Below are 144,179 nucleotides of genomic sequence, written 5' to 3' on the forward strand. Positions count from 1 at the left end.
CTGCAGTTTCCTGCCACCTCCAGCCCTTGGTTCTATTGATGTAGAAATTTTTAGGTCAAATTTAAGGGGACCAATGACTACAGTCAATAACCATTTCTAAATTACTTTGTATTACCTGCAGGCTTCCTTGCCTCACTTCTCACTATCTGCAAGTAGCAGCATATGCTATTTTTCCTAATTTCAGCCACAAGCTCAGCAATACCTATTCCTCCACACTTTCTCTGCAGGACAGAGGCAGGACCATAACAGGAGCACTAGAAACGTATGAGAGACTCTCTGTTCGCAGTTTTGCAGTGGCCTGCAAGCAACTAACAGGAGACAGTGCAGAGAGTATAATAATCTTTGCAGTGCTGGACTGGCTGTAGCCTGTAGAGCCACAGCTTTTTTTATCCAAAAAAGACTTACAGCTAAATCCCACCAAGTCTTTGCTGGTGGGATTTCCTCACCACAGAGGATTTTCATCAGTTCCACCTCAAACACACCAATCTGCTTCAGAACAGTGAGTGCTAGAGAGGCATACGTGGCAAAACACACAGTCATTCTTCGGCAAAATCTTTGTTCAACTTTTGCTGTAACATCTGAAACACAATTTGTTTTAACAAGGGAAGTCTAAGCAACGAAGAGAAAAGAAGAGCTGTAAATAGGAATTTAAGACTATGAGTAAAGACTTCTGTCTACTGCAGGCAAGTAACTATAGTCTGGGGTATCCCTTGGGTAAAACTTTATAGTGAATTATATTTAGGCATTAGTAGGTACTAGGAAAGTTAAGAAAAATTTGGTGAGGTTATCCCATTCTTTTTAGCTAATAAAAGAAAATAAGAATGGTAAATATCTCAGACAACAATATCAACAATGCTAACCACCAGTTGCATCAAAGGAAGCACACCAACCTCTCCTACACCTGCGAGACAAAAAAATGTCTTGAAGTTTACCAGTGCATTGATTTGTTTGCAAGCTGACCCCAGCTTGCAAATTATGATCCATTTAAAGAAATATTTACATCAACTCTCTGCATTTTACGAACTAAACCAAACATTGGTTGACAGCACAAGTAATTTTGGAAAGAGTATTTGGGATAAACATGATCTGTGTTTCCACCTCTGTTTTCATCTTTCTACATATCTTGAAAGGGCAGACGCTGACTCGGAGAAGTAGCTCCTACCCTTCTGAACCACCCTGCTTGTGAAGAATTTTATTTGGGAAAGGAGAACACACAGAAGTTTTTAAAGAATCTGACTTAAACCCTCTAACAATATGCAGTTATCCAATCAGTTTAATTTCTGAAACATTTCAGTTACACCATGATCCTTGGCTTAAGTCCTACATTTTTGTCAGGCAGAAGAACTTAACATACAACTACCAAGCTGGGAACTTCACAACAAAATTAATCTCTGATACAAACACCACCCTTCTGTCAAGAGAAGACAGTAATCACAAAAGTTTTGCAGGCTGAATATCAGAAACCTTTGATCAAGGTCAAAGTCCAGCAATCTATCTTCAAACAAAGAGTAATCATCTGAATTTCCTGCTGCCAGAAAGTTAAAGTTAGCTTTCTGACTTGGAACTGTATCCTCAGACCTGGTCTGCAGAAGCTGCTTTGAATGAACTCTGGATTCAGGTTGTGGCATTCCCTCTTACCTAAGCTCCACACAGCACCAAATATCTCTGCTGTCAAGAAATACCCACCTGCAATTTATGAATACCTGGCAGCTACCCAACAGGCGGCTGGGGGGCTCAAGAGGGGCTCGGTATGACTCAATCACAATTCAGTTTTCTTCCTTTGACAGAAAATGAAATTCTCACAAATTGAACTAGGTAGCCGGGTGAAAGTTTTAAAACATTGTCCAATGCAATACTGTAAACATGAAGCAAAGCACCAGTTATTGTTCAGCCAACTGAACATGTCAGAAAAAATGAAATGATCTAATATTATCGAAAAATCTCAACACAACCCTCTGTCACACATACTCCTTTCGGATGAGAATTAGTAACCTTCTGTCACCTCTTACGGAAGTCAGGAGAGCCATCTCCTTCTTTCAGCAGGCACGTGGCATTCTTAGTTGAACAGCAATAGATCAGAAGCTATACACAAAGCACTGTAAGCTTTGACTGGACAGCAGTCCTTGAAATCCATCAGGTAACCAGTATGCACCCAGTAACAAAGGTGTATGGGGTATGTAGCAAGCAAATTCTGAGGTAACTACTGAGCAAATCCAGCTGTAACTGCACTGCGCTACTGCGTAGGTGCCAATTTTCAGTGGACACACACATCCTCATTGCCGGTGGCCAGTTTACTCCACAACACTGACAGGTGTAGAGAGTTGCCCCAGTGGCTCCTTAGTATTTCAGTAATGAAAATCTTCACTAATTATCTGCTGCAATTCTAGCCAACACGGTCGTCTTCTGCTACCCAGTCACTAGTTAGCACAGTCACTTGCTGTCATTCAGCAGTTGCTGGCTTTTCAGTGCACTGGACCACTTGAGGAGGATTGAGGAGAAGAAAAATAATCAGCACTTACATGAAGGAATGTTGACAACATCAGGGCCATATGTTCCAATTACTGAAATGTTCAGTCAACAGCTATCTTGGATATGGTTATGTTTTCAGTAGGAAAAGGAAGCCAAACCCTCTGTTATAACAGCACTAAGTCAATTTGTGTGTTGCAGCTTTCCAATTCAAAGTTACTGGAAATACATAAGCATGTTTCACTCCCAGGAGTCTCCTTTTCAAAAGCACTTCCCAAAATGTCATCAAACAATAAAAAAATCAGTTATTTTCATGACTATTCTACTTCCAAAATGCTTTAAAACTTGTCTGGAAAGCAGGTATGATAAAGTTAAAGGAACCTCAAACTTTCCAAACCACACTGGCGTCATAAGAATATTTAAACAAATGCATATTCACTATTTTAAACAATTTTATTTGTTTAATAAATGTACAAAATTTCTCTGAAACATCATAAGAGCAAGAATTACACTGTAATTATATATTGTTTACCATATTTTATCAGAATTATTGTTTACCATATTATATAAATTTACTATTTTTCAGGAAAATAAACATTCTCAATATCTGAAATAGATACTGATTTTAAAAAGCAGCACGATAATATTCTTTGTCTCACAGCAAGAACTAGTCTCATTTTTTCTCCACTTCCTTTGAACCAGAGGGTGGCAGAACTATACCGATAAAGCTTATTTTTGCATTTCTATACCACCTAATTTACATAGCAATTTACATAACACCATAAGAATAACAGCAGTAAAACCAGAATGATATAGAAGTATCTGAAAGGCTCAGTGGCTTAATACTTTCAACCACAGTAACAGATGGCTGAAACGCTAAGGGGAATTTCCAACCCAGTACAAGTGTCTGAGACATAAAACCAAACCACATTCTGAGCAAGCTGGTCATTTTTTTTGTTCCTTGAAGAAGTCTGTTCCTTTCAGCTCTTCTGGTAGATAGTCCTGCTCTACAGGCTCCTTGTACATGGGGTTATATTTGTAGCCTTTACCATAGCCCAAGTTCTTCATGAGCTTTGTTGGGGCATTTCTCAGGTGCAATGGTACAGGCGGCAGAGGTCCTGTGTGCATTCTCAGACATTCTTTGACATTGCTATATGCCCTGTATACCTCTATAGACTTTGGCGCTCTTGCAAAGTACACTACACATTGTGCTAGAATGACCTGTAAAAAAGAAAAGGGAAAAAGTTAAATGACTTCTTTAAGGCTCTTCAGGAAAAGGTCTGTTATTCAGGTTGTTTGTGCACCATGACAGAGGTTATGTTTTTAAACTGATATCTGCCTGCTACTACAGTATGAATATTATTAACAACAACACAGGTTGTCATTATTTTCACTACTAGAAAAGAACAACAGCTACTTGAGACTATCAGAATATATAATGTTATTTATAACAGAGAAGAAAAAGACGGACAGAGCAAAACGACATTAGTTTACATACCTCATTCTAACAATAAATACGCAGTGAATTTTATTTCAAATTACATAATCTATTTTAAGAGCTACAATGTTCTCTCACTTGTCAAAGAAGGGGCATGCTGTATGAGCAAGTAACTATATTCGCCTTGTCCTTGCAATCTCCATTTTTATAACTACAACTACGTTTTACAGTTTGCAGTACTTTCAAAACAGTGAATTAATGAAGCCTTTACCTCGCATTCTGGCATTCCAATAAAGTGACAGCCTTGATAAGCAGCAACTGCTTGTGTTAAAGCCAGAGGATCTGCCAGCCCTACAAAAAGGGATCAGATAAAAGCATGTTAAAGTCAGTTTACTTTGGTCACTGTCTCCTCTTCTTTTTTTTTTTTTCTTTTCCACCCCGCTCCCCCACCTTCCTATGAGAGGGAAGGTTATCCATGCACATTTCAAATTTACTTTCTCAGCTGCTGATACTTCTGGTATAATACCCTGCACACATAAGATGTACTCTCTCCATCCACAGCCTTCTTTCTTATGTTCTCCCCCCTCCCCCCCCAAAAAAAAAAGTTCTAAACTGTAGGTATGATTTACAGACTGAATCTTTTGCCACATGGTGGCAGCCTGAGCAGTAGCTGCCAGCGTATGATTTGCTTACTTTTAGGAAGTGAGAAAGAAATGGGGAAATACTGCTACAGAGACACAGCTTCCCCAGATCTCATAACTGTTCACCCACCACGTATGTGCACCACGTATGTGCATTGTTACATCTGTTCTTCTGGATAAGTCAATCGAGATACTTTGCAACTACGGAGCTATCAAATTTGAGGCTTACAACTCAAGGTAGGCATTCACCCTCCAGAGTCTTGAAAAAAAAACCCAGACATCCCTGAAATATACATTTTCTGTGACACGAGTTTACTGGTGACCTACAATCCAGAGTTTAGAAGAATCCATACTAATACACTGACAAAACCTAATTTCAAATACCTTGGTTTCTCCTGCAAGAGTTAATCATCACAATGACACCATGTGTAGGTTTCTGTCTGGAAGTACAAAGATTTTGTGGTGTCCACTTCACACACAGCAGCTTTGAGGCTGTTTTTTTCCAAACACCAATCTTTGGGAACCAGGAGCCTGGCAGATCTTCATTCAACATAAAGTTCCAGCATGAAATATCACAAATACTTACCTATATCTTCACTTGCAAACCTCACCAGCCTCCTTGCCACATAGAGTGGATCCTCACCACCTTCAAGCATTCGACCAAGCCAGTAAAGGGAAGCGTTTTCATCTGAGCCTCTCATAGACTTATGTAGGGCAGAGATGCAATTGTAATGTTCTTCTCCTATTTAGAATGGGGGAGAAGAGATACACAAGGCTGTCTGGAGGAAATTAAGTGAAATACATCTAAGGGAACAGAATACATTTTACCAGATCACTGCAGGTAAGCATAATCTGCTTTTTTTCCAAGTTCCTTTCATCTATATGTGATTATCGTGTTCATTAATGTTTTAGGCACCTTCATGTTTTGCCACATGGATCATTCTACAAACTACATAAGCATAATAGAGCAACAGCAGATGAAGAAGAGGGTGTTTTTAAAATATTAAAAAGCAAAAAATTTGCTTTTGGTAGCCTAATGATCTTTCCTTCAAAAGGAAGAAAATACTGATATTTTAAACAGATAAGAAGAAGATTGTATATAAATATAAGACTGAAGTATGAGCACAAACCTACTACTGACCATCGCTTTTGGACATGCACACAGCCCTGAGAAGGCAACAGAAGAACTGCAGAAACCCGGTTCTATACACAAGCAATATTTTAGTAAAAAGAATTCGACATTGCCTAAAACATGAGAATAAAGTGTGCAGTAGATCAGACATGCATTTTCTGCATTATATGGGGGAAAAAAAGGAAAGGTTGCTGTGGATCTACAATGATGGCACATTACACAGTCGGGAGGAAACAGGATCACAGCACACAACCCTGGCAAACCCCCATGAAATGCTGGATTCAGTTGCTGACACCTGTTCTAATAGAAAGGTCCTGAAAACTCTGCAGCTCAAACAAAAAGAAATATGAACAAAATGAAACAAAAAAGCCAACTACCTGAAATGCTGAACTGCTAAGTAAGGGATGGGAAGACTGAATTATTTACAAGGAATTTTTTTTAACATTAAAGTTTAATGTAAGATTGGCTAAGGACTGCAAGTAGAAACAAAGCCATTTAAAACAGCCGAAGTTTTAAATAGACGGTTAACATTACAAACACTGAATGAGACCCTTCCTGCTTGCAATTCTTCTCCCTGCAGCTCTTTTTCATTCTTACGCTTTTCTTATAATCAAAGTTGTAAAGAGTATTTTTGCTGTGATATTGTTGTTAAACTTTCCACATAATCTGCCTTTTTTATTTTTTTAAAGTGTCTGGCATTCCTTGGCTTGTGGTTAACTGCATTTCATAGAGCAACTGGCTGCATGCACAGCCATCTGTTAATACATCTCTTCTTCCTACGGCTGAAAGGATTTATGGCCTCAGGACTGTATCAGTAAACATTACCATTGCTTGCAGGTGTTGCAAAATAAAAGGTTGCACACATGAGTTTGAAAACCAAAGGTCCCACACCGCTGGAATCACTCCTTTCAAAGCCAGCAAGATCTCCACCTCCCAGGTGAGAAAGTGGGTCCATCTTCCTCTGTCATTGCTCAGGCTGCTGTGTGGTTCAGTGGGGAATTCAACGCCTGCACTGCCAGCATATGCAGGCCAACAGGCAGCTATTTTTGATAGGACTCCACACAAAGAGCTCTGTGGTATGTAGTCATCACTCGCGCCAACACAAACAGCATGTCTGTGCTCTGTCATAACACTTGAGTTAGTAGCAGTAAACCCAAGCAGCTGAACTCGCATCGTCCTCTTGGAAGAGGCGTCTCTTGGTCTCTTAAAAGTAAGGAAGACAGCCTTTAAATATCTCCAGAGGTTGCACTCGCTCAGATTTTTTTGCTGGAGTGCTTTTATACATTGTTTGGGCTACTGTAAAGTGTCATACTTGGGGACACCAGCTGGCGAGGCAGAAGGAATCCAGTGGATAGGTTGGAACTTGAGATACATTCCTGCAGGGACTTCGAAGCATGCAGGCTGAAGAAGGGGACAGTTTTCTCCCTTAATTCCCTTCCTTACAAAGTTAATGTTGGTGGCTGAGCCACCAACATAATGACAATACACACTAGACTTCTTCAGAAAAGCTGTGCAGTTGTACATTAAATGCAGTTTCAATGAAAGGCAAAATACAGCTACATGAACTGGACAAAGAGGTTTTAAGTTTTTTTTTAAAAAACAAAGTTTAGATGTTCTGTGTGAGATACCAGAAGCAGTTAAAAAAAAGAGAAGTTTTTACAGACCTTAATTTACTAGCTCTATCTCTCAGGCTGCTTAGCCAATATGTAGATTTTAGCCTTATCAACTCAGTTGAGGGAGAGACAAATGTCAACTTATCTGTCACTGCTGTTCCGCATCTCGGATGATCCTTGAAATCAAAACTCTAAGGAGTTTTTGGAATCAAAACACATTTGCTGTATGCAGTTCACACAAAGGCAAATACCTTTCCAAACAGAAAGAAGATACTACACAAGAGGACAGAATTTTCTAGCATCTAACGTATGCAAATACATAAACCGTGTTGATTTATGCCCCTAAATTGTTTCATGGGCTCACAAAGTGTTTTCCAGTTAAAAATGTTGATTTATCCAAAGCCTTATTGGTAGAACAAAGAGAAAAGGCCTCATTCACTGACCTTAATTAATATGTGGACTTCTTAAGCAATCACTATTTATAAGGTAGCGGGCAAAAGTAATATCACAGTCCCCAACTCGCATTATTTTCTGTCTTAGTCAATGGTAAACATCAGCTTCTCATCAACAAGGACAGAAGAAAGACTAGAGCAACAACATGGATAAAAAGACTTCTCATTCTGCTCCAGTAGAAAATAATAAAGCTGGCAAAAAACATTATGGTATGAGATATCTTCTCTTTCCTCCTCCACAGAAGAGAAAGGAACAACTGTGTTTCAGATTATAGAATAAATTAACTTCAGTTTAACAGAAGTCCAGTCTTTCCCATAACTGAAATCATGTCACCACATAGACAGTGAGACAAAATCCTGCAATTACTCTGATATTTATCTTTGGTATTTGCTATTAAATCAGTGTTAGCAGAGAGGCACAATACATAAGAACAAAAAGAGGCAAGACTACTCTATCTTAAAAATCTATTTGCTGTCCATCTGCAGCTGAACTTTAATTAATTTGGTTGCTTCATCATTTTCTCCAAAAATCAAGAGTTAAAAAACTGCAATTAAAGGCTAAAATATGACTAAATAGTTTGTTTCCTCTCTCACTGCAAGAGCTGCACAGAGCTGCTGGCAATAAAATTTGACTGGAGCTGTTTCTTTGTCCTTGCAGCTAAAATGCACACATTATCTGCACAAAGATCTTGTCTTTACATGTCTGCACACAGAACACAATAATAGCCTAATGACTGGATTATGAATAATTTCCTTCCTAGACAACTTGCTTAAAGTACATAAAAGAGCATCCAACTACATATATTTGGCAAATTTTGCAGAAGGTGACCAAGAACAACTACCTACATAAAAATCAAAATGCCATTATTTGCGCTTTTTATGTGAACACACTACACTGCAAAGTGTGCTGCTCCCATCATGATTAGACAGCATCACGTCCCTCCACTTTATGAGGCTGAAAAGTGCTTTGTACTGGAGGACTGTAGATTCTACCACCACAACTATCATTCAAAGCTAAAACGTGCCACAACAATATCTGTCTTTATATAGCAGCCTCTACCCATAAGCCCTTTGTATATAAAAAGACAAACAGCTACCTCTATTATGGACAAAAGTGGTCAAGTGAGACACAGACTACTCCACAGAGGAGAGAGAATTTTGTAAATCATATACTCAGGCAATCTGCTACTGTGACAATACCTGTGGCAGGCTCTTTGGCATTTGTACAATCAAGAAAAAGTAGTTTTCACTGCTCTCACCCATCTCGAAAAATCTCCGACAAACCCTACACAGAGCTCAAAGGTTTCTGTCATGGTGAAGGGGTTGACAGACGTTACCTAGACTTCAGATAAGCCTCAGGAATGGACATCCTGTGCCATCTCTAACACAGAAAATAGCTGTAGGAGGGCTGGGAGCTAACAGACGAGTTCTGTGTGACAGCAGCCACAAGGCGACAGCAGATGCACAAAGGACCTACATAGCACAAGAGATTCACACCAGTAAACTGGTCGGCTTTTCTGCTTCCTCCTAACCATGACTTCTTCCTGCCACAGACCCCATAACACTTTTCTTCTCTCCCCCCTCGACTTCTCAGCTGCCATCATATTAATATCTGCCCAGCTGACTGTCTCCTGACAATAAGCCATCATTTCCTCTTCGTAGCAAGGAGGCTGCAAGCAGGCATATATGTTACAACCATCCTCCAGAAATGTCTCATTGCAGGTCACAGTAGTGACGGTTAATTAGGCATATCGGAAACAGCAGCAAACCAAAAATCAATCAGTTCTCCAAATACTGCTTGGCATAATAATTTGACGCTATACTGCACCGTGATTCAAGTATTGCTGAAGAACTAGCAAGCGTGTTCAAGGGGATTCACCTAGTTTCTAATATTCACTCGTTGATTTTTAACCCTCTCACATAAAATGGTATAGTGGCCAACTTCTGCAATGCCTAACATTGCCAAGTCACAAATTTAGCAGGTGTGGTTATGACGTTAGAAAGCCTTAAATGCAATAAGATTTATGTGGCCTGCCCTAAGCAAACTACAAAATTCATTACCTTAAAAAGCAACTCTAAAAATAAACCAAACTGCTCAGGTTTTCACGGAACATATTGTTGTGAACGTGAGCGCTTCCAAGACTTTCAGAGTAGCAAAAGTGCAATGGAAGATTTCCAACCCTCTGAGAACAAATCTCCTCATCAAATTACTGCCCTCTATTTACAATGCAACCACCTTAGGAGACAATTCTTCCAATAACCTTAAGGAACAAATAATTTCACCACACAGCTATTTGCAGGGCAGCAAATATGTCTTTCAACTAACCTACGCTTCCAAAGTGGTAAGAGAAAATCCTGTTTACAGGGCTTTCTGAGTGAGCCTGCTACACTGTAAAGGAAAAGTAATTTTAGGCCAAATTTCAGTACAAACACTGCTTCACCAGAGCAGACTGCATGAAAGCGGGAGAAGAAATGGAAATAACAGAGGCTATCAGCTCTAGAGAATGCTGCATGTCAGAAACTGCTTTAGTTACTCACCTGCTCGGTCATACAGGATATGAGATCGCTGTAGTCCTTCCTTTACATGCTCTTCTGTTACTAGAATGTCATCTGCAGAACCATCTTTGGAAATATTCAAAGGAGTGGTTCCCGCTGCTGCTAATCTGGCCTGAACGGCTAACTGGAGTCCATTCAGTCCAGTCCTTGCATCACCATCGCAAAGGTAGGCTAGGGTATTCAGAGCTTTCTCCTCTATGTACACGGGGAATCTGGAAAAGAATAATCGTACACTGTGAGCCCCTATCATGCTCCTCTTCCTGCATATTACCGTAGAGAAAGCATTTCTTTACAAAGTTTGTGGAGAGGCAGCTGGGTTGAAGTTTTGTTTCTAACTCATTTTGTCATGATTAAGAACTGTGCAGCCTGGCAGAATGCTGTGGGACCCAACCCCTCTTCCTCTTGTCCCAGTGCAGTGACATACAACTGCACATTAAAGAGGTAGGGCAGGAGCTCTCATCTATTTAACCCCTTTATTTTTCCTCATCTCATGAAGTTCAATGGAACCTAGGGTTAGGATTTTAGAGCACAATTCTGGCATAGCCAGTTCAATTTTAAAAGGTCTTACTTCATCAGCATTTCACAGCTAGCACTTCAAACTTCTTGTTGGAAGGACAATGAAAAGACAGGAAGTTACCCAAATGCACATGAGAGAATGTAGTGACGTATGAAGTAATTAGCATAACATTCTAAACTAACTAACTACCAAACAGCAAGAGCTGTTCTTTAAAAAACAGCAACTGGAAGGATTGTTTACATTGTAAAGCATATATGCATCCTACCTTCTTTTCTTAAATGGTAACAGGTATTACAACTTAGTCACTGGGTGCGGGATGGACGGGATGACAAGAATCATCTTGCTAAACAGAAAAGGCATCCCAGTGCATGCAAGTCACTGTTCTTGCCATCTACTACTCTAAGTGTGCCAGGACCATACAAAAACATGAGAAAGGCGAAACTCCAGTGAACACACAATGTAAATGAAAAAGATGAGGAGAGGCGAGAAATGCAGCAGCAGGTGAATGATCTCCGGAGATCTCATGGTGCAGCTGTGAAAAATCTGAGATAGTAACAAAGTCTACAAGTCTCCAGGTTTTCATCTGCTGGGCTGCAGTCCCCACTGTTGGGGCATGTACAAACCAACTCGCCTCTGCACATTTCATATGCATGCTGTTAAGGATTTAACCCTTAAACTTTAGTTACATAGACAAGAAAGAAACAGCTAAGACAGGCAGAGGGTACAACTGATTTGATTTGGAAACAGCAGCTAGTGGACTTAAAGCACGGCATTAAGTAATGGCCCTAACTTAGCCATTTCTAGCAACTGGACTGAAAATCAAGAGTGATGTGTATTAGTGGGGATTAACGCACAGAGCTTGGTGTGAGAGGCAATTTCTTATGAAGCCTCTGCATGCCAAATAATTAAGGATTCATAAGAGCCCTGCACTTCATTCACCAGGAAGATTTACTACTGTTACAACCAGTGGTGTACAAAAAGGCAATGTAGGGTTCCCAGACACACGTATCCAATAATTTTCATTACTTGCTTCCTCTTCGCAAACCCACTTTGCACTTGCCACACGAAAACATCCCCTGTAGGTGCTGGAAAAAAATCGTCAGTATTTGAACCCTCTCATGCCCACAGAATCACTACGTTGGAAAAGACCTCCAGGATCATTGAGTCCAACCATTCCTATCAACGACTAAACCATGCCCCTGCAGCATGCCCACATGTAAGAGGGAAAAACTTGTAGAGATGAAATCATAGAATTATTTGGCTGGAAAACACCTTTGAGGTTATTGAGTCCAACTGTACCTGTCCACTACCAAACCATATCCCTGAGCACATCTTCTACTCAACTGTTAAATACTTCCAGGAATGCTGACTTAACCACTTCCCTGGGCGGCCTCTTTCAGTGCCTGACAGCCCTTTCAGTGAAGAAATTTTTCCTGATGTCTAATCATAGCCCACACCACTGCAAAGTAGACGCCAACAAATGTCTTCTAGGGCCATAATGCATGCTGCAGAGAGCAGGCAGAAGGAATTGTATCCTGTGGGAAAAATAAATCTATCTATACACACATGAGAATCTCTTCATATTTTTATTTCCACCTCCTTATTTTTCATGTATTTGATAAAGCTAGGAGAAAAAAAATAACATGGACACACAGTGGCACTCCAAAATAACTGCACTTTCTCCAAGGTGTTTCAAATACAATCTTTGTGTTTGAACGGGGAAGCAGAAGAATATAACAGCACAGGGACTTATTCAGTCAAGTAGCACATACATCAAATTCCATGAAAATCAGGGAGTCGTGTTCCCCCCTCAGCACTACAGATGGGCAGCAGATTTTTCTATACGCACTGAAAGAAGCCAGCAGAGAAAGAAAAAGCTATTTGGAGAAACACAGCAGGCACTACACACACACAGATAGCCTGCTGCTAAAGCCTCCATCAACAGGGAACAAAATAAAACACGCTGCACAGTGAGCAAACACTTTGGATATACCAGCAGGGCAGACCGAAGAGGATGTTTTACCTGCAAGGACTAAGCTCTTTGCCTGATGTTTGCAGAGAACACCACCATGCACTTAAGACTTCCTCACATCAATACCCAAAACTGCAACCTGCGACTACAAGTGAAGGGGAAGTGTTAAGACTACCAAAAAGCAGGTACTATGCTTGCAAGAAGCTAAGAACAGTCTGTTCCAAAACTAAGCCGTCAAAGCACTTTTATCATTTAATATATTTGCTAATTAGAAGCTGGGCAAGAAAGCTGAGTTCTACCCTGTTCAGTTTCATTACAGGATTCTAAATGCCCTGTTGACTCAACACAAGCAACTAATATTACAGGAATTGACACTAATAAACACAAGAAAGTATGGAAAATCTGGTTTACGCAAAGGCCTTGTCCACTTTCACGATAAAATCCAAGTTACAACATATTGGTAGTGGAAATTCAACTCCAAATAATGTATTATGTATTAGGCTGATCCAGACCATATCTACAACAACAGCATGACACACAGGACATGATATGATAAAAAACAGGAATAAATGAGAAAATTTCCACATACAAGCTGTTTGTACAGCATATTGACGAAAATCACTGACTGGAAATAACATGATGCTTCCTTGTTCCATAATCTCAACTCCATTCACAGTCTGTATTTCAAAACAATAATATCTTATACTCAGAATAACTGAATTTAGTTATTTTCCTGAGGAATTCAAATCTTAAATTCCATTTTTTTGGATGATTTTACTTCACTAGGCATGTCAGGATGATAATCATTTCAATACCTTGGCTTCCAAAACACACTCACTCCATTTTAGATCTTTAAGCTCACCCTGTCTTCAAAAGTTCAAGTGCCCCACACCCTTACACTTTATCAAACTTCTGCACACCCAAGAACTGCAGGGCAGAATAACTCCCATCCTTTCTGACCTCTTCCCAAGCTCCTGATCCTCTTGCAGATAGGCAATCTAGTATTTTTTTCACTCTCCAAAATTAACGCTGAACACCCACTGGATGCCAATGCTCAACGTTGGTACCTTGTAACCGATGATACTTGGAGACAAAAACATAAACAAGCCAGAAGGGATGCCTCAGGATCCATCACTCACTTAGCTGAAGGTGATATATCTAGATTAAGGAATGGAAAACTACCACTACAGGATAATAAATCCTTCTTCCAACTCCTCCTTATCTCCATATCCTCAAGACAGTTTGTGCCAAGAACCAACATGAAACTCCCCATAAAACCTGTACAACACCGCAGCATTTGATCCAATGACAAGAGGGGTGTAAGCAATATCAGAGAGTAAACAGAAGGAAGTTCAAGCAAGGAGAAGCTGTATGATGAAGGGTTTAAAAATAATTGAGCCGAACATGAGATAAAGTACTCATTGCTTATTTCACATATAAATCAGTACTTTCTTCATTTCTCAGTGCAATCACTCTCAGTATATTCACTCCTTGACAGATGGCAGCACTTTTACAGGTAAATACTGTTCTTAATCTGAAATACTGCAGTGTGATATGCATTACTCACTGCCTTACAGCACTGTCTTCGAATGTCACCTCTCATCCCAGTAACTCTATTTCTTGCAAGGAAATTGGATGGATGTTCCAAAAAGGGAGTAATTTTCAAAAAGATACTGAACACCGAAGACCGAAATGAAGCCCATCTTTAACACTGTGATTTACAAACCAGTGAATTCAAAACCTGTCAGTACTTGCAATACAGCCACTAACAAGCTGAACTGCATGATGTCTGGGCTTGCCAAACGGAAACTGGGGATCCTTTAATTTCTCTCAGCTGTGCATCTTCTGTGCGATCTAACTTCAAATACATTAATCCGGCATACTGTCTGACTTCAATCAGAGATATCACTCTGAGGGCAGCACTTGAATGACAAAAATAAAAAGCCAAGAAAAGAAGAATTTAATTTCCTCAATCACTGACACAGTACAAATGTAGTATATCAGTGTATGCTTGGAACAGTTTGTAAACTGAGTGTAAATTGCAGAATGCACAAGCAAAGTTTCAGCAGCATAAAGTCTTTTAACACTGACTCCTCCTTAGTTTTCATCTTCAAAAGTACATTTCTTCCTTTCATATTCCCCCGCCTTTCAGCTTAATTTATTGCAGGTTCTAAGAGACACAATTTGATGGTAGCAAAGTTGATGAAAATATAACACAAAGCACACCTTATCCTAAAGAAATCCAGTAACTAATATAAAAAACATTAAAGAAGCTTTATGAGTGCGATGACATAAGAAAGAAAATAATACCAATGTACCTAACACTTCCTGCTAGTTCTATTTGAACTTCACAGAAAGAAAAGGCCACAGTGGGATGAAAGAGAAGCCAGGTGACCTAACCTTATCAGAAATCTGCAGAAATGGTAGAAGCAAGATAAGTAAAAGCCACCAAGAAAATTTAAGGAAACAGATTTGGGTAAAGCACACTTTCCTTTTGATTACTACTGCACATGCATGAAGTGCAAAAAGATGATGAAACCTATGGAATCACTCAGCAATGGCTGCATTCTTGTTGAACACAGAAGATGCCAGCAGAGAACAGAGACTAAGGAAAATGCACCCTCACCTTATTCCTCAACATAAGAGACCACAAAGAACTATCCTCCTCTTCAAAATCTCATCTAAGTCAGCCATTGTGTCAGAAAAATGATGTGACACCAACACCATCTGACAAACTGAGGCCAAGCAGCACATGCAGGACTTCATACTACACTTTGTACTTTGGGAAGGGAGACTGACATGGGAAATGAAAACCGAAATTCCATGTATGCAACTCTTGTGACTTCTGGCTAGATCTCTGCAGCATTTTCAAAGTGTGCATGCCCCATATTTGGGGACATGCTGCCTTACAGCTTCTTTTCCAACTGTGGAACAAAGGTGTGCAGAGTGAACAACCAATTCAACTGTAATCGGTGGCTTTCATTTATTCCTCAGGACAGGACAAACACTGTTAACCTGCTTGTATCTAATCACAGTCGGGCTTCATAAGGGCAGGGAGGTGAAGAGGTAAAAGATGAGACACAGCTGCTCCTGCAGAGTAGTAGGTGGAGAGGAAATGAAGGAGCAGAAATGATATAGACACTGAAGCAAGAAGGCGGCATTAACAATGAGACCAAAACCAGAACCACAGTAAGGGACAGGATGGCTCATAAAAAGCCAAACTCATCAGCAACAATATGTATCAACTACAGACTGGAACCTGACAGCAACAGGAAAGACAAGAAAGACTTAATGCAACACTGCAACAAAGGCTCCTAAATTCTGAACCCTGTTTTTACTTTTAAATGCTTGGTTCCCATGCTATCCATTGGAGTGGGGCCCTCTCCCTACGGATAGATTTCTGAAACTGTTTAAGTCTGACAGTCTGCCTGCCAGACTTCTTTCAGTCTGATGAAGCACCACATCATGCTGTTTAATCATCCATAGCTAACGGAAGGTTACAGATATGGAGAGTCTGGCGAAACCCAAAGCCCAGCAACTGCAGCTGAAACTATGCCTTGTGCTTTAATCCCATACAGAAAGGAAAGTCTCCGAACCCCAGTCGGGGTATAGCCACAACCACAGCTGTGCCATTACATTAAGACTGACATGCAATACTGCCCTCTCTTCTAAAATTCACATTATTACAGTATGTACAAGCTACAACAGAGTAAACCATGAGGCAGGACACCCTTAAAAAAAAAAAGGCAATAGCTTTCCTTCCCTGCCCTGACCTCAGTGTTCAGGTTAGAGATTCTTAGTGCTTACATTCTGTGATTAAGCTGAAGGACAAAGTGGATTCCCTCTCATTTATTTCATACGGAGTGCCTGCCCAACTACCACCATGTCAATACACTGTAAATTACAAGGAGTACAGGCAAGCCTCAACATGAAATAAGTGTAATAACTTGCATGAAAGTAGAACAGTATCAAGCATTATTGTTATTTGTTAGTTAGCAATTTCAGAAGCCAGATAACATCCCTTATGGACAAATCTGGACCTTGTTGGTTTTTTTTTCAAAACTCTCCTACATGTTTAACATGATTGTATGACTGTATCTGGGTTGGACAACAAGGAGCAGAGAAAAATGAAATATCTCTTAAAACATTCTACTAACCCCTCACGGTGACAGCCCCCTCTCCCCACAGCATACCATAAAACATACCACAGCACTTATCTTGCAACAGAGGAACAGTGTAGTATTCTCCCTGATCTTATTAAAAACATTTCTCAGACACCAAACTTTTGTCAGGCACTTCCAAATTAATTTAAGAGAGGATGCTTCACCTACCACTTAATGGTAACATGATGCTTTTACAACCAGTAGCAAGAAGTAACACACATCAGGATATGACAAAGACCCAGTTATGGGCTTCCACAGCAAATTCTCAGCAGCAGAACAGATTTAAATATCCTGGGACAGTGAGTCAGGAGCTACAGATCCAAGTATCAAACACTCTCCTAATCCTGACGGTGAGATTATGTTTTGGATGGAGAGGCAGTGCTTTGAATTCTCTCTCTCCTGTCACCCGCCCGCCCCTGCCATATGCTGCCACTTCTTTACTATCAGAAGTGGCTAGGGTTTCTCTTCCCACCCCTCAACTGCTTCATTCTCTCCCTGGCAGGCAGTCAATTCCTTGGGCTGTGTATGTTAACACCCTGCAGCCCATAAAGTACTCACTCTGAGCTCTCGCTGCTGCTGCCAGTTGCAGAGCTGTTGTGCTGGTCGTCCCGGCCCAAAACCTGGACTCCTAAGGACCTGACAGCCCGCATCAGAATTGCCTCCATCGCTTCAACGGAGAGCTTCTCCAGGACGATCACTCGGCATCGGCTCAGAAGAGCAGCGTTGACTTGAAAGGAAGGGTTTTCTGTGGTCGCTCCTATCAGGGTCACCGTCCCACACTCAACGTGAGGAAGGAAAGTGTCCTGAGGATGGGAGGGAAGCAGAAAAAGCTGATCTCGATCAATGACAACCTGAAACATCCCATGTGAGTAGGCTACATTTTTTGTGTCTTGTGAATCTTTGGGGTCCCTGTTGATATGACAAATAACCTCACTGACAAGGCAGCTCATCTGCTCAGCTATCTAAATGATTTAATTTCGCGCATATAGCACGTTACAGGCTGTTCACCTTCATAACTCATGTTTGCACTGAGAGGGACCCAGCTGAAAAGAAATAGCATCAAAAATCTGCAAATTTTTAGTTTATTTATGTGACTTTGGTTTATTGCTTGGCAAACATAAGATATCATCATAACTGCCTTATCAGATGTAACAAATAGTGAGGCTACTTCTAAATACTCTTTAAATCAACCTTCAGGGTTACAATTCCATATATAATTCTTTACGATAGCTCAGAAAAATATAGGAAGATTTCAGAATGGTTCAATATAAAGATCTTCAACTTGTAGTATAGAATTCAAGCTTTACATAGTATGACTAATGCAAATTTATATCTAAGGAAAAAGAAAAAGAACACAAGTCATGGTAGCAGAAATGTCTTATTCCAAAGTGCCATGCCATGCCTTATTTTTTAATTTTCTTGTAGAGAAGAGGAGACAACATTAAAACACACATCCACTCCAGGCACATTCACATTCCAGACCTTTTTAAAGGTAATGCAGAATGCTACACCCAGGACATAAACTGAAATGAAGATGTGTGCAGCAAACATTACTAACTTGACTTTGCAGACATAAAATGTCAGAAAAACGTGATACAAAGCCTAACACATAAGTCAACTATAAATATAGCTCGGCCCTTTATTTAAATATTTGAATCACAATAATCAAACATTAATTGGAAGTTAAGGAATTTAATTTTTATGTTTCTCGCTAATTCATTTACTTAAAACATTAACATTAAAATCAAAAGCCCAAAGTAACCTACTATCTTAAGGCACAGTGGGAAACTTTACAGAAGTGCTGACAAAGGCATTTTTCAAAAAGCAGTGTATTACAATACCTGCTGAGATTTATTGAAACGATGGATCTCGTCAATAAAGAGGATGGTTTTTCTCTTGAAGAGTCTTTTTTCATTCTGGGCTTGGCTGATGACATCTCGAACATCATTTGTCTTGGCACTTGTGGCTGACAGCGTCACAAACCTCATGCCATTCTTTTTGCTGCTGTTGGCTATGATGTGTGCCAGTGTAGTCTGCAACAGCAATATTAGAAAGCTTTGTAAGAATAATTATAGACACAGAAAGTGCTTATTTGAAGAAAATATGTAAAGAAGAAAGCTATATATTCTGTACATGGAGACAGTGTTGACAGTTTGTAGAGTAAGGTATTTTAGTTCATGTTATTCTATCACACAGAAGACTTTAAAACTTCCTGCTAGACGTAGCTGCCAATTCCACCACTGCATTTCTAATGCCTGCACTTTTACATAGCAGACCTATTCAGTCTCAATACTGAAAAGGCCAGCAATGACAGCTGTCGCCTTTACCACGGAAGAAATCTTCGCCAAATAGGAAGACGGCTGACCGTAATTTGCTGTGCAGTTATTTTGTGGAGTGTGTTAATGGATAAAGAGCTAGACTACCCCAAGACACCTGCAGAAGAGTTTACAGTGCAACCACACTTAAGAAATAAAAAGCTAGAATGTTGTTAATTAAAGCCTTTTTTATTTCCACTGCACATAAAAATGAAATTAACCAGAAAACAGTTTTCTACAGAAGTGTGAGAATGTTAGTACTGAAAAATTATCCTTGCACTTAGGAAAAGGTACTGCTTTAGATCTAAATAGTTAACAGCAATCAAATGCTAGCCCGAGGATGTAAAAGGCAGCTGATTGAACAAACTGTTGGCTGGCTTTAGCAAGCAGTTATGTTGTTTTTCTTTCCTTGCACACGACTCCTTCAAATCACAATTTATTTATAGGGAATATTCACTGAGCCTAACAAAGTACATAAGCAAGCTCTGGTTCTACCTTGCAGGAAGGTTTACTACACCTGAACACATCACAAACATAATTTTCAGACTTTCCTTCACACCCCTTAGTAAAGACAGGTGTATCACTCTTTGAAAATAATACTAGAGAAAAACAGGTGACTGCCATAAAGCTCACTCTTCTATTAAAGAAAGAGCCAAGGAGACTGAAGACAGGAGAGCCCCAGCAAATAAGGAGTGGGACAGGTGCTGATAAAAATGCTTCAGAAGATATGCCAAGTACTGAGGTTAAAGCAGCAGGTGCCGCCAGCCTGATCCTCTCGCAGGGAGGCTCCCAGTGGTGTTGCAGCACTGTTCTGTCTCTTTAATGGATCTCCTCATCCTTGAAATGGCAACCAGCCCAAGATGTGAAAGGGGAGCCTGTATGACTATTTATTCTTGATCTAGTTTTAGTAAGGGCTTCCTGATTGTCCTGATAAAAGATCTGCATCCATGTCAGATTCTCTTTCACCCCCTGCAGCTCAAAGCACCATTCCCTCCACTCCTTGTATTGCTGCAGAAGACAAGACTGAAAAGATAGCTAGAAAGTGCTGCAGCAAAGCCTAGAGAAATCAGGAAGATCTGGGAAACCAAAACCAAAAGTGAAACTACCTTTCAAACTAAGCCAACAAAATAAAACCAAATTTGTTGTTTCCTTACAAAACAGCCTTGATTCAGAATGTACCCCCAGAGGATGTACCCATGCCTTAAAAACGACTGAAAGCATGGAAACGCCCAATACATCAAATCTAGGGACAAAAAAATAAAAAATGTACCTCTTCCTTCTCTAAAAGTGGTCGGCAGGGAAAACGTTGTGGCTATTCTTATTGTAGCTCACCTTGAACTAGTAACTCATACTGCACCCTGGCCTTATCAGGTCACAGACAGTTTCGTTGTTTCCAAAAAACAGGGAGGAATTGTTTTTAAACACATGCTCAGGAGCCCATATTTCTACCCCTAATTTAGGAAGAAAGAATTACAAAGAGATTTGTTTGAAAGTTACTAATAGACCAAGAATCTACTTGAAAACTGCTGCTGCACAGCTCTCAGCTGGCATGTACTTCCCTTGCTTTGCCAACTGCTGGGTCAACAAAGGTTGTAATAATAATAACATACATAGCCTTTCAAAAGCAGTGCTCGACATGGACAGGCACGTACACAGCCTCTTCCTTCTGTTGTGCACAATCAACCATTTAGCAAGTCAAACTGCCCATCACACAGAGGTCAAACTTACCCTATTACTCTGAAAGCCTATTATTTCCCATGAGCTCAATTTTTTTATGCTGCTTTTTTCTCCTATCACCTCAAGCAAAAGTCAGTAACGTGCTATACTTTTTTACCCCTATTTGTCACAATCAGGTTACAACCTAGGCAACACAGAACCCAGTGGAGACTTAACTTAAGCAGGGTAGCCTAGGTATGAAGGCACTAGCATGGAAGAACTAGTATGCTAAATCCCTAGTTTCTTTCATGAAATTCAGAAGCAATGTATTTGAGGAGTAAGAAGAAAGTTAAAAATCTGACACGGAATCACGCAGAAGAAAACACACTTAATACCCTTCATCATCTGAAATAAATTTTCAAGTAGGCTTGATTGTTATATTAGAAAAAAGTCCATATCCGTATCAGAATCAGCATAACAAGCAAGAAGAGGAAATAGAAACATGTTGATATTCTTCTTTAGATTACCTTTTTTCCTTACCGGGAGAAGAACTATTGTTTCTGGTAAATTACATAGTATTTACATCAATGAGAATAGGCGTGATCCTGCAAACTAACCGTTAGCTAACTTCACTGAAAATTACAACTTACAAAGCTCACAGTGTAATACCCTTGCCCCTCCCAGAAATCATTCTCAGTTCTCTTCCATTAATCCACCAAAGCGTCCAAACTCACACCTTTCATCTCAAGTTTTATGCTGAAAACTGTAAGACCTTACTGACCTATCTGTTAAGACAAGCTAAACAAGTGCCATCATAAGAGTCATTCTGAAATGTGCTACTATTTCTTTCAGGCTTTGATAAGAATTAGGGATGAAATAGAAGTAACCCACAAAGTGTGCTTGGCTCCACACACCTCTCACTGTCACACCAGACAAGTCAATGGGACTTGTTATTTTACTTAGTTGGATGTCTGTACTAGGAGACAAGAATTTTCTGTATATCCACAAGTTTCCTTGACTGGGCAACTCTCTTTGAGTGTAACCTATTTCCCCATTCTCTGCACTGCTACTAGTCAATGCAACTGCACATCCATGGCAGGAAGAAAATAGTAAAAAGCAAGCACAAATTAAGCCTGTCCTATCGATGCTGATGTTTAATGACTAACATTACCTGCTTAGAAGTAAGGCAGTATTTTCATTTTTGTACCTCTTTACCACACCATTAAACTACGCCCACTGCATTAGCTCCCCAAAAGCCTCTTGCAAGAACAAAGAGTAGTACTGCTTAGCTTTCTTCAGAAAGTGGAATTGAAAAAAATTGGGAAGAGATCAGCATATAAGGTCATATCATAGTCAAGAAGACTCCAGTCAAGAAGTTGACTGGGAAACCAAAAGTCATTCTTACCTCGCCTTGTGGAAGATATGGTTGACCCTGTTTAGGGATCTGCCTATGGTTCTGTCCATGGACTTCCCTTACTCATTCTTAAATTGCATACATTTCACAAAAGAGCCATTGTAGATGTCAGTCACAGAAAACACACAGTCTCTCAGGTTACATCTACACTGTGTTTGGCAGTTATGTTGGAGAGCTCCTGCAATATGTGCTGAAGAGCCCACGGCACAGGGGTTGGGACTAGATGATCTTGCAGGTCCCTTCCAACCCAAACTATTCTATGATTCTATGTTCTCCTCCAGCCCCACAGCCTTTTCATGAGGAGTTGACATTCACACTACACTTCATGTGAGCACACTGGTGCAAGAGCTTTCCTTGCACTTGGACAGGCCCTTCCAACAAGTCTGGAAGGTTGTACCCTCTGCTAGACCATGTTTAAGGGACCAAAGCAGATCTGCCCCACCTCTGCACTAGCATTTAGACTGTAGTGCAGCACAGATTATTCCCGAGCAGGGATAATCTAGCTGGCACCTAGGCTTCCCCATCAAGTGACTTTGCCAGTTTGTTCCAGAGCAAATCACAGTGTGAATTATGTGTGCCGCAGGGATTGCAAAAGATTGACAGCCTAGTGCAGAACAAAAACCCAGTGGGCTAGCTACATCTATAGACTCGTAGGGTTTAAACTACGTTATCTGAGTTCTGAACTGGCGTTTTGCTTTCTTCTCCTGCCCTCTGACCATGATCTTTCCTTGGATGCCAGCCAGGGGAGCAGGTCCCTGGGATGCAGCTTAAAAAGCTGGGGTCTGTCCTACCCAACGCTGCTGAGCTGACCCCAAGCTACCACACTGCATCACAGGAGATGAGCTGGTCTGTGCCTAAAGGAAACTGGCAGGACAGCAGATGAACATGGCCCAGCGACGCTGTCTATAGAGATAAACGCAATCAAAAGTGGCGGCAGTTGGCATTAATTTAAGGGCAGATGCTATTCTTACTCATCTTGTTTGGTTCCTCACACCCCAAATAGCCCACTGTGAGACTACTGGAGGAGTAAGGTGTCACTGAACAACAGCCACAGCATGTGGATAACAGCACTTCCAGAATCCAAGTCCGACCAAGCACAAACAGATGCAAGGTCATTGCGTAATGTTTACTGAAATTAAACTGTGCCTCCATTTGCTGCATGCAGATTTGTCTCCTTATATTCCCACTGCTTTACAAATACAATTGTATTTTCTCTTCCAGTTTTCTCTTCCTAGAGCGCTACCCTAAGTTATTCATGATTTAGATTGGCAGAGGCAAAATCAAGCATACTGTATCTGAAGACTTCTCCCAGGCAACTGCAAAGACAAATCCATTTTTCAGAGTTGTCTGGACTTTCACTCAATGCTACTGTAAAAGCTATCATGCATTTTCAGTTAAATATCTCGTGGTAACAATCAAAAGAACTCATTACTTCAAATGGTTCGAATCAGGCCCCAAGCAGTGTGAATAAGAGAATATAAAATACACTCAAGTAATCAACTAGCCATTTAGGTAATCACTTGAATTAGCCAAACAGAAAATGCTGGAGCAAAGGGACAATAAACACCCAGGGAGCAAAATCTCTAAATTGGTCTTGCTCTCCGTGTTCCAATGCGTCATATAGCAAAGTCTGAAATAAAAATAAAGAAAAGAAATACAAGGGAGTCTTAGAAATTGAATATAATCTCAGTGGACATTTGATAGAAACTTCACAGACCACTTACTAGGGTTTTTAATGTTTTGCACTGCTATGAACATGACATATTCTACCTTTGTAGTCGATGTGGACTCCAGAAAATCAGGCATTAATGTTCTTTGTCTGATGTTTTGCAGTGAGCAGGTTCCAGATACTTGCTGCCTACATTTTTCCTTGCTAAACAGCAAACATGAGAGAGAATGTTTACCGTATTTAAATACAGAATGTTCAGGTTTATAAGGCTTAAACTGCATCTGTGGCAGCAAAATTATTCACTGCTCAAGTTACGCTGTATCCCCCTGCTAACTCTTTACTAAAATTGGCGCCGCATGGCAGACAAGCAAAAATCTAAATCCCTGTATTAAGGTGTCATAAATCACAGTACAGCTTACTCGGATTACACTAGGATTCATATAGGCTTTAAAGAATTTGCATAGTCAGGATGAACAAGTTAACTGTTCCTAAGTTAATAACCATGGAATCTCTTTGAGGCAGTGTTTCTTGTTCTGGTCTGTTGGGTCAGCTTCTTGAAAGCAGAAAACATGTCCTTGTGTTCAACATGTAACAGTGACAAAAGTAAAAACAAAAGCAAAGAATCAAAGCCTTTTCATCTAGAGCACCTTGGCTTCCTAAGAAATGAGGATGGTAAATTAGAAGTACAAAGATCCCACTTCCTTAAAATAAGACTACTTAATTCAGGTGGAATCTGAAAAGAAAACAAACTCTCAACAGAAGTGTCCTGATTTTGTCTTTTCAATTTTGATTGCTGCCTTAAATATGCAAGTGCAGCTGAGGCTGAAATCAACTTGGGCAGAGCAGTACGAAATACATGCATTTTTACTCAGCTACCCAGCTTTATTATTTTCATAATAAAAGTTTTCCAAAAGCATTCCTGACCTACAATACGAAGTACTGCATTTATAGCAGCTTCATGGGCAAGATTACTCTCTTCTTGCTTAGGAAAGGTCTGCTGAACTGCTACTTCTCACGAAAAGTCCAGATTGATAAATAATACATAAATTAATTTCAAATTTGGCCCCAAGGATTAAGTCCATTTCCAATTTTTTTTTTAAGCTTACTCCTGCTTTACCTTTTCAAAAGAAGTGTTGGTTAGCATGGGATTTGGCTGTGGAAATGGAAGCAAGCATAGATGGGCTTCAATAACCAGATTCCATGGGTAACAGGAGCGTGCAGAGGTTTAAAGAGTCTATGACGATCTTACACAGCATTTCTGAATTTAGACCAACATGTCTAATTATACTCCTGTTTTAGCATTTACCCTCTAATTTAAGGCTATTTCTCTGATGGGCAAAGCTTAGCACGTGGGCTTGTTACATATGAAACTACATAATGTACAGTTATTTATTAATCTTTTTTTTTACAGAAAAAGACTGTACTTAAAAGAAGTTTGTTTCGATTATCAGTCCAACCAGGTTCTGAGGCAGTGAGGATTCTTATTTCTCCTTCACAAGACCTTTCAAGTTTCAAGCACTAAGTTAAGCATTTCTGCACTTAAGCAACAGGCTTCCTTTACATCTGCCCATCCTCTACCTGTTTCAGGTCACTTCCTCAAGAAATGTTTTCTTAGACATGTCATACATGTGATATAAGAAGTAGTTACTATTACAAAAAGTGGAATATTTCAATTTAAGTTAAATTTTCACCTAAGTAACAGTATCATTATGAAAGTTAGAGAGAATGTCCCTTCGATAGCATGTTTTTTTTATAGCATGTTTTTTTCAAATAGTGTTTTTCCAGACCCTGTTTGTTCTTTGGAAAAGAACGTCTTGTGTTAAGTATGATATGCACTGAACAGATGTGTCTTCTTTTACAGTCACTTCTGTTTGCAGTCTTTCTCTATCTCAAATGCAAAGTCAGACAGAAAGCTAGCTCCAAAGCAAGAGATTTGACTGTTGTGAAGTTCATAATAACATTAAAATTAGACCTTGGAAAGTAACAGGATATGCATAGGATTTCTGGGAAAATTTATACGTATGCATTTAAGTGGGAAATATATTCTGTAACCAGCTCTTGTCTCACTACGCATGATTGATGGAGATCATTCCCTCACGCATCCAGGCCTGAATTAAAGGATGCTTGCTTTCTAAAACTCCAAAACGAGTCTTAGAGAATTTATTTGCCGGCATTTTCAGTATCGTACATACAACCTAAATAGTAAGTGAATGCAGCAGGCAGGCAGGCAGGCAAACATAGAATTCCTTTTCCATCTTGACGTATACTATTCTGCCTTGCATGTTAAATCTCTAAGGACAGGGATTTAATAAAAATACCTGAGTATAATAAAATAAAAAATACCTGAGTAAAGCATAGAACTTTCAGCTACTTATCCGAGACAGACAATACAATTGATGGGGAAGAAGGCCTGAGATGAAACCATACTGTAGCACCACTCTAGAAATATTGACAAGCATGGGTGAAGGGACAAGTTAAACTTTTTGCAGTAGGAATTTCTGGTTCAGTCAGGAACAAATAGTCCATCAAGAGCTAAGTGAAGGCAAGTAGTCTCAAAACTGTTTGTTGAGAAGGAGTATCCCAGAAAAGAGAAAAAAGAGATGAGCTACCCAACAGCTTAAGTACTGGAGAGGAAAAGGTAACAGATCAATTGTAGAACTATTCCTTCATGTCTTAAGCCAAGTCAGATGACTGATGAGGAGGAGAATTCAAACTCTGTGAGAAGCAAGCTTATGAACTACAATTCTGCGTAAGACACATGGGTAAGGAAGATGAGTCATGAGAAAGGAGAGTGAAAGCTGTGTTGTTACAGGCATGAAACATCATCTGCTATTCAAAGCCTATCTTAGTACCACAGAAGCTTCCTAAAGACCTGAAATACAGCGCAAGCTGTCACAAGCTCAGGAAAATTCATTTCCACAGCCAAAAAGACAGTGGGTTCATCAGATCACAACCCAAAGGACACTGAATTGAGTTCTAATTTCCAGACGCTGTATGTGGCCTTTGCTTTGTTACCAATGCATTTGTAACAGCATTTTTCTTCTAAGGAAAAGGGCATGAAGAAAGAACAAGCGTACAGCGTTGACACAGATAACAAGAGACCAAAGGCAGAAGAGTATGAATAAATATAGAAGCAGGCCCCTGAACATGTTACTTATTCAATAAAGTAGATTCCTATTATTAATTCAATTCCAGTTATCTCTCTGACCATCAGAGCACCATTGGGCACTGGAACAGGCTGCCCAGGGAGGTGGTCGAGTCACCTTCCCTGAAGATGTTTAAGGAATGGGTGGATGATGTGCTTAGGGACATGGTTGAAGGAAGTGTTAGGAATGGTTGGACTTGATGATCTTTTCCAACCTGGTGATTCTATGATTCTATGATCTTGCTTCAGCCAATCCACCTTCCTTTTAACGAGCTTTTATAAATAGTCCTTCTTTACCTCACGTCCTCTGATCTCTATCTTTCTGATATTACCTTGTTATTTTATAGAAAGTATCAATTATTTAAGTTGACCAGTTGGTTCTCTTCAGGTTTATGTTACCTAACCTAAACAAACTGTCGCATCGCTGCTAAGAGGGTTTATTTATCAGCTATTCTCATATCTGCTCCTTATTAACTGTGATTAACTGGCATTATTATTCAAATGTCATACATATCAAGTCTCTTATCTTCAAGTAAGTATGTAGAGATGAGCAAGCAGCTGCTGTGTCCTCAACTTCTCTGCTAGCATTAATTCATTAGTCACCATTTTCCCTACCCCAGATTTCCCACACTCTCACACACAGCCAAGACATCTATCTATCTATCCATGTAATCTGCAAAACTTAGCACTGTACACACATTAGACTAGCTGAGATAACAGAGTATTTTCCTTGTTTAGCTTTCCCCTCCCTCCACCCAATCTGGAATACAGAGAAAAAGGACAAAATGAAGTTTAGATCACTGACTGCTCCCTCCTGACCACACCTGAAACATTCATTTGCCGTTCCCTTACTACAGCTGTGGATCCCTTCACTGTTGTGCTGTAATTACAATACCTTTTGGGATTTACCACAGTCAGTCCCCAGTATCTTAAAAGAGGTAACAAGAGCATGGAACACTCAAATCCTGCAAAATCCCATCAGTTTCATTAGGTTTTTTACAAGTGGATGAGTGCGATGTTAGCTCTCTTCCACATCTGACCTACCTTCTGTCAGGGGCCAAAATTTGTGAGCTATATGTTAGTAATTTGTAAGCTATATGTTAGTAATCTACCAGTATTTCATCCGATTTTCTTGGTCCTAGAATGTTTTGGGTTGGAAGGGATCTTAAAGATCATCCATTTCCAACCCCCTGACATGGGCAGGGACACCTTCCACTAAATCAGGTTGCTCAAAGTCTCATCCAGTCTGGCCTTGAACACCTCCAGGGATGGTGCATCCATGACTTCTCTGTGCAACCTGTTCCAGTGCTTCGCCACCCTCACAGTAAAAAATTTCTTCCTAATAGCCAATCAAAATCTTTCAGCTTGAGAACATTACCCCTCATCCTATCAACGGTACTCCCCAATAAGGAGCCCTTCCTCAGCTTTCCAGTAGCCCCCTTAGGTATTTTTAAAGGTTCTGTTTTGTCACTGGTTTTAGGGTTCTGTGTTGTAGTTAAGAGCTTTGGAGTTTACCACATCTTAGTTTTGTGAAATCAACAAGGGTGTGCATACCAAAATGCTGGCTGCAGGGAGTGGGGGTGGTGGGCTGAGCCACCTATATTTTATTTGGGAGGCAGGCTGTGTTTTTGTACTCCATGTGAAAACTTGCAGGCATCATGTAGCTCTAAGATGAGGGGGAATGGCTTTAAACTGGAAGGGGGACGATTTATAGTAGACATTAGAAGGAAATTCTTCATAATGAGGGTGGTGAAGCACTGGAACAGGTTGCTCAAGGAAGCTGTAGATGCCTCCTCTCTGTAAGTGTTCAGGACCAGGCTGGATGGGGCCCTGAGCAGCCTGGTCTGGTGGAAAGTGTCCCTGCCCATGGCAGGGAAGTTGGAATTGGACTGGCTTTAAGGTCCCTTCCAACCCAAACCATTCTATGATTCTATATGATAGAACAGTTTTTTAAGTATTCTGAGTATTTTTTCATTCAGATGATACCCTGGAGCAATGGTGTAAAGTACACTCCATGATTTTTTCACTGTATTCACAACTCAACAAACGTAGTTTTGAGTATTTCTTAACCTGCTGGGCCACTTTTGTATAAAATTATTCCAGTCTTCAGTGAGCTACAATTTTCACTTCCTAGAGAAAGAAAAGGATCTTTATATTCTATGATTCTATAAGACAAGGTGGGGGGAGGGTGGGAGAAGGTGAGGAGGAACCCAACAAGTGTCCAGGAGAAGAAACAGGTCTAATCCTGAAGTTTGCAAGGAGCTCAGGATCAGAAAGGGGTCCAATCCTGAAGTTTGTAAAGAGTTCAGGAAAATAAACAAGACCAATCCTGAAGTTCATAAAGAGCTCAGGAAACGAAACAGGTCCTGTCCTAAAGTTTGCAAACAGCTCAGGAAAAGAAACAAGACCAATCCTGAAGTTTGCAAAGAGGTCAGGAAAAGGAACAAGTCCAATCTTGAAGCTTGCAAAGAGTTTAAGAAAAGAAACAGGTCCAATCCTGAAGTTTGCAAGGAGCCCAGGAACAGAAACAAGACCAATCCTGAAGTTCGTAAAGAGCTCAGGAACAGAAAGAGGTTCACTCTGCCGTGGCCGAGCACCCCATGACACAGCGCGGGGCTGGCGCACCCTCCCAGCCGCCCATGGCCCATCGCCCCGCGGGGGCTGCCACTCACCTTCCCGCACCCCGGCGGCCCCCACAGGATGAGGGAGGGTATTTCGTGCGCCTCCAGCAGGGAGCGCAGCAGCGTGTGCGCTCCCAGCACCCTCTCCTGCCCCACGAAGTCCCGCAGCGTGGCCGGGCGCAGCCGCTCCGCCAGGGGCTGCCCCTGCAGCCGCTGCGACAGCGCCTCCCGCCAAGCCCCATCCTCCGCCCCGCTCCGCTCGCCGCCCTTCTGGAAGAGGGAAAGCACGGGGGAGGGAGCTGCGGGGGTCCCCTCCGGCTCCCCCTCGGCTCGGATGCCCAGGCGCGGGCGCTTGGGTGGCGGGGAGGCGCCCGGCTCGGGCTCGCCCTGCAGGCAGCGGTCCAGGTGCGCGTTGATGCGGGCGGGCGGCAGCTCCCGCAGGCACACCGGGCACCGCACCGAGCCCTCCATCCTCCGCAGGAAGGCCCGCGCCGCCACAGGAAACCCGCTGCCTGACGGGAGATGTAGTAGGATCGACACGCGAGAGAAAAGCCTCCCCCAGGCCTCGCTCTGGAGGTTTAGGAAGAGAGCATCCTTTACCAGAGCTGGGCAACGCCAGGGAGCGGTCCCACAGCATCCTTCTCTCTAAACTGGAGATGGGAGAAACACTCATTCACTGGTAAAATATTGAAAAGGACAAAGTCTTCAGAGCAAAGGCAATAATATTTTTATTTTACAATTGGTTGCCCTTCTAAAAAAAGGCATAACGTCTTACAAAAGCAGTGGGTATACATACTTACATATATAAGAACCGTGTAAATCCTCAAAGAATGTTCATTCTTTTATTAGATTATCCAACCGTGTCTGGAGACTCATAGAATCATAGATTCACCAGGTTGGAAAAGACCTCTTGTGTCATCAAGTCCAACCATTCCTGTCTGCCACTAAACCACGGACCTTTAGGTTATCTCCTGACCTACAACAGCTGTGTCTTACAAGACAACTAAGCATATTAATAAATTCTCGTAGCCCCAAGAGAGGTTATCTCTTGACTTGAAACAGCTACATCTTACAAGACAGATTTATGTGATGAGATAATTAAACGAACAAACCAGCTGCAGCAAAACACATCAACTAATTCTCACAGAGAGATATGGATTTGATGGGTGGACAGTTTGGTGGATAAGAAACTGGTTGGATGGTTCAGACAGTAGTGGTCAACGACCTGAAGTTCACTTGGAGATCCACGACCAGTGGTGTCTCTCAGGCATCCATACTGGGACTGGTGCTGTTCAATGTCTTCATCAATGATATTGGCAGTGAGATCGAGTGCACCTTCAGCAAGTTCGCGGATGACACCAAGCTGAGTGGTGTAGTTGTCACAGTGGAAGGACGGCATGTCATCCAGAGGGACCTGGACAGGCTGGAGAGGTGTAGGACCAACTGCAAGGTCCTACACCTGGGTGGGGGCAATCCCTGATTTCAATACAGGATGAGGGATGATGTCATTTAGAGCTGCCCTGCAGAGAAGGACCTGGGAATGCTGGTCGATGAGAAGCTCAACATGCGCCAGCAATGTGTGCTTGCAGCCCAGAAGGCTGTGTCCTGGGCTGCGTCGAAAGGAGTGTGGCCAGCAGGTCGAGGGAGGTGATTCTGCCCCTCTATTCCCTGGAAGGGAAGGTCTTCCTGGAGCCTTCTCTTCTCCAGGCTGAACAACTCCAGCTCTCTCAGCCTGTCCTCATAGCAGGGGTGCCCCAGCACTTTGATATCTTCGTGGCTTTCCCAGCCCCACTGCAAGAGGAGGCAAGCGCTGCTCTCCCGCCCCTCATGGATCATCTCTGGCTTCAAGGAGAGAAGGAGAGCAAAGCCCTTTGTGGGCCCACACAGTGTTCCCTGAGGGGAGCTGCCTGCCCTGGACTCCTGCTCTTTGGCCGTGCACACTCCTCTACAACCACCTGAAAGGTTGTAGTGAGATGGATGCTGGTCTCTTCTCCCAAGTAACAAGTGATAGGACCAGAGGAAGTGGCCTCAAGTTGCACCAGGGGAGGTTTAGATGGGATATTAGGAAAAAGCTCTTCACCAAAAAGGTCATTAGGTGCTGGAACAGACTGTCGAGGGAAGCGGTTGAGTCACCATCCCTGGAGACAGTTAAAAGACAGGTAGATGAGGTGCTCAGGGATGTGGTTTAGTAGTGGACAGGTATGATTGGACTCAATGATCTCAAAGCTGTTTCTCAAACAAACAGTTCTATGATTCTAAATTCATCAGAGGCAGAGACCTGCCCGCTTTTAGTTGTGTCTGTAACCTGTTCAGCTGCTTTTATACCTTGACATAAGACTTTGAAAAATTCTATGCGCAGTATCTCCATGGTCTCTCAGGCTGCAATTCCAGGGCATGTTGTCACTGCTGGCTTTCTGGTGTGCAGGTTTTCAGCCAGTGCGCTGCCTCAGTGGGGCTATGCAGCCAGACCTGGGTAAGGAGTGGGAGAAGAGCAAGGATGCACTGGCCCTGTTCATAGAATCATTAAGGTTGGAAAAGATCTCTAAGATCATGAAGTCCAACTGCCAGTCCAACACCACCATGCCTACTCAACCATGTCCCAAAGGGCCATGTCTACACATTTTTTTAATACCTCCAGGGATGGTGACTCCACCATTCCCCTGGGCAGCCTGTTCCAGTGCTTCACCACTCTCAGTAAAGACAGTTTTTCTAATATCCATTTAAGCCTCCCAGATGCAACTTGAGGCCATTTCCTCACACCCTATTGCTTCTTACTTGTGAGAACTGACTGGCACCCATCTTGCTACAACCTTCTTTTAGGTAGTTGTAGAGGGCAATAGAGTCTCCCCTCAGCCTCCTCTTCTCTAGACTAAACAGCTCCAGTTCCCTTATCTGCTTCTCATGGGACTTGTGCTCCAGACCCTTCTCCAGCTTCATTGCCCTTCTCTGCACACGCTCCAGGACCTCAACATCCTTCTTATAGTGGGGACCCAAAGATGAACACAATGTTTGAGATGCACCCTCCTACATTGGGGTCACGCTAATCAATATTGTCAAGGTCTGTATATCTTGGGGTCAATCTGGTTGTTTGTTGAAATATGTGAAAACTTCATTCTCAGTTGAAGAGCTACCAATAATTATTTCTTTTTTAAAATAAAGACTATGCATCTTTTGTATTACAGAGAAGGTAGGACAGGTTGTATTTGAAAGAAAAGCAAAGAAAGCAGTACCATTTGCATCCTAATTTACCACATGAACTTGACCCACTGGTAATTCTTTCCACATTACATCTTGTTTTCTTTCTGAAATTATATATTTAGGTTTAATTATATACCATTACATAATCGTTCCCAGCTTGTAAAATTCAGGTCAGTGTAATGCCAAGATGTACTTGGAGGTAAACAAGTCTGGCTGCTGGCTAATGGTGCCTGTCCTCAGGCTTAAATTTTGAAAATGGATGGTTTGCAAATGGTTAGAAATAAAATTTTTATTTGAACTGAAGATGGAGTCCAAAGTACTGAGTTTTGAGCAAAGTGCTTTACAGCCCGCCATGTAAACCTAGTCCTGACTGAAGGGATTCTGATCTAAAAACAGATGGTGAAAGAAAAAGAGATTGTGTGTTCTTCTTTTTGGCTAATACCTATTTTCCTACACATTTCTATTTCTGACCAGTTTTATAAGCATTTACTGTATTGTTTATATTTTTATTGTGCAATTTTTTTTACTTTATTGTTTATCTTTTTATTGTGCACATATACTTATTTTCTGCTATTGTGCAGAAAAGGCAGAAGGACTGTAGGCATATAACCCCTGTGCATAAAGCTAGGCAAGTTCCTGTGTTTTTTGTGACGAATGTGTGGTTTCAGATTGTGTTAATGAGGATGTGGTTCATGAAACACTTTATTTTGCTTAAAGTGAGAGGTTGGCTTGCTGAAGATGACCTAGAATAAAGTATCTTCCAGGCCAAAGTTGGGGAAGGTAAATGATGAGGGGAAGGTTTTCACCCTCCTTTAGGGGAAACGGAGCTCAAGACCCCTTTGAACGTCTTTTCTTTATTTTTTCTTTTCTGTTAAATAAGGTGGAAGGCCATAGCCTCCAATCACTCAGTGGCACAGGACCAGGGCGGGATTACTTCTCTAGGACTGTGGAGGATGCACTTGGAAACATATCTTGCATGCACGTCAGTAGGTTTCTGTTGCTTAGTTTATTGTTTCAGGGGTATATTAAGGTAATAGGGGAGAGGGCAATTACATTTGGACTCAATCATAGTCTCTGCTTGGTAGCTGAGCCCAGTAATACCTTCAGGCTTGCCATCTCCTTAATATATTCCCAGCTAACTGAACCATTGGTCAGCTTGAAGGAACAACTTGTCCTTTCAGTAGGACATGTCATTCTCCTTAGATGGATGGCCACACTTGGTGATCATAACCTAGAAGATGATGTGCCTTTTCAAGAGCTGTGGAAAGCCTGAACCTACTTTCTTTTTTTACAGTCAAATCAGGTCAGAAGTAGTCTTCACAGCCACGATGCTCTAAAGCACTGTTGGATTTGAGTAGCCGGAGATGTGGGGGCAGCGGGAGGGCATCTGAAAATATCAGCTATTCATTCTGACAGCTTTGGATTATGTTCCTTTACCCCTTGGAGAGTAGATTGAAGAATCTGTTAAATAATGGCTCAAAGGTTAGGCTCGTCCCTTGTTGTATGCCACCTGCAATTATCAGTGAGTTTAGGAAAACTCAAGAACCCTGCTCTGGAGCAACAAGGGGAATAAATCTCATAAAGCGTCCTTTCACGTGAAGGGGATGGAAAGGGATGTCAGAGCCATGAGACATGGTGGCAGAGGCTAGAGGTAGCAGACCTGGCGTTTTTGCATAAGAGGTGCATGACTTCGGATGATGAATGTCTTACATGAATGTCCCACGCTGGTGTCCCTGCATCTCACATATTAACAGTGTGCTCTAGAGCTGTAATAACATAGTAGCAGGAATCTCTCTGGAAGGCTCATTTGCAAGTTGCAAGCTTGCACTGTCCTTTGCAATCTATCAGCTATAAATGACACCAGTAGCACACCACCTCCTGTGTCACACGTGGCATCTTTCACAACTGGGAAGAGTTTGAAGGGCTAAGTATGGGCAGTACCGTTAATTGATGTAGGCATACATTTAATCTGTTGCTTGTGCACAGGTATGGGGTCAAAACACAGTGAAGAATATTTTCTGTTGGAAGGCGTTTGAGTAAAAATAACTGATTTAATGGTACCTGAAATTAACTGATTTAATTGTACACTGAAAGCTGTTTCTCTGTGACTGTAAGGTTGTGTATACATTCTTAACTGCACCATATAGTTTACAGTATTTATGCAGGCTAAAATGAAAACCATGAGCTGTGTAATGAGATTGACCAGATTCAGCTTTCTAGATCTAAAGTGTTAGTGCAGTGAAGGAAAGGTTGCAATAATAACAACAATGAAAATATTTTTGTCCTCTAGTTCCTGGGACTACACGGAGTTGCTAAGTGAAATTTTAGAGTAGTTTCTCTTACTCTTTTTAAATCAGTTGTGCAAAAAGGGCGTATTTGCCAAGTGTAACCAAGTGATTACACACACCACCTTGCTGTGGAATAAAAGCACTTGTACAGAGAATTAATCAAAACTAACTGCTTGACTTGTAGTAACTTTTCCAGCCAATCTTACCATTAGACAAGTTTCAATGATTCTATATTATAGAATTATTAGGCACATAATGAGGGCCTATAGGGAGAAGGAACACAGCTGAGGACTGTGCTATTCTGCAGTCTTCAACATTGGGCCCAAAATCATTACCATTCTGGCAATTAACTATTTTCATAGTATAAGACAGTGGGAAGAGAGGGAAGGACAGTGTTCAGGCCTAAACCGCTCTGTATAATGTCAGAAAACTTAATTGACTTAATAACACAGTCCTCACATATCAACTTGCTGGAACTGCAACAGGGGGAAAGAGGACACATTGAGGAACAAGGGTCCACTGAAGTGCTTAAAAAGTAGGCAGTGACCAGTAAGCAAGTTCTGCAAGCAACAGCAATATATATTGATTTGATACAGCTAAATGGTTTCCATGAACAATTTAAATTGTGTTGGTCTTGTAGGCTGCTTGATTTATCTGGTGATGAAAGTAGATGAATAGGTAGAACAGCAGCTACTGCTGTTAACTGTATTTGTGTCTTGGTTCAGAAAGTACAAGGAGAGACTTGAAATATAAAATACTGCAACAACAGCAGTTTTCTAAGCTGAAATGCATGAATAACATTGATGCTTCTTATTTGTCTTTCTTTTGTACAGCCAAGAAGGAGGAGAAATCAGAAGTTACGAGTATTCACTGGTTTGCGAATCTAAGGTGGAGAGGAAAACAGACAGTAGATTAACTGGGCATAGTATGACGCTATTTAAGATTAACAGGCTGGAAGAGATCAATAGACGATACAACAGCAACAGACTGGAGAAAACAGCCTTTTTTCAGAGCATGGAAAGAGTGGAGAGGACTAGAAGCTTTCAGGAAGAAGAATTCAGTGAATCAGATCCTGGAACAGAAGATGAAAAGGTATCTAACTAACTGCATACTTAATTATGTCTTCCCAAAGCACTGTCCTTTTCTTCTTTCAGCTAGTTAAAGAATGTTTTTCCCAGTGCAGCTGAATTTTTCATTATCTCCTGTGAAAATGTATTGCAGCTGTGAAAGACTCATCAGAATCTCTTTATCTTCTGGATTCATTGAAGCAAGCACGTGTGTTTTTATTCTGGGGTTTATTTACAGCTGGACTTCTATTCAGAAATTGTAAAGTTGTGTGGTTCTGCAGCTCTTCAAAATCAGAAAATAAACATGGATTCTATTGGATTCATGTTTTGAAAGCATTTGTTCTACCTAACAGCTCTGGAGTTAGTGGGAACTGAATGAATACCAGGGAAAGAGCACATTTCCCAGAGGAACTAAGGCAGCTTTGTCCTTTGCTCCCCACTGACACTGGCTGAACAGGGCATGGTTACATGCTGCATGCCTGGCTTGCAGGTCCAAATGTTTGTCTGGTGTATGTCTGTGCCACCGCTGTCTCCTGTAAGTACGGTCCTGGGCATCATAGTATGGGGTCTCTACCAGGAAATGACTCAGTGATAAGCTCAAATGTGTTTAGAAATAGTAACACATTTCCTTGTATCATGCTTTTTTCTATGGGATACTCTAGAGGAACCAGTATTTCTAGACAAGAACTAAGAAAACATGCTTGCAATGGGCAACAAAAAATTAATTTTACATACCAGTTTGTGAAAAGATTTGTACTGAGGCTGTTTGTTTGTGTGCTGATTGTGCTGATATGGTAGAACAGTTTTTCAAGTGTTCTGAGTACTTTTTCATTCAGATGATACCCTGGAGTAGTGGTGTAAAGTATATTTCATGATGTTTTCATTTGTATTCACAACTCAAGAAGTTGATTTCCTAATCTGCTGGGCCACTTTTGTACAAAATTATTCCAGTCTTTAGTGAGTCACTACAAGTTTTGCTTTCTAGAGAAAGAAAATTATCTGTATATTAAAGCTAACAATGGATGTTTCGTATAAATAGAATGTGTGTATTTTAGAGTGTTTCATTTAGTGTTACAGTGAAAATGAGAATTAAAAAAAATAAATATGGGTGGTTTGGGTTTGGAGGCTGGTTTTCACTCTTTTTAGATAGTTTTCTTCAAGTGTGAAAACCACAACTTGCATGGGTGAGAAGGTGAAAACTGCTGTTTCTGCCATGCAGCTCTTCCTCTATGTGTTGTCAGATTAGGATAAAGAAAAGGTGATGTGAGCTGCTTTGCCTGTGTCGTTGTATCTTATTTTGATGATGAATTGCAGATAGTAGCTCAGGTGGAGGGATTTTTTCCACACTCTTTGCTGCAACATCTCTAGCCCGTTGCCTTGATGTTTGCTTCTTCAGTCTAATGGTTGGAACCAGCTCTTTGTTAAGGGCACTGTAAGAAAAGGCAAGGGAGAGTTTGAAGCTGCAGTAGGGGAGAAAGGAATACGTTTAGAAGATGAACAGGTGGTGACTAGTTGCAAGCTGGAGAAGTAACTCTGCATTCCCATTTTAGCTCATCAGTCTCCTGGGGACAAGACTTCAAAGGTGAAAGGCTGAGCTCTGGTAATATACCTCACTGGAGTGGGGTTTCCAGATACATAAACATTAGTTATATTTCTCCTGAGCTTTTACAGGCTTAGAAGTTAATTTTAAAACTGAACTTCCACACAATTTTTTTAGGAGTTTCTCAATGGGATGCAGAATTAGGCCTTAGCTGTTCTGTTAATGTTGATGAAAGGAAAACCAAGACCTTCCTTTGAGAGTTCTGGGCTTGGTCTGCTTGCCTGACAGGCAGTTTTATTGTACTGATCAGGAAAGGAAGGAAAGAAGATTATGCTGGCAGAAAATACAGTAATCTTTGCTCAGGTGTGTGCATTTACATGTGTATGCTTGTGGGCATATGTATGTCATTTCTGGGGATGAAATCCTGCTCACTTTGAAAGAAGTAACGAAACATCCATTCATTTCAATGGCAGTGGCTTACAACTCAAGAGATTATCTAGAAAAGAGGGGTCAAAGCGTGGGGAAATAATGCTGTCTGAAAATAATTGACTATAATTAAAGATGAAAACAACCGTCTTCCTTAACTATTTTTCTAGATCTATTTTTTATTAAATAAGCAAACACAATTTTCCTCTTTCAGTACAGTATATTCTTGTGAGAACAAAAACCTAGAAAAAAGACTTTCAGAACCATTAAAATGCAACTATGGAAAGCAAATCCAGTAAATGCTGACCATCAGTCATGAATAATGACTTCACACTGTAATGTTTATCTTAGTGCTGTGCACAAGCTATAGTATTGCTGTCCTCTAGATGGCACTGTTGGCCACATCAGCTCTCCACCAGGACCACTCTTCTCTTGGAGAGGATGACTCAAAATAACTCATCACAAAACCTGTCTTCCGTATATTTTGTTCAGAATGTCCTCTTGCCCCACATTTGTACAGTTAGCACCTTACATCTTTGTATCTTGGCTAAGTTCTGTCTTCAGAGATGAACACACAGTTTACATTAAAAAATGTAAGATGTTTTCGTTAAGAGGAGTTTTCATATGTGAGAACCAGATTAAAAAATAGAATAAAAATCCAGATCTGTCCTTGACACATTGCACTGAACAGCCATGACAAGAGGTTGTGCTGATCCAAGGGAGGGATGTCATAGGGTAGGAACAATTGGGTGTAAGAAGGTGAGACCACCTCTTTTGACAACAGCACCAGTTTATTTATGCAATTATTATTGATTGTGAAACTATCACGTAATTTACCCAGCTGCATTAGCTCTCAATGAGTTCCACACTCCTCACCTAGACTCATTCTGATGACCCAGCCAAAGCTGCAAGCTGCTGGTCAACAAACCTGCAGTCTCTTCCTGCTGGCTCTTACCTGTTTAACAATGGGAGTGAGAATGCAATTCAAATTGTTTGATTTTTAATTGCTGTCTGAAATTAGGGCTGCTGGCAGCCCCTCTTCCGAAGCAGCCCAGAGTATGGTTGGCCTTCTGGGCTGTGAGCACACGTTGCTGGCTCATGTCCAGCTTTTCATCCACCAGTACGCCCAAGTCCTTCTTGGCAGAGCTGTTCTCAATTCCTTCTTCCCCCAGCCTGTATTAATACAGGGAATTGCCCCACTCCACAAGCAGGATCTTGCATTTGGCTTTGTTGAACTTTATGAGTTTGTGTGCCCCCACCTCACAAGCTGTCAGGTCCCTCTGGATGGCATCCTGTCCCCTCAAGCGTGTCAACCATGCCACACGGCTTAGTGTTGTCAGCAAACTTGCTGAGGGTGCACTCAATTCCACTGTCCGCGTCAATGACAAAGGTGTTAAACAGCACCAGACACAATACTGACCCCTTGAGGGACCACCACTCATCACTAGTCTCCACTTGGGCATTGAACCATTGACTGCAGCTCTTTGAGTGTGAACATCCAACCAAATCCTTCTCCACTGAGTGATCCATCCATCAAATCCACGTGTCTCCAGTTCAGAGACAGGGATGTTGTGCGGGACAGTATCAAATGCTTTGCACAAGTCCAAGTAAATGATGTCAGTTGCTCTTCCTTTATCCATCAACTATGTATCCCTGTACTGGAAGGCCACCAAATTTGTCAGGCATGATTTGCCCTTTGTAAAGCTATGTTGGCTGTTACCAGTCACTCCTTATTTTCCATGTGCCTTAGCATAGTTTCCAGGAAGATCTGCTCCATGATCTTGGGAGGCACAGAGGCAAGACTGACTACCCTGTGGTTCCCCAGCTCTTCCTTATTTCCCTTTTTAAAAATCTGAGTTACGGTTACCCTTTTCCAGTCAGTGGGAACTTCGCCAGACTGTCACAACTTATCAAATGTGATTGATAGTGAATAGCAACTTCATCTGCCAGTTCCCTCAGGACCCGTGGATGCATCTCATCAGGTCCTTTGGACTTATGCACCTTTGAGTTCCTTAGATGCTCTCAAACATGATCTTTTCCTACAGTGGGCAGTTCTTCGATTTCCCAGTCCCTGCCCTTGCCTTCTGTGACTTGGGCAGTGTGGTTAGAGCCCATGCCAGTGAGGACTAAGGCAAAAAAGTTTTGAGTACCTCAGCCTTCTCCATATCCCAGGTAACTAGGTCATCCATTTCCATCTGGAGAGGGCCCACATTTTCCCTAGTTTTCCTTTCATCACCAATGTACCTATAGAAGCTTTTCTTGTTGCCCTTGATGTCCTTGGCCAGATTTAATTCTGTTAGGGCTTTAGCTTTCCTAATCTGATCTCTGGCTGCTCAGACAATTTCTCTGTATTGCTCCCAGAGTATCTGTCCTTGCTTACACCTTCTGTAGGCTTCTTTTCTGTGTTTGAGTTGGTCCAGGAGCTCCTTGTTCATTCATGCAGGCCTCTTGTCATTTTTGCCTGACCTCATCTTTGCTGGGATGCATCACTCCTGAGCTTGAAGGAGGTGATCCTTGAATATTAACCAGCTTTCTTGGGCCCCTCTTCCTTCAGGGCTTCATCCCTTGGTATTCTACCAAGTAGATCCCTGAAGAGGCAAAAATCTCTCTCGAAGTCCGAGACAGTGAGCTTGTTGTGTACCCTCTTCACTGCCTTCTGCACCCTTTTCTCTGTCTTAAACTTCATAATTTCACAATCTCTGCAGCCAAAGCTTCTCTTGAGCTTCACATTCCCTGCCAGCCCTTCCTGTTGGTGAGAACAAGATTCAGTGTAGTACCTCTCCTCATTGGCTCCATTGTCACTTAGAGAAAGAAGTTATCATCAATGCATTAAGTCTCACATCATGCGGTTGAAATCATTGGGCACATCCATCCTTTGGATCAAGGACCTGATGGCTGGCAGGTGAGCAGATGCTGGATATGAGATGCAGAGACAGCTGGGACCCTCTTCTGCATGGTGTTGCTTTCGATATGGGAGCAACGTAGATAGACTGCAACCATGGGAACAGAAGGGACTGCAGAGAGTAAAGCCTTGGCATTTAAAATTGACCTTCCTGTGCATGTGCACCATAATACTTTTTAAGTAATTGTCTTGAATTTTGCTCTTTGGGTGTTTTTTTCCTGTTTCTTGCCTATTAAAAAGGAAAAAAGATCACCAGTGGCCTGAACAGCAAAGGTATTTTTGCTCTCGTTTAAGTAGTTCTGGGATGTCGGAGTAATTGCCTTTCAAGTCTGTGCAATACACATCTCGGGTAGATCCTTACACCTGTTTCACACTTGTCAGTAGGCCATCACTTCTTTTCCTTATAGGTTCAGGGAATGCGCTGAAGCGTGAGATGGGATCCTGCTGCGTGTCTGAACCTTGTCTAGCTAGGTGGTACTCATAGAACTGGGGAAGATTTTAAGAGTGCCTGCCAAATTGCATCTACTAGAGCAGGAGAACTAAGATAATCAGTTGATTAAAAGGGATGTATCTACCCTTGCAAAGAAATGCTGCTTGGATTGCAGGAAATTTCTGCATTTTGGCTTCATATATCTGGCACACCTTGTGGACTGTGTTAACCTGTGGAAGAAAGAAAGAGATCTCTGCATCTGGAAATGCACAGGTAGCAAATTTACTTTTAATAAGTTAGATTTATTTCCCTGGCCAGTATCAATATTGTTTAACGAGATGAATGCTGCTTGTGTTCGGATGTAGCCAGTTAAAGTTACCTATTCCTTCATGGAGCGGTGCACATTCATCTCTTTTTTGAGAGTCTGTCGGGCAGTAATGCCTGGACAGTTTATATGCTTTTCAGGAAGACGCATCTCTCCTCTTGCTGTCTTAGTGCTTTGTCATGCCGTTAAAACGTAATTCCTCTAGTGACCTCTACTGGGAGCAGTACAAAGGACTGCCCTAAGGTTACACCCCTCTTTCACAACGCAGGGAGCAAGGTTGCAAGCCCTTCTTGTTGTGGGACTCGGAGATGCCCAGTAAGGTTCATGCTCATTATTTTCCTGTTGTCAAGTGAACCCAGCATTATCTCCCCAAAGACGTAACTTCACTAGTTATTAGATCACTGGATATTGCAGTCAAAGATAGTACATATGTTTGCAGTGATTTCCTGGAAAACAATACTGTGCAGTGATGACCCATCATGTTTTAACTCAATTTTAGAAGAATTCCTGAGAGGAAACATTGCTTAAACAAAAGAAATAGCTGAGTTTGGAAAGGCAAAAAGGAAGACAGTTGTTTTAAAATAGCTCCAAGTATATAGATTGCCAGGATGCTTAAGTTTTTTGTTAGTTTGCTGAAAATGAAATTTTTCATTCTTTCTGTGAAGAGATCCACTTGCAGAATCTCAAAAGTGATTTCATGTCAAAGTTTAAAGATCTGAAAAGTTTGCAACCTCACACTTGCATATTCTTCTAGTTCTATTAGCCAAAAAAGCCATGTCCTAGTGTGAATATATAACAGAATTTTCCACATTTTGTGTGAAGAGCTCACAGGACAGTGATAAGGAGAATAATTGAAATGTCACTACACATATCAGCACTCCAGATTAATGAGGTTCACAAAGAAATTGAAGAAAAAAAAAAAAAGCGTAGAATTCTTTGTATACTTGTCCATGATGACCTAAGAAGCTCATTATAAGAATGTCCTTTAATTCATCAGAAAAATTCTTTTGGAAATATATACTAATATATTTCTCAGTAAAAGCAAACCAGCCATATATTATGAAGGTTTATTCTGCTGTTTCCATTTATACTGATTCTAGTTCTATGGCATACATCCACTTCTATGACATATATCCACAGATAAAGGAAGGAAAAATTAATGAGACACTCAGAAAATAAAAACACATCAGAAATGGCTTTTTCCATGTTGTTAATTAATTTGGTAGTCCAGTTACTAAATGATAATTCCTTTTTGAACATTCACTTTAAGTATTGATCTTTAAGTCCATTCTTTAATCAACTTGATAGAAGATGAAGAGCTATATACATACCATAGTATCAAGGAGAAAGTTGTCCCTGATATGCAGCTCTCTTGAATTAGAAGTTCAGTCGCATTAAATTACTGAAACCGCTAACAGAGTAGAATAGTGCATTTCATGGAGGACAGTCAAATGAGAGTGGTAAAGAGAAGATAATTAACAGGTATATAAAGAGCATACTAGTGCTGTGTCCTTTGTAGAAAGTGATTTCTGTAGATTCACTGGCAAATTAAAAAAAGTCAAGTCTGTGGTTGGATGTTTGCATTTTGTCTCTGCTGCAGTCTGAAGCTGTTACTGCACTCACAGAAGACCTTGAAAAAAGATATACTTCTTTGTTTATACTAGCTCACTACAATTTTGCATTTTTTCATGCGTGAATTATGGTTTGTAAGGAAAATGAATTTCATTTCGTTCCACTGTCTTATTTTTATTGAACTTCTACTGTTTTGCCACTGTCAATATATTTTCCAGTTTTTTAAGACCTAAGGCCAGTGTATTAAATGATATTTTTTTAGCAAGAGAGCTGTACCCTTTGCATTGTGAAGAAAACAGATTTTAAAATACCCTCTGTTAAGACTCTCAAATATTGTTTTCTACTTTGCTAAAGTATTTTTTCCTGAATTTTGCATAAGTCAGTGACTGTCAGAGCTTTTTGCCAGTTTTGTTGCACACTGTGAACCTACTTTTGAAATTCAGAGTGGTAACGTGTAAGACATTTGTTTTTTGATTGCTCCACATATAAATTACATTTATTCTTTTGAATTAAAAGGTCTCTCATGAAATGCAATTTTCCCAGGTGATCTCATAAGTCATCATACATGGAAAGGTGTTATGGCCTCAGAAGTATTTCAAAAGCAGGGCAAACTTCCTTGCCAGAGACTGGCAGTAGGGCTGTGTTCATGCAGCGACTCCTGGATAATCTGAATCCTTAGCTTTCGAAGGAAATGAGCCAACAGCAGCCTGAGAACTAGGATTGCTCTGTCATCTCAGGACCCTATGGCATGTCCATTCTAGACTTACCATTCTCCCTCTCTTTCTAGAGAAATATTATTGTCAACTACAAGTGAACCATTCCTAGAACTCCCTTGTTCCTGTGCATGCTGATATATATCCTGTAGCTTTCAGACCTGTGAAGGTTTGGACACATGGCTGGTGTGATCAGAACAGCTGGTGATCTCTACCAGGGTTCATATTTGAGAATGGTACTTCCTTCAAATCCCAAAATGAGGAAAGAAGAGGGATGGAATCTGAAGAGCTCTGTGATTCTTGGTCACTTTTCTGTGGTTTTGGAGAAAATATGAGTTTGGCCTCTTGAAGGAGTGTGAGGAACAGTGCTACCCTTTAGTCCTGGAGCTCCTTCCTCAAAGAAGCATTAATTGAGAAAGAAAACTTAGTGCTACAACAGGTAGCTTTCAGTAAATGCATTTTCTTTCTGTATGTGATACTACAGCAGAATACTACTGCCAGTGGTGGGCAACTGTATTTTTGGTAGGCTTGTGTCTGTTCAAGAGCCTTTGGTAGTAACTCCGTGTTATTGTGAGCAAGCAGAGACCCTAACTGAGATTGAGAGAGAGCCATAGTACAGATCAGATCCACTAAATAGAATTAATTGTCTGAACACCTGGATAGGGGAGAAGTAGAATGAGAAACAGATACAGAGGTGGATGAAGAGCCTCCTCAGGTCATGCTTGCAGACAGTAATATCCCTACAGAGACGTCTGTAATATGGAAATGAAACTGCTGACTTTCTGTCTAGTATCCTCTTTACATAGCTATATGCCAAGATCTGAGGAAGGGCATGCCTCTGAAGCCTTAGCCTGCTGCATCTCAGACATTTAATGAATGCTGATTGCTTTGCAAAGGTCCTGCATTTAGTCCAGGATCTGAAAGGTCAAAAATCAGTAGCAGCTTCTAGGTGTTTTCTTTGTTTTTCTGGTGTTCATTTGCATGCAATTCCCTCTTTCCTCCCCCAGTTCATTGTCCTTGGCTTAGATCCTATGAATACCATGGTGAGAGGTTTATCATAACCTTTGGAATACATCACTGTTAATACATATGAAAATCAGAGCAGTTTTGATACAGCAAACGCACAGATATTTATTTCAGTGTAAAAAGTGTTTAATCTTGTCTGTCTTCCCTCAAAAACTCCTCTTTGACCTTAGATGCGTGGCTGAGCAAAGAAATCTTTTGGCTGTGATCATTCAAAGGTGTCTTGTTACAGGTCACCTACCCAGCCAATTTGTAATATACACGGAGGTCCAGGGAGATACAGCCAGACCGTCCCTGTGACCTTTCTCTTCTGGCACCCTTGTGCAGTGTCCGGTGGACACGTTTAGCAGAAGTCACGATGCAGTAAAAGTGACTTTCCAGTGCTGAGTGTAGTGTGAGAATTCCAAACAAGGGCTCTTGCACAGGAGAGGTCACATTTCTGTCACCTCCAACAGCAACTTGATGTGTAATGAACCATTTGAGAAGTTGAGGAACTTCATTTTTCCCCTAATACGGACAATCTGACATAATTCCTGGTGTTTGGTCTTTTTGTGTTTGCTGTAAAGGGTTTATTTTTCACTACCAAGTTAAACAAATCCCTTGTTTGCTTATATTGAAAACAGAACAGTTTGTTAGGCGTGCATTGTATGGTATATAAGGGAGGATTTTTTTCAAGTATTATGTAGTCAGGTACTTCTAAGTGCTTGATTGACATTTTCAAATGAAATTCCTGAGATAAATGAAAATCGGACTCTATAATAGCACTTCATGCTAAAGAAAGCACACAGGATGTTGTTGTAATGCACATGAAGGTACTTATTATTGATACTAAAAAGAGAAGAGAGAGTATTTTTCCATAGCTTCCTGCTTTCAAGGATGACTAAGCAGACATACTGGTACACAAGATCTCCCTAAGTCCATGCCTGGATGAAACAATGATGGAGTAGATATGTGGGCAGATAAGTTTATTTTCAGCTATGTCCTTATCTAGTTATGACCCTGTCTAGTTGACCTCGTGTTTTAAATAGTGACTATAGCTGAAAACAGTAGGAGAAAATTACAGTGTTTTAGCTTAACTGTTGGCAGTGAGACATCAAGATGCAGGATGATTTTCTGCTGACCTTTGATGATGCCACAGCCCTTAATATCATCATTAATTTTAAAGGACATGTTTAACAAGAGAATTGTTGCTTTTGTTAAACCAAACACTTTCTGCTGTAGTTCTGAAATTTGTGGTAGGTAGACCCAAATTTGGTCGTTCTAAATCTGGAGAAATTGCCTAAAGCCTCTTGGTTCTGCATGTTTTAGAGCATCCCAAAGGCATCTTAGGTCTCCTATTTATACCTACCCTATGTATTTCTTCCAACTCCTTTGTTAACAGGGCTTTAATATGGTTTCATAAGAAACCTATTCTATTCTATAAGAACAGAAATGTACAGTATGGAAATGTATCTTGCTGGTGAGGGCGTCTAAAGAGTTGGAGGGTCTAAACATAAGTCCTTATAACACCACTAAAATCAAAGTATTAATAAAATTCAGAAGATTAGGACAACTGAATCAAATGGATTTAATCTATTAACGTATATTTCTATAAGGAGTTGTTTTTTATTTTAGTAACTTCTAATCCTCCAAGCTATCCTTCTTTCTAGACAATATTCTAGCCACTTAAAGGAAGATTCATCTCCCTGTTGCATCTTTCCAGCACTACTTCTAAGATATATCTTTAAACAACATTGCATGCGTGCTTAATTTTCGGCTGTAGAACAACTCCCTGTTTGTTAAAACAGAGACACTTGCACAGGTATGGATTTATCCATATATTTAAATTGCCCAGGTTTCTGAAGGTAATTTCTCTCTATTGTCCTGATTCCACATACAACTACTGCTTCTCCTGTTATGTTAGTTATCAGGTTTGTTGAAGAGTATTTATGGCACTTTCCTTGCTGCGAGGAGAACATTTTGTATGCATAACGCTGCATAATAAAATCTGTATAACAAATCTTTACAATAAAATTGTACAAAAGATACAAGTTGTGAATTCAACCATAAGTTCTTATTAAAATTTCTTTATGTTTATCAGGCAGCTACTCCAGAGCAGATGCATGAAAATCTTTAGCTAGGAATTCATAGTTAGAATTCCTAACAAGTCAAACAGATTTTATTGAATGATCTTAAAGAAGCCCTATGAAATAATTTCTGGCTGTCACCAGTTGCCAACAGTTGCCAATTCAAAATGTTTGTGAGGGCTAGCATGGGACTTGTAAAGAAAGCTTGTGTGCTGCCTCTTTGCACTATTGCTGGCTTACACCTGTGCTGTCCCCCTACATAGTCCCCCTGCTTCATTATCAGTAATTTTATATGTGGTTAGATAGTTCAAGAGGCCAGTTCAGGATGAGCATTTGCTGCTTATGTCCTCAGGCAATACAAAGTTTCACTGCATTAGAGATTATTTATGGACACTAAGTGAGTGACAGTTGTCATGTCAGAAACAGAACAGGGAACAGGCTAAGCAGGCAGGCTGTTACAGAACTGTGTGGAGAAGCAGGGGCTCAGAGGCATGGAAAGAAGTACCCAAGGTCACCCAGCAGATTTGTGACAGAAGCAGGGCTGTAAGCCAGGCTTTCGGACTTCCCGGCCAGGGCTTCCTTCTGCAGGGTGAACACCTTGCAATGGAAGAAATGCCTTTCTTATCACACCTGTTTCTTATATCTGGAATTGTATTCTCTGACACACATTGTATGGAAGCCTTGATGTTATTAGCTAGCATCTGCCAAGTATATGGGACATCTTCCCCTCTCCTGCAATTTCTTCAGTCATCTTCATTTCAGTATCATGTGGCTGTGGTAGAGAAAATTGGCTTCTTAGATATTTCTGGGTTCCAAAATCAGTGGAATGCTTAATTGAAAGAATATGGGTTGGCAATAATGATTTAAGATCTATTTCCAGATCTGCCAAGTTTCCCATTGTTCCCAGGATCTCCTGTATCTGGAATCATATTCTTAATGCATGCAGTGTCTGCAACTATAAATGGTTTTCCAAAATCTTCAGCAGATACCAAAGAAAAATTAGATTGTTAAAAATAAAAAAAAAAACCCCACATTATCTTTCACCTATATTTGACTTTAGAAACTGCATTTTGTGTTTTACCTTGCAAAGCATCATAATTTATAGCGATCCATCAATGCAAGGAAGATCAAGAAGAAAGGTTATTGTCTGTAGTGTTATATACAGGTTTTATCAGCATGAATTTGTAGTGGGAATTAATGTCAATGTCAAATGAAACACTGATCTTTATGGAAATAAACATTTTACAGGAAAAAAAAATACTGCTTTGGAGCATCTGTTTATCCATTATTCAATGTCTGTCCTGTTTTTTTTCTTCTCCAGTTATAAAGCCTTGCTTCGTTTGTTTTTTGCGGTACTCCACTATAGTCCAAAAGAGTCATTCAGTATTAGAAAGAAGTAGATTAAATGAAAGCATAGCTTTCTGAAATACATAAGGCAGTTAAAGTACTGCTCTCTGTCAGTCAATTACAATTACAAACAAGCACATACTGTTTGTTCCAATGGGAAGCTGAGGTTTTCTACCTTCCAGTGAGCTAAAATGACATGCTAAAGCATATAGCCAGAGGTGCTTCATCATGTGGGTGGTCTTGGATTACACATTACTTACAGTGAGTCCGATCACATTCTTGAAGTTAAGCATATGCTGTGATATGCTTTGTTAAATCAGGGTTGTTAGGTATCATGTGTTTATTTACATTGAGGCTGCCTGAGCAGACATCCAGTAAAAACGCAGTTTTTACTCCTCTTTCAAGGAGCTCATATTCTGTGTAAATGAAAACAAAAGGAGAATGACTCAACAAAGCAATAAAGTGATTGTTTAGTGAACTTTTCTTTGCAGCTAGCTTTTGGCTTAACCAGTATAATGCTTTAATTACATCAGAGCATTTCTTTTCAAGCTTCATTCTGCAGGGTTTGGTATTTGTTAGGATTTTGCTGTACCATGGATTGTGTGATAAGCCTTTTGTTGCTGATTCCTTGAAACAGGTTAAAGTGGAAAAGAATAAAGGGAAAGCTAAGAGATAAGTTGGAGGAGTGAAGAAAAGCAGGCCTGTTTTTTATTTAATTTTAAATTTTCAGACACCAAGATTGCTTCTCTTTTACAGAAGTTCCCCATTTAGACCAAACCTGGCTGAACTCCTTTGGAGTTATTCTGGTTGGCATAAACCAAGAATTGTTCTGCTGTGTACCAATGGGCAGGGAAAAAAAACAAAACCAAGAACTCTGTTAAGATGATTCCCTCTCCGCACTAAAAAGTGCAACTAAAGTAAGTAAAATGTGCATTTAGGGTAAAACTTGCCCAGCTGCCACTGATTCTTTGTCAGAACTTTAGCCAAATGGGAGTTTCAGTCATATCCCTGAAATGTACTTTCTTTGTTTTATGAAACTGGTTTTTTTTTTTTTTTTAGGACATTGGGAACTAGCCGGGCTCATTGGTCTTTACTCTTTTCCAGTGCTTTCATACTAATTTTCCCTGAAAGCTATCCAGAATCTCTGGTTTGTGAACATCAGCTGTTCCTTCTGATGTTCATATCCTACAATATGGGAGACAGGAACTTGGACTAACATCCCTTTACTGTCTGAGCATCAGTTTTAAGTCTGTAATTTATATAGTATATATGCACTGCTATCTGATTGAATGTGGTGGGCTAGGAATTGTTTGGAAGATTGTTCCTAATAATGGTCATCTGAATGCAATGAAAAGAGAGAAGAAAATTGTGTTCAGATGGACTGTGATCTATGGATTACATAAGATGTAAATATTCAAACATAACAGGCTTATGTTTTTGTTAGGAAATGTTGCCAAACATTGGTTTGTTTTTTAATTTCCTTGAGATCCTAATACAGACAATCCTACATTTGTATTCTATGAAAAAAATCTCCATGATTTCTATAAGCTGCAATAGTAGGTCACCCATTATGTGCCCATCACCTTACCTGTTGTTTACTTACTGGTCTTCAGGAAAAGTGTCTGCAAGACCAGTAAGAGAGCCAGGCTGACAGGTGCAAAAAGAGTCCTTTGTATACACAGGCACATGTCTAAGCTCTCAGCAGTCTGCCAGTTCTCTGCTTGGAATAAGTTGAAACAATAATAAGTCTGTCCCCAGCAAAGAGAAGTCCTCACCGATTAGCTATAGGTGTTTTTCAAATACTCTGCAAGTGATATTTCAGTTCTGGTTTACACCCAAAGGGATTGTACATACCATGCATACATTGTATTTTTTTTTCCTTTCGACTGGTTGATGAAGACCAACCATAGTTTATAGTGACCTCCAGTGGCGAAAAAACTTCCTGGAAGAGTAACAGCTAATATCCCAATTTTACCTGGAAGTCACTCCTCAAAGGGTTCAAATGATGCAGGTTTCAGGCTTATAAAATATTTTGCATTCAGATTTTTTTATATTTTGTGCCCTGTTTCTGTTGTTGCTTTATAAAGAAATCTTGGATTTTTCTTCTTTCTGCTCTTTCTCCTCTCAGGATCTTCTTGATTTTTTGATTGAGAATAATTGAGAATAGTCATACTGAAGCCATATTCTGTACGAGCTATATGAGGCTTTGCTGGTTATGTGTTTCCTGGCATAATAGTGTGAGATCAGTTCTGGTCTTCCCCCTCAGAAAACTTATTTTCTGTAGTCTCAATGCGCTTAATTTCTTTCAGCTATTTCCACATTGGCCTTTCTGGCTTTCCCATATATTTACAAAGTCTTTCATATGTTGTTCATTGAGGACTTTTTACATTTCACTTAAACTGGCTTCTTAAGTGTTCTGTGTTAAGGTCTGCTAGCCCAGACCCCACAAGTAGTATAAACCAGTAGATTTTTGGAATTGATGATGCTGGAATAGAGCATTTGGGGTGGAGGGAAAACACTTCCACGTTCTACGAGGCAGAATATACTGTTATGCTTCAGAGTCATTCATAGCAATTTTTATTAGAAGACTTTTCTTTGCCTATAGTGACTTTTACTATGCGCAGCATGGATTTGCCTGATCGCTGACAAGTGGCTGTCATTCTTTGCTTTCATTTCTTAGCATTGCTGACCTTTCCCTGTAGAAAATAGAGAGCTGTCTTCAGGAATGAAGATGGAGCAGGATTCCACAAAGAGCAGTCAAGATGTCAGGTCATTTGTGGTTTTATAGAGGTGGGGAGGAAATTTTTTGGGTTAATATGATACAGGAATCAATTGCCTTTCCCAGATGATTTTCATTCTTTTATACTTCATATACCAAGTAAATGTGCTCTGTGGTAGACATGCAAGGGGTCAGAAATCATCGGACTTCAGACAGCTGCTGTGAATGTAATGTGCGTTGCTTGAGTGGACACATTCTGAGTTGCCAATGAGCTCATAATGGGGGTTGTCTTTTCCTGGGAATATCTAAATAGAGAAAAAGAAAAAAACAGGTTTCAGAATTTGCAAGAGAAATTTTGTTTGCTGACTTTCTGAACCAGGTTTTGCTAATTATAACAGATATTTAATTCTCAGGGACTTTCTTTGGGATATTATTTGAGAAGTTGTTGGAACGGAGTACCTTGTGTTGCTTGAAGTCGGCTAAAATTTGGCAAACCAAGCAAACAGCACAGCAGAGATGCCCACTGAAAGATAAAGCAGGAAATATTCTTCTTCAAACTGTGCTTGGGCTGGCTCTGTCATAAATCCTTCCCAAAGAGATCAGTTGTGTGCTGTTGCACTTCCTTTACAGAGACTTTCCTTACCTTTGCCATGACCACGCTGTCTGGGAGTCAAAGATCCTGTTGTCCTTGTAAAAGAAAAGGGGGTGTTACCTTCTTGACCACATTTCTTCTTTCCTTTCTGGACTGCAAGGGCACAACTATGCTTGTAAATGGGAATATACAGATCCTAAGGGACAGTGAACTTGGATGCCATGCTTGCAAGGAGCCAGTTAACTTTCTGGCACTATCTTGGTAGCCTTCTCTTTGTGAACCCTTCAAATGCCTGGAAATTGGGTGCTTGTTTCTAATAGCTGTGGAATAAACATATGTAAAAATAGCGCATTCCATCGATTTTCCAGGCCCATAATAAAATAAGGCTCACATCAGAGTTGAGGTGAAGAACTAGTGACAGACATAGCCACGGCTGGTTCTGCAGTGACAGACATGTACTGCGCACTCTAAAAGGTTTCACCAGTAATCTCCAGGCAGTAGAACACAGACATCAGGTTTCATCCCCCTCTGAGAGGCTATGGACCTCTGAAGAGATGCTGATGGTGTCAAAGTAGCTCGAAAAGTTAGAAGACTGTAGTTGTCAGCAGCACAGCAGGTGTTGGAGTGACAATGATTCAGACCAGTGATAGGAAATGTAATGGTGCAACGGCTGTAGCTGGGTCCTCTGTTCTGGCTTATAAACAATTTATATGAAAGCTAGCTGCAATCTGAAGTACCTGCAGATGGTAATGAGCCTTGTGGGCTTTCTAAACATGGTGTTCAGTGGTATGAATGTTAACTATAACAAGTCCACATCTCCCCAATTGTTTCTGCTCCTTAAATGGCTCCAGGCATATTTCTTTATCCCTGCTAATAATAGATGGGATTTACAGATTGATGGCTTATATACCAAAGACTTAATACCAAGCTCTATCAAAATGTGTCATAGCCTCAAACCATAGTTTTGGACGTTCTCCATGAACCTACTGTGTTAGTACTTTCCAGGAGCGCTTCCTGAGGACAATGGTGTTTCCTTTTTTGGTTCAACAATGGTAGGCATCTTGACAATGAGATGCTTTCTGAGGGAGCCTCAAGATGCAAAAATAATCTTGAAGACCTAATGCCAGCTAATTAGAATACGTTATTATAAACTGTTCATACTACCCTAAAATCTACAGATCTGTGACTGTGTGTTAATATAAAAAAAATAAAGCCACTTACATACACTGACCTTATTTCCCAGCTCAACCTGAAGCAGAGCAGAAACAAGATTTGTGCCCCTAGGCGATCAGTATCTAGCTAAGGAGTGAAGGATATCACTGTACAAGGCACTTCTCATGCCTTCCTTAGAGACTTTAATCTATCCCACCTTGCGTGAAGAAAAGCCAGGATGCAAGCCACTGAAACACTTTCCAGTTTAAAGATATTTGAAGATTTCATATTTTGAGTGATTAGTGTATCTACCTATGGATTGGTGTGGTAAAGCAGGAAGAGAAGGGAGGATGGAAGAGTGGAATTTCTTTCTTTCTTTCTTTCTTTCTTTCTTTCTTTCTTTCTTTCTTTCTTTCTTTCTTTCTTTCTTTCTTTTTCTTTCTTTTTCTTTCTTTCTTTCTTTCTTTTTCTTTCTCCTTCAGTCTACCTGTCTGTTTCTCCTTTGTGTTTTGTTGGTGCTTATTCTTCTACTAAGTATTTAAAAAAACTAAGTCTTAAAACAGTTGCACTCAAATAGTCTGTCCTGACCTTGAACAGACTTGTACTGCTGTGAGGGGGATGGCAGCACTAGTGAAGAAGACTGAAATCTTTTACTTTGCAATTGGGTTTAAATCTCTCTCTGCAATTTCTGTTGGGCCCTGAAAGCCTGAGAAACCTCAAAAAAGCAAATTGCATTATTTATTCATATTAAAGCACAATTCTGTTTCTCTGTTTGGGATGCGTATGTCCCCCACAATGGAATAAGGTATTTGAAGTTCATGTAAGTTGCTTGCTTTGTGTAATGCTCCATCACTGTTCTCTGTCCAGTGATAATTTTTCTTTGATGAGATTAGTCTGTTCAGGCAGGTGAACACGTTAGCGCACTGAAATGGTGTGACTTTAGAGCCCACCAGCAACTCCCTACTTAACATTTGCATGTACATTATTCGCACATGGTTTAGATAAACTTTGACAGTTTATTCATACTTTGAGGGCCTTCAGTTCATTGCCTTATGCAAACTGTCACTGTTTAGCCCCGGCCCAGCTAATTTTAGCATCTAAAACCATGCAGCTTCAACCCCAAAACCCCTACTCAGGGAAAGGGGAAAGGAAAGTGAGATGAAAAAGGCTAAACTTTAATGAAATAATAATAATGATAGTAATAATGGTGATGAAAATAATTATAAAGTAACAATACATATGTATATCTGAGAGATCGTGCCCTCACCCCTTGATGTTTATATGTCGCCACAAATACTATAGAGCAGACACAAGGGAATGAGTCTGTGGCTAAGAGAGAGCTGGACCCAGGAAATGGATTTGGGAATGCATGGATCCAGGGCCAGGAGCAACCAGACAGATGAGATCCTTTCTGGACATCAGCCATCGCAGAAGAGGATGGGACCTTCGTGATCTCTCACGTTTATACTAAGTATGATGTATATGGGATGGACTACTCTGTTGGTCAGTTTGGAGTCACCTGTCCTGTCTGCCCCTCTCTGCAGGTGCAGCCATTTTTTTGCCAACTCAAGGATGGACTTGGTTTCTATAGGAATAGGGATAAGTATTGGCCTCTCTGCACACCAACGTTCCATGTTATCACTTCTAGAGAGAAACTGTCTGAAAAACTTGCAGTTAGCTTCCAGAAATTGAACTCACTTAGATGAGACTAAGTTAAGAGTCAGAAGGCTGACTCTAATTGAGCTCAAACTGCAACAGAGATGCTGTGCGTGGAGTTAGTGGAAGGCAGGGATTGTGCTGCCAATGGCTGTTCTGTCATGTCCAACACTCAGGTTACAAGAACCAAGAGCTTTGGACAAAATGCTTCTGAACAGTGACCTTAGCACAGTGATAATGTGTTCAAGAGGAGCAGACAGCTAACTGGTCGTTGATGTTCAAGTTGTAGCATTTCAGGAAATCATGTCCGTTCACCTGTTGCTCATGGCTTTATACCTACGGGTTATTTTTCCTGTAGCAGTAAGCAATCATGTGAGCACTCCTTTAGAAAGTGGGAAGGTTAAAATAGCTTGCTTACCTCAGGTATCATTGCTTAAAAGATGCATAAAGTTTCTTTCTGTTAGTGTGAGGCATATTCATTCCACTCTAGCTCTGATTATATCCATGATGACTACAGATGCTCCTGTGGATAGCTTTCAACATAACAGTTCTTTGAATTTTCATGACATGAGCTTTCCCTTTATCTCAAAATTAGTTTCCTTTATTAGTTTTCTTCCTTTATTAGTTTCCCTTTATCTCAAAAAACTGAAACAAGAACCAAAGGAGAAGGGTTTTTTTGAGCATTAAAAAAAAATCTTAGATTTTTTCCTTCCAATACTTTTTCTCTTCTTCATATGCCACTACAGTTCCAAGCTTGAGCCAGGTCTGAAAGCAGTGGGTGGAGTGATAATGTACTCAAGAGGAGTAGAGGGCACTGACATATCCTTGAGATTCAAATTGGATGATTTCATGAAATGACCCCACTTCATTGCACGTGCAATTTTGCAAGTACTGCTTGCCCAGAGACACACCTATATGACCAAGTCCATGTTTGGCAAAGAGGCATTGAGGTCCCCTAAGAACACTCATTTAATCATTTTTTGCCTTTGCTGCACTAATCCTCAATGCCCCGTGGTGAAGCTATGGAGATGTAGTCCCCTCTCACTGAGGTCCATGGCAATATCTGCTCCCTGCTCTGCCACACGTGACACTTTATTCCTTGCAGTTACAGTCCTGATCTGTGACACTTGATTCGGGATGGTAGCAGTGCAGACATCTGATCCTTCATGGTTTATGTCTGACACTGGATCTCCATTAGGAAAATTACTGGTATCTAATCTGCCTGATTATAGCTACTTGATATATGGTGATGTTCTCCATTGTGGCATGTTTACTACTGCGAGTAAATTTGAAACAACTAGTACAGCAAAAATGAAGGGTTAAAGGATCTGGCTGTACTATCTGGATACCATGACCAAAATATGATGTTAAGAAATCAGATTTTTAAGGAAAATAGCAAGAATTAGTAGTACAGGGGTAGAAGGAGAAAATAGAGAAGAAATATTTAAAAAAACCCCACTATAAATCACAACAGTTACATCTGTTGCCAGAGCTTCGCGCTCTGCCTTAACTCCATATGCTGTATTCAACATGGAATAGCATTTAAAACAAAACGGAAAATAGCTACCTACAGTTTCATGTAAAATTGCCTTTTTAATGTAAAATCTAGTGGATTCTGCTTCACAATAAGTATACTTTGGTTTGGTCAGTAGGTTTCCAAAAGCTAACAGAGCCTTTGACTAAGCAAGCTGTTTGAAATTAGTTTGAAAAGAAATTTATAATCTGGCTCATTTCATAAGGTTTTTGGTTTCATTGTAATCATCTTGTGTCCCTGAAGAGAGAGTTGCAGTAAGCAAAACTGCACTGAGGTGAAAAATAGGCATGCTTCATTCCAGTAGGGCTGCAAGCATTGCTTTGCCTTCTTCTCCAGTGAATTTTATTTGGAAGTAGCACATCCTCATGTGTCTATCAAAGTCTTCTGTTTTCATGAGCCATCATTTTCCGACACATTCCAGTGTTTTGTTTCAAATCTCTTTGGTTGGTTCCAGTGACAACTATTTTTAATTTTCGCACTGGATCATGTGAATTGGTCAGGGAATAGAGGCTTGCACTCCTGGTAATCACAATTCATTTTCCATAGTGTCAGATGAAAAATTCAGTTAAAAAAAATATGCAGCAGTCACGAAATTGAATCTCAGGGGCAGAAAGGTGAGTAAGGTCACAGCAAGGCTTCCAAATGTTTCCAGGTGCAAGCAGGATGGAAGAGAAGACAAAGAGCCCCAAATCTTCCATGCTGTTAGGACAGACCTATAAGTAATTAGTATCTCCACTATGTTCTAGTGGCAGAAAGAAAGGATTACCATTGGTTAAGCAGGGGTTTTCATGAATATTCTGGATTTAATGGTCGGCCAGCACCAAAGCTGCAGGTGGCCAGTAGCAGTATCTAAGACCAGGGAATATGAGGTGAAAATCTTCCCCGGTGAGACCCCATTAGCTTCTGATAGTCAGACAATAGCCCATAGCCAGAAGTTACATCTTTGCTCTTGCTACTCATGAAGATATCCTTTGCAATTTTGTCCAGTGCCTTTTTATCTGTCTGTTTGCCACCCCTCCCTCTCTGCCAAATATCCTGTGGCAATAAGCTCCATAACAAGTAAGTAGAATGAGAATCTGTTGTTTCTCACTTGAAAATGATGTGCAATATTTATGTTGTGTCTCCATCCTCTTGCACTGAGAGAAATAGCAGTTGGTCATTCACCTTTTGTCTTGCCACAGCAGTCATGATTTTCTAGAGCCATGATACTACTTACAGGCACATGTATGACTTTTCAGCGAGTACTGAGATCAAGGCAAAAACATTAGTTAGAGACAGCATATTTCTTTAGAAAATGCAAAAAGAATAAGCAGAGCAAGTGAAAGACAGAGGAATGAACTATTTTGAGACCATAAAACCAGTGAGCAGACTAGCAAGAAACCAAACAGCCTGGCCTAATTGCAAAGTAAAATCGACTAATGAAATTGCCCTGCCTTTCCAAAGAGTGTGGATTTTTTTCCAGCTCATGAAAATTGTCTTTCCAAAAAGTGGAAGTCAGAGACTTTGAGTGGAATAATCCCTTTTGCAATGCTCATCTGTGTTGTTTATGCAGAGGGGGGAAATAATTTGTGATTTCTAATCACTCCTCATATACTCCATATCATTAGGACAAGGTCTAATCCATGATTTCTGCTGATGCCATTTCTGCAAATAACATTCATGAGAGATACATTGATAGGAGTCATGATGAAAATACCATCTGCCATGTCTTCTCACAGATGAGATGAGAATAGACTGTTTTATTGTTCTCTTGTTAGAGCCTGCCCTGATAGTGCAGATGAAGCAAGGTTACAAGACTGGATCTAGTACTTTATGGGCAGGACGAGGGCAGACATAATTTAAATGAAGCTGGAAGTAGCATCTGAGTTTCTGTGATGATGATGGGCTATTTGTTTTCTAAGCACAGTTGTAACTATTTTCAAAGTGGAGGCAAAAGGTAAGAACAGTATTCTTTGCCCAGAGCCCCTGAAAAATTAGGTGTCTAATTGAAGCTGGTCCTCTTCTGTAGTCAGAAGGGAGGGCAGAACCACCGGGGACACTTCTTTCCATTTGTCTTCCTTTGTAACATGGTGTGAACTGTCCTGTAGACATCACTCACATTTCTCTGCCTTGACTACAGAGTATGCTTACCTTAGGCAAAACATCTTTTAGATTACTAGGATTAGATTTATAGATTTTAGAAGTTCTGTAACTTCATTTCCCTTGTGTTTATGTCCAGTTTTAACCACTGTAATAGTACTAATTGCTGACTATCCTGCTGAATAGGAGAGAAAAGCCAGGCAGGAATATCAGTAGGGCTTTATCAACCTATGCCTTCCCTCCAAATAGGAAAAAGAAAAATTGTGTGATGTGTATTTGTGATCCTAAAGATATTACAGAGTTTAAAAGAGAGGGGAAAAAAGCCTATAACATAAACTTCCACCATCTGTATGTAGTGAAAAGAGATCATTTTGATCCTCTGCTCTGTCATTCCACAGGCCGTGGAAATCAGCCAGGTGGTTTCTGTATGGAGCCTAAAAACTTGTGATCAAATTAGAGTGAGTAACATTAATGGAGTTCTATATATAGAAGACATGAGCAGATGAGGATAGGTCAGGGGAAGAGAGGAGAGGGCCTTTGAGGTAAGAGGAGAGTTTGTTTCATAACAAGACTGCTCTTCTCGTGTTTCTCTGTCCCAGAAGCAGTCACTAGATTCTCAGGAATCCAGATCTTATCTTTCATTAATGTAAATACAACAAACTTATTCTAAGCCATGTTATGTTTACTTCTTTTGAACTCAAAAAAATAGGTAACAAGTTAGCCTGAAAACACATCAAGAGATGCAAAATATCTGTCTCCTATGGAATGTTAGTTTTCTTACATTTTGTAACTATAATGTTTCTTAATCTTGCTGTTTTTTCAAGACAGTTTCCTATATATGAGGTTTTGTTAGGTCTTATACATAATATTGCATAATACAGGATATTCAGCTGTACAGTGCAGCAAGAGTCCTAACACATTTCTGTTCCCTGTTGTATTGCCTTTTTACAATGCAAAGTTAAAGATAACCTATAGTCCCCTTTATGAAGAAGCAAAGGGAAGTTACAGGTCCAAGATCATGCTCGCTAAACAGCATCATACCTTTTTTCTGTTCTCAGATAGGATAAGATGTCCAATTAGTGATTGGGCCAATGATATGTTTGGGCAAGTGGGAAAGGTAAATGTACAAACTCTTTACCTGTCTTTGTTTTTGCTGGAAAAGTTTCTAAGAGAGTATTGAGGCTCTCCACAGGGCAGCACTTGCTCTGAGCACCTGCTTCACTAAGGTATTGGCCTGTTTACCAGTGTGTGCAGCTGGTGTCCTGCATGAGTTGTTCAGAGGATAATTGCTCTTCTCTCCAGCTCCTGAAGAGTTCCTACTCCTATAACATAGCAGTGCAGTTGCTAAATGTTCAAGTAGGCACTTCAGAAGTTCACAAATAAGTATGAAAAGTAGGCAAAACTTTTCCGCCAAAGTCTTTTCAAAGAGCAATCAGAAACACTTCTGGATGTACATAATGATATCAGATGGTGAAGATGCTGAAACTGACTACTCTCGGCAAAGGTTGCCTTGTACCTATTCCAGCTGCCTGTGTGGAAGTTACTTCCTAAATGGGTTGTACTTCAGTTCTGGTGTCTTTAGATTAAATTCCTCCTCATAAAAATAACACTGAGTCCTGCAGCATAGACTTAGCCAAGGCTTAAAGCCTCCACTTCAGTAGCCTGCGGGTGTGCACTGTAAGTGGATGACAACAGCAGAGCATAATATGTGCATTTTGGCAAAGTGCTACAACGGCTGAGCTCAAGTAGGCAGATTGAGTCCATTGGTTTTGTTCTTCTGCACTTGCTAGGAAAAAATATCTGACTTGAGACACTCATACACTAATTTAAGCTATTCTTCACACGTTCTGTTAACACAAGGCTTTCATCCTGGGGTTTAGTTTAATAATGATGACTACTGGAGTTCTTCAAAGTCTAATGAAAGATGGCCTCATATTATCTGGAAGGAAAAAAAAAGTGAAAGCTATGGTAGTTGCATGAAACTTGAGATTTAAGAGTTAGGACTGCAATTGTGTAAGTGAGATGATGTGGTAGGGAGGTGAGGCTTCTCAGCAGGCAGCGTAGCACTAATAAAATAATTTTTCCTCAAAAGAAGTAAAAAAAAGAGTAAATCCTCAGCATTTACAGGCTGAAACACACTGTTTCAGCAGTGGACTATTAATGAACCAGTAACACCAGACCCTGTTTTATTTAGCCAACTTCTGTAACACTGGTGTACTTTATTGTTTATTCAAAGCTGCAGACTTATCCAGCATTACATGTTGATAAAATGTCTATGAAAAGCAACTTCTGTCTGGGAAAAGCTATGGCTGGCCAAAGGAAGAACTCTTGTTGCTTAGCCAGTTGGCCCAAAGGCCAAGTACTTCAAATCTTACATGATTTTACTTAGCCTGCACATTAAGGTAGGGAAACTGTTTCAGTTAGAGGTGCTGTAATCCAACTGTGTGTCTTTTGGGTCATTGTGCTCATCAGATGCCAAAACTGACCTCTGAAAGCAGTTTCCCTGCAGCATTTCTATGAAATAAAAACTTAGCTCATCCTTTTTACTTAACAATGCAGCTGTTATTTTACTCCTGGCCTGCTTTAAGGAACACTGCTTCCCAAGAAAAGCACTGAGAAATTAAAAAATGGCAAATGTGCAGCCTCCAAGTTTCTCCCCCAGTTCTTAGGGACTCTGCTAACATCTGGTCACATAATATATTTTGGGGGGACCTTCCTGGGTGATGAACAGGAAGCTGTTCACAACAACTTGGTTCTCAGGACTTTTGTTTCTTCCCACTGAGCGCATCCTTTCTTGTGTTACTCACTATGGTCCATTTAAACAGGTTCTTTACTAGATTGCCTGAAAGGAGTCAAAGAAAGAACTGTAAACACAGGAGAAAACATTGTGCAGGGGTGCTTCTGTGAGTGCCACTGCAGGCTCTTGAAAGAGAAAGAAACATCCTCAAGGTAAATCCTACCCAGACTTCCCTGCAAGGAAAGTCCTCCCTTGACTTGATGGCCTCCAGGAAAGCAAACTCCATGCAGCTTGCATGTAGCTATGAAAAAACTCTATGAAATCTCTGTCACAAGAGCTTTAAAACCTATTGAAGTCTGAGTATTTTGTTTTATTCAGCTCAGCTTTTGTGTAAGTTGTGATAACAACACGTTTAGCACCCAAAAAATGTCTTTTTAACTTTATTTTTTTCTTGGAAATAAATTAATTTGAAATTTCTAAAAATATTAAGGCCAATATTGATGTTCATTTTTGGAAGTTTCAAGCTGAACTATTAAAGCTTGACAAAATTAAAACAAAAAGGCTTTCTTATAGTGAAGATTTGGTGAATCTCAGCTTGTTTGATATATTAGTGTCCTGCCGTCTACTGTAGCACCTTTTAGATCTCATCGGGTAATTCAAGAAATGTCACACAGGATCTTTCAGATGGTTGTTGATATTGTTCTTTCCGTGAATGTCTTTGGTGGGGCACTGAATGGGGCTAATCTTTACATTAAGGTAGCTGGGCATCTGGAATCATTGTTTAGTTGGAATACATGGTGGTGATTGTGATGGCTTTCAAGGTTCAGCTATAAGGCTGAGAATTTGGAATGTTTCATCTTGTAATTAACGCACTAGGGGGAAGAAAGTAGCTACAAAAGAAGACATGGCTAAAAGGCATTTCTGTCACTGAGAATATCCACCAACACAAAATATATTAGCATGTGCACCATGAAAAGGATAGAAATACAGGGAGGAAGATTTCTGTGACCGTTATTTACTTGATGTCCATTCTGTCATATGAAATTCAGCAGAACGGGCTATTTGTATTGGTATAAAACAAACAGATCAAAGGGGAGAGAAACTAATACTTAACTTCCTAGATTTTAGGGCTTTTTGCTGTAGTTCAGAAGTTAAATTTTTCATAACACCCTTCCTTTGAATTCTTCATCTTTAAAGCATAAAGATATGCTATGAATACTTGTCAGGTGGGAATTACTATCTATTAAAATATTAATTATTCACTCGAATCAGCAAACCCTGCAAATGAAATCAGCTCAGATTACCCCTTCCCTAAAAACACTGGTGACCAGTATATGTTTCTTACGGTACTTTCCTTTCTTCTACACAGTCCTGGAGTCTGACATTCATGCTGAATATGAATGTGCCATTTGTTTCACTTTTTTTGACACTAGACTTTTGAGAAGAAGAGATGCGTCAATGTATTTTCTGCATGGAGCTTTTTGTGCTGATTTACGTGCTTAAAGTCTGTTTAATTCCAACTCTGGTTGAAGTCATACTGGTAAAAAAATGTTTGCTTCAACAGACTCTGCCTGTATAAATAACCAGCGCCCTGGTTCATCTACAGAATGAGTGGATTCCTGGTTTTAGCGTAGTGCCTTGAAATGGAGCAGGATAAAATAATTTCTTAGTGAGTATATGGTGCAGAAATAGGTTAATAGCAGTTGTGGAGAGTGTTTACCGGTATTTTAAGAATACAAACAGGCAAAAATCCCAAAACCCTCCTTGCCACTTCTGCGCTCCTGTAGCAGGTCTCACAGTAGCAGGCAGCAGGTAGCAAGCCACCACAGGTGAAAATGAATCAGTAGTAATTCAGAAGAGCACTACATTCTCCTTGTTGCCACATGGGAACTTTCATTAGCCTGGGTATTGCTATCTAGCCAATAGCTTAACTTATGGTGAATATATATGTAATTGCCTTTGCTTTTTAAAGGTTAGTTTCACAAAGCTAGCTGATCACAAAGTGACAGCCTGAGACAGGCATGGACCTCAACTATGCTTTCTATTAATAGTCTGTTGGGTGGGCAGCCACCACAGAACATGTCCACTGTCTCTGTCAAGGGCTCTGGTATCGTGGGCAGATCGTTAAGTTTTGCAGCTTGAAGGAAGCTGAGCTATCAGGATGTTTCTTCTGGGAAGATAATATATTCTTTGTAAAACCTCTACCTCCTAACAGACCAGGCAGCTTTGAGACTCTTCTCCACAGGTCTTTTAAAGATCTTTTAATCAATACAGTTTCCCTTTCTCACTGAAATTACATTTGCTGTATTTTTAGTATGTTCTGATGGAGCGAAAGGTGTTACTTACATCCAATTTTCCATATAACCACTTCTGATGACTGTCCCTTTCAAGTCTTTTCAGCCTATCCATCCTGAATTAACTTTTTTGTAAGAAAAGGCCTTTCGTGGTTTATAAATTTTAATACAGGATGCTAGCTGCCAGAAAGTTTTGGATTGCAACCAAAGATTTTAACCAGTCTACCCAGCAGATGAAATGAGGTACAGCTCCTGCTGCACCTGGAGACAGTACTTCTTTCATTGCTCTGTTTCAGAATTATGACACCTCTGCTTTAGCCTCAGAAAGTCAGGAATTTTCCTTTAAACAGGCTTCCTGGAAACAGAGTTTAAAGCTATTAATGGGCAATTTATCACACAGTATTTTTCAGCCTCAAAAAACTCTGGGTTTTGAGGTTTGTTTTGTTTTTAGTATAGTAAAATGGGACAGCTGAGTAGAAGTGAGACTTTTGATGTGATATCTTGACAGCAGGAGATGGTGATAGTGGAGTCCAACCCTCAGTGAAAGAACACCGTGTACTTTGATAGTGAAGTGCTTTGAACTTCAGCTTCAGCTGTTAAGCAGACAGATGCTGATTATGGTGTCATTTGCATGTGCTGTGCAGTTCTTATCCACCAAATGAAACCCATTAACAGTGAGAGTGCTTGATCAGGATAAATGCTGCACCATGTGACTTGCAGTGGATTACCTCTTCTGGGAGGAATATCACCATAATATGGGTACCTTCTCCCATTATCATTTGCATTTTCAAAGATCTAGATATTTTCTACAGAGAGATCTACAGTTCAATTAACATTTCTTTTGTTCTGCAAAAAGTGGTCATATGAATGCTTACAGAGAGGCTCAGGTGTTGAAGGTGGTAGTTTATCTAAAGGGCCAGTACATGGCATCTGCAGATTGATCACTGAACTGCAACAGGGATCTCTCTGTGGTTTGTTGTGGGGCCTTGCTCTCATGATTTATCACTAGGGTATCTCCAGGATACTTAGTTAGTAGGGTCATTATAGTAAAGGAAGTTAGAACTCATAATTAATTAACAGGTTGTAGAGCAGTTCTATGCAGAGTGCCCTGTGGAGCAGTAAATTCCCTAGTCCTACCTCACGAAGTTCAGTGCCAGACTTTTCTTACCGTATGCTCCTGTCCTGTATGAAGTTGTTTCCTTTCCTGACCTTAAGCAGAGTTCCAGACTAATGTTTTGGGCAGACCCCGGGAGAGCCATAAAGGTATATCACTTGTGACACAGTATGCCACTTAATCTTAGGCATATAGTTATTTCAACTCCCACAGTGAAAAAGTCTAACAGGACTGCTGATTGTAGAAATCTATCATTTTGTGTAAGTTCCCTGATCCATGTCAATGTGTCTTTTTTGGTTGGGATCAGTGGTAGGGAGGAGGGGAAGGGTAAGAGAATGCTTTTCCTGTTCTACCATCACAGACATCTGTGAACTTTCAGTAAACAGCATAACTTTCTGAATCTGGTTCATAGCTTTCATGTTTGCTCTCCAAACTGTTTCAGAGTTGGGCAGCTGTAAACTTATATTGTTTCTCAGGGAGCTGTTGTGTCCTAGAGAAAGAGCAGACGTGCTTTAGCTCTCACTTGTGCACTGCCGTGCACTGTACTTGCTCTGCTTTGTGACTAGCATATAGCAATCTTTGAATATTTTAGATAGTGGCTCTCCCGTTCCCTGGCGTCTAAAATTGTTTCTTCTGTGAGGCCGTCTTCAAAACACTTCATATGCAAATAATTAAAGGAGGCAGCCTTCTTTGCTAAGGATGTTGACAGCTTATGAACACTATCACAATGGGGAAAAATACAAAGATATGATGTTCTCTGTAAAGCACAATTGATGATTCAGATACAAAAGTTAACACTGGAACTTCTGTGCCAGGTCCAGCCACAAAATAAGCATCTTTATGGCAAATCAGAGAACAAAATCTGCATGTCCCTTGATCAGAGTTTCAGGAAGACTTTTTTTTTTTCTTGCGTGTCAAGATACAGCGTTAGAATTATGAATTTGAACTAGACTGTCATAAAAGTAGGCTAACATATTTTCCCTACCCTCTCTTAGTTTATGACTGAATTTTCATTAAGTGCATGAATACAGACAAACCGTAGGATAAAAGTTGAAGACAAAAAGGGGTTCCAAATTGCTGGAGAGAATTAATTTTTAACGAATGAAGAGAAACATGGAAGTTCCAGATATGTAGAACAGGGATGTATATGACATGACATAGACACTGAAAGGCATAAAAATAAAGGTCAGCAGGAATCTCAGAGTGTGGTAAAATAAGTACTTAAAATATGAAATAGTACATAATTGTATTATCTGAGCTCCTGATATGTTTATGAAGTAATGGTTTTACTTTTATCTGTGCTGAGATTATATTTTAAGGATTTGAGCAATTTTTTTAATAGAAGAGGAAATCTGTATGTTCAAACAATGCCAAGTCTTACATTGTTTTCTGGGAGATACAGCGTAATGTCTTGACATATATAATTTTAACAAAGGAATTTATGACATGTCCACAGACACACACAGACAGTATCTTCAACCTCTTTTCATATAGGAAGACAACTTCCTCTGTTTTCTCAACACTGATCAGTTCTAGAATATTCTAATATATTTTTGCATGCAATGTAAATGTATACTTAAGAGAACACTGAGATGCAACAATAAAATTAAAGTATATAATAGGTATCTGCAGAGGAGAAGATAATAAACTGTTCTTGTCATCCATGGACAGGACAAAAAGAAATCAACTTCAATTGCACCAAGAGAAATTTAGAGCACGCGTTGGGAAAACCCTCTAACAGAGAAAATTGTCAGCACTGTGCCAGGTTCATTAGAGAATTTATAGAAGCTCCAGAACTGGGAGTTCTTAAGAATAAGCTTAATGTATGAGAAAAAACTTTCACACAATTTCAAGCACTGTGTTTGCCCCACATTGTGGACTTTCCTCCAGATCTTCTCACTGTTTTAGTATTAAATATGCAGAAAGATTCAGTATGGGTATAACTTGAAATACATCTTGCCATGCCCTCCCTTACCTAGATTGCATAAAATTTCATGTAATGCATCTCTGAGTGATCAAAGGATCTTGTTTCATAATATCTTTTTTTGTCCGGAGGTGGAGTTCAGAGTGGCATGGTCTAAATTGCCACTTGAAAGTCAGAACTAATTGTCCAAAATTCCTTCCCCTCCCCCTTGACCTTAATATATACCCTATGTAAACTTGATCCTCAACAGTACGTAGGTACAGAAATGTCAGGAGAACATATGCTGTTTACACCTATGAGTGCACAATGGCTGGAATGCAGAGCATGGGTCATACCTGTGCTGCTGACTCATGCATGATATCTCCATGTTATTTCTTGGGTTGGGGAGACATCCCAAGCCTCCCCAGCAATAAAATATGAAACTGGACTTGGGAGTTTTGGAAATATCTTGTCTAGAATGGCTTGAGATTGATGAACGTCGTATTGTCTTCTCCAGATAAATTTCAGTGATAGCAGCCTTCCATGAAATTCAGTATACCTCCGTACACAGCTTACAGCCTAAGAAAACATGAATAGGACTCTATGGCAAACATTTCCACTTGTGCTTTTGTTTATAATGTTTGATGCCAGCAGCCATAAATTTATGAAGTGCTCTGTCTGGGCCTTTAATTGTTAGGAAATAGGAAGAACTAAACTGAATTGAATTGAAAATACTCAGGCTAAAAAAGCAGGGTGGGGAGAAAAAATTCTTTTAACATAGAAGAAGGGAAGGTAGGGCAGGGTAGTTAACATTCCAGCATTACAATCAGGGGACAAAGAGTTGGTGAAAACTAAGCGAACAACTTTTTTTAAAGAAAGCAGCATTTCTTGACACTGATAACTTGGTCATGTGAAATGAAAAAAAAGCATTACTTCTTTTTACTGATTAGAGACTAGATGTTTTGAGCTATAATAATTTTATTTAAAGATGGTTTTCTTTAATACCTAGGAGACTGGCATCCAAATGCTGTTGAACTTGAGGTTTTCCTGTCCTTCACAGGCTTTGGGTCAGAACCTTGTTCTGAGCATCTCTGAACTGGAAGCTTGCTGTTAAGAAGCAAACAGAGCTGGGGTAGCAAATAGACTTGTCTGTGATAATTTCCTAATCCTAGACAGCTTTCCATATTTGTGTGTGCAGAGAAAATAGTACTGACCACAGTCTGAGTTCAAGAGAGAGAAAGCAAAAGGAAGACTTGACTTCTCTAGCCTGTCCACTCATTACCTTTAGCCCCTTTTCTATGTCTATACAATGCATGGCATTTTATCACATCTCTTACAGACTTGTATCATATCTGCAGATATGTAAAAAAGTGAAAGTCACAGTAGCAGCAGCTTATCCATTGATAATTTGTTGCTATTCCTTCCAAATTTTAGATACCTGTATACTTTGAAAATCACATGTGCAGCTTTCACGCTTTTTTCCAAATGAACTCAAAATAAAAAGGAAAAATATGTTATTTTTTTTACATACTATCCACTTAAAAGATTTCAGCATCAATGAAGCAGCAATTGTATGGAAGAAATAAAACTCTTCCAGCAGATTATTAGATAACATCCGTTTTCACTGTTGATTAGAGCTATATTATATAGTGCAGGTGTTTGTTACACCTGTGTGCAAAAATTCCCCGGATTCTGTGTCCGCTTTTAGTCTGGTTCTGCTACCACCGTGGTGCAATGATCTAGTATTAATATTCTGTAATATTAGGCAATATTAGACATATGGAGAATTGTGTCATCTTCAAAACTAGTAGGATTGTTTCCTTTCTACAGTATTTAAGTTGGTCTTGTGCCTTTGCTTTCAATTCATGAAGGGTAACTTGCTGCAGCTTGTACCTTTAATATACAACAGGCTTATAGCAGCTTTGGTGCTGGGAAAATCCAATGACCAATGATCGCTAACATTTCAGAGATGAAAATAATAAAGCTGCTCTGTGGTCTTATTTTGTGTGTCAATGATTGGTACAGTTGCTAAGACATTCTTTCAGTGACTAGAAAAAGTGCATTCAGGTATTTGGCTATTAACAATATCTCAAATTATTTATAACAATTATTATAATATTATTGAATTTCTTGAAGTAGCTGTGGTAGCCGCACAAAGAAAGAAATGTTGAAATACTTTGAATAATACTGTTTTTTACTGAAGACCTTCCTTAAGTAATTAATTCTGGCCGAACTCCTGAAAGATATCTGAATAGGTAAGATTATTTCCAGTTTACAAAGCAAAAGGCAAGGATCACAGATTCTCTGTGAAGAAGTAACTGGCAAGAGCTTTCAGAGCTCAGAAAGCAAGCTGATGTTAGCTTTCTTTCATTTATTCCTCTTTTCTAGCCACTACATAGCAGTTCTCTCTTCCAGTTCACTTCAGCTTCAGACACGACTATTAACACATACTGATGAGGTTTTAATGAAGCATTTTTATAGTTTGCTTGCTACATTTTAAAAGTGTCTGGCATTTTTTAATGTTATGGCATAATATTAAATCAATAGGACTTTACAGATGATACTTGATAATAGGATCTTACCTCACAGGGCTTAAAATTTTTATTAGTGTTTATAGTATTGGTTTGAGGTATTTCACATAACGTTTCCCTGGGCAACTGTTAGGAGAGATTTAAATGTTTAACATATGTGGCTGCGTGCACTAATAGAACACATGATTTTACCATTACTATCTGCATGTCTCCCTTTTTTGTAATAATTTTCTTGCTTTTACAGAATTATTTTACTTTTGGAGAGGATCCTTGAGGCTGATAAGCTTATCCCAGAGCAGGAATCCTAGCTGAATGGGTGGCAAGGTCTCATAAACCTTTAACCTTTTTGTTGTGCATGGGGTGGGGGGGACAGGGAAAGCTCACTGTGAACTCCTGCAGGGATGTTTCATCCAAGATAAATGGCTCTTCAAACCTGGCTATTTTACAGACATGCAAACACTTCTCTGGAAGTTTGTGTCTAAAAGGGGCTTCTGCAGATGTGAAACTGTCAGGAGGGTTTAGTTTATGTTTCAAACAGAGATGAACGGAAGAAGGCAAAGGGATTTAAACATAACTGCTCTCTGTTGAAACCAACATGATGTTCTTTGTCTCAGTGTTCTTTCCTTTTTTTTAACTGCTGTCCTGCACATTATTCTTTCCATGAAATACGGATCCCTAATCTCACTGTCATTTTTTTCCCCTATACTGTTTCCTTTTTAAAAATCATTTTACGTTCTCAATCTGCTCAATGAATGTGCTATGCACAATAACACATGGTGGTCACCTCTTGGTAATGCCTGTTATGTAATGAAGAAATTTCAGTCCACGTTTTAGGGTCATGCATGGCCACAGCTCACCTGTCACTCACAGTAACACGCTGCTCTCAGAGGGTGACAAAAGCACCTAGGAACGTTTTTCCTTTATTAACCTGTGGTAACTGGAGAACAAACTCCTGAATTAGCTTATCAACACTGACTACATGTTGATTAATAAATGACTGCGGGAGAACGCCTTTGGAAACTTTTGAGAACTTCAGCTGTGATTGACTCTAAAAGATGTCTTTGGCACCTAAAAATAAAGAGAAGGCCATTTGTATTCCTCATTTAGTGAACAGATGCAGTTTTGAAAGGCTATTTAGTATGTTAGATATTCAAAACTCACTATGTGCTTTACCTGATTATTCCTCGTGCTCCCTATTTAAAGGATGGAGAAACTGAAGTTGGCATAAGAAATGATTCCCTGGATCATAAAAGAAGCTCTTGATTCTTTGAGTAGAGCAGCAGTCTGGCTGTTTTACAACCAGCTGACTGACTTTATGTGTGGATTTCTACAAGAGGTATGGCACAAGTGCAGAGTGACCTGTGTGTGGTCAATCTATGGCATTCATTTGTTTAAGGTAGCCTTTTCTTTGTAATTCAGAGGCAGCCTTTCTCCATCAATGTGATCCATACTAAACTGCTTCTTGCTCATGTGGAATATAGTTGACTTGAGATGAGAAGTTCTGGTTTTATTCTTTTCTTTTAATACTGTTTTTACTTTTCTAACTAACCTGAAAAATATTCAACAATTCAGACCTACACCTGGGAGGAACCTGTTCCCAGTCATTGTGTTTATTCTTCATCCAATGTTGTCTCTCTGAAAGAAATGAAGGCTTTTTGCAAAAGCAAAACTTTAATAAACTCTTTGAGTTACAACTGCTAATCACCGGTTTTGAGACATTTACTGGCAGGCAAGCAAAGCAAAGAACTGAATCACTCTATCAAGCTTTGTATTTTGAAATTTGTATGACCAGATCATAGTAAAACACAACAGCCTCTTCATTTGTGGCAAATTATAACAGTCTTGATAAATATAGAAGTCAATGAAGGTGTTTACTATGAAGATAATTGCTTGTGTATAAAAAGCTGGCTATGTGGTAGCTGAAACATAAGGTAGAAAAAGGCAATCTGATTTTCTCAAATATCTGCATCGCAGTATCTCCTTCTTCTTTTACTTTCTTTAAAGTATTTCGTTTTTTAACCACTCTATTGACGTGCTGCCTGGCATAATAAGCGTCTGAAGCAACAGAGGTTTTAATCAGAAAAGCTCACCTTAAAACATAGTAATTTCAAGTAGCAATATTCAAGGTCCCAGTAAAGACCCTTATTCTCTTCAGAGGAGGAATCACATTACGTACTAGACTTTTGAAAAGCAACAGCACCACTGCCAAAGTATCTCTACCCTTAGAGACTTCTCACATATCGTGTAGCCTTTTTGCTGTCAAATTCCATTGGAGTGCAAATAGTTTAGTCCCTGCTAGGGCTGATGTCATTGAACTGAGTGCATTTAGGATGTGCATCTCTATATTCACTTCATTTGGAAATAGATAGATAGATAGATAGATAGATAGATAGATAGATATCCATAGAAAGAAGAATGGATCAAAGGTGTTTTTCTTCCTAAATAATTTGAGTGTCTCTTTCCTCTGTTTTCAACAAATATATGAGAGCGATTTATAAACTATTTTTGCTGGAGTTGACAAACTTGGCTGTGTATCTGAGCAATCTGGATGGAAAGCCTTTGCAACTGATATTGTCCTCAAGCAGCTGATCATCAGAGCATTTCCTTTCCCTCCCCAAACCAGCAAAATGACCACATCCAGCAGGCAGAGCTCTTCTACGTCTATGGTCAACAACTTGGCCAAAATATTTGATCCAAATCCTTTGCAAAACCAAGGGCCTGATAATGGAATGGAACATCCCCAAATTCTTCATGTTGCAAGCAGTGATGTCAGCACTTCTGAAAGTTTTAACATCATGGATAAGAAGTTTGCCTCCCTTGAACAGAAAATAGATCAGCTGTTGACTCTTCAGGACAATGTCCTTATGAAGCTTAACAGCGTTTCCCATGAAGTCTGTTGCATTGAAAAAGACATTGAGATTGTAAAGGCAGAAACATCTGAACCTGGATTAAGGATGGAAAGAAACAAAAATCTGAGAAGTAATAAAATGAAGAGGCTTTGCCTTAAAATGGAAAAATCTCTTTCTGATATAAACAGGAATGCAGAGCGGCAGGTTAAAAGACTAGATGGACTGGAACAAAGTGTTTCTGGATTACAGAAGCTTGTAGGGCCTTTGGTTGAGAAGGTTAAAACATTAGTAATCCATAATTCAAGTGTAAAACGCCATGTTCAAAAACGTAAACTTTGCAAGGCAGGAGATTATACGAAAGGAGCTGGACATCTTTTTAGGATGCAAATTTTCTCGGAGACAACAGCTGATGACCTGCGCAAGAGAAAAAGTGAAAAGGTGAGCCCAGGTTTGTGTTTCATGTTGTCAGGAATAGTTGCAAGCTACAAATATCTTTTGCTACATGCTTAGCTTTTGCATTTTGTTAGCATTTAAGAGAAAGCAACCAATATTCTCTAAATATTAAAACTATTAGAAAAAAATGAGCAATTTTTCAGTGGAAAAGAGATAGAAAATCTGCTGAGTGATAAATTCATTCATTTCTTCCTAATAATTTCTTTACAGTTGTAAAACATAAACAGGGGTCATTGGCATGGATGACAAAGATTGACACAGATGTCAGGAAGCTTGGATCCTGGCCATACCTTTTACTGTGATCCTCTTCGGATTTATAATTATCTGGGGGTATCAAATTGCTGCAGTTATTATATGCAGTGGGGTCTAGAGCTTAGTGAAACTGATAAAAATCCTCCTTGGGTCAGGTCGTGTACACATGTATGTCCTTTATTTGAACACAACTTAAGTGTGCTGTTCCAGTCTGGTATTTCTGCTGACATAGAGAGGGAGGGAGGTACTTCTAAACTGGGATCTGAGGTAGAGTTACTGTAATTGGAGCTACAGCTTGTGTAAACTTCCTCAGGGGAAAAAATGCCTATGTCACCGTAATGGGAGTTTCATCGTGTTCTTTACAGGTCAGATTAGAAGACCACAAAAATCTCTTGAAAGGCTCCATTGATGTTGATAGGCTCTTGTAAGGTAGTGTAAATAGTCTATGTTTGGTAAAGAAGCCCAGTAGCATTATAAAATCAAGGAATTAAATAAGTTTGTTGATATTTAATTGACCTACAGAGAACCAAAAAGGTTGCCTTTCATATAATTTTCTGCTTTCCCCCCCTTTTTTTTTATGCAAAACAGTCACTTACAGGCTTTGCTTTTGATGCATTTAAAGAGTAATTTTTGAGTTTGTTTTCCTAAAGTTTTTGAGCAGGAAAAACATTGTGTGAAGGAATTATTGGAAAAGGCATTCCTTGAAAAAAGAAGCAGTCAGCATTACTTGGACTGGTCAGGTCGGCAAATCAGGTGCTTTTCAGCTTTGTTACTCCTAGGCAGCCTCACCTCTCAGGTAGGCAAGAAGCATTTGAGACATTATAGGAAATATAAAAATAGTGGTCAGTGCTGAGTAGCGTCTTATAAAGCTCTGTCAGCTGAACTGGCTGATCTGCTACTGTGTAAGGGTATAAAATATTCAGCCCTCTTTCCAGAGCGTCATTAACCGAAGGGAAAATCTTCTGCCCTATGAAAGGAGACTGACAACAAAAGTGATTTTTACTGGCCTTCCTTAAGCCTTGGGCTCGTTTCAATAAAGGAGTTTTAATAAAAGAGAAGGTTTCTTCTTTTGTACCTTTACTTTGATGAGCAAAGATTGTTTATTTTGAGCATGTGAGTTTAAGGCTTCTTTTACTTTTCTAAACATCAGTGAAAACGTCTGACATAAAAACCCCATCGCCATGAGACCCATGGGTCATCTCTGCAATCACTGCAGTTTGTGGTACAGCTCTGTCTGGGTGAAATTACATATTCATCTACACTGTTAATAAATATTAATTGAATCAGGCCTGGGATGTTAATGAACTGGCACCTCCTGGAGGTCTGAGTAGGTGTGAGGCTCTCTGTGCTAGAAATGCAGGCTAAGAGAAAAGAGGGGACTGTGTGGGCTGCACTAATGAGTTTGTGGGAGCTGATGGTTGTGGTGAAAGGAGCAGATCAGTGCTCCGGGGAGGCCACAGAGCCTTTTTCCCAACAGCAACTCTATTTGTAATCCCCTCACTGATTCATTTTTGTTTAGGCAGACTCTCAGCAATGTTGAGTGGACTTGGTAGGAGCTTGTCTAGTATAAGAGCTTAAGTAAGGTGACATAAGCGTGTCTGGAATCGCGCTGATGGTATTACTACATTGTTAATATTTTGTTTGTTTTATGAGATAGCATACATGTGTTAGCTTGTCGTTACCTTCCTCTCTGTGTGTTTGATTTATTAGTAAAGAACCATCATAAAATTATCGAGCTATCCTGTGAACAACAGCTGGTTTTAGTAAACACTTAGTCATCTTGGGTTTAAGTAAAACCAGACTTGGATTCAGCCCTGCGTTAAGAATAATGGAACACAGTATGATACCTTTCAGTAGAGACTGCTGAGATAGGCTGTTAATTTAGTAGGAGCCAGTATTTACCTTCATTCAGGACAGAATGTCCTCTGTCTGAGGGGGTAGGAACAGCATCTCCGAGGAAGTTAGTGAAAAGATTGGTCCATGAGACACTGCAAAGTTGATTGCTTGTGCCTCTGCCTGCCATGCCTTCAAACTGGATTTACAACAGGGGTTTCAAATTGTTGTGACAGAAGCAAAAAGAAAAGCAAAGGAATAAAGAAATAGGGGATCTCACTCTTGCAGAGTTTTACATCTGGAACATACCACTGATACTTGGTGGCATAGCAATGAACAAAATGACCTGATTATGCAGAAACCAATCCTTGCTTCTGTTAACACAATCCTTGTCACTGTCTCTAGTCCCTACCTCATGACAATTTTGAACAATTGTCAATTTGACAAACCTTAACTGCCTGCAGAAGTGCTGGCATCCAGGCAGTAAGACCAACATCTCCTTTATGCAAGATGGTCTGTGTATGGCAACACTGAGCAATCCTACTATCACTTTAGACATACACAGTACTATTCTGTTTCCTTATGGCTGTAAGCAAGGTGATCCATTTGCTACTGCTAATTTGGAAGGACAGTACCTGCTTTTATGCAAAGCTGCAAATGGTCAGAAGTTTTGGACTATTTGCCTGTCATCCACCTTACCCCAGGTACAAGCAAATGCCACCTTTTAGTTCTAATGGCTGAGCCCTCTAACAAATACAGCCTGGTTCTGCAAAATAATCCAATCATTCTTAATTACTACCCTGGATACATCTGGATAAAGTAGTAGATTGTGTTTACATATTGCTTAATCACCTGCCTTCCCATCCTTTCCCCTTTGGAGAGGCACTGCTCTTTGCTTTATTAATTTCAGGATTGCTTTCTAGTGTTTCCTAACTTGCTTATTTTAGAGAACCAGATTAAGCAGGGAGCAGAGGAAAAGGTAGAACAAAGGGAAGGGAAGAAGGGGGATGGGAGAGAGGTAAAGAGGGGGAATCATTCTTCTCTGAAGCAAAATTTCTGATTTTCCTACCTTTTTCTGACATCCTGAAATACCTTCACTGCCTCATACAGAAGGCTAGTTTATTTCTGCTCTGGGTTGGAGTTATAATATTGTGTAGTGTGCGGATACTCCAAGCTTTGTTAGTGTGGTCAAATGTCTCTCAGCTATTTTCCAATGAGTGCAGTGTGACTCTATCACCACAAGGTTGAGCAGAGTAGCATGTATTACTTGTCATTTTAAGTTATTTTCTTGCTACTACCACCTAGGGAAATCAACAGTTCTACAGTGAGAGTCTTTAAAAATCTTGAGGTTTTCCTCAAACTCACCTTTCTAAGTAGTCTGTGATAATCCTGCTGTGAAATGACTCTGTAATTCTATTTTCAGTCCTATTCTTTTTGCTTATAAAGAAAGGGGTAAAATAATACTTCACTTATTTCCTCCAAATTAAACAGTTTAGGGATCCTATACTATTAACCTGCAAATACTCACCTGGAGAGTCGGAAAATCCCTTTTGTTGCCATCGTAAAGTGAGTTGCCTGCAGGTTGCTGTAACCTCGGTCTCCTGCTATTTCTACAAGCTTTGCCATAGGACTAATAACTATTAGCAGTTTGAGGGTGTTTCCCACACTAAACACACCCCAGCAGTGTGAGCTGTTCTTTCTGTCTGAATCCTCTGTCCCTCCTGCACAGGTATCACACTGCAATTACAACTTACTGGCTGTTTTAGTAGGAGTCTGCAATGAAACTGCTGTTTGCCACCTGTGTTTTAAGATTCGTTCAGCCTCAGTCTATAATCATTCTTCTGATTCCTTCTATTTGCCTACAAATACTAACAGGCCCCTTATGCATTATTTAAATTCTCTCCAGATTGGCCGTGTTCTGTGTATTTTTCATATTACAGCCAAATAGGCAGGAACTGTTCCATTTTCTTTTTTTTTTGTTTGTCTGCAAGAGTTTCTGGCATCCTTGGTGTTTTTGAGAGTAGAGGCTTAACACAGAATTTCAGCAGACGGGTTGTCGATTGCTTGGGCAATGTAGCCAGTTGGCACCTTCAGCTGATGTTCTACTAGGGAATGCTCTTCTTCTCTTCAGGACTGATACCTTTACTTAAATATGTTCTTGGTAGAGGTATTCCAGTTTTTGAGTAAGCTATAATATATTGGAGTTATAATTCGCTCTGTGACTTTGTCTATAAAACCGATATATTTTCTCCAGATGACATTTTCATCTTGTTTTGCCCTGTTCTCTTCTTTACTGACAGCCATGGAAGGTTTTTCATGCCCTTTCAATTCAGAATGCTATTTAATTTTGCTTTCATTTAGCCTCAGAACTTGCTCTCTGCTTTACAATGTTCCCTGGTAGGATCCTGCCCCACGCACTGCTGTTGCAGTGCTTCTCTTTTTACAACTCTGAAGAATGTGTGGAATCAAAGCAGGCACAGCTGACTTCTAAATAACCTGTTTGCCACCTTGAATGGCTTATGAGCGTGACACTAATGCCTATGTGTTACAGCAACTGTTTTAGGAATCCATTACAATTCCATTGCAAAACTAGGGAGACCTCATGATGAAGATGAAGAGGTAACTGAGAAGGGCAGGAGAGCAAGGCAACACAGGAGTCTCCACCACACTTGCTTTTGATGACAAAGTTAGCTGCTCTGGAATGCAATTAATTTGGTGCCATCCTGGCAGTATCCTGGGTTTTGCACACACACATGCACCAGTCGGGAGGAGCAGTGGTGGCTGGCTAAGCAGCAGCAGCAGAACCTGGGAGGAGTTTCATCACACTCCATTCGCTGGGAGCTGCTTGCATGGTGAGATGCCACAGGAGAAAGTCTGTCTATAAAGGATAAATACAGAGATCTTTCTGCTCCATCCTTCCCCATCCACCCCTTCTTGTTAAATTAAGTGTGTTATTAGGAAACTTGCATTTCTGGAGTCCAATTTAAAGTGACTCATCAAAACTGCAGGGAATGATTTCTGAAGTTTGTAACCCGGTATGATCTCATGCTTAGTTCAGATAAGCTGGTAAAGCTGAGGAATGCTCTCATAACAATGAGACTACTTAACTGATATTGTAGCAAAATATTGCCTGAGTAGTTTGAGAGAAGGGCGGTTTAAGTCTGCAGTTATAAAGATCTGCCACTGATTTGGCTTTCAAGCTGTATTTTTTTTCTCTCCTTTCTCTCACTGGGACAATAGTTGAGCCCACTTTAGCCATGTAATGATAATGGGGAAAATGTGGAGAATATCACTTAGAAAGTTTTAGGGATATGGCACAGGTTCATATGAGGCACGTGTGTACCTCTGAAGCACATGGCATTCGGTCATTCATCACAAATGCAAGGGCATTAAGAAGTATAGAGAAGGGGTAGATGTGAGTCTATCTACTATCTTGGTAAGGCAAGCAGGCAGAGTCCCCATGGTTGTGCTTGCCTGATGTTGCCTTTGGTTTGTTCAGGTGAGAAATCAAAACTGATAGTAACAGGTGGATTTGATTTCCCAGATGCTGTGAAAGGACATGTGTCAATGCCAGGTAACGCTGAATGCTCTGGTTTTAGGAGGTGGCACCCTCAGTATCAAGTGCACGCTCAAGATGACAAGATGACACCAAGTTGGGAAGGAGTGTTGGTCTGTTTAAGGGCAGGAAGACTCCACAGAGGGATCTGGACAGGTTGGATTGATAGGCTGAGGCCAATTGTATGAGATTTAACAGGGCCAAGTGCTGGTCCCGCACTTGCGTGACAACAACCCCATGCAATGCTACAGGCTTGGGAATGAGTGGCTGGAAAGCTGCCCAGGGGAAAAAGACCTGAGAGTGTTGATTGAGAGCTGTCTGAATATAAACCAGCAGTGTGCCCGGGTGGCCAGGAAAACATATAGCATACTGGCTTGTATCAGAAATGGTGTGGCCAGCAGGATCAGGGGAGTGATTGTCATCCTATACTCAGACCTGGTGAGGTCATGCCTTGAAAACTGTGTTCAGTTTTGGGCCCCTCACAACAAGAAAGACTTTGAGGGGCTGGAGTGTGTCCAGAAGAGGACGATAAAGCTGGTAAAGGGGCTGAAGCACAAGTCTTAAGAGGAGTGGCTGAGGGAACTGGGATTGTTTAATCTGGAGAAAACGTGTCTCAGAGTTGCTCTCTACAACTGCCTGAAAGGAGGTTGTAACAAGGTGGACGTTGGTCTCTTCTCACCAGTAACAAGTGATAGGATGAGAGGAAATGGCTTCAAGTTCCACCAGGGGAGATTCAGATTAGATATCAGGAAAAATTTCTTCACCAAAAGGCTTATCAGGCACTAGAATAGGCTGTCCAGGGAGGTGGTTGAGTCACCACCCCAGGAGGGATATAGAGTTGTGTAGATGTGGCTCTTAGGAACATGGTTTAATGGTAGAGTTGGCCCTGTTAGGTTTATGGTCAGACTTTATGATCTCAAAGGTCTTTTCCAACCTTAACAATTCTATGATTCTATGGATTGGTAGCCTCATATTTGTTGGTCATTTTTACAGGCCTCCATGTATTCCAGAGACATTAATATTACACCGATCAATTTGAGATAAAAAAATCTGACTTCAAAGCTTCTTGTGCCTTATACATGTCATACGTGATGCATTCTCCCACATGCCAATGTGGAGGTACTAGGAGCATCCACCATAACATGCTCAGCTGGCAAAGCCTGTAGCTGATTTCTGACTGTCAGTGAAATGAATACATCACAAAGCTCAAGTCTGTGGGGGTGGAAAAACCTGGAACTGCATCATGTTTTGTACCTACATAATGTCAAAAGGTCTACGAGACATTCTCCCAACCCCTCTAATTGGCTCATCAGTTTTCAGCTCTCCAGGTGTATCTCTTAGCTCCAGCAGGGGAGGTTCAGATTGGACATTAGGAAAAACTTCTTCACTGAAAGGGTTATCAAGCACTGGAACAGGCTGCCCAGGGAGGTGATTAAGTCACCATCCCTGGAAATGTTTTAAAGACAGGTAGACGAAGCTCTTAGGGATATGATTAAGTAGTGGACAGGTTCAGTTGGACTTGATGATCTCAAAGGTCTTTTCCAGCCTAGGGATTCTATGATTCTAAGTAACTTAATCATGTTGATAAATGGATAGTGATCAGGTCTTACACAAATCCAGGATATCTTGCCATAACAAAGATCTGAAAAGTATCTTAAGAACATGAGAAAGAGATGCTGATTAAGAAATGTTGTTTGGGCATATGCAGCTTTTTCTTACTCAATATTGGCTGATTGAAGTTGGCAATAACGTCTTGACATCAAATGAAATGTGATGGGGTGATAAAGGACCTCTAATTAAAAGGTTGGGTCTGCTTCATGAGGCCATTCATTTCAAAAATTTTTGCAGCAGGAAAAAAAAATCAAAGAGTTTTATTAGGTGAATAAAAAAAATCTGAAAGTTAGCTAGGAAAACATTCCAAGGGTAGGACGGCTACAGTATAAAGAAGGAATTTAACTAAGTACAGCTCATTAAAAATGAGTCAGATGTCTATAAAAAAACATTAATTTCTCTCTGCATTTCAAACTTCTGTTAAAATATATTATACTTTTTAATATAATTGCTTATTGCTTAATTTCTACAGGTTTCATAATGTACTTTCTAAGTAAATTTATATAATTTCCAAAAGTGTACTGAAGTTTTGAGTCTCTTGCATTATTTTGTTATCACCACATGGGCTTTTATTCTTTCTCTGTTACTTAGGGTCTAGCAATGGTCTGTATGAAAGAGCATATTTAAGTCTGGAAAATGTATTTTTGGAGACAATACTAAGTTGCATAGGTATAAACACCTTTTTACTTCGGTATATTTTGTAGGATCACTATGCAACCTTTCATATTTAACCTTCCATGGAATATAAATGAAAAATTCAAAGAAAGCTTTGGGCTCGTATGAATAAAGAAAGTGACTGTAGTGTTATAACCCCATTTTGCATATTCAAATCATTAAAGAAAGGGGAAAAGATAAGCTAGAGGTTATAGAGGTATAAATTTCACTAAGAAATATTGATTCCCATAGTTTTAGAAATTACAGACTGGAAAAAGGTATATGCCACCAAAGTTTGGGAAGAATAAAAAATAAATCAAGTCCCATAAGAATTAAGTTCAGAGGATCCTTAAGAAAGCACTGCTAACAGACTGAAGGAAGAGGAGTGTTGTGAAGAGTAGTCAAGTGGGATGGATGTCATTGATGAACCACCACACCTTTAAGATGAGATTTTCAGAGGAGCATGATGACCTTGTGTGCTCCCTTAAAGAGGCTGGCCTGACTGCCTGGGATCAGACATCCTCGAGGCACACACCCCTGGCAAGCTACAAGGAGGTTTTTGTACGTCCTATGGTTGGGCTGGAAGGGATCCATTGCCTCCGGTCAGGTCCAGAGAACCTGGTGCAACCCTACCCTTTACAGGGAAGAAATAATGAGCAATAGTTCATGTTTTTATGGCCAGGTCAAGAACTGACAAGTTGAAACCACATATTGCTACAATAAATACAACATGGAGAAAACTGTGATGCTTATGTATAGACTACCTATATGTCTACAAATAGTTCCATATCTATCTATCTGGGCATTAGAACAGATTCCCCAGGGAAGCTGTGGATGCCCTGTCCCTGAAGATGTTCAGAACCAGGCTCGATGAGGCTTTGAGCAAGCTGATCTAGTGGAAGGTGTCCCTGCCCATGAGGGGGGTTTGGAACTGTATGATCTTTAAGTTCCTTTCCAACCCAAACTATTCTATGATTCTATGACTCTATGATTCTGTGATCTAGTCCTTGTCTTTGTATTTTATTCTAGAGCACTACTGACACTATCTTTATTGCAGATAGCTACATTTATTGATTCTGAAGGATAACAGTAAACATTTCATTTGCATTCTTATTTTTTCTCATTTAAATTAGTATGAGCTCTCCTGTTAAAATCTAAAAGATCAGAAATTATGCTTGAATAAACATTGTAGTAATTTATGTAACACCCTGGCAGTTTCAGATATTCAGCATCGTCCAGTGTTCCGCCAGAAGGATTTTCAAAGCTGGCTTCTGTATTTCACACCTGCAAACTACGGCAATATTTAGTAGGAAGCACTGTGTGACTGCAATTAATTCTGAATGTAGAAGTGAAATCTGGCCCCAAGCATCAAAGGGCTTGGAGGCCATTCCTCTGGTTATTTGCTCAGCTGACTGTATTTGGTCAGAGCTGATGTCCTCAGCGGTACAGTGAGTTTGACATACTTACAGGAATCCGAGTGCATTACTAATTGCGGTCACATTGCAGAATGAATAAGTCTGAGGCTTTTCCCTACTTCTTTTAGTGCTTTTCACCATTAAAAAAAAAAACCACACAGAATGAGCATTGGTTTATTCCCTGTGATCCATCTGGAATTGTGACATTTATATTTAAGTTCTGCATGAACAAGGCTCCAATTCATATTTCAAGGGTACTTACCTAGTTGTATTTAGGCATTTTTCATTTTGCAGCTTGTGGCTTCCTGGGAAAAACTGCATTGCAAATAGATGTCAGTTCAAGTCCTTATGCTCATATTACGGTATCTTTGTCCATTGCAGATCAAGAATTTCTGAAGAAATCCTGCTGAAAGCCTTTCATGCAGTTTCATGCATTTTTCTCTACTATTTTTGCATCTCGTGAAATCTCCTCTCCCATGAACTCAGTGTTTATAGCAGATACACATTTCTTTAATATCATGTCTATTTCTATATAGCCTGATGAAATTAAAACCCAAAAGATAAAGCATAAACAGTGCAGAGGGTTTACAAGAACAAATGTTTAGTAGTAGGACTGATTCAAGCCTTGAGTACAATATGAATAAGCAGTGGGAATGCATGACTAAGAGACTCAAAATTAAGTGCATGTCTTGTGTATTTTGTTTAAATATGTAGTACTCTGCTTCAGCTGGTATCTCAAAGACCAGAAGTAGGCTTACTGGAAAATATTTGAAGGTATCTGCGTTTTTCACTCCCTGTGGATCTATTACTAATGATTATTCCAGTTTCATAGTACTATGAGAGAAAAAAGGCAGATGGAAAAGGAGAACCAAGCAACAACAGTCACCATGATTTACTCTGGTGGTCATTGTCTTACTACAAGTCTAAGAGTGGCCAATGAAAATGCATACTGAGCCATAGGTATATGAATAAATAATCATGAAGGTAACAGTAGTAGATTTTTGGGAGTAGTTGGCTTGATATAAAGCACCTCTAGATGTCACTGTAACATTGTAAAATGTAGATAAGTGAAAACTACAAAGCTGACACTGTAGTTTATATGCTCTGATTCCTGGTAACTGTTTCAGTCAGTCTGTAATAAATTATTGCATCATTAAAAATGCTGTTACCAGATGTTGATTAACAGCAAAAAACTTTTTGAAATCTGTTAGTAGAACTGTTACTGAACATTTTACTAGAATATTAAATATTCCTAGCTTCAGTTTAACTTTGTTTTAGCAGCCAAAGCTAGTGTAGGGCAACAGCTCATTTCTGGATGCTTTTTTTTTCTTTCTGTTCCAGAGGCTCCATCCTGATCTTTTCTGGGCTATGTTTATGCCAACACTGATGTTGATTACAACTGAGATAATTTCTCTTGCTTTACAATGGTACCAATCTGATTAGCTTGGTAGTACTTAAAATAATGGAAATAATTTGCAAGAAAAGTGTTGAGTTAGAACGTGCAGTACTTGGATTTGATGAAAAAAATCAGGCTTCAGTTTCATGAGGAACAATACTACATGAACACTGTATACACCGACTAATACATCAATTGCCTTCTCCACAGGTAATCAAAGAAAAGTCACATTTGAATGAGACGAGAACAAAAGAGAAGAAGCCACCAGATTCAACAGGTTAGAATATCTTTTTTTCTGGTTAGTTTCTATTTGCTAAGTGTACAGATACACAGAAATAGCCCTTGCTCTCCTGAGCAGCTCCAGTGAAGTTGCTTAGGTTATGGGTGTGCCCACCAGCATAAGTGAGAATTGTCTAAACAACATCATCCTACTTTTCACATGCCTGTGCACACAATGGCAAACTGCTCAAAAAAAGTGCTTTGCATGAGGAGTTTATTAACCTTGACTTGGCGGATAATAAATTTGAGCGAGGAAAAATGTTTTATGATGCTGTATCTGAGAGGAAGAGTTTGTGATCCATGATATCCCAGTTCTGGTGGGGTAGCCTTCTCTCACTTAGGAGATATTTACATTGACCTTGAAAGTGGGAAATGAAAGCAAGTGCCTACTTTAAAATGCAACAAAAGTTATGCTGAGTGTGCACCCTACTTTAATATTGTTGCTGACCATCAGAGGCTTACTGATAGATTCCTTGGTAATCTGTTCACTTACAGAGGGGGCCATCCAGAAGAGACAGTCCTGCTCTCAGGAAGAAGTTGATAAGCTCAACAAGGAAAATGAGAGGGAAAGTTCTGTTCTGCTTCAAATGGATCCTCCTAAATTTCATACTGAAGGGCCAGAGAAGAAAGGAGAAAGTCTGGCTTTTGAAAGCTATTCTAAATGCAGGAGAAGCTCTGTTCAGAAATCCTTCACTACAGAAAAAGAGCAAAAAGAAGGTGTTGTTGATGATGCCTGTGAACGGATAACTGATCAGGAGATAAAGAGTGAGTCCCCAGCAGGTGGGGAGAGGAAGGAGGAATCTCAGGTGTCTAGAAATGAAAGACAAGAGGAGAAGAAGGATGAAGGAGAGGGAAATGCTGGTAAGAGTGAAAAAGAAGTTGAGGAGCCACCAGCTCCTTCCCAAAATGAAGATGAAGCAGGACAAAGCCACGATCAAGAGGCACCAGATGGAAGGTAAGGTCTGAAGCACATTCTCAAGGGACCTATGCTTTGAAAAAATGTGTAAAAATGTGAAAAAAGTCCAAGTTCCATGTCAAATTGGCTGGTTAATATAAATATTGGTGAAAATTCAGCCCAATACGAAAGCGTAAAATGAGTTTATGTCTCTGATCTGAGCTCTAAACTGAAATTACATCCTTAAAAAGACAGGCAAACAATCTGCTGTACACGGTACTAGCAGTGTGCCTTGGTGTTTTTGGGAAATAGTTTAGGAACAGGGGAAATACGTTAGGCTGTTCTTAATCTCTGAGGAGAATTCTTTCATTGTTACTGCAGCATTGTATAAACTATGAGCAAAATAAAGTTAGGAGGCCACATACCAATTGGGAATTAAGTTACTGCAAAATTTAGTAACTTAAGTGATAACATAAAACAGTGGAACTTTGCCCAGGCAATTAAACTGATAAATTTGTTTACTGTGATTCCTTCTTTGCTGCAGTGATATATAGCCCTTCAGGGACAAACTATTTTAAATTCCTACGAACCTATATGAACAAAGTCAAATCCTAATGCTCTCCAATTGTTTTAAAGGTGAGAATGGTAGCTAAACGTTAAATTTAGAAGAAGTTGGGCAAAGAGTTCAATAAATAATGGAGAAACATTTTACTGTTATGAATAAATTTGGGGTCATTTTTATTTAAGTAAGTATTCAAACAGTTTCTTTTAAACCATGAAGCAAAATAACCTGATGTTATTTGAATGCAATATACATGTAGACATTTTTCACCTATGGTTCTAAATTTGCTCTGCTTTAAGTGTAACCTGCTCTAATGCCATGTTTTGTCCTTGCAGGTGTAAAGGCTGCGAAAAAGGTACAGGAAATTATAATTCAGTCACTGAGCAGACCTGCCAATTTGAGCTTAGTGGCAGCAGTAAGCATCGAGTGAATGATGGCCTAATCAAAGATGACAACAAAAAGAGCAGGCTAGATGCAGAAAGTGCTGATAGTATATGTAAAACTTAAAAAAGATCTTACGAAGTATTCATAAAGACAAAGCATTTGATCCCACTGCTTTTAAGGAGACATATCTGTAAACCAGAATGATTTCACAATTGTAATTAGTAGGGCGAAAAGGTGTGTATGGTAGCTCTGATGGGAAGCAGTTTCTTGTGGGCCACATCCTAAAGTGATGGGAAATAATGCAGTTCTGTTTGCTTTCATCTTCTGTTCTGGCAGAAATTAGTCATGAATAATTTGTTTCTGCCACAGCTACTCCCGTAATACTATTCTCTTTCCTTTTTCTTTTAAAAACACGGCTAGAACTTCTAAGTATAGAGTGGTGGGAGAAATTATATCATGTGTGTCAAAATTGGTTGACCTGTGAAAGTGCTGAGAACATCCTTTAATGCAGAATCTGCAGTGAATTGAGTGTAGCCTGCAAAACCAGCTTGCTCACATTTGTGCCATCGCAATCTGAGTGAGAATGACCGTGGCCTATAAAATACAGAAATACAGATTTTTGTGTGGAAGTCTGACTGATGCTGTTGAATAGTCAGATAAATGGTCCTTAGGCACCGAACTCTGAAGCAGTGCTGAGTGGGGTGAGGCAAAGATTTCTAATATTAGACCTCCAGCTTGAGAATTTCAGTGCCTATCCCTGTATGTGAAATGGTGGCACATGAGAAGATGGCCTGAAGGATTTGAAGATATGTGTACGCATGTGCATGCATAGGACTCAGAATTAATTTCTTTGCTTTGGGAATGGGGGCAGGGTTGGAAAGGCAAAAATTTATTAAATATTTTTGCTGGGCTTTTGTAGCAAGAAACAGGAGATAGCGTACTGAAACTTAAAACTCCGTAATCTGTCCTAAGCTCTGACAGATTGTTAGGGATGACATTAAGGTTAGACTGTCTCACTTGGATCATCTTTGATCTGTAATGGGAGGTTGTTCTTGAGTAGGGAGAAATCCTGTCTAGTGTGTAGGAAAATAAAAATAGATGGTCTGTCACTGGGAAAATCTTGAAGGCTAAAACTTAGGCATACTTTTAAAAAGGCACTCTGGGCTCTTTAAAAGAATACATCCTTGTCCAAAGTCTGGTAACATTTGGGAGCTGAGCTTTCAGAAAGACATTTTCTTTTGTCACTTACATGCCAGTGTCCTTGAAGTTTGCATTGTTGGAGTCGAATTCTGGCTTTTGGGCAGAGGTTTTCTTGAGTTTTTGTGGATCTCAGTAACATGCAAATGCCCATACGTAAGGATGTGCAATTCAAACTCTGCAGAATCCCAAGTAGGTGGCAAACTTCCAGAAGCCCCAGCTTTTCACAATTCCTTGACCATGAACAAACTTCCTGACCATGTAAGTTATTAACACTGTCAAAAAAAATCTAGGTACACAGCTGGTGCTCTGGAAAAAATGGACTTTCACTGTGAATAGGGACAATCCATGGCTACAGTAATGACCAAACTGCTCCTGCCAGCTACATGCTGTCATGTGGGGGTTTTTTGTTTGTGTTTTTAATCATTTTTACTGGAGTAATGAATGGTTTTAAAATTGCTCAACAAGCCTCACACAAAAGGGAGCCAGCATTCCAAACCAGAGAGCTCATGTTGAAACACTGGGGCTCTAGCTCTCCCAACCAGTTGAAGAAGTATTTGGCACCTTGGTCAGCCAAAGGTCATTCTCAGGAATATCAATCAAGTGAAAAACAACGTGGGTATGAAGTTGAAGTCGCAACACCCTGCAAATATCCAAAGAGAAATTAGGCATGCAGGGCTAGTTGCCAGCAGGGATTTTGACATCAGGATGGCAGAATGGTCCAGCATGTGGAGGTCCAGACAATAATACCAGAGACCTGCATTTGTGCTGAAACTCAATAGCTCATGCAGTGTGATGTTGGGAACCCATCACTTCTCTGTTTCCCTCTTTAACTTTTTTCTGCTGTCTTTTTTTAAGGACAGAAATTCTTCAGAGCAGCATGTGATGGTTACCATGTGTCCTACCACATCAGGTCCTGAGCCAATACAAGAAATCCCAGGTGCCCACCAGGGTGAAACTCCCTCATGTGCACAAGCTTATATGTGATCTTTAAAGCTGATGACAAAGCTGTGGAGAAAGACAAGTTGTGTCAAGCAGGGAAGGGGATTCTTCACTATGAAGAGAAAAAGTTGGGAAATAGCCTCTTTTAGCTGGGCCTAGAGGAAAGCTCAGTCTCTCTTCCTGCCCCACTGGAGTTACAGGAAATACTTACCTATTAACAGTTCCTGAGGGGAAAAAAAAAAGTCAGAGAAAAAGCTGAATTCCTTCCAAACAAATTGCTGAGGCCCTTTGTTGGCATGAAGCTACACTGATGTAGCCCAGCATTTTTCTCTTTACCTCTTGCTACTGTTGTGCAGAAGATGCTAACTTAATAAAGAAGTTCTTGTCTTAGTAGCATTTTGCCACAACAACACCCTTTCCTTTTTTTCTGAGCCAGAGCTCCTGCAGTAAACTCCTTCTTAAATAACATAGAAAGAAGTATCTGTAAAACTAAGGGTAGGCATACTCAGTTTTTAAATGAGCTTATCTGTGGAAGAGAGGGACTAAAATAAGAGATAGACAAGCACTGTGTGAGACCACTCATATACTATCCGTCTTTTTTGTCTCTTGTAGATGATAGTCCCACTCCACCAGCACCATTTGATCACCGGATTGTCTCAGCCAAAAGGGTGGGGATCAGCAGTTATTATAATGTCAGCGAGAATGAAATCCTGGGAGGGTAAGTCGGATGAACCCACTCAACATGGAAAGCAAGGCACAAATTTTCAGCCAAGTACCCCAGGAGGTGAATGGAAACAATATGCCTCACAACAGCCAAAGTAATCAAGTCTAAGATCTAGCAGTGCTTAAGAGAGGGATGAGAACAGGAGGCAGATTTTACTGTGTGAGTGAATTTTGGCTTAATGTTTGGCACCAACAGAATTGGCTTGTATTTGGTATTGTTCTAGGTCAGCCAGCTGCCCTTAGGTTTTACGACAGAGCTCCTAGGATGCTGTAACACTTTACCTCACATTGCAGTCAGCAGGACATAGAGGCATGATGTAGCCTTCTTTCTCTCAGTGAGTCCCATCCCTGAAAAAACATGTATGTTTTCAGATAGATCAGCGGACTAATCTGACAGGCCATGTAGTTACTTGGTCTCTCATCCTGGTATTGTTTCAGGAAGAGTGGTATTGTCATTTTTGGTGGCAGTCTGGACTTTGATAAAGCTTTATTTTATCATGAAATGAGAACCCTCCCTTGAAGGAGAATGATGAGATGGAGCATAGTGAATCATACAAATGAGATAACATCAGCTAGAACAGTGTGTGATTTTGGTGTGAGTAAATAAATAGTAGCAAGTCTAATCTACATGAGAAAATAGCAGCAATAGAGCAACTGAAATGGAACCCAGTAGGGCAAGGATAATTTCTGTTGTTTATAACCTGGTTTGCATTCAGTGTCAACACCAGTACTATTGAATGATTTTTTTTTTTCTCTTTTCTTTTTTCCTAGAGGGCGATTTGGTCAAGTGCACAAGTGTGAAGAGAAAGCCACAGGTCTCAAGCTAGCAGCCAAAATTATAAAAGCAAAAGGTCCTAAACAGAAGGTTAGTAGTCTTTCGTTCCCTAATGGATCCCAAGTTGTTCTTCCTCTACACAACAGATTATCGCAAAGTGGCTCACAAGCCATCACACTCATAGGACCTCCTAGATTACCATTGGCTCTAGTTCTATTTCCCTTCTTCAGAATACCTAGTAGCTCATCAAAGTGCTCTGTTTTGGTTTTCTCTCTTTTTTTTTTTTTTTTTAAATCTCAATTTTTCCAACTTTCTTTTCAGCAATTTGTGTCTCTTTGGCTTTCCTTTTATTCTTCTTTTCTTTCTGCTGTTAATTCTATTACTGTTTTCTGTAATGGTAAAAACATTTGTCAGGCATATGACATAGCTTATTCCCTCTCAACACACTATAGCCTTTGTTGCAATGACCTGATGTCATTTTGAGGGTTGCTGATAATAGACATGATCTGGACTCCTGACATCAACACAAATACAGATGAGAATTAATCTGGCCTGATTTGCAAACCTCATGGCCATCTGGGTCTTGCTTGCACAGGAAAGACAAGAATAGCATCATAGCATCCTTTATGCTATGATGATGTCATTATTGGCATCCAAGGGTGGGATTTGTCCTAGATTTGGGTTGCTAAGGTATAGCTGTGGCCAAACTGATCATGAAGAATCCCCTTACAGTCAATGCAGAGAGATTGGCACCACCAGAGAATGATTCAGCCCATCCTAAACTGCACGTCTGAAGTAGCTGGGCTGAGTGGCAGTACCACTCTATCTCCCCTGACTGCACAAGGAAGTTTTGAGGACTGTCCTGGACTTTTCTGTGTTAAGAAAAGTATATCTACAGCTGGTTGAAACAAGTCTTGATCTGCTTCTTTATTTTCATTACATCCCCGTGAATCCACCACTTGTCCATGAGGGCTCTCCCTTTTCTTTTCCCCTTGAATACCTTATTACTGAAGCAGTCCCACACTCAAACCCTGAGTTCAATCTAGTAGCTCCTATAGCATGGACATCTACCACTGCAGGAACAATCAAAGAAAAACCCTAGGTTTGGTTGCCACGAGTGAAAACGTGAAGATAATGTAGATGTCTGATTCAAACTATGTCCTCGTTCATGTAGCTTTCTTAGGGAAAAGGCTTCTGAAACAGTGCCCATGATTCTTTACAGGATGAAGTAAAGAATGAAATAAATGTCATGAACCAGCTGAATCACGTTAACCTCATCCAGCTATATGACGCCTTTGAATCAAAAAATGACATTGTCCTAGTCATGGAATAGTAAGTGTGTTCCTTTCTTTCCCTTTCTGTTTTGCTAGAATTTCTGTTTTGGTAGAATTACTCATTTCCTTCTTACTTTCTCCTGAAATTAGAAATGGAGCATCTTGCAGGTGGAAAGAATGTACGAAAGGTATTCTCAGAAATTTAAAAAAAAAAAAAAAAGGAATTTAAGAGTAAAGTGCAGCCATTTTTTTTGAATTTTTTTCCTGTGATGTGGCACATTCCTGGTGCTGTTAAGCCACTGCTTCATTTGGAGATAGAGTTGTGTTATATATCTTCTCTTTAATTTCAAGTTTTAATTTGCATCAGCTAGGAAACAGACTTCTCAAGAATATCTCCAGTCCTGTGAGGTAAATGAGAAGACATTTTACACCAAAGAGGAACCACCTGTAGGTGTTATACGTAATCCTTCTTCTGGGTTCCTGAATGGATAAACCTGTGGGTTTTTTTAGTGCTGAGTTATCTGGCTACTTAGGTACAAACTAGTAGCCTTAAAGTCAAATTAAGTAGGTGTTGTCTTAAGGGAGCCAAAAGGGTCTAACTTATACATTGAAAGGCATGGAAGATGGTTCAAAATTACATGAGTTTGTCTATTCTGGGTCTTCTCAGATAATCCTCTGAATTTGGTCTACATGGTTAGCATATCACAAAAAGTAAATGTCTGTATAGCTGGGAATGGATAAACTGAAGACATTCTGAAATGTGATGAGAAATTGACTTTTTGTTGACTTTAGATAGTTTCAAATTAAAATTTTTGAACGTTTCCCTCTTAATCTCTGAGGGAGGAGACCACGGATTTAAATGTAGATTATCCAACATATTGTCTTGGTTTTCCATGTGACTTCATTAATTTCAATGGTACTAAATGATAACTCAAGACAGCATAACGTTCAAATTTCAAGACTTTTTTACTTATCAGTGGATGAGAGACTGGAGTCATAGACCTGGAAGAAGTTCAGGCCACTACACATCACCTTACTGAACTTGACTATGAATTATTAAAATAATCAGTTGTCTAAATCTGATTTTACTACATCTGCAATGGGATTGGATTTGGACGTGGTCACCACTTTATTGTCTTTCTCTCATCAGTGTGGAAGGAGGAGAGTTATTTGACCGAATTATTGATGAAAACTGCAATTTGACAGAGTTGGATACCATCATGTTCATAAAACAGATCTGCGAGGGAATTCAGTACATGCACCAGATGTACATTCTTCATTTGGATCTCAAGGTAGAAAAGCGAAATGTGTGTTTTGTGCAATGACAGCTGTGGAAATTCTTATTCTTCATGTTAGGCCATACTGCTTAGCAGATTCCCATGACAGAAAGAGTAAAGGACCTATTCTGCTTTCCTTATACCAATAAGTATTCACTTTAACCATATTGAGATCAGTTAAGCTACTACAGGAGTAAGTAAATTAGATGAGAATTGTGGTCATATGTCATCAAGCTTCATAGAATTTGAATTTTCCACACACTGGTTTTACAGAAAGCTGACAGCTGACTACAAATATCTTGCTATTTTCAATTTTGATATTTGGATCTCAGGATATTATGCAAATATTATTTAATTCGACTGCACAAGATCTCTTTTACATATCAGCCATGAGGTAGCAATTGTCCTCATTTTTTTACTGTGCAGAACCAAGGCATGAGTGAGTGCTACTAAATTCAGTGGTCATTCAGGATCAGCGGAAACCCTTCATATCTTTCTGAGGACTACACTGTACTGTCAGGGTGATTAAAAGACATCAATAGATAGCAAACTTAAGGGAAAATACACTAAAATGAAAGAAACAAAAATACTCAGAGGCATGTAGGAAATACAGTACACATGTATTGGGTTAGGCAGTAGGTGCTACTGCAGCTGGAAGTCCAGAGCAGGGTGTCAGAGTCTCTGCCACATGCTTGCTTAGTTATCTAAAATATTAAACTATATACACAAAAAGTCCTCCTTTGAAAAAACAAATCTACTAATTCACATTCTTACTTATGTTATACATTTGTTGTAAAGGTATTTTTTCATTAGATTGTATATCTGAGCTGGCTCTTTCTCTCTTAAACAAAGTTTCTATCAAATAATAGACTTGTTTCTTACCTCTGTTTAGTGTAAGAATAAACCAGGATGATGTCTTTAGTTTTACGACTGGCTATAAAGCTTCCTAGTGATACCTGAGCTTTGCAACAAAGCAAAAAGAAACAAAAATTGCACAAGAGAGTTTTCTCTTTGGTGAGATTTTTGTTACAGCTACTGTTTTTGGCTTGCAGTAACTCAGTTAATACAGTACATCTTTAACGTTGTTAGCGCATATATTATTGCAGTGGTTAAGCAAATGAGCAGATGTTCATTGGGACTTTCTTCCATTGCTAATCAGTGACCAGACTCACTTTTCTCTTTCTTTATATACATCCAGTTACCTGGAAACTTGTCAAGAAAATGTTTGCGTGGTTCTTTGAAACACGTTAATTATATTCTTGGAGCTGGCACAAGTTTAAAATAAGGTCAAAATGCTGACGAAATGATACACATACAATCCAAGATACTCTTCCCAGGGATCTCTTTTCATATGCTTGCCAGCTATGGCTTCTCCCTTCTGTTTTACTTGTTCGTAAATTGCTGTCAGTAACCAATGAATTTTGGGAGGAAAGCTTGAAACTGAGAGAAAATCATCCTGACTATAATAATCCAGGACCTCAGAAACTATGGACATATGGTGTTTAAAAGTCCCGTGGTGTTTAGAAGTCCTACATATAAAATGAATTAGTAATGGTGACAAAGGTTAACTAATGTTTTAAGTGTTGAGAGCTGTTTTATTTCAAAGAGGACTCAATGAGCAACAAGAGGGAGTAGCTATAAAACTGCTGGCAGTGAATATGAGACTCTATTTTAGGTATTTACATTTCAAAGACAATTGGCCAAATTCTGTTCTCGGTCCCTTCTGTATGAATTTGGAGTAATTCTAGGAAGTTAATGGATTCCTGCCAGGGAAGTGAAGAATAGCATCTGGCCCTATGAAAATCTAGAGGGATTTAACCTGCGAATCCTATTTTTTACTAAAATATTCAAGAAAAGCATGAAGTTGATGTGCTACCTTAATATATCAGTGTTAATCAGACAGTTACTGCCAGAGTATTTGTGAAATCAGAAACTTAAAGCTGCAAGAAATATCTCAAAGCCCATCAGATTTATGGGGATTTTGCCTTTTATTTATTTATTCTCAAAATTAATGTCGGCTTATTAAGGTCTGTAAAATCAAAGTGCCAGAATCCTGAAACTCCTCTTTGGAAGTCTACATTCTCTGTCCACTTCCACTGATGAGTTCTTTACCTGAACTACTGTCCTATGTCAAATTGAAAAGGCAAGGAGAAGAAAAGCAAGGCACAGAACACATGACCCCAGCTGCTGTGGGATAGCCTCAGGGGGTACCCATACAGAGAAATCTGTAGAAGGAGGACAGTCAAAGGTGTTTAAGGGATGATTGCTGTGTTTTTAGTGTTTTTAGTGTTTTTCTCCCTACAGTTTGCTACAAGCCCAGTTTTTCACACTTCTTTCTCATGAAGGTGTTTTTTGTTTTCTCTTGTCAGCCTGAGAATATCCTGTGTGTGAACCGAGCAGCAAATCAAATAAAAATAATTGATTTTGGATTGGCAAGAAGGTACATGCATGTATACTTGCTAATTGTAAATGAATTAGGAAACAATGAAAAATGTATTACATCTCTACAATGACATATTAGATAACTAATGTTCTACTTTTTTCAGACATATTTAATGTGGCTTTTCTAACCAAGGATATCTTTTAATACGGAATGTTTAGAGCTGAGTAAAAAAGAAGTTATGAAGCCTTTGTTATGAAGCCTTTTCTCAGGTAGAAGGTTGAAGGAGGGCTGATGCTGACAAAGCATGCACATAAGCAGATTGGAACAGCTAAAATGGACAAAAACAGTGGCACATCTTGTCTGGTCTGTTGTCTCCAATGTTACACGAGATTCTTCAAAAGAGACTGTAAAAGACCATCAAGGCCTGTTACAGTATCCCATGCTATATCACTTTCTAGTTTAATTAGGTACCATAACCTCAGTGAAAGATTTACTGGTTAAAAATTCCATACCTATGATATGGAGAAGTCCCAAAAGGATGATAACAGCTGCTTTGAGAAGTCCTTGAAATCTGAATGTCTTCCTTTGTGTAGCAGTTGTGTTTTACCCTGAAGTATGATATAAAGCTTGTGAACGTTTTTCATTCTATATATGAGCATGTTTATTTTTACTTAGTATCTCTGTCTGTCCTTGTTTTCCTGCAGAATTTCCTTTATGCTTCTGAAATCTTTCTAAGTGCTAAATAACTTCTGTTACAACTTTAATTAGGGCTATAATTGATGTTCTCTGTTAACTTTTCCATTTCCTAGATATAAACCCAGGGAAAAACTTCGGGTTAACTTTGGGACTCCAGAATTTCTTGCTCCTGAAGTTGTGAATTATGAATTTGTCTCCTTCCCTACAGACATGTGGAGTGTGGGAGTCATTGCTTTTATGCTGTAAGTAGGATTCAGTCTCTGCTTTGTAAGCTGTTTCTAGGTTGAACTATGTCAGTCATTCAAATTTGTTGTTATACTGGAAGGTTGACAAAATCTGTACCCAAAATAGAAAATGTTGGTTTATTTCCAAATTCAATATTCGATAATCTCTCCCTATTCCCAGTCACCATGAACTTTATTTTGTTTCACTGCACATTTCACATTACTGTTAGAGCATCACACTTCCAGAATAATGTATACTTCTCGATAAGTTCCAGTAGGTATGTGCGAGAGTGGTCAGAGGTCTAGAAAATATGACCTAACACAAAATACAGTAGTTCTTGGTTTGACAGATAAGAAGGGTGGTTATTTAAACATTGAAATAGAAGAGAGGATGGGAACTGTCTGGAAACTTTCTTAGACTGTAACATCTTGCAAGATAGGCAAGGAGTGATAGAACAATCACAGACGACACGTTAGAGATCATGTAAAAAATGGGAAAAGGCAAGAGAATTGAACATATTTATTTTTAATTTAGCCTCAGTGGATTGTCTCCTTTTCTGGGTGATGATGACAATGAGACCCTCAACAATATCCTGTCCTGCAGCTGGGATTTTGAAGATGAGGAATTTCAAGGTGTTTCTGAGGAGGCCAAAGATTTCATCTCAAAGCTTCTCATCAAGGAAAAATGGTATATAATCCCTGTATTTTTCGAATGCGTGTTACATGCCATCATGTCACAGTTGTGTCACCTCTGCTGCGGTATTGCAGAACAATCATTACTTATCTAAGTTCTTTATCTCCATGTACATTATTATAAAGCCATTTCATTGGTATTATTCATTGTGTCTATAAGGTCCTCTAACGTTACCTGAATGCATTTTTGCTGTGAAGCAAAAACTTAGTTTTATGAGCTAGCTGTCATCTGGTATAGTGTCCTAAAATGACAGCATTGCATGATGGCAGAACACGTGACCTGTACGAGATAATGGTTGAATTGTAAGATTGTGGGAAAAACACTGAATAGCATTCTGTTTTTCCTTTAGCTGGAGAATAAGTGCAACTGCTGCCTTGAAACACCCATGGTTATCAGACCACAAGCTCCACTGCAGACTCCAGGTCCCTAAATTGAAATATCCTTGTGCATTGTAGATCTGCTGTTGCCTTTTTGTATTGCCACATCACTATTTCTTAACTGGCTTTGAGTCTTTCTTGCTGCTGCAGTTCTTGCCACTGCGAGCCATGTGCATCTCCTTGCTTTTTTTCAGCTGTTCTAATTTGCTTGCTCACACTTGCTCATCGGTTCTTGCTTATCTGGGAAGAAATATAAGATCATGCAATTGCAGTGTGCTGCTGAGTAGAACCATTTCTTAGTAAAATCAGAATATTTACAAACTTGGCACATGGATGCTGTTAGATTTCACGCTAGCATTGGAACTTCACCCAGTGTATATCTTTGTACTTAAACACCTTCTTGCCCTTTGAGGACAGCCAGCTTAGTGGGCAACACAAACAATTCAGCTGGGCTGAGCTGGAGGATCAACAAGGTAATTTTGATTATTCCTCTGTTAAGCAGTCAGTGGGTATGGGAGATTCATGCTGTTGATGAGTTTACTGTTGGGTGATTTTAAGTGAGTCCACTCTGGTTCAGTGGTTCATGAGAGGATAATTTTAAGCAGGTTTCAGAATTTTTACAACATTTGAAGTGAAATAGTCAGTTCCTCCTTCGCAGGCAAAGCACATCTATGTTAACTAAAAGGACTGCTGTGTTGCCTAGGATCTGTATGTCAAGGTGGCTTTTGAACTACAGCCATCATTAAGAATTAAGAAACCATATTATTAATTAATAAAATAATCATGTTAATAAAATAAGAGGAAAAATTACGATAATGTTAAAGCAGTACTAGTTCTGCTGGTGAGGTGATGTGGGTTCTGGACATGGTGGAGTGAGTAGTGCTCTGACAACTTTGATCTTCCAATATGTTCCTGTTATACAGAGTAATGATAATAGAAATTAGTATGAAATGGGAAATAATATCAATCAAATACATTGTCAGAATTTTCATTGAAATTTAGTTTTCATTATAATCTCCCTGAACAGCAATGCTCATGAAGTTATTAGAAGATTTATAAGGGTACATACATAGTAAAGATGAGATAATTTGTCATGGTTAAGTATCTCTGCATGGTTAAGTATCTTTAGAGGGTATTATAGAATACAGTTTGACAGTTTAGCCGGGCTCAGGTGAAGCTCCAGTTCTGGCAACCTGAAGTACAGGCTGTCTTTTCTAAATGCTGCAAGAACATGGGCTGCTAATCTGCTGTGCTGCTTCCCATCACCAATTTTCTTCCAAAACCCTACCTTAATAGAATTTTTTGTAGCACGTCCCCTCATATTTTTTGTTCACACTTCTTGGGCTTTGCAAAATAGCGTCACTAAATGTGTTGATGTTGCAGTGTTCTGCCATTACATAAAGTAGAGGTAAAACGTGATTGATCATCAATTAATGATCCGATAATGGCATCTTTGTTTTCTTTTCTTTGGTTTCCTTTTTCACTAGAAGAAGACTAAAGGTGACTGTGTGTCCCAAGCATCCCCTGCTCAATAACCTCTCCAAAAGAACTGCCAAACAGAAGGTTTGTTTCAGGTCTCAAGTGTTTCTTCAGACATAAATCCTGCAGCCCCTGTGGAAGGGATCAGTGGGCGGCCGCAAACCTTGCATAGTCCAAAGTGCACAGTTAAAACTGTATTCACCACCACCAAACTCGCGGTTGTCTGGAAAGCATTCAAAATGTAAACTGGTCCTATCACTTATACCAAGTCACAGCAATGTGCAAAAAAATCTTATATATGAAGCCATATGTGCTGCAAACCCTGGCCATTTTAGAGGGAATGGTTATACTTGCACTGACTCTCATGGGGCAGGGTTTAATTCAGTAATTTTTCAGTGCTGAAATCTTTCAGGTTTTCATATTGTGGTTAGGAGTATGGTTTAAAAAGGGTAGAAATATGAAAAGCAATTAATTTTTAGCAGAGGCAGAGGCCAGACCCTCAGAGCAGCTCCACTAGCTACAGCAAAATGAAAGCAAGATGTCCCCTGAAAGAAGCTGCTCTACACTTTTGAGAACCCAGTTCTGACAGGACACTAGCCTCCTAGCCTGTAGCAACCCAAAAAATTATGACAGAGGATCTCCCTCTGCCCATTTTTCCTGGCTCCTTGTCTTTGCACTTTCATTAAGAAACACTTCATTAGTGGTTCTCTGTCTGGCTTGGTTGCCTCCCTCAGGGATCAGGGAGACTCAAGTCTGCTCTCACATTCTCTCTCTGGTCTTTGACCAAAGCATACTCACTCAGCCGCTTTGAAATCAAGCTACTTCAGGCAATACAGTATCTCCATAAACCAGTACACCAATTCCCAGAGCCCCTTTTACCAACTACCGCAGAAGCTGGTGTCTCTGTTGAAGGATCATGGGAACCACTCAAAGCTGCTGAGGGCATCTCTGGGCAAAACTCAGTGGTGGGTCAAGATGTGAAAGAGGCTGAGAACACACACACACACTGTAAAACCACTTCCTTTCAGTTCCTGCGTCATGACTAACAACCCGGGTGCCAAAATAAAAGTAGTCTAGTTTTCACCACAAGCAAGTTTTTGATGCTGCTATCATGTGCTTAGTAAGGCAAGTGGTGTACTGGGTTTTGTTTGCAACAGGTTTTGTCCAGAAACATATAAAAAAGAGAGTATTGTGAGAGGTTGAAATTTTTGTACTATTTTGACTAAGTAAGATTAGAACAAATTTTATATAGTAAGAACAGATTTTATGCAGTGTAGGGTAGTAACATAGAAGCTAATGATCCTTAAGCAACTTAGGGACTTGAAACTGCCTTTCCATGATACACTGGAGGTCAGTGAGGCCTAAGGTACCATTATTATACTCCTGTGTTCTCTGAAGCCACAGAAGTCCCTGATACAGTGAAGTCTGAGCATCAACTTGTGTAGTGGGAATCCAATGGGAATTAACACCTCTTTGTGATTCTCAGCATTCATCCCCTCTTCAGTGGTGCCGGGACAGGTTACATAATGCTTTGATCTACTCACCTGTGTGCTTCTATGATGTAGTTTTCTAAATAGGTTTTCCTGACCTGTCACAGGACTAGTGTTTTTATATGTATTTCCCATTTCAAGCCTGCAGCAACCAAATGGTGAAAATTCGCCCTCTCTAGTGCAGGAAGCACTGTGTTACACAATTTTCTACTACAACCAAAATCAACTTTGAGATAAAGTGACTGTCCAACAGCAGTTGAAATTATTTTTAAATAAACTTTTTATAGCTTTGTAACATAGTAACCTACCCATGATCTAACCTACAGGAAAACCTGGTTTTGGCTTTTGCAGCGTTATTTCCTCTATGTGTGTTTTTCTTTTTACGGTTTATTTGAGTTTACTTAATGAGTGGATCTAAAGTCATATCCATGCTTTGTTTTTAAAGAATCCTTTTAGCTATTTTTATCAGGCAAGCAGTAAGTTACCACATTTAACCCAAAATAATACACTCAAGTGCCAGTTGATTTAGACCTGGCATTATAAATGCCTGCAGTGGTAACACAAATAAATGGAGAAGTTTTCAGCATGCCTTTTCAGGCTGTGATCTGTGTGACAAGATAGGCCAAAAAACCAGCTGCATTTAAAGAGACACCTCCGGGACCACTTCTGCACCTAACAAAGAGGCCTTGTCATTGTAAAGACGTGTAAAATGTTTCACAAATAAGGTGGCTAAGACAACCCTTTGTAAGCAAGAAGCTTACTTTTCCTTATGCACAAAGAAACCACCATGTAGTTGTCCTAGAACACTTAACCAAATAAAAAAAGTATACTGCTGAATTAACTAGATTCTTGGTTTGTTTATTTTGCAGAAAAGCTGCTGTGTGGTTACTGCTGCTAAGAGATTTGAAAATATCAGCAGTCTTGGTGCTTTACCCCTCTGCCATGACTGAGACTTCTTCTAAATGGACCAACAGCACTTTAGCTGCAGGACAAGTCCCAGCATTGCTGAGCTGCTCTTCTCTGTTCAACTGTTGAAAGAAGGAAAGTGTTTCTCCGGGTTGCAGGGAGGTGTTTCTTCTGGAGCACCAATTTCACCATGTCTGGGAGTGCTACATTAACTTGGATTCATAATGAACTTTTCTGTAGCTTGTCTTACATCCTCCTTTACTTATCAAAGGCTCCTTAGTGTTCAAATTTTCAGGTTAAATTGGCTATTTCTCATCTCAGCCCAGAAGGTAATCTCTCACTGTTATATAGGTAGCCAAGGTTGGTTTGACACTGGAGTCAAATAATTAAAGAAAAACCCTGCAGCTAATTATGTAGAAGATCTGAAGTCTGTTTTTCCTGTCACACTAAAATGAGCTAAGGATTTGCTCAACCAAAGTTAAAGCCATGTTAGCGTAATGCCAGTGGAAGTGAGAAATGAGGCTTTCCTTACACATAGGTGAATTTGCTGCAACCGTGATATGATACATTTCAGGATTTTTAGCCTGATGAATTACTGTTTGCTTTAAATACACTTGGATTAATTAAACAAGAAAGGAAACAAGGCACTATTCATTTGTACCCATGCAGACGTTGTTCTCCAAAATACAGGTATAATTCAGGGTTATTTTAAGAAAGGGTGATTTTGTATCAGCTAATTTGTTTAATGCTGATAGGATTGATTAAGACTATTAGCAAAGAGGAGGGAGAGTCAGCCTTCTGCTCATTACAACCTCTGGGTACATGCCCAAATGAAAATTCTCTGTTTTTATGGTTTTCTTAAAGTGCTCCCAAACCTTTCTGATTCTTTACTAGGTAAAAGCGGTGAGTCAGAACAGCTGAACTCTTTACCCGAATTTATTTGAGTATGTTTCATCATTAAGTGAATCTGAGTCTTAGTTGCCTAGACTGTGAAGTTAAAATAGTGAGACTTATCCTTGCTGTATATGGCTTTCAGACTGCTTGGTCTCAAAACTACATGAATGTAAACTATAGTGCATATTTTATTCAACGATGCTGACATATTGTTGTTCATCTAACTTTCTTTGATTAATCTAGTTCTGGTCAAACTACATATTAACATAGCTATTTCTATATAGTTAGCTATACATTTCTTATGTATTTATTTGTGTCTTTTTTAAAAAGGGATCAACGTAAAGGCAAACCAGTATTATTCATCACTCCCCAATGAATTCTTTTTCATACCTTTGTCCTTTGTGGATAGCATTCATATTGAAATAAAAGGGGCCCATTAATGGGACATCATGGCCATGACATTCTCTACAGCCAGTTTGATCCAATGTTTTAAAACCATTGTAGTAATTCTCTTAAGACTGCTCCTGTAAGTGAATATGGCTTCTTAGAGCTGTGAAATCTAAGAAACACTGGTGTGTTGTACTAATTGCAAATACATGAGACCCGTTACTATTATCAAACGATGACTCACTATGTAACTGTGATAACATGTAGAACACTGCCACCTTCAAATCCTCATCTGTAGTCTTAACGAAAGTAAACTTTGACTTGCAGAAGTGGAGATTTCTTTGGGAAAAGACCAACCAGCCTCAAAACAAAAAAAATGAACATATGAATTTTGGATAGAAAACTTATTTTTAGTCACCACTTGTGTTTGCCTGTGCAAAACAGGTAGAAAAGCTACCTTTCTGTTAGGGCTGGAGTTCCTACTCCTGTTCTGGCTACCTTCAAGGTATTGTAGATTTTGTACAGTAAACAACTCAATAATCACACTAAAATGTAGCAGACCACTTTGGAATGACAAGATCTCATTATGCCCTTTAGCGCCAGTATTACAGGATTGGGTTGGGGGTTTTGTTTTTCCTGTGGTAGATTTTAGATGGGTATGAATAAATTGCATGTCATTTTGAATCTTATTTACAATACTAAAATAACAGTGTGACTACAGTCTTATCTGTGTTGTTGCTCAGTTGAATTAAGAGGTTTTATCATTTGTGGATATATATATCTGAGTAGTAGTTAAGAGCCTAGTGCCATAAAGACCAGTCCTGTGTTGGAGTGTGTAGTGCTGACTCAGCTGCAAATCCTCTAGGAGCAGTAGGAGAATGTGGCCTCTGTTACGCACATCCACAGAGTTCATCCATGCACACATGAGAATTACTTCGGTGGTGTGGAAGAGCTTGGCATATTTCACATGCTTTGGGAGGTTAGGCTGTTTCAGAAGGCATAAATTGAGGAGGGGACATCTTGCTAGTCCCTCGATTTTGCAACAGGACAGTGTGCTAACATCCTCAAGGAATTTAACTTTCATTCTTACTAACATGGATAGCCATGGTCACACTCTTGAGTCTTATCTATGAACTGCCCCACTATTTCATCTTTGGAACAGCTCCTGTAGTGGTGGATGAGGTTGAGGCTGGGACTATTGGAGGAGGTGAGACTGAATGAGCCTTTACAGTGCCTGAAGGTGCCATTTGGTGCCCAGAGTTAAGCACAAGTGTGGACCTGCAAGTGTCCAGCAGAGGAGAAAAATATCCTATGTGTGCTCCTTGTTATTACGCCATAGACTGTAGCTCTGCTGCACTAAGTCAAAAGGGAGGCACATTACCAAGATCATTATTGTTATTAAGGGTAAAAAAATTATACTGCTGTGTAATTATCACTTTTATGCATAGCTATGTGCCTAAGAAAAATGTCTCTAGTGGTGTTTGCTCGTATCTTTTCTGGCTGCTGTAATTTTAGTTAAATAATAACTTGACACAGCTTGTCTTTAGTGGCTTTCTAATTCTGTCTCATTGCACTTTGAGGAGCATGCTGTTTTGTGTGTGTGTGTGTGTGTGTGTGTGCGCGCGCAAGTTTGGGTTTGGTTCTATTTTCCTTAAATATATTTTGTAATGGCTAATAGCTAGAGGCTGCTGTATTAAATTATTGTTTTGACAGATTGTTATTTATTTTGTACTAGGTAATAGTAATAAGCCAACTAGATTCTAACAAGTCAACTGCATCTGCGTAAGTTTGCTTATTGTCATTTTTGTATATTGGTTTACACAATTTCATTTGGAAACTGTGCATTACTGTGCTTGAGAGCAGATTTGGGTGTAGACATGGTGGTGTTGGGCTGACAGTTGGACTTGATGATCTTAGAAGCCTTTCCCAACTTTCATGATTCTCTGAGTTTATGAAAGGTGCTGTACTAACTGCTGTTACTCCATTTGGTTGTGTGCCCACAGCCAGCCAGAGACAGCAGCAGGTACTACAAAACTGGTACAGAAACATCAATGGTGGTGAAAGGGATAGTGTCAAGATGCAGTGTTTGGTCCAAGTACACCATCCTGACATGCAAAAATTAAAGCCCATATCATGGGAGCATAGTGATTTACATTAGCTGAAGATGTGACCCCCAGGTTTGCATACAGAATGCCTGCTGGACTGCAAAAAGGCAGAGGTCTTTCCACTCTGAGAGGTCTTTCCGCTCTGAGAGGCAGCTTTAGCAGTAATGATACATTGGGGCTGTTCTGCAGGGGCAGCCTGTGGGAAGTCACTGGAAGTTGGAGGCACTCAGTAACTGACAAAATTTCCCACGGTATCAGATGTAGCTGTACTCAGAAAAGCACAGATTTACTTGTCGGGCACTGCAAGACAGCCTTCACCTGGCACTTATAAGAATTAGGATACTGTTATTCCCATTTCTGTTGATTCTGTAGAGATTCAGCTAGAGAAAATCTGAGAGAGTTTTTGCCCAAGATACACTAGAACAGTCTAACGTTAGCATCAGGAATAGAAATAAATGTATCTGTCTCAAAGTGGGACACTGATGGCTTTCCAACTCGTCTTACATGTTGAACATCCTGGAGGCTGTGAAATAGGTAAAAACCTTTACTGAAGAAAGATTTCCATACTAGCATATCCATGCTCGTGAGCACCTGCAGCCAGTCACTCCCCTGAGTACACTCAGCACAAGCAATTGACAATCTGCGGTAATCCACTCTGGAGATCACAACAGAAGTTACTTCTTAATTTCTTTTTCATATTCCTTCTGATGTCAGAAACTGAATAAAGTTAAAGCCTAAGTTAAATTCTGCTGAAACTTGATTCCAATCAGGAATAACAGTGCAGCTCCACAGAATTAAATAAGGGCTTGGTCCACGTTTTGTGATGTGAGTACCACAACAGCCCAATTTAACCTCCACAATCCTTGCAAAAAGCATCTTACTTTGCACCAGTCTTGACTGGTAAAAATAAAAAAAATCTTAATATTTTAACTGTTAAAGAATCTCAATTGAGATACAGTTTTTCTGTAGTGCTTAAATCACGGCGGAATGAATGAAGGTAATTTAGCATCCTGAGTTTAATGCTGATGTTACAAACCACTGAGAGCCTCATTCAGCAAAATGGCCCCTACCAGTAGGAGTTGTGATAAAAGCTGGTGTTTGTCAGCTCTTCTCCTCTGATGGGGATCTGAAAATATCTCATTTCCTTCTTCTGGCCCAACCAGTGAGCAGGGCAATTCTTAGCTTCTGGACTCTTAATATATGAAAACAATTGGAGTTTTGCTCAGTGTGAAACCCACAGCAGTGATGAATGAACACCGAAGCTCCAAACTTGTTCCAGGATAAGGCTGCATCTTCATATACTACTGATAGATACTTGTCCTTGTGTCTTGTGTGAATGAAACTAAACACTGCATGAATTCGTTTAGGGACGTTAGACCGTTTCACCTTCCGTGAAGGCTTGGTGGCTGAACAACTAACTACCTGCTTCCAATCTTAGATAAAGACTACTAGAACACTTTGTAAATATGGTGTTTAGCTATGTCAGTAGAGCTAGTGATCATGTTTTGGTGGGGCAGAACTAAGATTTTTATGCCCCACAGCAACTTAGACGGCATGTAAAAACTAAATTATGAGGCACGTGGATTTTCATGTACCATATCACTTTGGCTTGCATATCTGATTTTGTAGATTAACTCATGTATCTTTGGTATGTGGTTTTATTTTTTTTTTGTGAAAAACATGAAGCAATCCTGTAAAAAGATGACTGAGAAATAAATGCTGATTTTCTTTACTCTAGGGCTTTTGTTTGCTGTATTTAATGTGCCTGTCACTATACTAGAAAGTAATAGAAAGAAACATGGCTTTTTCCCCGACTGCTGTCTCTAGATATGTGAATATAAAAGAAGAGTAATTTCCATTGAAACAAACACACCTAAGTTGAAGGTTTGCTCAGGCTAGCATCTTGTACTTACTTCTTGTACGAAAGCCTCAGCTCTCTCTGCAAATAACTAGGGCTTGATGTGTTCTTGGCTGCAATCTTGCTGCAAGTCCTGAGACCAGGTCACTATGGAAGAAAGAAGAGTTTGCTGAGATTTCTGGTGCTTGGTCACTCAAGGGAGCTGGTGTCATTCTTTTCTCCCTGAATTGTCACACTTGGACTATTAGCTTGTTATTCAATATTGCTCTCTGAGTGACACACTTCAACCTTACCCTAGGAGTTTGCTGACTAATAAAGCAGCCCTAAATCAGGAGGAAGGTTTCCTGCAGAGTTAAATAAAGCTTATATTGGGCTGTCTAGTGAAAAAATGAAGAGCAAGAGCAAAAATTTAGTAAAAAAGTTACAGGACAAGAAACCAGGAAGCAACCTCTGACTGACGCTGGCCTATAATCAGTAGGTAGCTCTTTTCCTTCATGTTTTATCCACAACTCTGGTTGCAGCACTGGAGACATTCACCATGCTTGGGGAGCAACCTTCGCTTCTTGTCCTAGAAAGATTCTATTTAATATCAACCTGTATTTGACCAGCCTGAGCTTGATGAGAGATTTCCCTTTCAAATTAGGGGACTGTATTGCCTTTGCACAAAGGCTTTATTTCCTCTTTCTTCTGAAAAATGTCTTCCAGCGGTCCCTAAGTCATAAGTGCTGATAGTGACACTGTTCTGCTGGGAACTTCTTGGTACCATACCCACATCTTGAGCCTGTGCTCAGGCTCCAGCATGTGTCTGCGTGGGGCCCAGCTGAATTCAGTAGGTCTCCAAAACGCTTTTGTGGTGAAACCCCAGGGTGAGTTTCTATGTGCGATCAGGCCCTACACATTTGGTCTTCATTTGCCTTTCTGAAGCCAGTCACTGTGTTTTAGCTTTCAGTGCCTTTGACCCTGGTGTAGGAGGTTTTTTTTTTTTCCCTGAAAATATTACTGTCTGTGCTTTATAGCTGATGAGGAAGACTTTACCATAGTACCTCGGTCCTCTCAACAGCTCCTGCTAAATGCACGCCACTGGTGAAAATAAAATAAATGGGGATAAAATATCACTCAGCTCCCTGTAGGTGTCTGTAAAGCAACTCCACACTTTTAAAATGTGTTTGCTAAGATTGTGTGGTTAAAAATATGTTGACTACAGGAAAAAAATCCAACAAGGGACATTCATAATTCTTCATTAATTAATAGTCAACCCTTTCTCTCCCCCAATTATTTCAAACACCTGCTCACAGTAAATTTCCTTTGCTATTTTTTTAATGTTTCTTTAATATTACCCAGAACTTGGAAGCATACACTAAGCTTCTCTTATTTTTAATTATTTTCAAATTAATTTTAATTTTCTGAATATTTTCAGTGCTGCCCATTTGTTCAATAAAACTGAATTTTAATTTTAATTTTTTTCTTAAAGGCCTCCTAAAGTTTCCAGAGACTGCTTTTATGGGCTGTTTTAATGAAAGCTTTTGGAAAGGGACTGGAGATTTCCAAATTCCTCTCTTGAAACCTCCTTATCCCCAAAAAGGAGGGGAAAAAAGAAAATCACTTCATCAGGGGTGACTCACATCTCTTGCATATAACCTTATTCCTCTGGGAACTAAGCCATCTCATACTTAGAGTCTAGGCTGGCAGTGTATATGGGAGGCAAGCAGCCAGTCCTTCCTCAACTGTGGGTGATTGCAGTGAGAAGCAAGGGTGCCTGGCCACTGGCAGGACCAAGCTCTCACAGCTCCAGGCCATACTATTTGAAGGCTTGTTCTAAAACTTTCAGAAAGTGAGGAGCACCTTTACCTTCTTTGGACCAGGTCCTAAATCTATGAAAGCCTTGGCAAGGAGTGCACTGCATGGGGGGTCTGCCCACATTGCCACTGATGGGATTTAACTGCAGAGAGAGGTCTGTGCCGGAGTATTTGTTCCATGAGTCACAGTTTTCAGGCTCTTCTGAGTGCAGCAGGGCCACCACCCTAAGTAGCACCACTTCTGTGCTCAGCTGGCTCTGTCTGCTCTCAGGCTGCCAGCTTGCACCTATGGCCAGTGGGTGCAGGATGAACATCTTCACTGCCACCCACAAATCAGGCATAAAGCTGTCTCCAAGGTACAATGTACCATTGTCCATCGTGGACACAGGGTTGTGACTGTGACAGAGATGAGGGAGAAGAAGGGAAAGTGAAAGTCATTTTTTGCAGACCCATCAGTTCCTCCCCAACTAATTTAAATACACTTCTGTGCTTTAGGTGTGGTGTCCAGCCACTGTTTCATAAACTCTTACCTTTGGATATCTCTGTAATACCTGTGGGGTGTGAGATCTGACCACTGAAAACAGCCAGCAACTTTTGAGATGGCTCCAGTCCTTCAGGAACACAAGCACTTTCATGGAGAGGATACCAAGACCCTCTGCTCTGAAGCAGAAATGTCTTTGGAAGTACCAATCCCACCTCAGACGGCATGATTTCAGTGGCTGGAGATGATTTAGAGACATGTGGTAGGGTTTTGCTTCATTAAAATGCAATGGCTGTGGTGCGGCAACTGAGCATTCCCACCGCAGCACCGTGTCACCAGCCACTTGGTACCACTCTGCTTCATCAGGTGGTTCGTAACAGGTTTTGTGATCCCTCGCTGACAAAGCTCACTTCATGGGTAACATTTAAGTGAGCCAAACCACCACACTACTGAAAGAAGATATTTAACTGGCACCAACTTACTGTGGGTTTCTTCCTTTTGCTTTTAGCTCTGTTTTTTGTTACAGCTCAACTGTGCAGACTTAAGAAACATCCATTGTGAGGATCTTTCACTTAGTCTCACAGGCATTAGTAGGCAGAGAAAAAAAGCAAAATTCATAGGTGATTGAAAATGTGGTATGTCACAAAAAAAGCTGTAGTTTGTTGTTTGGGTGGCACTACCACATAAAAACAACCAACAATTTTTCCTGTAATGTATTTTGCATCAACTCGTGATAGAATTTCATCTTGTTGTAACCTGTTTGCCCAATGCTTTTTCTGCTATTGCTGTTTCATTGCAATAATACGTTCAGTTTCAGCAGCACTTGGCCATGCTTGGTGCTCCCTAACCACTCTTCTTCAGGTAGGTCACTGTTCAGCAGACAAGCAAATGAGTACAGACAGCTTGATTTCTATGCAATAGCAGCAAGGTGGGTCCTGAGTATGGATGCCTTCTTGAGCTGGGGCCAAAATTAGCAGTCAGACAGTACCACTGGTGTGGAGCTGGTAGCAATGGGAAAGTGATGCTCCTGTTATGAGGTGCATCTCAAGAGGCAATGCATGGGTCATCTGATGGTTCCCTTTGTGTCTCCTCACCAGGGCGAGAGAGCCACAGACCCACTGGTACCCAGCAGAGCCTGGTAGCTATGTACAGTTGATGCTCAAAGATGCCACTTGTGATACCTTGCTGCAGACAGCTAGTATGGCCACGAGAGGTCAGCATTGTTGTTTCTGATCTAATAAAATGGTTACTGCCATATCTTTGTTGAGGGGCTGCTTTGGAAAGTAAAGTTACATACAGAACTGACAGCACTGGCTGGAGTACGTAGTGATGTGGCACCCCCAAACTGCAGTTAGGGACCACTTTGCCAGCCCATGCGTGCGGAGATGGGTGACCTTTGAAATATCTCTGACTGATATACCACTATTTATTTTCAGGCACAAACTGTGTTAAGTACAGCTTTTAACTAACCCTCAGCAGTTCGTTGATAACAGAAAGCTGGGAGGAGTGGCTGATGCACCAGTAGGCCGTGTTGCTGTTCAATGAGACCCAGACAGGCTGGAAAGTTGTGTGGAGAGAAACCTAATGAAGTTCAACAAAGGCAAGCGCAGAGTCTTGCACCTAGGGAGGAAAAACCCCATACACCAGAACAGATTAGGGGTTGATCTGCTGGAATGCAGCTCTGTGAATAAAGGCCTGGGAGTCCTGGTGGACAACAAGTTAACCATGAGCCAGCAATGTTCTCTCATGGCCAAGAAGGCCAGTATTATCCTGGTGTGCATTAGAAGAGTCTGGCTAGCATAACTGGAGACTGTCCAGTGGAGGGCCATGGATATGATTAGCGGGCTGACACGTCTCTCTTATGAGGAAAGTCTGAAAGACCTGTGTCTGTTTAGCCTGGAGAAGAGAATACTGAGAGGAGATCTTAGCAATGCTTATAAATATTGAAAGGCTGAGTGTCAAGAGAATGGGCCCAGACTCTTTCCAGTGGTGTCCAGGAAAGGACAAAAGGGGCAATGTGTACAAACTGGAACACAGGAAGTTCCACCTGAACATAAAGAATAACTTTATTTTGAGAGTGATGGAGCACTGGAACAGGCTGCCCAGAGAGGTTGTGGAATCTCCTCTGGAGATATTCAAAACTTGCCTGGACATGCTCCTGTGCAACCTGCTGTAGGTGAACGTGCTTTAGTAGGGTGGTTGGATTAGATCATCTGTAGAGGTCCCTTCCTACCACTACCATTCTGTGATTCTGTGACTCTTGTGACAAATAGAAATCTCCACACCGCATCATTTTTATGTTAAGAAAGAGACTCTGTAGGAAGTTAAACACACTGAGACAATGGGTACTCTTCTACTGGCTTGAATGGGATGTGAGGGCATTCAGCATTTGCCAGGGTTGGTCCTTTGTGTACTAAAACACTGTTCTGTCTTTCTCCGTGCACAGAAGTCCTATTGCTGCCCTAAGAGATAGGACAAGAATGGAGGTCTCAAGTTCCATATGTTATCTCTTTTGCTATAGCAAAAAAAAAGCTGAATAATTATTCATAAAATAGAACCAGTAATTATTTGGTCATAGAAGACTGCTGTGATGGCTTTTTCTGATCATCAGTACATTAGATGACATAAAACCACCTCAATTAATTTATTTTTGAACCATAGCACATTTAAAAAAAAAATCTTGCATCTCATCTGATTTTGTTCACCTTCTAGCCATTGTCTCTTGCTTTACATTTGTCAGGCAGAACAAACCCCAACTAGCAAATGTCTCCTCCTCACCAAAGTTCTTCTAGACTGACTGTCCAAGCCCTGCCTCAATCTTCTCTATAAGAGAAGAAGGGTTGCTTTTCCCCATCTTTTACGGCAAAATGTTTGGATCGTTCTCATGATTCTCTTTTCTAAGTATATGTTGTTTTTCTGAGGCCATTCTTGTACTGTAGTCACTGTAGTACAACACAGTACACCACTATCTGTCCTCTCAGTGTCAAGTGAAACAGGAGCATGGAGTCCTTTCTGTTTGTTTCCTGACTGCCTGTTTCCACACACTTGAATGCCTTTAGCCTCACTGGTCATTAGGTCACTAACTTTAGACTACGATCTGCAAGTTACCAGGGCCTGGCTTTCAGCATTTGCAGGACAGAAGTTCCCAGTCCACAAGCAGGACCTGTGTTCCGTTGGCATCTGTTCAAGAGCATTGATAGGTAAGCAGCAGTCACTGGGCTCCAGAAATAGCGTTAGTGTTTGCTGAGTGGCCTTGTCCTCTCTCTGCATGCCAGCTGAAAAACCCATGTGACAGCAGTGTTCCAGGTCACTACAAAGGTTTTCATCCCAGCCACCAATGGCTAGACCTATACTATCTTTCAAACAAGTTTGAATTCCAAAGAACTAGTTAGGGTTAACAGAGGAGACTTGTTACAGAAATATGGCTTAAATCAAGAAAGGGCTTGTTTATGATGGGCAAGGGAAGGAAGCCATCCACAGATAGTATAGGAGCAAAGTAGAAATAATCCAGCCTTAAGAAAAGTCAGAAATCTGGCTCACTGTAAGCATGTGATAGTGATGGGAATAGGAGCAGTATCGTAATTGCCAGCGAGGAAAAAAATACTCTTGAGGGTTTATCAGAACATTTTAAAGTAAGCCTGAAAAATTGAGAGCAAATTCATCTGCTGCCATTCATTTTGGTTTTCAAAACCATAGCTAGGGGAGTTCCTTGCCTGCACAGTTTACAATTCAAGCAGATAAGCAAGCCAAAGGCAGCAAGGAGAGGAGAGGTGCAAAATGTCTTGATTGGAGTCCACTGCTGTTCCAGGCTTGGTCACACAATTCCACTCTAGTCCTGTCTAAACAAGATACATCACCAGCTGCTGGCCACCTCCCTTCCATACTGCCACAAACCACTGCCACTCAAGTGTGCTGCTTCACCTCTAGTGTAAGCACGTGCTGGTTTTGGCAAGCATAGAGTTAATTTTCTTCGTAGTCGTTATGTGCCTATGTTTTGAATCTGTGCTGGAAACACTGTTGGTAACACTGGGATGTTTTCATTATTGCTGAGCAGTGCTTACATAGAGTCAAGGCCTTTTCTGTTCCTCGTCCCAACCCACCAGTGAGTGGGCTGGGGGTGCACAAGAAGCTGGGAAAGGGCACAGCTGGTGCAGCTGACCTCAACTGACTAAAGGGATATTCTACACTGTATGATGTCATGCTCGACATATAAAGTTGGGGAAAGAAGAAGGAAGAGGGGGCCACTTGGAGTTATGAAGGTTGTCTTCCCAAGTATCCATCATGCCTGACAGAGCCCTGCTTTCCTGAGGATGACTGAATACCTGCCTGAGGATGACTGAATACCATGCCTGCCTTGCTTTATCTGCATGTACAGCTTTTGCTTTACCTATTAAGCTGCCTTTATCTCAACCCATGAGTTTTCTAATTTTCACTCTTAGAGTTCTCTCACCTATCCCAGCTGGGGGGAGTGAGCAAGCAGCTGTGAGATGCTTAGTTGCTGGCTGGGGTTAAACCATGACATAGTACTACTCAGTTTTCCAAGCAAAAACTGACCTTAGGGGGTTGATCATTGCAAAACCAACTCACATTGACAGAGAGCAGGGAATAAACACCCACAAAAGCAGCTCTGAGGGAAGACAATGAACAGCCATGGGTGACGTGAAGCTCCTTATATCCACAGCCAGATGGTCTGCAGCCTGATGGACTGGTCAGCATGTTCTGTGTCACACCTTCAACTTGAATCTCTGGTGCTTATCCCAGCTGCAATTCATGGCGCCTGCACAAGTCCTTGGCATAGATAGGGAATGTGGCTAGTTCACTCAAGAAAAGTTAATGTGAGCACCTGTAGCCCAGTCTGTCTGTGACAAATCTGTTGATTGTTTGGAGGATACAACAGGCAGAAAAGAGCAAAAGGCTGCAGAAAGTAGCTCATTACAAATAGGCAAAACCAGATAGCAGAAGGCTGATAACACAAATCATCCCGCTTACATCATGATCACCATTGAAATTACCCAAATGTTACTAGTGATTTTGCTAAATAGCATCAGGATCTTTGATTGCTCTGGTCTGCGGGAAATGATCTCACCCCAGGACAGTGAGAGATCAGAAATTGGCCTCATTCTCCTGTGAATCCCAACCTTGTGTCCATGTGTTCCCATTTAAATATGAAAAAAGCCTCACACTGTACAGCATGTACTGACACCAGCTTTCTCGTAAGTGGTGGGATATCATGGGTGTCTAACAAGCAAAGGCATGAGGGATGCACAATCTCAAAAGGCAGTGAAGGGGAGATGGGCAATGTCTTCTCTCTTTGCTGCTACTTGAACCAAGAAGAAACAAACTGAAAGGGCTGACAAAGCAAATGGAGGGAGTCCTTACTCTTAGTTTCTTGAGCAAACTTATGCGTGGGGGTACACTCAACATAAAGGCAGTATTGTGAATTTTGAGCATCAAAGCATTTTGCCTTCCAAAATCCTGAGAATGGCTTAAAGATCCTGAGACTTTTTAAAAACAACAAATGTCAATTTCCTTTTATTTTCCTTTGGGTTTTGGAGCCTTTGGGGGAGAATTTTCTTCCTCTTTGTTGCAAAAGTAAAGGTTTACCTTTTGCTCTGAATAAATGCCGAGGGCCTTATGGACTCCCTTGATTCCAGCTTCTGGGTCTTGAAGGGAAACACCAAAAGTCATTAAGATGTGCAATTAAATCACAACCATGGCTAACACAGCAAATATAAATGCAAACCCTGCCCTAGAGAACAAAGAGCCATTCATTCTTTTTAAGTTGACTTGATTGCTGCTTCATTTTTTCTTTTTTTTTTACCCATGTCCTTATTTCTTCAGAAGGAGGGAAAACTTTCTTGGCTTATGCCACATCCTGGATAGTCAGAAAAGACCACGCTCTGCTGCCTGAGTCCGTCTTGCTTCTTGTCTGCCAGCCCTCTAGAAATGTAAGGTTACAGGCAAGCATCATCAATGAGTGAGCAGAAATAGACTTGATAGCTGAGGCAAAGCGGCCCTTATGCAACTACGAAGGACAGGGGTAGAAAAATAGGAGCTGGAAATGTTGAAAGGCAGCTGAGGTTGCATTCCTTATTGGACATAAGAGGTGGAGGAAGAGCAGTCGTCAGCAAGCACTCTTGCTCCGCACATGGAGAGGGATTTGCCAGCAAAGGATATTAATGATCTGAGAGTGAATGCAAGTCCACAAGGGAAATCTGAACTCAAAATGGAAAAGACAGAAAGCTAGGCAGAGGGATTTGTATCAGATTAAAGTGTCAACATTTAGAGATGGATGGATCACTGGAGCTCAGACTAGGAGAAACGAAAAAAACCCACCCTCTCAACAAAGAAACCAAAGAAAACAGCAAAACATAACACCAGTGTCTCTCTTTATCCCAAAGTCAATGCTCTATCAGCCTCATCTTTTTTGATTGGTCATATTTGTGCATCAGGATTGGCTCAGAGGTTAAAAGTAGCAGTCTGCAGAAGGGGGCAGATCACCTCTGCCAACTTCATAGACTGGTTTTGTCACCACCCCCCCAGGCATTCTCCCTTTTTAACTATCAAAAGGCACCTCTGTGGTATTCGCTGAGATTTACCTGACTGAATCTCTGTTACCAGATGAAGGGCATTCAGAAGCTAATCCACCTAAAGGGATTGTTGGCCAGGAAAGCAGAAAAGTCCATGGTTCAATATTTGGGGATTTGGTTTTTTGGAAACCACAGTTTGTATTAGACTAGTCTGTTTTATAATCCTATCTCTGTTCCTATCAAGAATATATTACAAGGCTGAATCTGTGAAAAACACCTCCTATATTTTTTGCTGAGCGAAAAACCTATTTTTAAACATGAGGACCACACATTTGAAATGTTAAGTAAGTTCTGTCCTAGTGTTGCAATTTACAGAAATGTGGCTTTGGTATTTTTTTTTTTCCTTCTTAGGAGTCAATTGAGTTCCAGCCATTTCCAGGACTATTTATGCCCTTTAATCCTAGAAACTGGCTGAAAGCCTTGGATTTGTCCTCCTCTTTCTGAAATGAGGTATGGTCCACTTGGGCCCTGTTTTTTGCTCATGGAAAAAAGTGGCAAGGCGTGAGCCAGGAGAGGGGCTGAAGGCAAGGACAGGGAGTTCTGTGCTCCCCCCTCCACTTTGCCCCAGTACAGGGCAGGTCACTGAAGAGCTGCTCCTGAAGAGACAATTAAGTGTTGATCCAGAGAACAACATAAAATTGGCACAAAATTCATTTCTTCTTCAAACCATAGGGCTTTGTAATCAAATACAGATTTTAGCAGCAAGATGTGAATTTTGGCTGTTCCTTAGGATTAAACTATTAACAGTTTAATCTAAACTTGCAGGCAATTAGCCAAATATGTTACTTTGCATGGTCAAACTGGAAACTGGTCCTTGTTTCATAAGAGAAAGGGATTCCTTACAAGATCCCCAGGATGCCTTGGGTTTGGATATCCAAGAAATGCAGATTCACCAAAACCTATTCTCCCACCCCCGTTTCCCTCTCTCTTCTTCCACTTCTAAATGTAAGATATGCTGAAGTGTGTGAAAAACATTTACATGCATTTCCCACACTTTCCCAGAGTCCAGCCCGTATTCCAGGGGAACACATGAGCTATCGTTTTCCCAAAGCCATTCAGCCTCTGCTAAATAACATAAAAGAAGGAGTTGGGCTACTTCAGGATGTCATAGCATGGCATAATGATTGTTGATTTTCGTATTACCTCGGAAATAGTCAGGGCTTCCTTCATGTTACCTTTCTGATGACAATTTCCCTTAAATTTAAATTAAAAATTAAATTAAAAATTAAGTTGTCTCCCAGAAGCATTTTCCCTTGACTTTTTCCTCAGCTTTTCTGTGGTTGCTAATTGCCTTATAGAGCTGGTAAAAAATGTTCTACAGCATCAGGATTTATGGACAGTTCGAAATAAAACTAAGGAGTCGATACAAGTAGTAAAAGTTTTCTGAAATCTTTCTCTATACTTTTGCTGCATTTAAGTGATTAAGTTGATTAGATAAAGCACTTAGATCAGGTAGAAACTGAACATGACCATTCCCTCATTCTTACAAGTAAAGCTTGAGACATTAAGAAGTTAAATCTATGATGAAGGCTCCCAACTTTCACCACCTATCTCAATGAATTGTCAATTAAATCTCCATTGACTGAAGCGATTGCCCTGCTTGCTTCTATTTTATAGCAGAAAGATAACAGCCATACATTTTCCAGAACCCCCAGAGAGACTGTTTCATTTCTGGAGCATTTCTCCTATCATGACATGAGAAAGAACAGAATATTTGCAAAGTGTGGGATTCAAGAAAGGGGAATGTATTTATTAGCTGGCAACCACAGCAGAAGGCTGGAGGACTGAGCAGGGAACGGAGGTGGGCATATGCTCTGAGGAAATTCTCTTCTCCAATATTGTGGTGGATATCTCTGCTGCTGCTCTTCTTTCTTTCTTTCTTTTTTTTTTTTTCATTTAATCTAACTTGTAAAGAAGAAATGGATTTTCACTAGTCTAGAAACTGCCAGCCACTAGTTAAAATACAGCCTGGGTCAACAGAGAGCAAAGCCCAGATGCACCCAGGCTTCATTTGAAATGAACAACCTGTGTACGCCTGTAGACCTGGTTTCCATGTGGTGCAAAATCAGGCACAGGAGCTGGGAAGGTGCTGCTTTTTCTCACCCCAGAGGCCAGAAATCTCCTGGTGGGAAGGGGAGCCATGCACAGTGAGTGAGAAGCCACAGGGCACAGCCGGAGGAAGGCCAGCAGGCAGGTTCTGGAAAATCGTCCTTCTGCACCTCAAGCAAGAGTTAAAAAAAGCAGGAGCTTTCCCAAGGCACATGGTATGTAAGGTCTGGGGGTTGTCACGTCCGGCTGGGGCTGGCTCATCACTTTTGGTGACACTGGCTGAGTCACTGTTGGCAAATGGTGTCTCAAGGAAGTCACAGAGACCACCTCGTGTGAGTAATTGCTCACTGGCATGGACCTCCCAACCCGTCTGTCCTGTGCCAATGGTGCTTAGAGTGAAAACATATAAATAAAATAAAGAAATCTCCCTCACCCCCCAAGCTAGTGTTTTCCAGTGTGTTTGAAGCCTTTAACAAAATATTTGGAACCTATTTTCAGAAAAAGTTCCAAAGGTTTCCCAAAGCCCAGATTTGTCTAGACTCTCCCATTCTCAGTGCAGGGAAACAGGGTGAATGGATAGGGTACGATATGGATTTTATTGAAAGTTTGTTTGGATTTCAGGAAGTGAACAAGATAAGCCAAATGGCCCTTTCCTGCTTTTGCTCTTTTAATTTTTTTTTTTTCTCCTTTGAATTAAAGAAAACTCAGACGAGTTTGCTGAGTTCCCCCCTGCCTTGCCTCTTTGCTAATAAACGATCCATACCTGAGACTGGGAGACAGCACCAAATCAGTCTTCACAGTTTGAGCCCCTGGGCACATATGAAAGTTATTTCTTTTGTCATTTCTGCAACGTAGAAAACTAGTTTCCTTCTTTTTCTGTCTCATTCAAAACTTGTAGGGGACAGTGGGAAATTATCCTCTGGGGAGTTCAAGATGCACCAGAGGCACAGAAGGTCTGATCTGGAAGGGAAGAAAGGAAATAACCCTCATTGCATTGAGTCCCATGAGCTGATGTATGAAGGAGCAAGATGTTAGTCTTGCTGACAGAAAAGCCTGAGCAAAGACAGGTGGGAGAGGCAGGTCTCCAGCCCAGCCACACTATGCCCAATGTAGGTGTCTGCATAATGGCCAGAAATCACTTCTCTTCTGTATGCGTTTGTTTCTAAGGATAATCATTTGCTTGGAATAAGGTCTGAAGAGAGAAGTTTCATGATCAATCCATTTTTGTTTAGCTTAATATATCCCTGGGTGTTCCGTTTACCCATAGATGTCTGACCTGAACACAGCCCTTCGTATCCTAATTTGGACAGACCTCTGAATTTTAGATTTAAGAAATCTGAATTTCATACTGATGCACTTATATCTGCAAACTGGTTTCTGTGAAAGTCACCTTCTAGAATAGCACATTTGTAAGAAAGAGAAAATCAGGCTTCCCAATATAAATTAATTTTCTTTACTTGCTACCCAGCTCTAGCAGTACCATATCACTCTCCCTTCTCCCAGCTCTCTGGCCTTACTCCTGTAGAAAATGCAAACTTTTGCCAACCCTACTTTGAGGAAAGCAGAGTTTTATTATTTGATCAGAAAAATCTCTGGAACCCTGAATGTTTTTGTAACTTTGAGTCTGGGGAAATAACTTCTGTTCCTCTGATGGAACATGCTGACCTTCTTCCCCTCTTGTTTATTTGCATGATCTGAACTAATTTCTTATTTGAAATCTAGCCCACCTAAAAGCATTTCTTAAAACTATTTTTTTAAAGCAGCTTACTAAACTGACTCTACAAGTTGCTCAGTGGTTGTTGGGTATCTGAGGGTCATTTACAGCAACAGAGACTTTTCCACCAGCAGATGTTACCATTGCATAGCAGGAAGATGGAGAAGGACCACAATAAGCAGGATATTAATGCAACAAAAGGATTGTAAGATCTAACTACACTTTGAAAAGACATGCCTTTGAAAAGATAGCCTTTCAAAAGACATGCCATGAATTCTCAGAACAATTTGAAATCTGTAGCAGCCAAGTAAACAGCATGACATGCAGGATCTATAATGATAAGACATTGTTCCAAAGCAGTGTTTCTCTTTGTAATATCAGAAAATCTGTACCATTTTTGTAAGAGTTCCTGAAATATATTTTATTGGTATAGGCCATTAAGTAATTTGCAGATAGTTGCTGGTCATTTCTTTGAGGATACATCCCTGTAGTGAAAAAAATAAGTACTGAAAAAATCTTAATAAAGCTCACATAGAAGTGTAAACATCTGCCCTTCCAAGGTACTTTGGAGATCTCTAAAATGGTGGAAGAATAGTTTATTTTTCACATTTATTACCTCCTAAGCATTTTTGATGAGGCTGTGAACAACGAATTATGATGGTTACATGTTATTTAGTCTCCAAAAAGAAACAGCTTCTCTGAAGTTGCCCAAGTACCATATCTCGATATTTTTCCCTATTACCCTAGCCCTTTTCTTCTAACCTGTCCCTCATTCAAGAGGTTTACTGGCTCTGACTCTGTTAATCTATGAATTAGAACTACTTCTGTGCCATAACAGTGCCATAAATCCAAGAAACGGCAATATTAAATCATTCCAAGGCTTCCAGGTAAAGCGCATGCCTGCCATGGTGTTCCCAGTCCAGTCCTTTGCAGAGTCAAACTGCATTGCTATAAAACCCTTTCCAAATAATCATTTTTAAAAATCAGTATGTATGTTTCATCACTCATTCTGCTGCAGATGCTATTTTTGCCTTTTCCCTCATTTTGTTTCTTCAACTATTCATTTATCTCCCTGGTGGGAAGAGACATGAGACACTATTGTACAGAAACAGTAAATGGCCTCACTTTTAGGATATCTGGAACAAAGACAGAGATGTTGTAATTTGGACAGGCTGGGAAGGTCTGAAGAAAGAGAGTCCCAAAGAAATTTTCACCCAAGATTCAAACAAAGGAAATATTATTACTCCAGCTAGCTTATTATCACACATTTTGGGCTGCCCAGTTGCTAGTAAGATAGGATTGGGTCAAAATTTCAAAAACAAATGCATAAAGTGCACACCGCAAACGCGCATTCCTCGTACATTTACATATCTCATTATAAGTGCTGAGATTTGACTAGAACCTCTTGCAAATAGACATCTTCTTCAAAGATATGACTGCTCCAACTGTTCCTAAAACATGTGAAGGGCCAAGGACATTCTTTTCAGTGTGAGTGGCTATGCAAAACACATCTAACAGGCAGTTTGACTGTAAGCCTCAATCTGTAATGTCTAATTTCACTGTTTATGGCTACAATACATTATGTTTGGTAAGGGAGTATCAGCAGCATTCCATGCATTAATCCAAAGGGTGAATTCCTCACCAGATTAAATAGCCTCCATCTCTGATAAGTGATTGCATTTCTGGTGCATGAATGGTACTGTGAAGCACACAACACTGTTAATAGCTGGGAAAGAATACAGCATGAGAAAGTCCCTTTCCAGACTCACTTCCTCAGGATGTCATTTGGACTTAGAAATATCTGTGGGCTGCAAAGCTTCCACCCACATTTCTAACTCCAACCCTTCCTGGATGCTTTAGTTCCCTTAGGACCAATATGTCATGGTATACCAAACATCATCATACATAGCTCTGCCCTCTAGATCAGCAGTGCCCTCTGGAAGAACCCTTTTCTTTATTGGCAGCAGCAAATACACATGTTATCCAAAGATGCAAGATCAGCAGAAATGGGAAGCTTTTCTCTGTGACAGCAGCTGTAGTTGTCTGGTCTAAAATACCTCAGATTAGAACAACAGTTTACCGCAAAATATCCCCATCCTGCCAAAGAGTCTGCCCAAAACATGCCCTTTCTCTCATTACCTTCCAAGGCAGCATTCAAATACCTATTTTAGCAGTTTATCCCATCAGAAGCTCCAAAGAAGTGTTCCCTTCAGTTTCTGCTAACTCTGTAACAAAAGGCTAAAATGTAAGGGGACAAAACTACAGAAAACTCTTTATCAAGGGAACAGAACAAACTATATTTCTACAACACAGAAACAATAAAGAGCAGTCTATAACCAGAGGTCAAAGTCAATGCTGCTTTTAGATCTGAGATAATCACCAAAGTATTCAGCAGAACAGAATGCTGCACTTTATGGCATGCTCTCTGCCTGAAATTGCTACTTAATGGACTGAAGTGACAGTAAAAGACACATTTCTAAGAATTTGGACGGCACAAATATACTCTGAAAAGTAAGGCATGCCTTTGTATTCTGAAAACTGAAATAAACATGGAATTAAATTTATTACTTAACAAATAGAAAAATAGCTCACTCTAACTTCACCATTGAATCTAAAAAAATCAAACTAAGCTCTTGCTGGCTTCTGAGACTTTAATAATAAAGACTCAGAAAATACAATTCTACACTTTGTTTTCTGCCACATTGTCCAGTTCCAGATATAACTGAAGGAGCAATTCAGTCTTTTCACCCCAACTTAGAAATCCCGTTGGTCATGAAAGAACTGGAAGAGATCATAGGTTATTTTGCTGGAGCTGCATGATGTGTTAGACATATAATATTATCAGGAATAGAGAGTAGTCACAAATAATTCATAAGTTATGAGATTAACTCTCCATGTCCCAGCAATTTAGTGTACTGCTTACTACTCATTCACGATTCGACTTCACAGAGCTTCTGACTCTATGCTCTATACTCTGTACTCTGTACTCTATACTCTATACTAGGGTGCTGTTTTACACATATGTTCGACATAAGCACCTGTAAAATTTGAATAATGTAAAAAAATGGGTTGTAGACGAGATAATTGTAGGGCAGCTGAATTCAACTTAATTGCTGAGGGGGTGTGTGTGGGGGGAAGGGGGTTGTGGGTGTTTGTGTGTATTTTCCAAGGAGTCTTGTCAAAAAGTCAGGTCTTTATGAGGTTGGGTATGTAGATGCAGGATGAAAAATGAAATCTCAGCTCTTCTCTTGCTGAAAAAATCTTCTTACTCCAAAGATACCACGAAATTAGACGAAAGTAAAAGATTCTGAGGTTAAAACTCATGGTAATTCATCCAGAGAAGCCATGAAGCTTTCCTGTTTGTTATGATGTACCCAGATAACCAGAGGCAGTGAACACAGAAAATGCAGAAGCTCTTTGGAAGAAATATTGCTGTAAACAAATCCAAACCTTTGGATTTCAGTCCAGGGAAATTCAGCCCCGGTTAGCTTTTCTCCTCTGGCAGTTTTGTTGTTAGTTTGCATTAATCTTTGAAATGATGTCACACTACATTCTGAATTTTAAGCATTAAGAAGGCTGAAATCTATCACTCATCATGCTCCAAATGCAGAAATAATGTCGTCCCTTTAGTATCACTTGAGCATTTTCCCTCCTCACAACACACTGACTGGTCAGTAGGAAAATGTTCTTAGCAAAAGGCTTTATACTTGCAAAATGGTTTGTGCATACCAATGTATATACTCTTCATTACTGCACAAACTCCCTTAAACTAGAGGGGGTTTCTTCATAGCCAAGAAGGATGATAGCTATATTCATACCTATCCCTCACCTGGAGATGCTTGGTGCTCTACAGCTAAATGTATCTACATCTGTGTAAGGATCTCTGCATCGACATGCCCAGCAAGCTCAGACTAGGCTACCACTCTGGCATCACACATACCAAAGAAGAAAAGTTGAAGAGGACTGGAAATACGCATGTGTCCACATTTCTACTTCATTATTCCTCTCCCTTAAGAGGACAGCACAGAAGTTATTTTTGACTCTTTTATTCTAGACACAAAGTACCCTCAAAATATTCCCCAAAAGATTTCCTTGCCATACTGTTCAGGAAGGTGACATTTACTTTTCACCCACTTTTAAAAAAATATGTGCATCAGTCTGAGATTTGTAGCTTTGACCATAGCCACCTAAGCTAGACCTCTCTTAGAGCCAGTAAGGATGGTAGTCCCTGTTTGCTTGTTGGATAGTAAGTGGCCAGTAAGCACGCTTGTCTGTAGGGTGTTTGGGTATTTGTTATGGGGGATTTACAGGTGTCTTTAACACTAAATGTTGTGATAAGTCTACCAGCCATGGCTTTGAAGCACAGGTAGGATCACTGAAAGCACCCTGGGGTCTGTCATATTTTAGCTTAATCCTTGCTTCTGTTTGAGGGGACCCGGATGCACATCTGTTTCCAAAGTAGGTGCATGTGAGCTGTGGCCAGGTTTTATATGGTATTCCAGGTTGGGCTTTTCCCACCACTGAAGCTGCTTCACGTTTTTGGAAATAAGTCTTCACCAGACTGGAGAGGTCAGGGCATTTGTGTGGGAATATGAAGATCTGCATCATTCATCAGGAGGGAAGACTTTGTGTGTGGCCTGTGACATTACCTCTCACTTTCTGTCTGGCACACTGGCTGTTTATGCAGGTTCAAATTACCACAGAGAGAGGAAAGATCTGAGCCAGAGTCTTCCAGATCCTCAGTGAGTGCTTTAACCTTTCAAACCCTGGGGTAAGACAGTGAGGGGTGACCACCTCCCCTGACTGTGTTTTATGTAGGCACCAGTTGGAGTATCCAGGATCAACTGCACAAGCAAAATGGGCAAGGGACAAGTTTTTGTGGATCACAGCAAACCTCAGCTGTGGAGGACCTTCTTTGCCAACTAGCATGGTCAGTGAGAGAAGTGCACAATGCTAAGTCTATCTAAAAGCCTAAGCTTTATGTGGCTATAAGATATCAGTGCTGGAAACAGAGGTGACAAGGAATTTCACACCCCTGTACAATCAGGGGGTAGTTGAGTAAGGGCTTTAGGCACTCTCAGGTTATTTAAGCCTCTGGAACTTTTTGAATTGTGACTAGTGTGATTTTCTTAGGCAGACTTCTCACAGTTTGAGTGCCAGGACTTTGCCGGGGGCCTTGACATGCAAAGGTAAATCCTCAATGCCAGCTACAATTACAGAAGAATCTAAAACGAGCCCATCCTTGTCTCCAGTCCCATTTGGCACTTGGTGTACATTTGGCGAAAGGGTGTTACCAGCTACAATGATCACCTTTAACAGAGTGAGGAAGCCTTCTAGCCATCTCTACTGCAAGTGGAAGCAGGGACTACAGGCAATCTCATACCATAACGAACCTAAATCCCTGGGTTATCTTCCTCTGGCCCTGGCTTCAGCAGAGTTGGTGCACAAGTATGATAGCTATATAATATATAGGTGAGACAGAGCTCATAAGACGGCATAGCAGGGAGCAGAGTTAGAAATGGTAAAGTATGTTTTTCCATCTTGCTGGAAAAAGAGAAGCACACTGGCTGAGGTTTGTCAGAAACAAATGTAAGTATTGAGACCCGTGCTCTCCTGCAGAGTTTGGTGCTGGCTTAGTAATTTCTACTGGAGGCTGGCAAGGAGTCATGCAAGCTAAGAGACTGAAAGGGAGTGATTATTTAACGCCAGCAGGATTGTGAGAGTCCACAGCAGAGGATTAACATGTGATATGCCAGCAAATCATGGTATAACGCTGACTCTGCCATTTTGGACTCAGTGAATCTCAGTTGCAGGAGTTATACAAGCACAGCTATAATCACGGCTCTGCTGTTACTATCTATAGAAGACCAAGTTGGGCAGGAAAGTTTTGAGTGTCCCGAGCATAGACAGGTTGATTCTTCTGAGTCAAACGTCTTCATGGGTTTTACTCAGAAATGGACTGCGCAGGTAGGTGAGTAGTTACTCACAGCATTCATCCTAGTGTGACTAAGAATCTGTGTAAGTGCTCACAAGCATGTACAAAGGTTATGAAAACAAACTTAAAGCATTCGCTCTGTTCTCATGCATGGAAATTCTCATTGAAGGCAATGGGAGATTTTTGCCAAAGTAGAGACTGAATTAATACCCAAACATTTGCACATTAGAGCCTGTTTCTTATTTACACTAATGTTATTTTGCATGGTTGTGATATTGCAAAAGATGCTAGGACCCAATTTACTCAGCATATGGTAGGTCTAAACTAGTAACATAAGTTAAAAAAATTGCAGCATAAGTGGGGATCTGTCGCTTTGAAGTTCCCATTGATAGATTTAGTTAAGAAGACTGGAAAAAGTATCTTCCTTCAGGAAAAACAATAATTTTAAGGGCACGGAAGCTTTCTCAAAACATCCATATATTAGTCAGCTTAGAAACTCAAAACTAAGATTCTCCTTGAAAGAGAGAAAGCGCAAAATTCAAAGCAGGAACGCACACGGCATGATGTACAAGAGCTAAATTAGGCAGAGACATAAGTGTGTCCTGCCTGGACATCTCTGGTGGTGCAAAAAGAGATAAACCCCACTCTGACCCCCACTGCCACAGTGTTTTTGTTAAAGGGTCCTTGGGGAAGTGGGGAAAGATGTAGGAGCAGGATTTAGGCAGAGTTACTGAATCCTCAACCTGACTGCTGTCAGGGGTCAAGACCAGCAACTGGAAACTCCTGCAGAATCAGCCCGTCCATTTGATTTCCGCTTCCCTGTGCCATCCTTGAAGCGACCTCTGAGACAGCAGGCACCTGATCTGACAGGGGCTGTGGAGAGGGTTTGTGGTCAGTTTTGTAGCATAGCATGGCCAGAGGAGCAAAGCCTTGGAGGGTACAGCCTTCTGCTTAGCTGGGAAAGGCAAGAGAGGAGTCTGAACTCCAAAGGAAGGAGATTGCAGGGTCACAAGGCTGCAAGCCACGTAAGGGCTAAAGAAAGGGCAGGCTACAGAAGTCAAAGGCTGAAACTCAGTGATGAGGCAGTGCTGACGTGGGTAAGAAATGGCAGACAAAAAGGGTCGGCTCTGAGAGAATACCTCCAGCCTGTGCTGCGCAGCCCATCTGGATATTGTTAGGTCCACTGCCCACCCACCCACCATGCCTGGAACGTGAAAGTACCTTATCTTACATTTCTCGTAATGCAGAACACCAACTTCTTTTTATGCTTCTTGGCACAGTTTATGACCTTTTTTACAACTCCTTCCCTGTCAGGATATAGGCCATAAAGATATTTTAAATGGCTCCTCTTGGTGGTGATCTATTAGTTGAAATAATGGCTCCATATGCAAAATATGAACCCATAACCACTGTAAGCTAGCCCTGTACCTTCACATCGTTCAAATCCTGCTTTGAGAGCCACTTGTGCTTTGAAGCTACAAGAAAATAGGCAGCAAATAACTAAGTAGAAGGACTGTTGAGCATAATTTATGTAACCTTTCCCATTTTAAAACTGCAATTACCCATGTAAGGACTGGATGAATAGTGGGTTTTCAGTTCAGTTGCTGAGCAGAAGTATCAGAGTAAAAACATTTGGTTTAAACCAGAGTAGAATTTTTTAGATTTTCTTGAAACGCAAAAGACAGGAATTATTTATTTTCTGTTTCAAATTACTTAATCCTTTTTAAATGCCTTAAAAGCTGTAGATTGTCTGTGAAGTGAAACATGTCATTTCAAAGTTGAAAGTCACAGTGTCAATTCAGCCTTCAAACAGAGAGGTTTGGCTTCCTGAAACTTATTGCTTTCTAAGACTATCAGGAGAAACTCCTTCAACAATTTAAAGTCTTCCCAGATGCACGTTCATTTTTTTCCGAATTTGCAAAAAAACTTGCCCGAGAAACGCATTTTTAGCTAACTTGTTGTTCAAAAGAATAAAGACAAGACCAAAAATAGGGTGCTGTGTTTGCTGCTGACTATTACTTCAATCCCCCTGCCTCCTTACCATTTTTCTACCTTGCACTGTCCACCCATATCCATCCTTTGGGCTGCAAACCTTTGGGGCTGTGCTTGCTACATTTGCCAGGAACACAGCCACTACTCTTTGGGTATTCGCAAGACCGATGCCTGAGAAGAAAACTGTCTTCGCCTCAGGCACAGGCACACGGCACTGTGAGTCAAAAGGTTGCACCCATGTTCCAGAGAGGAAAAATTTGTTACGTAGGGAGTGTGGAGACAAATTAAATAGCAAAAAATTGTCCATTCATCTAGATAACTTCATCAAAGTGCAGTGAACATAAACTAGGTTCTTTCCTGAATTCCTACAGGTCTCTGAACTGCCAGGGGAAGAAAAGCGCCCAAACTTGGGGCCCTTACCCACAGCCCAGCATATGAGTGGTATCCCTGATCTCTCTGGTTCATCACTTCTTCACTGCTGCTTACATGCTTGATGTGTTGTGCCCTACACTGGCTAGCCAAAAAAGAAAGTATGAATCCATCAGTATGAAAGCAATCAAAGGCTGGTGGAACAGCCAGGGCAGAAAATGGCTGTTTCCTCAATGTTTTGCAGGACTTCTCTGACACTGTCACATTCTGAGGGGGAAGGATTTTTGCTCCTAACTGCTTACACTACTCATTCAACCTCTACCAAAAACATACTACTATACGTTCAGGAAGAGTTGATGGCAAACTGGTATATATATTTACATGTACGTGTATGTATATAAAACATCTTGTCAATGATGACTGTCCATAAAGTGTGCTACATGCAGCATTTCAGCAGCAGAGGAGTCCAGAGGAGCTGGAGTACAGATGTGCATGTCTGCCTGAGGTGGCATGTGTGTGCATGTGGGTACCAGTAACACGCAACACACACAGCAGCAACAAATCACAATAAGCAGCAGCAACAGAGTACCAGTGTCCTGCTGTGCACCAAGATGGTGTGGTCATGCAGCAGATTTGAGCAGAACAGAGTGATGAATGGCAAGGTCACATACAGCACAGCTGTTATAGCCAAAAACTTGGACAGTAACTACAAATGTCCCCTGTAAGCTGGCTGAATGCCTTTTGTCACTTCATTTTCAAACCTGTGAAGGCAATTCCCATTGCAGGAGTCCAGTCAATGTTAATGGCAGTCACATGCCTTGCACACCCCTCCACGGCCCCTTGAAAGTTCAGTTGGCAGTCTGTGGGACTTCTCCTGGATTTCTTGCCCTGCCTACCTGGCAGATAAGGAGAAGGTAGACAGAAGGGCAGGAGTTTAAAAACAAAGTCTATTAGAGGACATCAGGTCTCCATCACCTGCTTGACCTTCCCATGCAGTGTGGGGGACCCTGTGGCTGTCTTGTGTCATTACAGCCAGTTTCTCCTGTGAGACATCACCCTCCCCTCAGGGAAGTGGTTGTGAGGTTAAACTTTAGAAACTGGTTCTTTGCAGCTAAAAAACGTGTGGTTTTACCCTAACCGTAAAATATCTCAAATCGTTGGGATTAGCCCTTTTCTGCTTTCCCGTGTGCCTTCAATTAGCCGCATGAAAGCGAACCCACGGCTTTAGGACTGAAAATAGCTGGAGTGAAGTGACGCAGGCTTCGCCTGAGATGAAAGACCAGCTTCCAGAAGCCTAATTAAAAGCAACTGAGAAACCAGTACTTGATACAGCCTCTACTCACCTGAAAAAATAAACGGAGAGCTGCAGCCAGGCTTCAGCGCGGCGTTGTGGGAAAGCGGCTGGAGGGTTTCGCCAGGGTCACGGGAAGGCCCAGCTCTGCCGGAGCACAAAATCTTTCTGTTTCTGCCTGCTTTAAGTCAGGGGGAGGTCAGCCAGCCAGCTGAGGCCACCATTGCACTGGCGGTCCTTTGCCTTACCTAGGGCAGAAGGACGGCGGCATCTGCCACAGCAACAGCCCCCCCATTGCCCCTCTCTTTCTTCTGCATTCTGGCCATGGGTTAAGGGAGAAAAGGAGCTTCAGACAGGTTTTCCAAATTTTCCTGCAGACTTGTGCTCGTTAGCAACCCTATCCCCACTGTAAAACGGCAAGTGGATATAGCTGTCATTTAGAAAACAGCCAGGAAAGCTGACAAGTTACTGAAGAAGCCCATTTCTCTTTTAAACTTCAGTGTCGTTGGGGTCACCCCCATGATGTCTTGCACCATTCCTGTGAGACAGTATTGGTTTCATCGATTTTGTTCTTCGATTCAACACGTTTTTTTCCCATCAAATATCCCTCTTTTAGCTCACCTGCAGTCAAAATTGTAGGGGTGGAGGTAGTGCAAAAAAATCCTGCAGGAAGGTTTAACCACAGCTTAAAAGTACTTGCCGTGGCTGTGGTCCAGATCCTTGGTGTTTGGTCTGTTTCCCAATTTTGGGGAAGGATTTTGACTGGGGAAAAAACCCACTCTTCATAGAATGTGAGGGAGCTTCGCAACACTGATTTGACATTCTCAAACTAAAATGATTAATTTTTTTTTTCTGAAAATAAAAATATTTCCAGATATATTTTACCAGAATTAAATTTTAATGGGCAAGGCAATCCAGGAAATGAAATGCCTTGAATAAAATAATTGTATCACAATGAAATATTTATCTTAATATGTGGAAAATATTTGCAGGATAAGGTGAAAATGAATAAAGAATTACTGTGTTTTTACCAGCAACCTTAAAAATTAAATAGCTTTATGGTTACATATGAATAGGAGTGCTATATTCACACTAACATAAGTATGAGTCAACAGTTTATATCTGAATTTAAAGAAGTGAGTAGCTGCTTGCAACATGCAGTCAGTATTCTGCGACATGGGCACAGGAACGGGACAACACAGTTTGAATAGACTTGAAATTCAGGGAGGTAAAACTGGAAGCAGCAGAAGAGACGGGAGCAAGAAAAACCAACATGTCACATTTTTTCGCTCTGGACTTTTCTCATTCTCAGATGAAACATTTGGTTTCAGTTAGAAATATATTTTTGCTAGTTTTCATCTTAGAGAAAAAGAGTGGCCAGTTGATCTTTACAGCACGCTTCCGTGTGTTTCACAGGTAGCCTGAATTAGGAGCTGAGAAGCTGTCAAGAAACCCCACTAGAAGCAGCAGTATGCAGCTAAGAAAAACATGGTGCTTATAACTTCAACCTGATTTAGAATCTGATAAAATGGATAGAAGTTGCTCAGAAGTTGTAGCTCAGACCCCTGAGCGGAGACCCACAGCACACTGAAAGGGATCATCACGTGTGGCACAGAGGTTTCCTAAATTATATAGCAAGGTGAGATATAAAACTTTTTTTCTCTTGTAACAGGATAGATAAAATAGCTTGGACAAAATTAAAACCTAAGCAGAGAATCGGCAGCTTTTGCAGTTGGAATTTTCTGTAGTATTCTCTGTAACTGCTGCTTAAACTGTAAGTTAATGAGAAGAGAGGTTTTTTTCATTGGTATATTCTTTTTCATGCCCAGTGGGAACAGATGTATGTGTGATCTGTAATTACGGTGTATATTCTGCTGTTCTGATGGAACTGCAAATTCAAAGTAGAGAGAAACAGGAAATGTTTTAAAAAAACACTGCCCCCCCCCCCAAAATAGCAAAAACCCAAACCCAGAGAAAACCAGAAAAGAAAATCTGTGGGTTTTAAGAAACACTTTACAACGGTGGTGAGGGTGGCACCAGCAAACACTGAGAGCTCAGTAATAAAATTGGAGATATGGAGTGACAAGGGTGGCTCGAGACTGAAGAATATAGGTAATTAATTTGCACTGAAGGAAATACAGTCACATGGAGGCAAAGCTCAGCAGAAAGCACTTCTGTATTTTGCAAGGCTGTGTAAGGAACTCCTTTCTTTAAACTTCATTGGAGTAACATATTCTCCTTTCTTGAGGTAGCTGAAGTGTGAAACATTATCCTGAAAGCTGTTTATTTATGAGCCCTCCGCAAGGCACGTAGAATTCTCAAGGACAAATCTTTCCGTTTCTTATAAAAATATTTGAAAAGCATTTCAGAGGCCACACTGCACCTCTGAATCCACCACTACTGACTGAACGGCTGTACCTACAGGGCAGATCATCTCGAGGGCTCCTTTGAAAAGTCACACCAGAGACGTGCGGGTTTTGTCTGCTTTTTTTCTGTGCAACACTCAACACAGAACAGTCTCAGCCTACACAATGAAGTGTGAAATCAGCATAGAGCATAAGACTTCCAATTTTAAAATCTAACTTTTATGTTTATGGGTATAATTTTTAGAAGCACGCCTAGGAATGAAGTACAACGGGTCCTCAGTAGGATCAGGCAAGACTGACAAACAGAATTATGAATTATTTTTTTTTCTTAGCAATAAAAAATGATTAACTACTGAAACGTTTCACTGTGAATTATTCAGCTTTTCAGGAAAAGTTCTCTAGAAAACATTAATAATTTCAGTTAATACTCAAAAGTGAAATACAGTTTGTGTTCAAATGTGAGTAATTTAAATGCCTTTATTTTAAAAATATTAAGACATTGAAGTGGTAAAATTTATTAGATGCCTTAGTGATATTTTTTAAAATGCTTTTTACTCTTGACATCAGGAAAAAGTCTGCTTTGTCATTTCTCTGTTGTTCTTTACATCAATGTGTAAGACATGAGCGAAGGGTTGCACATGGGTGGGGTGAAGTGGAAAAAGGAACTTGTGTACAATGAGGAGAGAGAAGTAAATGGATATGCGATGAGACACATGTTTAAAAGGTAAAGTTTCTAAGGAAGACAAAATTGCCAGTAATTCTGTAAGGGAAGTGTTATTAGTAGTCTTATTTAAAAGCATGTGTACAGATTCAAGAAAGAAAGAAAGTATATCATCTACACTTTCTGAATTGTGCTACAAAAAGAAAATATCATCATCCACTGAACTTATATCATCTAGTTTACAAATCTGTAGATCAATATACATGCTTTATCACATATACCTATTACTTAGGTGATTTCCAGTCCTCTAATAGCAGTACTGGTAGAACCACACCACTGCATTTCGACTCTCAGCTGCTAGTTTTCTTAATGTAATTGCCATTCTTTCACAGATTTTAACAGATTTTTTGGCACATTAAGCCTTCATCAACATTTTCTAAAGCTATATTGACATTTGCTTATGAAGTTTCACTATAAATTTTGAGAAATAAAAATTAATTTGGGGACAAAAGGACCTGTTCAATGTTCCAAAATCCTTGTGTAACAAAGTTCACATTGATATTAGTTGCAGTCAACAGACTTATCTGTGCAAAGCATAAGAAAGCGGATCTGAATAGGATCCAGAAAAGTAACTTATAATAGTATAAATCCCCTTAAAACTCCAATCTTTCTGTGAAGAAGCAGTTGATGGACAGCTCTGCTGCTTTCTTTGCTTACTCCACCACACCTGTGGTCCCTATGCACAGATCCTGGTTTTCAGAAACATTGCAAACCATCCATCACAGTGAAGAATTAGCACGAGATTTGGGTGCTTAACAGCATCTCCAGACTGGAAACTTCTGGATGTTGTGCAAATCCCAGTGAAACTATTAACTTTGAATGACTACAGACCAGGCCTGTCTGAAGGAGCAGAATTTGTGCAGTAACAACTAGTTACCCTTGGGGTTTCTCTGTACTGGTGAGGGTGGTGGGATCAGGACATCTCTGTTGGCTGCTGCACAGTAGTATGCTGGGGAGCTGGCAGAGCTGAGGATGATGGAAAGGGATAGAGGAAGGGCTCAGTGTGGGGGAAACAGGATACAGGACGTAAAGAGGGGAGAGGGAAAACTAATAGCCTGAGTCTAACCCATGCTACTCTTCTGAGTCTGGAGGCCATTGGTATGGCCAGGAACAGAGGCAGATCTGCCTCTCCACCTGGCCCTTCACAGTCCCACTGTCTTTCCAGGTGAAGCCAAGAAAAAAGGGAACATGCTACCTAAACCTTCATCTACCCAAACTAATGCTAAAGGGAGGCACAAGGTGCTGTATTTCCAAACTGGATAGAAGATATGTTTTACTCCTTAAAACTTGATCTGGGCAGAAGAAGCCTGGTGGCAGCAGGAAGATCTTGCTTTTGACTACACGGTGAGGTTGCAAGATTAACCTGTGTTTTCCTTAGCCTAGCCTTAATTCTCAGAATTAGGATCCAAACATGAAAAGATCAATTTTTTTCAACTTACCTTTTACTCCATTTCTCCCCAGTGTCTTCCCCACTAAGGAAAAACAGGAGAGAAATTTATCACTCCCAGGGGGCAGCTTATTCATTACATGCCTCAGCATGGGGGTGAAAACTGAACTTAAAATTTAATTTTAATGTCACTGAATTAAGCCACTAAATTATCTTCTTAAAATGAGCCTAGTAATCCAAGAGGGAAAATCTCTCTCTCTGGGCTTAATTGAGAAAACAATTAGATCTAGATAAAGCCAGCTCTTGCCAGATGACACAATCCAGAGCACACTGAAAGAAACCAAATCCTCAAAAGCAGAAACAAGAAAAAATCATGATAAAAGCTGCCTTTTCCAGGTTTTCTGGTTTTTCTCTGGGAGCTCTTGCAACTGCCATGTGGAGCTTCATGAAAGATGCAGCGAACCGACGGTGCCTGTATGCTGGCAGATCCTGAGCAAACCCCTAATTTTGCTGGAGATAGAGCCCTGGGACAGAGCTGTGTGTTCTCCCTGTGGGCACTGCACTTGTCATATTGTGGTGCTCATAAAGGAATCAACTTCACCGGGTGAGGACCTGGGAGAAAAAGGGAGATGTCCTTGTGTGGCAGACACTCCTAAAAATCAGTTTGAGGTCCCTGCTCTTCTGTTTGGGTTAGGATTGGGCTTTAGTCTCAGTATGCAGATGTCTTTTTGGGGCTACAGAGAGCTGAAAGCGCATCTAAAGTGGAAAGTCAGTTGCGAGGCTCTTTTTTTTTTTTTTTTTTTTTTAATTTATTTTTTTTTGGTGAAAAATCTTCAATTATTCATGTTTCCTGTAGGTTTGCCCAGCACCACCCGACGGAGCTCCCCAGGCCAGTCTGGGAGCAGGGGAGTGTTGATCCAGCTGGGCCTGGTGGCCTCCAGCAGCCGGTCCTTGCAACAAACCAGCGATTGTTCGGTGGCCCTGGGGGCCCCAGGGAGCCCCCGTGCCCCCCAGGCAGGAGGTCAGTGGAGCAGGGCAGGTAGCTCCTGCAGCCCAATCTAACGCACTGCCTTCAGTCACACCGTGCAACCACCCTGCCAGTGCTTGCATCTAGTAATTCTAATTTTTTTTTCTAGCAAACCTTTTTTTGATTTTGCTTTTGAAAACTGTTTGACTTTTGTTTTTAGTTCAATGAAATGAAATAGTTGCCTCCTTATTTACTCACTTTGAACAGGTCTAGAGACTTCAGTAGTGAGTGCAGCCCTAGTGGGAATTTACTTCCCCTCTCTCTTCCAGCGACAGAAGAGCAGCACCACATGCTCTTTTTCATATGGCTTATGTCCAATAAGCTGGCAGCACAAAGTATTTTGGTCATTGCCCTTACTTACCGTACATCTCAAATGTCATTTTGTATGTCAGTATGGTGATATTTTCCAGGAAAACGTGATTCCTCCCCAGTCCCTTGAAAAATAACTATAGCCAAACAACTACATGGCAATCATCAATATGTTAATGGGTATGTTTATGCACGTGTGTATTTGTGAGAAAGGCAGGATCCAGAGGGGATGAGGAAAGAATTAAATACCATACATGCCTATAGTAACAAGAGACTTATATCTCAATGTGCAGTCAAGGTCTTTGGAGAATATGTCACTTAAATTTCAACAAAATAACAAAAGTTTATTTACTTGCAAAAAAGATCGCAAGTAGTATGTGCAAAACTTCTTATGTTTATCCTTTATGTTCACTGGTTAGGAAATTATTCTTTCTTCTCAAGCTGAAGGAAGTAGTCTGCAGGGAATAAAAGGCATCTCTTTCAAGCTCTGCAAAGTCTAGTGCATTTTGCAAAGAAAGGTAGTCCTTCCAAAAACCACTTCATACTTTCTCATTGCTGCCTGCTGGAATGACTATTGCAAAGGCCAACTGGCAACTATTCATGTGCATTCTTAATTCAGTGGGGAGTGAAAGAAGGAAAACATTTTTATAAGACTGTTTAAAAATTATATGCGAGGGAAACAATTAAAAAAATATGCAGCCATTTTCTTGATGGTGTAGAAATGCCATATCCAATGTCCAATTCAAATGGGCCAATTTTTTCTAACTAGATTTATATAGCAAAACCTGCCAGGCAGACAGAAGGCTAAATAGTGAAGTGTTTCATTTTAATGTAACTTTAATTTAGCAATAATGCCAGAAATACCCAGACAGGCTTATAGTGCACAAGTCATAGTATTCTACTACTTTTCTTCTGGCTGCCCCAAAATGATATTCAGTTCTTGTACACTTCTTGAAACAAATGTTTAGTGGTTATCTGGTTGGAACTGATTTGCATTTAAAATCTTCCAAACCTTCCAAGGATCCCAGTTTTCAACCTTAATCCCCTCAAAAGCCTTTGGGAGTACTCGGGCCACAACTGCCACTAACTTTGAGGGGCTCTTCATTTCTCCAAATTTTGTACCTCACAGACTATTTTCACTATAGGTCTGTCTATGCTTAATTTTTGTAGCTTTTGACAATGCAAAAATAATAGCAGAAAGAGCTCAGTGCCATAAAAAAAATCAACTTTTTTTTGTTGTTTGAATTCAGGAATTACAAGAATTATATATGCAGTTATTCCTGCGTATATAATCTTCTCCAGCCTGTGCTAAACCTCACTCTCTGAACTCAGTGTAAGCACTTGTGAGAACAGTGGCTTTTCCAATATGCTCAACTTTCTTCTATGGGGGAAAAGAGTTTAAGATGTAATCAAAAAAGTAATTGTTTAACAATAATAAGACTGCCAGATCAGGTTGCCCTATAACACATATAGAGGTCAGGCTAAAATGGCAATGATGTTCTCTTCTGACTTTAGAATCTGTGATCTATAAATGTGCCTGTGCCCTCATTCACAGCGTGGCAATAGGATCTGTTGGACTGGGAGAGGCTGCAGTCCCTGCTTTCCCTTTACCATGGAGATGGCTAAATTGCTTGTGGAGGAGCTGCTGAGCAGCTGTGCTTTACTACATGGTGTTTAAAGGTAAATTGTCAGTATGTGCCTTTCAATGCCTCTCTAAAAATTGCAGCGAGTCAGGGTTTTGGTCATGTGAAGAAGAATCAACCCCCCACAAAGGACAGGGAAATCCTACAGGGATTATTTTCTTCTTATCTGCAACAGCTGTGCCAGCCCTTCATGACTCAGTGCCCCAAGGCTAACTAATGAAACTTTCAGGTGTATCTTACACCTGTATCTTGATATCTTTTCTGAATGATACAAGGCACTGAGTGTGGAAAAACATTGCTTACCCAACACCCAGTAGTAGGTAACTCCAGCTATGATGTGAGTACTCAAAGGGAAACTCCATTTTTTTGCTTGATGCTTTCATGTAAAACTTCAGAACAGATAGAAGAGAGGGGACACAAATAAAAAGCTAAGGAAAAAAAAATGCATGCATCTGTTTTTTTTAAGTCAAAGCAACAAGAAGAATGGATTGAACCATGGGTAAAAGTTAGGAACTGAATAAAGTTTGTCGATTCATTGCACATCTTTTCCTTGCCTTTCAAGAAGATCACAGGTGAGGTTGAAATGTTCTGGTTCTTGACGTGCATCTTGGGTAGTTGCAAATGAGGTTCTTTCCCTTCCTGCAAAATGAGGATATACAGCTCTCAGCTAAACAGTCTGATTTACTTTATTCATATAGATAAATTCATATAGATAAATTTATTCATATAGTTAAATTATTGGATAGTCTGCAGAATTGTTTCACAGAGCTCCACAGCAACATAACTGTTTCTGTGCATGTTTCCATATAACCACTATACCAAGGTTGCTGTTTGGTTGTGCAGCTTATTCAAGTCAGTGGTGAAAATCAAACATTTGTGAAGATTAACTGCTTGAGGAAAGAGGAATTGACACTATAGTAAATGTGTCTAGAAGTAATAGGATGGTATTTTCTATTGCAATCAGTAAACAAAATACACACTGGATCACGGTCTGTTTATAGACTATTTGAGAGCTGAGAAAAGGAAACAGAAAATTAAATAAACTGAAATATAGATCCTGAAACATGACATATTTTCAAATCAATTTCTTTTTCTCTTTTCTTCTCTTTCATAACTTAAAATTTTTTTGACTGTGCTATAGAATACTTTCAACTGTAATATTGTTTTCTAACATAGAAATATTAAATTGTCCATTGCCCTTTTGCTACATACAGAGATCTATGGCAAACAAAGGCCAGTTTCATTCTCACTTTCTGAACATTTAGTATTGTAAAAATCGGTCATTTCTTCCCAAAACTCACTTCTGATTTATTTCATACCTTTTAAATATTGTAATTCACTTGAACAAATAAAGTAGTTATGCTTGCAGTTAACTTTAAAGATCTAGTTAAAAGATGTAGGAAATAAAACCTCTGGATTCCTCTGGAAAAATAATTAAAGTAAATTTTCTAAGCACTTACTACAACTAAAACTATTCAAAAACTGACAGTATAACAATACTGACTGCATGTATCCTTCCACAGATACCTGCAGTCTTTTCTTCCGCCTTCATCCTGTATCCTGCCTTTTTCAGCATCTTTCTGACATAGTACATTAAAACAGATTTCTTCTTTACTTATTTTTAATTTTATTTTTAAAAACAGTTTATCTAAAACACTTTATATATATAGTTCTGAATTTACAGATTTACAAGTAAGAATTGTGTGATTTACTAAGAGCAAAAGATAAACAGTTCAAGATATTGTAGAGAGAAAACCTGAAAATCAGGATGTCTAAAGAAAGGCTTTACTTATTCCAACCTGTTTTGTTCATCTCCTTCATTTTTAGAGCATGTTTCTTCTGCAGTTTTGACATTCTTGCTGCTTCTATGTGCTTTCTGTGGCTGTGATCTATTTCAACCAGTTTAAATCTGTTTTCTTTTTCTTGGTAGTCTAGATATTTTGCTTTTATTGTTAAACTGTAGCTGTTGGAAAATATTTGGTGGAAAGAAAGATGAGAAAGGTAAAGAGGAAAAGCATACATCATTGTAAAATAGCTTACTGAAAAAACAAAGAAGTACTGAGATTTTGGTTTTTAAATTATTTCTGCCTTCTTATATTTTAGCTGAGAGAATAGAAAGGAGGCAGGAAAAATTGTTCTGAACTGATCTCAGTGTTAGAGTGGGTTTTAAGAGAGGCCAGGTCACAAATCATGGTCGGTGGAGTTGTGTCAGCTGCAGCACAAAGGCCCCATATTATTCTGTTACCATGATCCTCAACTCTGCAGCAACAGGGGCACTGACTTGTTTCCAGGGCTTTCCCCAGTCCTTGTCTCCTCAGTCTGCCCACGGCAAACAATGCTCTGACACTCCCGTTGTTACTCTTCGGCTGGTCACATTTTGTCTGCATGACTTGGAAGGCAAAAATCGCCACACTCAATGGCCTTCCCTTTGATCTGTCACTTCCCTAAGCATATATGGAGGGGCTGATAAATGCTGCAGACGTCAATTTGGTGGTCACCTGTTGCCTCTGCATGAACCTTGTTAGCTTAGAAAGGGTCATTGCTGTGTGCACTGCCACCTAAATCAGGTCAGTAGGGGTGGAGGGACGTATTCCACCGGTAGAAATTAAGCGTGTTTTCTTTTTTGATTGTTCCCATTCTTTTCTGTGATTCACAGCCTAGAGAAACACTGCAAGAATGAGGAGAATTTTGTAGGCTGGTTGCAAAGGCAAGGAAGCGTGTCAGAAGTGGACAAAAGATAAGAAGTTGCATTCACTTAGAGTTTGGCAAAGTCAGACTGGCAGTTTTAGGAACAACTAGACAGGTTTTCAGGGCAGTAAGTGTGGAAATCAGCTATCAGTCACAAAGGCTGCTGTTATGACTTTTGCCTTTATGGTGACCAACGCCTTACATCCATCTATAAGACATGCAGATGATGAGCTGTTAGAATGGACTGATGTCAAGAGGGATGCCATAACCACATCCTAAGTGGGTATGCTGTGGGCATGCCTTTGTCCACGTCCTGCCTCTGTGTCCCAGACCTGAGTGATGCTATGCCAAGTAATTGAAGGAGAGTGGAAGAAAATCATGACCTACAATAATGCTATCAGTCTGATGACAAGCTCAAAGTGATGCCCCCAACAACAAAAAGAGATACATAGATATGAGAGGGTTTTTGTCATTTTTGTTTTAAAAAGTAAGAGCATACCCTGAAGAGATGGGGAAAACATTGTCTGAAAGCTCTGATTGTGTATTTCCTTAACAGAGTGGGTCGGTGACCCTCCTGTTGGTATCAGAACAGTCACAGAAGTGAATTTTCACAGTGCTCTTCAAATGCAGATAGAGATGTCACATGGTATTGTATTTATGAGAATGGGGATCCCACAAAGATGGCAGAGTCTCCATCTGGTAGAAAGCTGCCATAGGAACCCACATACAGCCATGCAGACAATGAGAACATATTCCTCAGATGTTCTCAAGCACCTGAGGATCCTAGAATTGGCTAAAGGAAACACCCAAATACTCTGCCGCTTTTCATCTCTGTCAGCCTGCCAAAGAATTTCACACTCAGAAAAACTGTCCCCCAAAAAGATGGGTTTGATGGACAAAAGTACCTTGACCTTAGCATTCAGTTCATCCTTTGGTTTATGGGCAGTGTTCCTTTCAGCATCCTTCACCTGTTCAGAGCCCATCATAAACTAGGGAACTGCATTTGTATGCTATGCAGAAATGTTTTCTCCAGGGGAGCACTCATAATAACAAGTTATGATATTGACATTAAACAGTGCTTTACATAAAAGGGACCATGATAAATTACGAGGACATTTTTAAAAATGAATTCTTCTCAGACCTCGGGTACAGTGATGGAGCAAGAATATGATGTACCTTTCCTGAGATCCCCAAAGAGTACAAGAATTTGAGTGTTAAATTATGGCTATTAAATATTGGAGGAAGTGGGTATCATGGCTTTTTGCACTTTCTTGACCTTTCATACCAGAAAACTTCCAGTTTTCTTGGTCTGTAGGTTTAGAAGTAGCTGGCACAGCTGGTCAATATTTTTTTTTTAAAGATGTTAGCATATGAAACATTCTGAGGAAAGTTCAGCAATTTTTCCCTGGGAATGACACCCTTCTCTGCAAAAAGCTATACAGATGGTTTATATTTCTATAACATTTTAGTTTTGGAATATATGGAAAAATACTTATGAAAAATGCCAACGGTATGATTCTTTTTGTTCCTTCAACCAGATCTAGGATATAGAATTGCTTTGATGCCATTTTAAAATATCTATATGAGGATTATTATTTTATACAAAGGGGCTTGTTTTATTCATTTTGTTAAGGTATGTCTATCTACACTTAGATGGCATGACAAGTATGTATCACAAATGTAATTTCTTAATCTCTATGACAGGTGGAGCTTATAAAACAAGACATAAGAGGAGTTACTGCAAGGAAAAATGCACAACACAATGAAGTATAAAGAAATGGAAAGATGAGATGTGGAGAATAGATAATAGATCAAACAAAAAGTGCCCCATGCTTTGTTCTGAAGGTTCCTCAAATGGAGCATGGACGAATGAGAGGGTGAAGAGTTACGGAGTATGCTTTTATGGTGTTTTCTGTCCAGTGTTTTCCCAGAGTGTTTTACAGAGGATCTTGCATGAGCAAGAGACACCACTGGAATGCCACAAATTTATGGGTAATAAAATGTGTTGCCAGAGTGGAGTTAATTAGAGATGTCACTGGGCTTTGCATGGGGCCAGAAGCCTCTTAAATTCTTTCCTTTCTAAGTTTGCCTGAGAGTCTTTCCCATAAGCCATGAAAGACACTGGCTGTGAGGACATGCTGATACGCTCTGCCGGTAAACGGTGTAAGAAGGGTGTGCTGTTTTAAACTTTATAGCATCCCAGGACCTCATCAACCAGTTCTGCTGTTGGAAGGGACTGTATGTGGGGGAAGGAGGACTTGGTTCTCTCAGGCACTGAAGCAGTCCTTTCTGGAAGGCCAGGTGAGACTTCACTGCCTATAGGCAGGGGCAAGTCTGGTATTGGTACAAAGAGAGCTGGAAAGGATGAGATGGTGAATGACAAAAATAGTCCCTTCCCCTCTTCACCTCAGACAGTGACTTAAATAGCTTTTCTAAGGAGGATGAAGGAGTTGAACAGCTCTTTGCAGCCAGATCTCCTTGCCAGGCTACAATGCCCAGACAGAAAGGGATGGAGAACCGGCAGCAGCCTCTCTGCAACTAATTTAAAGGGACACATGAAGATATGTGACAGGCAGGGTTGAGAAAAGTTCATCTCCCCACTTTCTTTCACTCTTTTTTTTTTTTTTCCCTTTTTGCACCAGAACACATGTGGAGAAATATCTGATTGCACTAATAGCTTTATTACTTTTAGCATGTACTCACTTAGCCAAACAGGTGAAACTGATTTGTGCCAGGTTTTTATGAGCCCAAGGGCCGAGCAAGTAAAACAGGAGTTTTGTGTGATAGGGCCCAGCTTCTTCTGGTTCTCATCCCAGTTTGAAATTTGTGAGAAAATTCAATTTGAGCAAAGCACCCTTTTCAACTCTGAGACAAGCTCGCGGCCACCTGAATCAAAACCAGATGTACTTATCAGGCCTAAAGATAACAAATAGCGGCTGGAGAACCTGTCAGCAGAGGACCACCAGAGCAAGGGCTACAAAACTCGCTTGCCTCATGAAATTCTAGCACAATGCATATTAATGCTCACCAGATCTGGAGTCAAGTCTCCTCGGCTCCTTCCCATCTACCCCACCCCTCCTTTAATAAATTCTGAAGAACATCGCTGCATTGTAAACTGGTTATTTGAGACTGTTTAAGTAAAACCAAAAGCCCTCACATCCCTCTAATTCCTCCCTCCTTGACCCCTCCCTTTCCCTCTTCCCCCAGGCTGACAAAAGCAGGTCTTTTCAAGTATGCCCATAGCAGGAGATGGTTTGTTTTGGCAAGAGAGCAGGTGCCTTCTCCAGCTTGCAGAGTGTCAGCAGTGACCCTGAGGTCTTGGGTGGCCAGCTTCACGCTTACACTTCCCTCTGTCAGCCGATACACCTACCACCCACATGCTGAAAGCTTCCAGCAAGCTCAGGAACACTTTAAAAGGGAGCTGACCTTTCTCTCCTCTCTTCCCTCCTCCTCCTCTCTCCCCTTCCCTCCCCTGTCCCCTTGGAGCAGCCCGGGAACGTTATGAATGTCAGGCCCCTCTTCTTATAAACAGCAAGGTAGGGGATCATTTGAACGCTGGGGTTGTGTAACCTTAGCTTCTTGCAGATGATTAAAATATGACCATGTAAACAAATGATGCCTTAAATTCCTGGAATATCCTGCCACACTCTTATCTAAAGAGAAAGAGAAGATGGGAGGATTAGGTGGATATTTTTCAGGGTAGTTTTATTTGGTGCTCTTAAGCCCAGGATGTCTGTTTCATCACTAACTCGGCCAGTCTTCTGTTACTTTTTAATTATTCTTTTCTATTTGCATCTTCTAAACAAAATCATTTTCCCACATAGTGTTCTAATAAGACTCAGTAGTCTCCGTTGTGCAAAACAGGGCTTGAAAATTACACTGCAAGATTTCTTCCCTTTTTTTTTTTAACCAGCTCCATTCATTGAGAGTTGCCAAATTGCTATGTTTTTTCTTCTTGTTTTGCCTTTGAGGGCAACAGTGAAAGAAGAAACCTGCCCTGCTGTCCTGCTGGGTAACAATAATGCTCTGAAATGAAGGGGAAATCCAGTCTTTCTCCTGGATTTTGTTTTTGGTACTCAGATCCAGTGGGGCTGATTTTCAGCTACACAAGTTATCTGAAAACCACCAAGATCTCAGAAAGAGTGGAAACGCTCACACCAGACATCTTCCACAGCCCACAGAGAACTCGCCTTAAGTTCTCACAGAGCATGTGCTAGCTTGGGGAACATGCAACATGGTAAGGCAGGGAGATGGCATAGCTAAAATGCACTACCAAAATGAATTGTAAGGTATGACCCAAACTAGTCCTTGGGGTGCTCTCCACTGACATGTAAGCAGGCCCCCCAAAATCTCTAGCGGCCTGCATTTGAGGATTTCCAGCCTGTGCTGAGATGAATGCCTATTAATTGATAAGTACATTGACTTAATGTTAATGTAACAGAACTAAGGAAAATCTCACTATAGCTTTCCAATGCTTAATAATACAACCATAAAATATTTTAATCATGAAAATACCATTTTATTATTGCTTCTGGCTTGTGTGACCCTGAACTGAAGTTAAAGTCTATGGCACTTTAAGTTTTTGTTTTAAACACACACATGAAAATCCTTGCCTAGAAAAGGCTCTTGAGACACAATTCATGAATTCAGCATATGTAATGATGATAGACTGATAGATACAGTACATCATAGGCCCGGATTTTGCTCTCAGTCTCCCCTGTGGAAATACTGTCCAAGCAGACACTCCGGGGAAAGACAGGCAGATTTTGACCCAATAAGGAACTTTGAAATGGCTTTCTGAGAGGAAACCACCAAAGGCCCAAAGTATGAAGAAAGATACGGTTCATTGTATGTTTGTTCAAGAAAAATTACACAGGGAGTGTGAGACTAAGCTTGATTCAGCAGTTTCTTTACAAGTTACTTGGCTTTTCAGTTAAGACTACCAATGTGGTCACTGGAACAGAGGGAATGAAGTTCCCATGATTATATTCAGGCCAAATAAGCCACTTCCTCTGCTAAGTGCTAATCAACAGTTTCCTTTCACCTTCCTAAGCAGTTGCAAGGGGAATATTGCCTCCTTGATGGAGGCCAAAAGAATTAGGCACCAAAACACTGCTTTACTAGAATCGCATCTCCCACTCACCCTGGCCATAGAGGGCTCAGGGCAACTTTCTGAAATGGGCCAGCAGCCCTCAGACTCCTACTCAGATTCTGCTCTGTTTCTCTATCACTCACTCTAATCAAGTCATGCCCTCCTTCCAACCACCCAACCGTCTCTTGACAGGGCAGGGGGGATCAAGTTTCCAGAGGCTTTTGGGTCGCCTGTCATGTCGGGGGTTTTTCCTTTGTGTTTACACTTCCCCAGTCAGTTTTTGGTCTCCAGTGCTCCTTGTAGGGCTCAAGTCAATGGTGGCCACTTCTGGTTTTGCTGAAGATTTCAATGCTAGATGTTCTCTTCCCCTCTCCCTCAAGCTCCTTTTCTGCTTATCTGCTTCCCAATATTATTCATACATTTTTTTTCAGCAGCCTGATGAATTGTAAATCCAGCTGCACCTTGAACTGAAAAGATCCAAAGATGTGGTTGGGTTTGCAGTCTAGCTCAGGCTCACATCTACTAGAAAGCCCTGTCTTGCTTATGCCATGTGGTACCTTACTCCCCTAGATATAGCATCACTCCGTTCACAGGATCTATTTTTGCAACTGCCTCCTTTTGACAGCCACTTGTTCTGGCAGAATCTGGCCACAGGATGGCAATGTGTGTATGGAGCCAGATGGACCTCTCACTGCCCTGCTTGGAGGTGCAGGGTGAGGGCTGAACTGGAAAGCTATACTCAGGAACAAGAGGGAAGAGGCCACAATTTTTCCTGTGCTCTACTGTTTTTTTTTGTAGTTGTTTAGGTCAAATACACTGTTTGCTGGAAAGTACCTGTCTCTGAGAAGAGACTAGTATTTAGCTAATTATCCCAAACCAAGCCATATGTAATTACAGCTTCTGTTTTCAAAGGCATTTGCCAGTGTGGGCCAGTTGCCATTTTGTGAATAACTTTTTGTTGCAAGCTTGCTGGCAGGCTGATGTAAGTGGCTGCTATACATTAAATTTGAGCTATATGATTGGTCATGTATTTTAGAATGGCATGTAACTCTTCTCTCTTTCAGTGACTGTAACTCTTAAAAAGAACCTGTTGGGGAGGAAGAAAGACACAGTGATTAACACTTCAGTATAGACTGCAGGAGACCAGAGATCCAAGACCTTGGACTGTTGCAGCCTTCCTATGCAATCTTTGGCAAACCTTGTACAGATAGATCCAAAAAACTACCTAAGTGTCTGGAATTCAGGTGCTGAAAAGCTTAGCTCTTGGCCAAAGTCAAGTCCAGAACAGTATATTAAGAACCAGTGCTCCCTGACTGGTGCGTGGGAAAAGTATGGCCCTTCCAGAAGGAGTTCATCCCCCCTTTCTCTTGTTCCTCCATGAACAGGGAAATGCTTGCACCTGGCTAGTAAGGTCTGTGAAGGAGAAGGGTCAGCCTTCAGCCCTGCTCCTTTCTCCTGGGTGACAGAAGTGACCTAATCTGCTTTGGAGCTGCAGCCTGAAGCCTTTTCCTGAGGTAGGCACTGTCAGACTTTTTTTCTGGGCAAGGTTGTTGTTCTATGTTCTTAGATGGTGAAATTTCCTTCCACTCCCTTGCCCTTAATCTTCCTGTGTTTCTCCTTGCTGCTCTGCAATAGCTTGTGGAGGCATTATACAGACATTTCTCTTTTTAAGGATAATAAGGTGCTGAGGCACTTTAGTAAGGAGGCATCGCATGATTGATTTGGGTGTTGACTGATTTTGGAAATGTAGTTCATACAAGTGTATAAGACACTGTAGACCTCTCAAAATGTCTTGTGCTTATACAGCATACAGTGAGATTTACACTAGTCACAGATTGAAAACTTTGGACTCTTCAAGCATGAGACAATAGTTACGGCTTTCAAAGGGAGCCTCGCTCCAGAAACTGAATAAAAGTAGACTCAAGTGTTAT

The 144,179-nt window shown here is 40.4% G+C and overlaps 2 protein-coding genes across 4 annotated transcripts; one reads left to right on the plus strand and one right to left on the minus strand.

Annotated features, from left to right (window-relative positions):
* Window positions 1–2,931: 2,931 nt before the first annotated feature.
* Window positions 2,932–30,256, minus strand: WRNIP1 (WRN helicase interacting protein 1). Its single transcript, XM_054058855.1, has 7 exons — window positions 29,822–30,256; window positions 18,792–18,983; window positions 17,509–17,753; window positions 10,281–10,510; window positions 5,132–5,287; window positions 4,176–4,255; window positions 2,932–3,687 (listed from the first exon to the last, which is right to left on the minus strand). Exons 1-7 carry the CDS (start codon window positions 30,239–30,241, stop codon window positions 3,412–3,414), a joined length of 1,599 nt encoding a protein of 532 aa, XP_053914830.1. The 5' UTR covers window positions 30,242–30,256; the 3' UTR covers window positions 2,932–3,411.
* MYLK4 (myosin light chain kinase family member 4) lies at window positions 17,684–104,596 on the plus strand. Of its 3 annotated transcripts, XM_054058854.1 has the most exons (15): window positions 17,684–17,815; window positions 36,090–36,348; window positions 83,208–83,274; window positions 83,772–84,231; window positions 85,069–85,088; window positions 87,869–87,974; window positions 88,751–88,844; window positions 89,977–90,086; window positions 91,179–91,320; window positions 93,675–93,745; window positions 94,498–94,626; window positions 95,144–95,296; window positions 95,652–95,724; window positions 97,167–97,242; window positions 99,518–104,595. In XM_054058854.1, exons 1-14 carry the CDS (start codon window positions 17,760–17,762, stop codon window positions 97,212–97,214), a joined length of 1,788 nt encoding a protein of 595 aa, XP_053914829.1. In that variant the 5' UTR covers window positions 17,684–17,759; the 3' UTR covers window positions 97,215–97,242; window positions 99,518–104,595. The 3 variants fall into 3 exon arrangements, with proteins under 3 accessions (XP_053914829.1, XP_009567835.1, XP_053914828.1); XM_009569540.2 differs by lacking the exons at window positions 17,684–17,815; window positions 36,090–36,348 and adding an exon at window positions 70,666–72,265 and having other exon boundaries at window positions 99,518–104,596; XM_054058853.1 differs by lacking the exons at window positions 17,684–17,815; window positions 36,090–36,348 and adding an exon at window positions 70,666–72,265 and having other exon boundaries at window positions 97,170–97,242; window positions 99,518–104,596.
* The last annotated feature ends 39,583 nt before the right edge of the window (window positions 104,597–144,179 follow it).

The sequence above is a fragment of the Cuculus canorus genome, chromosome 2 (assembly GCF_017976375.1).
Source record: "Cuculus canorus isolate bCucCan1 chromosome 2, bCucCan1.pri, whole genome shotgun sequence".
NCBI lineage: Eukaryota > Metazoa > Chordata > Aves > Cuculiformes > Cuculidae > Cuculus > Cuculus canorus.

Excerpts from the sequence above, each read along its gene's own strand:
- WRNIP1 (XM_054058855.1), bottom strand. The coding sequence starts at position 30,241 with ATGGAGGGCTCGGTGCGGTGCCCGGTGTGCCTGCGGGAGCTGCCGCCC. Across the intron at positions 18,984-29,821 it reads GGCCGCCGGGGTGCGGGAAG|ACTACACTGGCACACATCAT; the intron begins GTGAGTGGCAGC and ends TTGCTGTTGCAG. Across the intron at positions 4,256-5,131 it reads GTTTGCAAGTGAAGATATAG|GGCTGGCAGATCCTCTGGCT; the intron begins GTAAGTATTTGT and ends CCCTTTTTGTAG.
- MYLK4 (XM_009569540.2), top strand. The coding sequence starts at position 71,606 with ATGACCACATCCAGCAGGCAGAGCTCTTCTACGTCTATGGTCAACAAC. Across the intron at positions 83,275-83,771 it reads GAAGCCACCAGATTCAACAG|AGGGGGCCATCCAGAAGAGA; the intron begins GTTAGAATATCT and ends GTTCACTTACAG. Across the intron at positions 85,089-87,868 it reads GTGTAAAGGCTGCGAAAAAG|ATGATAGTCCCACTCCACCA; the intron begins GTACAGGAAATT and ends TGTCTCTTGTAG.